Here is a 144,179-nt window from a genome sequence, read left to right as displayed (position 1 = left end):
GCTGCATTTATTTGATAAAAACAAAAACAAAACAAAAAACAGTAATATTGCGAAAATATTCCAACTTTTTTTAAATGAACAGTTTTTTCATTGCAATGTATTTTCACTAGGGATGCACAATATATCGGCCACCATATCGGTATCGGCCGATATATGTTCGTTTTTAATGTTATCGGTACGATCAGAAAATTTGGCCGATGTATTAAAGCCGATAAATAATGGAATATTTCCTACAGCTGATGCCGTGATGAATTGCTTGAAATATTATTGGAATCACTTCAAAAAAGGAAAATACAGTTCAGTGCAACATGTGCAGTGAAAGTCTATCATATAGGCTACATAAAATTATAATGAAAACATCATTATATAATTATAATTGCATCATTATAGTTTTTGTTTTTGTAATCAGGCTTTTTAAAAAGTAGAAAAAAAAATTGGATTTATATTTATTGGCCAATATATCGGTTATTGGCTTTCAAATAAATAATTATCGGTTATCGGACAAAATTTTCATATTGGTGCATCCCTAATTATTCCTGTGATTGCAAAGCTGTATTTTCAGCATTATTACTCCAGTCTTCAGTGTCACATGACCGTTCAGAAATCATTCTAATATGCTGATTTGCTGCTCAAATGACATTTCTTATTATTAATGTTGAAAACAGTTGCGCTCAATAGAAATCCGTAACGTAAATGTCTTGACTGTCACTTTTGGTTAATTGAATTGGTCCTTGCAGGATAAAAGTAGTAAAAGTAAATCTTATCGACCAGTCTACAAATCTGCCTTTATGATGAGAAACACACATGCCGCTTCACACAAGGTTCATGGAGTTCAATTCACAGACATAAAACGATTGTCACCAGTAAGGCTCAGATGCAGCACATTTTACACACACACACCATTTTTCCTGAAGTATATGTGTGAAATCTGATACACTTGTCTGTTTGCTTCAGCAGAGTTTATCAGGAGGCCCGGGGAAGACTGGCCGGAGTTTCTAATTGGTTCTGTGTACAGGTAAAGGCCATTAAACTTCAAGCACTACAGCGCTGAACGGGAATCTAAAGCTGAGATGGCGCCACACGAAGAACAAACCCAAACGTCAGAATCATCTCAGCAAGAAGAAAAAACAAAAGAAAAAAACAAAAGAAATCTGCTGTACTATACTGAAAACCTGGCTTTTGAATATTTTATCCTAGTGTAGCCCTGACCTCGACTTAGGATTTTCCTTTTCCTTTATTGTCTTTCCTTTTAGTCATCTTTAATTGTGTACACGCTCATTTGAGTTTCAAGATGTTCTTCATTGTTCTTGAAAGTCCTCTGATGAGAGCGACTATGTAAGCATAAACTAATGTCTTTTTTTGTTTTTTTTCGTTTTTCAATAGCAGTTTCATTTCACAGTCCTCGTCTATCGCGTTTTCAGGTTTCATTTCATTCGAGCAAGAAAACGGATCGAGGTGACTCAGACATTTTTAATTCAAGCCTAAACCGCAATGAGTGGGTAACTCAAAAAAAAAAAATCTTAGTAGCTCTGTTCTATGTTTATTGTGATGTCTTGTTAACCATGATTACCTATTTTGGGCAATAAGAGGACTACAATATTTTCACAGTCCTTTTTTATAAATGTCATTTTTGTTGTCGATGAGAGAAAAAAAAACGGAAAAAAAAGAAGAAAAAGCTTTCCTTTTAATACTTTGTGAAATGAGATTTAAAAAGAAAAGAATTCTGAAACTGTAAATATTATTCTGTTCACTGCATCAAACTGTTTCTGAGAGAGAACCATATTTTTGTGACGGTGTCATAGAGGTTGTATTGTGCGCAAGCCGCAATATGTCAGTGCAAAAATATCTTCGAGGCTCAATGCAGTAACCGAGGTCCATCTGTAGCACAAAGGCCGTGATTTACCCCAGTACGGACGAAACTCAATCCAACACTGTTAGCTCGCTTTGTAAATACCGTCGGCTTTACAACTGTGCAGGTTTCATACCAGCATACGGATTAGATAGTACGTTAAGATGTGCACAGCTTACAAAGACAATATACCGAAATCACCACAAAATCCAAAGCACACATCCGAGTTATGATTTCAAACCGTGTCGAGACATTTCAATTTCACGTTACCCTTTCATTTGGTGTTCTAGCGTGGGCTTCTTTTTCCCGTGCGCGCGGAGGTTTTTACGCCGAACGATTGGAATATCACAAAGGCAATATTTCAAAACGTTTTGAAATTGCTCTACGATTAGGAAAAGCAAGTCTTTTATACCATTACCTCAGTCCTGTGAGAGTTACTTTAAAGGAGATTACAAATTAATTTATTTTAGCCTGAGACAGATATTGAAAAAGATATTAAAGTGTTGTTTTGAAATTAAGTAAATCATTGCACTGTGAGAGAGAATTTATCATTTTCTATTTGCACATGTCAACTGACAGTCTCTAACATGGGTCACGTGAAGGACCGCTGTGGAAGCCGTTTCTTTCTTTCCTTCCTTCCACACAGGATAACACTTACAAATCTCGAGTCTTGGCTTGCGTTGATTTGAAGACTGTACTTTTAAATGATCTCTTTCCAGGGATTTTATTCTAGAATATCAGAGATGACAGATGAGTTTATTGGTAGCAATAGTTCATTTCCTCAGAAACACTGAAACTGATTGAAACCAGTAGCTGCTACACACATTTGTTGTACATGTGGGGACTGGATTTGATGAGACACAAATGGCATTTAGAAATATGAATTGACTGATGTATGCTGTTTTTCGATCTTGTTGAAAATGTTTTATTTTTCTTTATTTATTTTTGGGGGTTTTGCGTTTCTTTTTTGTTTCGTTTTTCTGTTTGTTCATTTCACTAAACTAACAGGTGAGGCAGAATGCTGGATTCTTTCTCTCAAGAAAGATGTGATAAAGTCATATGATTTTAAAAAGACAAGGAGAACTTTGTGCTAACTGTTTGAGCTGTTTCAAAAAAGACAAACGTACAAAAAAAAGAAAAAAGAAAGAAAATGATCCCGAACTTCTTTTCAATTTAAATAGGGATGGATTTTTATCAATATTTTTGTGGATGTTAATGATTATACTAAATATAACAATGACAATAATACAGATATTATGTACTGTATTTATCAATTGTTTCTCTTCATTCCCTGTCACCTCATTCAGTAATCTTATGTTGATCATTGTATTTTAGTAGTGTGTAAAAAAAAAAAAAAAAAACGAAAAAAAAAAAAAAAAATTACAGGAATATGACTTTACCTTGTAAAAGAGTGCTGTCTTGATGCCAGTGTAGTGGTCTATACACTTCTTGGTTGGTATTTTTCACATTTCCCCTCCCCTCTCACTCTCCTTTTGTCGTTTTTCCCCTCTCTATATCTCACACTCTCTCTTTAGTGAGTAGTCGTAGGTGTTATGTACTTAATGTTAAGATGTAGACGTATTCATTAGCAATTGTAGGACCAGTAAGGATAGAACTTTCTCTTTATAATCATTTAAAGACAAAAGACAAAAAATGCTGAGCGTTCTTTTCATAGTAATTTTCCTTTCTTTTTCTTTTTTCTTTCTTTTTTGTTCTCCTTTTTTTTGTTCCACTGTTTTGCTGGTCTCACATGGTTTCAACTAACCAAAGCTCTCACTGATGAAATCTAGGAGAAAGAAAATTGCTGTACGACTGAATTGTAATCAAGGCATTAATTGGATCCCCACCCTTGAATGTTTTAAAAGGGGTGTGTGCCATACTACCTTAAATGCTAACGCTAGATATGCAAAACCGTTTTCACTTTCATTCTTTTTTAAGGGGGATGCAAGCTATAATTATGAAGAAATTCATAAATATTTTTTTAGTAAGTTCTAACAAAGTAATGATGATGATGATATAGCGTAATCATTATAGATCAAACTAATAGGTTTTGATGTTTCTACTCTATAAAAAAATATCCCAGTGGCATATGGCGCTACTTTAAAAAAAAAAAAAAAACTACTTTTTTTTTTTTTATCGTGTCTACTTGGATGAATACATACTTTAGTTTTGAGTCATGTGGAACATATGATATGATTGTTTTGTGCTTTTTAATTGCATTGCCAGCTTTTCATTTTAATTCAACATCTACATTCGATAGCAGACAGCGTCATTGTTCTGATGTCATACTAATTAGCTTGACTTGAGTGTGAATCCAGTGTCACACTGAATCTGTATTCCTGAATCACATCTCTTCTCAGGGATATCAAACATGAGCCAATGTAGCACCTTCGCAAAGGAGATTTTTGTAACACTAGCGGGTTATGATCAGTAAATAGCACAACTTTTAATGAAAGGTGTCTAATTGAAGTTATTCAATACGTTTGAGCTAAATTTAAAGGTGCTGTCGGGATGAATCATGCACAGCATTTTCTTACTGATGACATCTTTTTAAACTGTAACATTAGTTGTTCTTAAAAAGTTGAGTATCCAGCATCCGCTTAGGTCTCGATACTCGTATAGATTTAGATGATCCTCGACTAAACAGCTGAAGGCGAATGTTTAACAGCAGATGAAGCACGTTTCCCTTCTGCTGTCAAATAAGAGTGTGACTGAAGGCTGATTAAAATGAAGGCTGGCAATCTTTTCCATTTGCGTCGTTAGCTTAGCCTATTTTTTCCCCGTAATTTGATCTCGTAGCTTGGACTTTAAGGTAGCATGGCTCTGTTGCCACCATTTTGTTTTCCATGGACAGCAGTTTACAGCGGATGAATGTTACACATCTTGCTAGACTAGTTAAATCATTGGAAAATTGTTGGTTTAAAAAAAAAAAAAAAACGAAAATGACCTGGAAGGTGTCGAGTGATATTGGGAGTGAACTACCGTATCCATTTAAACTTGAATTTTGCGGCAAGTGCTAGGCAATGGCCAAAACGATCATCCCCCTAATAAAGCAGCAAAACGTCCTACACTGTAATGTCTGATGTACAGTATACTTGTATACATATACAAGATATATATGTATAGTGTATATATCTCTTTGTTAAATTGTTGAATCATCATCATCATCGTACGCTAGTTCACACTGTTTGTTTCACTGGCTGTGTGTCGTGTAAGAGCTGCAGCGCTAGTAGTTTAGCTGCAGAATGTGTCGCGTAAACCTGACGAGGACGTGTAGCTCAATGGGGACGGTACGCTCAATACGGTGTCATTAGGTGGAGGGTTTTATTTTTGCCACGTCCTTTGGGAACTCGGTCTCCCATTTTCTCCTGAGGTTTAGGCCTCGCTGATTGCCTTGCCCATTCCTAACACTTGCCCATTTTTTAATGTTAACGGACTTTTTACCGTGAGAACTGACTGAACGGACTGACGTCTGAAAGCATCTTTCAGGTCTTCTTGTATGGCTTGCTCAAGCCCTGTTGTAAAATAAACTAAAGTGGATGGGGGTCTCTCACATCTCAGATGTGGAAAGTATAATTTTATATTTGTATTTTCAAATAATAATGATAATAATAATAAAAAATGTTTGTGAAAGGTTTCCATCCTCTACTGTGGTCCAGAAATCAATGTGTTTGTCTGGAAAAGATTAAAAAAATAAAAATAAATAAAAGAGTTTTGAACCATTTCACTCATGGTTTTTATTTTCAACTTTTTTCCAAGCAATTGATTTGTGATTTCAAAGGAAATGAATATACCTGCAAAAGATTGTATGCCAGAACATGCACAACGATTAAAATGCACAAAGTTGAATACAGAGCCCAAAAGCTCTTGTGTAAGTTTGTTTTCATTCTCACAATTGTTTACATCTTTAAATTGGACTATGACTTGATATAGGCTCACACATAACATATATATATATATATATATATATATATATATATATATATATATATATATATACACACACACAGTAAAAAGCGACTTAAAGTAAGGAAAAATGAGTAAATAAACTTTATGCGTAGTTGAAAAAATTTGAAATTGTCAAGTTCACATAACTTAATTTTTTCAATTACGCATTGTTTATTTACTTAATAGTTTTAAGTCAATGGGTTTCCTCACTTCAACTGATCACTTTTTACATTATATATATATATATATTAGACAATTGTAGAAATACTTCATTAGAGCAATATTTTGTTCACTGGGGAGCCTGCAAATCTGTTCTGAAGGGTCACAAACAAAAACAATACTTAATGCAAATAATACAATTCAGCTAAATAATTGTGCATATAGAATAGCAACATAAGTAGGCTTAAAAGGGACAAGTTTTGTTGTTGATTTCAAAGTCTGTGCCCATTCAAACTCTATTGTATTTTTGGCACAAATTCATCTTTTACTTGGTAGAAGCCGTTAGATTAGACAGATGCCAACACAGACAGGGTGCTTTACATGCCATCATCCTTGATAACCATAAACAAAACTATGCAAGATAATACAACGCAATCGTTACATACACATTCACTTGCCAAGAGGATAAACAACACATTGTGTTATGTGCTGTGAATTAATAACTGAAGAGCAAGAAACCAAATCCAGTTGACATTTAGAAAGAAAACAGTCCAACTATAACGATTATAAGTCACATTTCTGCTGTTGCTTATGAATAGACAAAACTGGCGGGTTTAAAATTCTGTCCTTTTTTATGTTAGTCATGTTGCATGTTGTTGGGCCTGTCCACTTCATGGTATTAATACATTTCTGATTTTAAGAACCTTTTTTAACATTAAAAACTATTTAAAAACTCTTGCACCATGTTGGCTCTCCACTTGATGTCCATTGTAAAATCTGCTTTATAACCCACGAGGTTCAAATATAAAGATTTTTTAATTAAATTAATTGATTGCGGTAGTGATATTTATAAGACGTTTTGAAATGAATAAAGAGACTAATGAGAATAATGCGAAATTTAGTCATTTATGTAACGCCATAGGCCAACAAAGGACAGCATGTGGTATAATTAGTTTAAATAAAGCTCAAGAGGTCACATTTAAATCTTAGAAAATAGTCTTAGAAAATATTTGCCTTAGAAAGCTTTGCCACTGAAATTAAAGTGCTAAATGTTTTGGTTGTCAAGATGGTTTCGAATAGCTACATCTCGATTTGGACTGTTTTTGTCTTTGGATTCCTAATTAGAAATGTTTTAGAGAACATGATTTAAAAAGATTTAAGGAAACAAATATATGAATGTTAGGGATGGGAGAGGAGAGGAGGCGAGGGAGGGACATGATTCCAGAAACAAAACCCTTTCAAATATCTTTCCCAAGACATACTGTACACAGAATCCAATCAGACAGTCCTATTGTTGTGTGGAACGTTTGTGTCTTCCCAGAGCCTAATCAAGAGGTGTTTCAACCGGGATGAAAAATGCAATGTGTGCAGGCTGGCAGAAATTAATGTCATTTTTAATTTGAGTCGCTGTCCCATTCTCAAATGTGAAATTGCCTTGCTGAATGTAAGGTGTGACAGCTATTATAAATGTGTGGAAATCCATCTTCCACCCTGCCTCCTCTCTCTCTCTCGTCCTGGATGAGCAAGCTCTCTTCATACAGTCACTATCACTGTAGCTGTCCACCCACATACTTCACTGGAGCCCTTGGATAGTGTCATGACTCATTGTGTTCACTGTTTGCCAGGAGAGAAATACTGAGAGAAATCTCAGCTTCCCTCTTATCAGGAGACCACTTAGACAGGAGAGCTGCAGCACTGCATCCTAACCTGTTCAATCGCAGAAAAAAACCACACAATTCTGTCAAACAGCTCCTCTGAAAGCGTGCGTGTATCTCATAGTAAGGAAGGGGGAATCTCTTTGTGTCGTATATGTACTTGCCAGCAGGTGTTTGCTACTTGTAGTGGTAGTACGGAAAAGAAGTTCAAGTTCAAGTTCAAGTCAACTTTATTGTCAATCAAACCATGCAACAGTACATTACGCAGCAGACTGAAATTGCGTTTCTCCCATACTCCAATGTGCAATATTAAAACAAGATTTGACACATACTAAGCATAAACTAAACATATACGGCTAAACATAGGACACCACTAAACAAGTGCAAATAGATATTCAAAAAGATAGACAGATCAGCATATGACCTACAGTGAGCTTACAGTTTCCAGACTATCACAGAGTTTCAGAATATAGTCAGATTAAGGTATTTCACTGTAGTGCAATATAAAGTGCTAAATGGCAAAGTGCAAGTAGCAGCATGGAGATAAATAAGTTTTGTAAACATGGTACATTTCTAGTGCAAGGGGATATTGGCATATGTGCATATGATTATTTTACAAACATTAAGTATGCCTTTTCCACAGTCTCACAGGTCTTTGTGTGTGTGGGTTGTAGGGGGGGAGGGGGATGTTATAATCCAGTTTTCATGAGTGAGTTGAGCAATCTGATGGCTTGTGGAAAAAAGCTATTGCTAAGTCTGGTAGTCCTGCAACGCATACTGCTGTAGCGTTTGCCAGATGGTAAGAGGGTGAACAGTTTGTGTGTGGGGTGAGTGGAGTCTTTGATGATGTTTGTGGCTCTTTTGTGGCAGCGGGATGGGTATATGTCCTGGATAGATGGTTGGGCTGATTCGGTGATCTTCTCAGCTGACCTCACCACCCTCTGTAGAGCTTTCCGGTCAGCAACAGAGCAGCTACCATACCAGACTGAGAGACTGCTGGTGAGGATGCTCTCAATGGCACCCCTATAGAAGATAGTGAGTGCCAGTGGGGGGAGGTTGGCTCTTCTCATCCTGCGTAAGAAGTGGAGGCGTTGCTGAGCTTTCTTGACAAGGGAGGTGGTGTTGGTAGACCATGATAGGTCATCAGTGATGTGCACCCCCAGGAACTTGGTGCTTTTCACTGATTCCACAGCGCTGCCATTGATGGTGAGGGGTGTGTGTGGCCTGTGATTTTTCCTGAAGTCCACAGTTATTTCCTTTGTTTTATTAACATTAAGATGTAAATTGTTAGTGTCACACCAATTAATGAGTTGGTGTACCTCATCTCTGTATGCGGAGTCGTCGTCGTTGCTGATGAGGCCCACCACTGTCGTGTCGTCTGCAAACTTGATGATGTGGTTTGAGTTGTATCTGGCACAACAGTCATGAGTCATCAGTGTAAACAGCAGAGGGCTCAACACACATCCTTGAGGAACCCCAGTGTTCATGATGGTGGTCTGTGAAGAGTTTTTGCCAACTCTTACTGTCTGTGGTCTGTTGGTGAGAAAGTCTAGTAGCCAGTTGCAAAGTGGGGTGCTGATGCCAACAGCACTGAGTTTATTCACCAGATGTTGAGGGATAACTGTATTGAAGGCAGAGCTGAAGTCGATGAACAGCATCCGCACACAGCTGTTTTTATTTTCCAGATGAGCCAGACTGAGGTGAAGTGCTGTTGCTATGGCATCATCTGTGGAGCGCTTGGGACGGTATGCAAACTGGAAAGGGTCAAATGTGGCAGGTAGGCTGGATGTTATGTGAGCCTTGACCAGCCTTTCAAAGCACTTCATCATAATAGGCGTGAGTGCTATAGGCCGGTAGTCGTTCAGTGTTGTGGCTGGTGATTTCTTTGGTAGCGGTATGATAGTAGTGGCTTTGAAGCATTCTGGTATGATGGCTTTGTTCAGAGAGATGTTAAAAATATCTGTGAGAACATCTGTGAGTGAGTTAGCACAGTCTCTAAGCACACGCCCAGGTATATTATCAGGACCAGCAGCCTTCCTGGGGTTCACCTTTTGAAGAGTCCTCCGCACGTCAGCAGGGTCAAATTGAAGAGTTGCATTGTCCAAGCAGTGTTGAGCTTTTGTCGGAGTGGTGTTGTTGTTTTCCTCAAAACGACTGAAGAATAAATTGAGTGAGTTTAGGAAGTCTGTGCTGTCCTCGCACGGTAAGAGTGTGGGCCTGTAGTCCGTTACTGACTGGATGCCTTGCCATAGGCGTCTAGGATCTTTTGTATCAGTGAAGTGTGACTGGATTTTTTGTCCATAGGCATACTTTGCTGCTCTCAGGCCTCGGTTCAAGTTGGCCCTGGCAGTTCTGAGGGCCTCTTTGTCTCCAGACTTGAAAGCCGCATTCCGTGCTTTTAGGAGCTCACATACCTCCCTGGTGAACCATGGTTTGTTGTTTGCCCTTGTGGTGATGTGTTTTATGACGGTCACATCTTCCATGCATTTGGATATATATCCCGTCACAGACTCAGTGTATTCAGTTATATTGACATGCTGGTTGGAAGTGGCAGCCTCCCTAAAAACAGTCCAATCTGTGCAGTCAAAACAGTCTTGGAGCGCTGAGGTAGCCCCCTCTGGCCAGGTTCTAATCCGCTTCACAGATGGTTTGTTCCTCACCAACAGTGGCCTGTAAGATGGCATTAGCATAACAGAAAGATGGTCCGAGTTTCCCAGGTGGGGGTGTGGAACAGCTCTGTATGCCTGTTTAATATTGGAATAGACCTGGTCCAGAATATTTTCTCCCCTGGTTGCAAAGTCCACATATTTATGAAAGTGTGGGAGTACTGTCTTCAATTTGCCCTGATTGAAATCGCCCGCGATTATACAGGCAGAGTCCGGGTTTGAGTCCTGCATTGAGCTCACAGATTGATACAATGTAGAAAGCGCGTCTTTTGTGTTCGCACTGGGTGGTATATACACGGCTGTAATAGTCACGGCTGAAAATTCTCTTGGCAAGTATACTGGACGGCATTTGACTGTTAGAAATTCTATGTCTTCGGAACAGTGTCTTGAGATGACTTTAACATTAGTGCACCAATTGTTATTAATAAAAATTGCTACTCCACCACCTCGTAGCTTACCAGTGAGTGCGTGGCTTCTGTCTGCCCTGAATGTTGTTAGCCCATCCACCTGAATGGCGTTGTCTGGAACAGTGTGATTAAGCCATGTCTCGGTGAGGACGATAGCACTGCAATCTTTCACCATCCTTTGTGTAATTAGATCCAATCTGAGGTAGTCCATTTTTTTTTCCAGCGAACGAACGTTGGAAAGTAAAATCGAAGGAAGTGCAGGTCTGTTTGGTTTGGCTTTTAGCCTTGCGCTGATGCCCGCTCGACTGCCTCGCTTGCTAGATCTAGCACACCGCTTACGACTCATGCTAGGTCTCTCCCGCCGCTTGCGTCGCCTCCAGCATCGGCCGGTGTCGGGGGGGGAGTCTGCTGCTTTGCAGGCCTCTGGGTCTTGCTGGTGTAGGATGCCCAGCTCGTCGAGTGCTTTGTGTTCCAGAGCAAACATAACTCCAGAAAGATCGTTTAAAAAATTTGAGTTTCGTAGTCCAAGTAGTAGGCTCCTATTGTAGACTTTTCTCATACAAGACTGAGACGATTCAGACGACACATTTAACATAAAACGCACATCGTTACTGGGAGCTGGAGTAGCCGCTGCCGTACAGGGCGCCGCCATTTTAACGGCCATCAGAAGCCGGTCATTACCCTCGTATAAAGTGCAAGTGATGGCGTTCGTGAATTAATATCACCCCCACCACCCGATATACGTATACACAAGTTGGTCCTCCTTTCCAAAAACACTGTGTGTACATCGCGATGTCGCAATGGAGTTAATTGTACCTGGAGACCTTTGTGTCATGATGCCTAGCAACAAAGCACTGCCGTAGGTATCAGCTGACTTAAGTACACCAATTAAATCGTTTGAAAAATGACTGCAGGTGTCAGGAGCGATCTCCAGAGAACTCATTTGGAGAGTTCTGGGTTCTCTGGTGTATATTTAAGACAGAGCTGCCCTACCTTTAAAGTCTGCCGGTGTGTTTGTACGGGCTGAAAAATATCACAGGCTCCCCTCTGCTCACTCCCAAAGCCTCCCAGAGAAGTGTTTTAGTAACTAACTTTGCTTTACGCAAGGCTTTTATATATACACAATAACTGTTTTTTTTTTTTTTTTTTGCTGAGATTCCAACTTGTAAAAAGCGTTCACGTTTTCTTAGAACTCTTAATTTACAACTTGCAAACTGGGAATTTTCTGACCTGTACCATGGTCACTGGGATTTTGCCCCCAAAAAAGTCCTAACCCTTCACCTAAACTTAATCCTACCCATAACTTGTCCCTAAAATCAGAGGGAAATGATAGTTGAATAACACTGATGTAGAAGCACCTAACCATGGTGGTAAGCCAAAACTTGACATAAACTGTAAACTTGTCACTCAAATCTGATTGGTTGATAAAAATGTTTTTCTAGAATCAACAAAGATGTTGATCAGCATGTACTTTGTGAAATCGAGTTCACCCCTGTACCACGTGACCGCCGCAGATTCATTTAGGCGTTGCATAGTAATGCATAATTCTGAGCCAGAGGATGTGAACAGCTCTGAGCACAACGTCATGTTGTAATCTCGAATTCACGGTAATTACGACATGGTGTGAATGCAGCAATAGTCCAAAATCACTAGGTGCGTTCACACCAAAGACAATAACTGTAAAGGTAAAGTGTTAATAACAGTTCTAATTCTATGAAAATAGGGAAGTCCACACATGAAGCAAGTGATACCCTTCATCCAAATTGGCCTACTTATATGCCCTAAAAGTAGGCTACGTACTGTTTTGTGAAGAAAAAGTACAAACTTTTGAGTGTGTAGCTTTGAATCCTCATCTAACGCTGGGTTGTGGGTAAAACTAACCATTGGAGTGTGTATGGATCAGAACTTTGAATTTCCACTGGTAATGGTGAACCATCCAGGTACCTTTGGGATATTAATTTAATTATATTACGATATGGGACACACTCATTCTAATTTCAAATAGGCCCACCATTTAGGACGGATAGTATGCAAATTGGGATGCAGCAGATGTCCGTGAGTGAATCAATAAGTCATTACTCAACTGATTTCAAAACACGATTCATTCAGGAACGGAACATCGTTTGGGACTGTTTGCGTTGAGAGGTTAAAAAAATGGTGTCAGTTCATGGACCCAATATTGTTGCTGAAATGTAAGGTACTCGCTATAAATTTATTGTTTATTGAACTGTATAAAAACAATATCATATTATATATCTTATATACAATGGGACAAACAATGTTTTTGCTAGTGTTACATTAATATAATTAAAATTAAATGGTATAATTTCCTACATGGCTCTTTTCAAATCTCATGGAGTTATTTCAACTCAATCACTTAATATTTCATTTCCATTTTGCATCTGTTTAATAAGGAGAATAATGTAGGCTACAGTAAGTTAGCTGATCATTATTCTGTATCATTATTCTCTCAGGGAGATACAAGACCTGTTCACGCTGTCAGGGTTTATTTTGTGATAACGACCAGCATTATATACTGGTTGTGGTCCATTATTTAGACCTCTCCTGATTGAATTTCAATGCATGATCAAACTGTAATTAACAGCAGGGCCTTTAATTGCTGGCAGGTGTACAGTGCTTGATAAATGATCTTATTGCAGTGTCACTGTAAATGTGCAGGCCAAAGTTGACAAAAACGTATCGTTTTCACTAGAGTTTGTCCACCCACTATGCCTCTTCATATCCACACGGGAAACAGAATTTTTAGCAGATGACACTTTATGAGAGGGTTGTTGATGAAAAACATAATGGCAGCCTCATCATTCGGTGCTCTCGGCTAAGCGATCGATGACCGAAAGAGTCCTGCGGCTTTCACAGAATGGATATCCGCAATCGTTTAAGGTGTCAGGAGCGCCGTGAGGGTTCGGATGTGATCACGCATTAACATCAAGTGCGATCAGGGAGATGGAGACCGTCCCGTTCTGAATGAGCCTTGACAGTTTTTCGGGATTAGAAACCTGTTCAGCCCCTTGTCTTAGCTGATGTGTATTTGACTTCTAACTGCTAGACATCCCAATCATCTCCACTCCCCCAATACTCCAATCAGGGCCTCATTAGCATCTGACACTACCTATCATTAACAAAACTCTCTAATTAGGAGCCAATCAGCCCTCTCAGGAGCCCTCTTCTGAATGGTGTGTGTTTAAAGCAGGAGTACGCGATGAGCTCAGATTGCAGACGAGGTGTGATGTTGGAGGGGAGAACAGTGTGCTTACCCACCTAGTTGTGCTAGCACTCAGACAGACGGAGGGAAATCAAAACGCTCCTGACACTTTTTATAGTCGCACAGTCATCCGTTCACCCAAAAATTCTGTCGGTAATTGCTCACCCTCATGTTGTTCCAACCCCGTAAGACTTTTGCTCATCTTCGGAACACAAATGAAGATATTTTTGATGAAATCTGAGAGCTGGCTCACTCCTTCATAGGCTTCTAATCGATATCTGCCATCCCAGAAAAGTTAGTAAAGACATCACACACATGACCAGCGTCGGCCAATAGTGAGCCTACGTTCTGACGTACAACCCAGACGCGCTGCGCTGTTACACTATGTGAACTCACTTAGAGGCCCACACAGAAGAAAATTAATAGTTGAATAAAGTCGTTATTTTAGGTTTTTTTGCGCACAAAAAGTATTCTCGTCGCTTGATAAAATTAAGGTTGAGCCACTGTAGTCACTTGGACTATTTTAACAATATCTTTACTAACTTTTCTGGGATGGCAGATATCGATTACCTAGCAGCCTATGAAGGAGTGAGACAGCTCTGTGATTTGATTTGTTTTGTTCAAACTCAAAACGCAACTTGTTACTGTGCTTTTGTTTTGCATTAACATCTACTTTCATAGCCTGTTTGCATTCTTCAACTCCCAGGAAGGGTTTCATGTACTCTTGCGGAAAACTTTTAAAACACTCATTTCCAGCTCTCTCGGGTTTAATTTGTCCTACAGCGTATACATGCTGCAAAATTAAAGCCTGATTGGAAATGACGCACAATAAAAACACTGATGTTTAAAGTGATATTGACCTTGATTTGTCAGCCTCAAGCTCTTCACTGACATGAATGTTGTCTCCTTGGTAACAGTACACTAACTTGATTAGTGGCGAAATTGTTCCTGTGGTGGAAATAATTGCTGGAAAAATGTATCGTTTTGTATTTTATTGTATTGGTTATAATCATTAATATTTTAATTTGAACATCTGGGTCTAAAACAATAAAGATCTATACATAAAATGCATTGAAGTAAATGTATCATCTCTCCAAACCTCTAATAAACCCTCTCAGCTGGCCATATTCAAATCATTCAGTTCTGGTTAAATGAGAAACGAACCAACGTGAATGTAAAGTAATTCTTAGTCGGACTAATAAGCTACTCCGACTCGCTGGAAATTGTAGGGTTTCCGGTAAGATGGCTAGGAGGGATGGGTTTGCTCAAAGGTAATTTCTTAATTTGTGTGGTTTCATTATGCTTAAAAAAAGCAATCTCTCTCCTGTGACTGTGTCAAATTGACTCTGTACGGCAAAATGCACTCATCTGCATAGCTGTCACAACGGCTCATAAGATCTGGCACCCAATAACTTCACAATGTGCAGAATTACCGGTGTCACTTTTAATGTGACATAGCAATTTACATCACACACCGTAGGGACACGTGCACATTTCAAGCGGTTTGCATGGTTAATGGCTGGAACGTTATTTGCATTATAATTTGGTGAGTATGAAGTGTAATCAAGCTACATTGACTCTTGGGGACTGCAGTGGCACGGTGGGCGACGTCGCAGCAACCCGAGAGCAGCGCTGCTCGAGCCTCGCATGCAAATTTGCTGTGCGTGGCCAATCTGATGCGCTCCTGACTCGGGGTTAGTTTGCATATTCCACAGTTGGCATGTTAGACCCCACAAAGCCCCTCTAGCCTCTCTTCAGCTCTCATTAGCGCCTGTGAAATAGTATGCTGATGCGCTGGCAAACATCATTTGTAAGTTAAAACACATTTAGATGTGCTTGATACAGAAGAGAGTTATTTTTGGACTTTGCTAGACCTAGACCGTGTGATGCCGAGAAAAAATCGCTGACTGAAGACTTGTCCATTTACATATGCATTTAGTTCTCATGTCAGTCAATGGTGTGTTCGTGACACTTTGCATTAACTCAGCATGTTTCTAAAGGACGTTCAGAATTACACAGCATCTCTTGAATAAAATAACAGTAATCTTTTGTAGATGAGCAATTATTAGATCAGTGGTAAGCACAATTCCCATTCTTTTCGATAGCAGTTGCTCAAAGGACTTGATTTGTAATCTGATGTCTTTGCACTGTTTTAGAGCCAATAAGTGCCATTTTCAAATTATATGTTGCTTGCAAAAATTGCATTTCATCAGAGTATGGCTACTTTTGAATGCAGCCAGATGTTGTAGTTACAGCATGTACCAGCAGGGGCGAACTAGCCAGACCCCGACCCTTCGCAATCATCTGAATGTAATTTCCTGACAAGAGAGAAATGAATCCTTCCCCTTATGGGAAGAAAGATGATGTTTCATACACAATTATTCATCCTCACGGGTTATCACATCACTAAACAGCAACCAAAAAAAGCTACCCAGATTGAAATAATTGTGTAATCAAGACAATTTCCAATTAATTGGCAGATGTTAACTTTGGGAACACGCGGGTTGTGTTCAGGTTAGTAGTGCCAGGAATCAATGTACCACATCATTACTTACTGTCAAATTCTCCGTCATTATGTCATTATTTAAAAAAAATCAATATGGCTGTTATGTATTGCATAGCATGAGAGATCATCCAGTAAGGTATTCACCATGAATGAATGATAGCATTGTTTATCTGCATTATTTGTTTAAGTGCGCAATTCACTAAAGGAATTATGCGAATCATCAGGTAACTACGCAAACATGCAATTTGGGAAGTACAACTCCACTTTTTGCAGGCATTATATGCCATACTTTATTGTGACGGAATATACTTGGAGACACCTAACGTGTGCTCATCTGTACTCCGTGTTGATATATGATCATTTGATCAATTAGTGATTGCTAAAAAAATGTACGTAAACATCTTTTTGAAACCAAATTCAGTTTACTACCTGCTTTGCGCTGGCAGTGCAAGGTTAATTTCAGGTTGTGAATGAAGTACAACCTATAATGTGTGTAATTTGCATATAAAGTGTTGGCATGTGTGTGCTGAAAAGATGACGACTTTAATTTTATACTATTTAGCACCTGATTAAACTGGATTGCAGATGATTAGTGAATACGCCGCAGGTTTTTGAACTAAGATGATGTACATTATTACGTTATTAACCTACAAAATTGTGCTGAAACAGAGCAAAAAGTCTAAAGAGAGACGTGGGTGTCAGTTAACGCTAAGCAATCAACGCAATTCAAGGAAAACAAGTAAAAGAAAATCAATTTACAGAATCTGCAAAAACAGAACAGCCATTGCCTAGCCTTTATAGGAGAGCTAAAAATGTATCCTGAGTAAATAATTCAGAAGCCATTAGTGATGCTTTGTAGTTGCATTTATAATAGGAAAGAGAATGCTTGCATGAGTAAGACTCTGTGGAGGATAGGATCCATGATTGGACACGTTTTTGGCACAGTCAACAGCCGTTGTCAATGTGCACACCATGTGTTTATTTCTATAATGAGATCAGAGAGTTAAATATTTGGTATTCCGCTCGTATGGAACAGGTTGCACAGTGTCACTGTTAATTAAAGGCAGTTTCTACTAATCCAGCAACGCTTCCTGAATAGATTCCGGTTGTCCCTCAAGTAAATTATCTTGAGCACTGATAGTCCCTCTCCCCTCTCGCTCTCGTTCTGTTTCTCCTCTCTGTCAACCCACCTTTCCTTCTACCACTCAGGGTATTAATCATGTTTGGCATTTGATTGCAAGACTTCAGGAATCGCTGACACAAAGCCAGATCCTTTGTCATGATGCTGTTTCTCTGTAGAGATTTGCCACATTATAAACTGGTCACAAAAGAACACATAAAAGCTAATCATATGACACGCCGCGCATCTATCTAGCGCTCTTTCATCTATCGAAATCTCTGTGTAAAAGCATCCAACATCATCATTAGGATAAAGAATCATTCTTTCACAATCAAAGGATTTGGGGAATGCAATGCATTTTGTACCAGAGATTTATCTTTGTGCGTCGAAAGACTAAATAACTCTTGCGAGAGTCAATCAATATTTCACAAGAGTTGGCAATTATAGAATGTTTTGGTAAATACTGTATGTGTGTGTTTATATTTTGCTGGGTCTAAACAAGGAAGGTGTGTTACAGGATTGACACAGACAAGTTAATTGACTTTGGAGAAGAGACCATAGGCCGTATGTTTACAATAGCATTCTTAAGATGAACTGTTATAGGAAAGGAAACATGCCTGCCAGGGATCAGACATTTGGATAGACATAAACAGTTTATTTAGAAAGCTTCCACTCGGGCCAAAGTGCTTTATATTGACAGCTGTTATAGTCTGAAATTGAATGCAATCTGGCGTCGTAGACGCATAATGTGTCCGTGGAGTTTTTTAAATCAACATCAAGATTTTTTGTTAACGTTTATATGAATGTACAAGGGAATGTGTGTATTTATTCTGAATACTGAATCACCATTTTGCTTTCACCAGTTCATTTTAAATGGTCCTTCATTGTGACGTGATTTTTTTAAACTACAAATTGATTTTGTATATTTATTTTACATTTAAATGGTCATAGCATTTTTTGTAGACATAGAGGGTCAACGAAGGGACATTACATAGCTATATAAGCACAACAACTATGAACAATGCAGCAATTAACACATTTGTATAGATGTCTGATAATGTTAAATGTTGCCCATAAATGCTGTTCTTTTGACATTTCTATTCATAATTATTATCATTTAATAAATATAACAGACATTTAATCCAATATATTAATAGATAAATTAAGCTCACACTGAATAGTTGTCATTTTCTGATCTAGTCCAGATGCTGATCTGCCGCACCATTGCCATTAAGCTCACCTGCTAGTCCCCCGTCCCTTTAACCGCGGCGACACAGATGTCACTCCGCGATGAGATGGGCCCCAAAGATTTTGCCGGCGGCATCAAAACAAATTAACCTTCAGATATGTCTTCGATCCAGGATACACCGCCGAGCCTTCACCCCTTAAGGTCTTCCACCCTCCTTCATGTGACCAAATGTAATCTTTCGCATTTCATTTGCACGCACATTATTATTTATATCAGGCAGATTTACTGTGGGCGATGGCACAGATTGGATTCTGGTCAAGGGCTCGGGCAGGTTGTGGTGGGGGGGGGGGGGGCGGTTGGGAAGAGGCTCAGGTAATTATAATGGAAATGAATGTGGGTCTGGGATGAGGCAGAGGCCCGGCTGCTGGGAGGGCTTTATTAAATATGGAACCGCTGTGATCTGATCAGGGCCCCGAGGATATTGACCGCCTCGGGAGGAGATAACGGTAAAGAGGGCAGGGGAAACGACAAGCTGATGGATGTATTATTTGTGTAAAGGTCTGATCGACGAGGCGGGTGATTCGTTTACCGAGGAGGCATCAGCACGTTCAAATTTGATCTCACCCCACCTTCCCAAGGCACCCCCCTCCGTACCCCCGCCTTTGCTTCGCTGCTCTATACAGAAGGCCACAGGTGATCATCAAGAGCCAGGCGGCCTGCATTACCTTTATGAATAGAATATGAATGTGAAGCGCTGGCTTTGCGAAACAGATGTCTCCGCTTTTCTTCCAGGGGTGACGCTGTGCGGCAAGGGTCAGGGGACTTATCCTAACAGGTCGTACCCTAATCTGATTTAATTTTTTATGGATTTTGGCTTTGTTATTCTGCATTTCATTTGAATTTTTTTTGGTAACACTTTACAATAATGTCTAATTTGTTAACATGAACTAACTATGGGCAATATATTTTTAGTTCACAGTGCATTAGCTAATGTTAACAGACACAACTTTTGATTGTAATAATTAGAATGTAAAAAATAACATTACCTAAGATTAAATAAATCTGTTTATCGTAAAGTATTAAAGTATTGTTTATCGTTAGTTCATGTTAACTAATATAGCTAACTAATGAAACATTATTGTAAAGTGTGGGCATTTTATTTGTATTATTTTCAAGCCTGTATTTTCCATACACACTTGTTGTGTCTGAAGAAACCCACTAGGCCCAAACCATCAAATTTTTATTACGCTACGCCCTGCATTAAATTTGATATCAAAATATGCACTCTAAAAATGCTGGGTTGTTTCAACACAAATTTGTGTCAGATATGTACAAAACCAACCATTGGGGTAAAAAATGTATTCAAAAATGTAGTCCAACGGATGGGTTTGTCCATATTTGACCCAAATCTGGGTTGAAACAACCCAGCATTTTTTAGAGTGTACAGTTACCAGATATTTTAGTTATCTTATAGCTTGCATAAAAAGAGTGCTGCGAAAATGATTAAGGTTCAAGCTGCAGACGCTTTGAGGACTCCATTACGGTCAGACTCATTATGGTTATGAAAATGTCACAGGTACAGAAATTATCATTAAGATTCAGTGAAGTCAAACATGTTCTTTTTTTTTGAACAAATACTCCTGCTGTTGCTCCCTGGAATTCAAGCCAGAGCCAGACTTAAAAAGGAAAAATGTATTCCCAGCTCGGCATAGTGTGTCGGGCAGACACAGGTCAAGCACTCATATTAATAAAACCCAAAGGGCTCTTGGCACCTCTCCTCCCCTACTCCACCCCAAGGCCAGAGCAGCAATGTTCGTGCAAGAGGGAGAGCAGAATATCTTTGCTACATCTGATCTTGTTAAAGGCCACATTAAATATTGATCAACCCTGAAGATACTCAAGGAGTCTAGTTCTGCAGTCTGCCGGTGTGCTCGTGCCAGAGCCGGCGTAAGTAATGATCGGATGTGATGGGCCAGTTTCGGATCCTGCGTGGAAGTCTGAGGAGAGGAATTGCAATGACGAAAACAGTCAAATCACAACAATGCGTGCTGAAAACTGGATACCAACCCTTTCTGGGCCAGGTCATGAAGAACATTGTACAGCTTATTAGTCTTTATTTCAATTTAATGGTTTTGCTTAGTCTTTAATTAATTTCTATATTAAGAATATCTATAAAAGGAATATTCCAGGTTCAGTACCAGTTAAGATCAATCAACGTCATTTGCAACATAATTAACTGCATAATTACCACAAAAAGACATTTTTGACTTTTCCTTTGTCGCTAAAAAAGGCAACAAAAAAAAGGTTAAGGTGTGCCACAGTGTGTTCACACTTGTAGTTTGGTTCTCCTGGTTCTTTCTAATTCTACATTTAGTCATGGTTCGCTTCGCATTCACACTGTCATTTTTAACACCGAACCTAAAGATACAAAAAAAAAATGATTTTAGGATTTTAGGACGGAACTTGTCGAACATCCAAAACAATGCTGTGTGCTGGGCTAAACGTGAGTACATATGATGGAATTGAGAACTCGTGAAGAGCTTCTAAAATGTGTAAAGGAGTCAAAACATCGGCAGGAATCCCTCCGAAGACCTTCTGCGAGGAGACACAGTTTTGATGCCTGTACCGAAGTGGGATGGGAAACATCACGACTATGCCAAGAATAAATATGCATGAGCATTCTGTCCTTTTTAGGGTGACATCTTGTGACATCATGTCCTGTTTTTTGTTTTTTTTCTATATGTCTTTGGTCCGTGTTGAGGTTATATTTCATTCGAATCGCACCAGAGTTCATTTGGAAGCAGACAGAGACAAGTGTGAACACAACCTTACTGTTCAATGTAAGTCAATAGGGTCAATATTTGGAGGATTTACACACATACTGTAAATTTGAAGCTTTTAATGTTATTAATGCATTTACATTAATTGTTCTGTTAAAACATGTATTTTATTTGAGCTGAATTGTTCTCATTTTGATGGGTTTTGAGGTCACGGCAACAAAGTTTTAAAAATGGATGCAACTTTGCACAGATAACTTTAGTATGTGATTTTTAAAATTCATGCTAACAGGCATATTGCTCATGTCTAGTAGCTACAGTGAGTATTGTAACATTTACGGATTGACCCCCTTCACTTGCATTAGAAGTGGCTCACTGTAACCCAGATTTTTTTTTAAGAAAAGGAGAAACGATTTTTGTGCTGTCAATTGAGCTCTATTTGTATTGAACCCAGAAAATTCCTTCAAGCGATTGAGGTTTTGTAAGTTTTCTAAGATGAGAAAGAACAAGTTTAAGCTCAGAACTCATTTCCTCTTATAACAGTACAACACACTGATTTTCTTGCTTGTAATATACCATTGAAGCCAAATATATGAATCCAGCCACCCACATATGTATGTAATTTGCCCCATATAGCTGGGTTAGCAGAGTAAGCTCCTCATCAGGCTAATGGGAGTCTGGGCCCCTCAAGCACCTCCAAAGAGCAATCAGAGGGAGATGAACACCACACTTTAGCTTCCCTAATGAAGGAAACAATTCTCTCAAGTGAGCCCAAAATTAGTTTATGTTCAGTGTGCGAAAGAGAGAGCATTTTTGCCGGTTAGCTGAGCCACTGTCTGCGACCGAACCTGCTTCCACACCTGGTGATAAACACTCGAGACACTAAGAGAAGTATGAGGAGAGAGAGAGAAAGTGGAGAAAAGCTCTCTAAAAATACCTGAAAAGTCCTCCTCAAGTTGCAGCTGTGAGTGAGTTTGTCGTGAAGCTGCACATTTTTCCAGACTCATTTATCACAGTCAGCGCTGAGGAGGCGACCAGAGGCCATGTTGTGTCTGTTGTATTAGCAAACATACCCTCGTTTCACACCTTCCCCCGATCACTTTGTCCTTGTTCTTTCTAAATGAGAAAAATATATGTTAAAAGACAGATCTGGCGCTGTATTCTCTGGTTATATGATATAACAAGATCTTTTTGTGCCAGACAGTAATGCTAAGTCATATAGTATTATGCAATGTTTGGTAAGTACTAAAAATTATGATCTCATACAAACAGTTATGCAAATTACATGTATGCATTTTATCAAGAGGTTGTTTTTTTTTCTCAAAGAAATTAACATTAACATCCATTTTTTGTCCATTCATGAATTCCCTGAGAATCAAACCCATGACCTTGGTGTTCGCAGGTTTTTTTACTTCTTTTTTTTTATCTTATATGGATTGAGAGACTACATTGATTATTTGTACTTTTGAAAATAACAGTTTAAAATGAGACACTCTTAAAAATAAAGGTTTGAAAAGTTTTTTTTTTTTTTTTTTTTCAGCAATGCCATAGATAAACCATTTTTGGTTCCTCAAAGAACCTTTCATTGAGCAATTTTTACTTGGAACATTTTAATAACCTAAAGAATGTTTTTCAACCATAAAGAACCTTTTGTACAATGTAAATGTTCCATGGAAGTTAAAGGTTCTTTATGGAACCATATGGCAATAAAGAACCTTTATTTTTAAGAGTAAAGGAAAAAAGGTCATACAAAAAATCAATTATACATCTTAATATGCATACATTTATATTCATTTTAACCTAAAAAGTCAGTGGACGTGTTATGCAAATATTCAAGAGCTGATTTTGTTAATTTAGCTAAATTATCATTTTTAGAACCATATTATGGTCATCTACTAAAACTTTTGAACTGCCCACACTTGGTATTAAAGTACTTGTTATGAGTGTGTGTGTGTGTGTGGAGGGTATGAAAACTGCAACCAAAAAGCACTAAAGCTGTTCATCTTCTCTCAAACACAAACGTTCCTATTCATCACTCCACTGCTTTGCCTGTCCTATCAGGTGGGACATATGTCATTCATCATTTCCATGGCAACTGTCTCTCCGCTGGACAGCATTGCAATCAGCAACCCATCAGACCTTCAACGTGCCTCGGCCTCTTTTGTCCCCGTCCGCTAGCCATCATAGCGCGATAAGATTATCACAGACAACCTCAACTCTGCACCAGTGCCGAGAAGAGAAAGGAGGAGGCGGTTACTCTTTTATTCATTTCTCTTTCATACTTTATCCGTTCTGCCCACGACAAGCCTTTTCCTGTCTTCTTTTGCCCTCCCTGCACTGAAGGCAGAGCGGCTGAACGTGTGATATGTCAAGACAGGGCCGGCTCTTTGACTGCAGACACTGACAGCCAAATACAAAGACCTTCCTGCATTATCTGACAATAAATCTGGGAGATTTAAGGCTTGACATCAACAGCACTTTAAGGAGAATTATAACAAAGCAAGGACATAGACGTGAAAAATGGAAAAACACGCCGAGCCAATCTGTACAGAGAGCTTGGAATCACAAAAGTGTTTAAAGGGAAATCTTGTAGATCTGGTCTAACAATGTTCACATTGATTTAAGCCTATCCAATACTTTGCTGGAAAATGTTTATTGATTATCACCACCATAATTCTTAACATTGACCTTTAAATCTGTTTTCTTTGTTGGAGCGGGACGTATTCTTTTTTTCATAGTCAAAAGATTTTAGATAACATAGGGAGCGTTTTATTGGCCCCAAATTTGCATACGCCCTTGAACGTAACACGAGTTATCAATGTTTGATTAGTCAACTTTTAAAAGTACACTAGTATACAGATGACCTCAAAACCTAATAGACATATGGGATGTTGGATTTACTTTATTTTTGGAGTCAGGAGGTACTTTATAAATTGAGTTGCATTAACTAAATTAATTGAAGTAAACCAGAAAAAAAAATCTCAGAGTAAATGCAAACTGTCAGGATTTTGTTATTGCAACGTGTTGTATACAAGTTACTTTCACTTGACGTTATAATGAACCAACAATAATTCAGTATGTACCCACAGGTGAACAGTTCAACTTTTAATCTTATCATCACTACTACTGTGTACAGGGGCATTATCCCACACAGTGACAGGATGAGCAGCCCCTGCTGGCCGCACTGGCTGACCATGATCAACCCTGCTTAGCTCCAGTGTGTGTGTGTGTGTGTAGGCGAAAGATACAGGTTATTACAGTATAAGCTCTCCTTGAGTATACACCTCACGCCCATAAACATAAAATAAAACATTACATCAAATCAATATAAAAAAAATGTATATGTCGCATGCATTGTTCAACTTCAGGGACAATATGAAAAAGAAAACTAAAACCGAGTTGACAATCTACCCCCACCTCCAGATATTTATCTTGAAATTTCAAGTATTGTTCCAAAGTACAAAATATTGTACAGTTTATTCACAAATTTGTACGGAGCCCTTAAAGGGAATTGGTGATGGAAAAAATATGAGATGGGAAGAAAAAATGTATTGCAATGTTTTGGTAAAACTTCTGCATTCCCTCAAGAAACTTTGCGTTCGCTCGCAAAGAACTCAAAAGTTTTGCAAGCGGATGCAGAGTTTCTTGGGGATCACAAAACATTTGTGAGAGCAAAAGCATTGACATAGGAGGAAAGATTATATCTCATATTTTTTTCAATCACCATGTCTCCATGAATTTGAGTCCTTTGCAGTGTATTCCCAACTTGCACTGGGGCTTGCACTGTAGCTTTTGTTAATGTCGTTGTTTGGTAAATTGTGTATTTTCTACTCAGAATGATGACTGATTGTTGCCGTTATTGTGTTTTATGTACTAAGTGGCTTTTGTGTGTGGCTGGGTGTAAGTAAGATTTATTTTATTTTTTTAAAGAAATACTTTTATTCAGCCATTTATGACAGTAAAGACATTTATAAGTTTATATATACAGTTTTCATAATGTAACATTTGTATTGTTAAGATTTACAAAAAAATATCATGGTTTCCACAAAAATATTAGGCAGCACAACTCTTTTCAATATTGATAATAAGAAATGTTTCATCAAATCAGCATATTATAATGATTTATGAAGGATCACGTGACACTGAAAACAGTTATTTTAAACTGTAATATTTCACAGATATTGCTGTTTTTACAGAAGTTTTGATCAAATGCTGCATTAATTTGATCAAAACTTCTGTAAACAGCAATGAGTTTCTTGGTGAGCATAAAATACTTATTTCAAAAACATATTAAAAAAAAACTCTTACTGTGCTCAAACTTTAAGTGTACATTTGCCTATAACAAGGAAAATGTGAAAGGTAATTCTAACTTTTTTTTTTTCCTATTTTTAATCCAGCTGAAATCACTGGGAATTTTCATTCAGTCCAGCACCGAGTTTTTTTTTTCAGCACTGTTTCTGATGCTGAGCAAAAAATTGAGAAGAGCTTCCTGCCAATACTTTGTTTTTTTCTTTGAGAAATTGGTGCATTTTTCAGATCAATTCTGTGGTCATGCCAGGAACAAAAGGAGAAAAAGCACTTCCACTGAAATTCCCAAGCCTCCGGAAAAAAGTGTGTCTCGGCCATCATCCAATCTTCCACTGTCCTTGAAGGATTGATCAGAAGTGCTGAACTGTGGATGAGAGCGTGATGAGGAGGCCGGATGAACGAGCGGAAGAGAATAGATCCAGATGAGGATGCATTATTTATTTAAAGCCATAATTAATACGAGGGGCTTTATCACCGTCCTCCGCTTCGGACGGTTTCCATTTTTAATGTTATTCATGGGGGATGAGAGAGAAAATTTCAAATCTCCTTCCCTTATTACTGCAGCAAGAAAGTGTCACATTACTTAGGGGGGTGATTACACAGCTGCCCGAGCCCAACTGTACGTGAATACTGTATTTGCAAACACTCCAGTTTTGAGAGCGAGGCCGTAATCGCCTCTTCTGTCAGACGGAGACAAGTGACGGAGTCAAATTACTCCTCAAGGTTATTTCCCTCTTCCTCTTTAGCGATGCAAACTTTTCACATGAGCACTCAGGTCTCACGGACGGAGAAAATAGAGAAGAGAGAGAGAGAAAGAGAAACCGAGAGATGCCACAGGCCCATCAGAAAATAAATAGTATTTTAGCGCATTCGCTAGTTTAGCCCCAAACAATCTCATCTGCAGCGGAGGGAGACAGGGAGACGATATTAAAGATTCTCATTATGCAGCTCTCCGAGTGTCTTCAGTCAATCCTCCACCCCAGACAGCACGAGAATCACTCCTGACAAACATTAATATAGAATGAACATTGAAGGATGCATTCCCGGAAAAAGCCTGCAGAGCCGGGCGGGCCTGAAGATTGGGCGATTGGAGCCTGTTATTGACATCTTGCAGGGGCAAAATGTTGCAGAGATTCCAGGGTGGGGGTTGTCATATCACTTCGACCGCTAACGTTTTGGCAGGCGGCCGTCAGAGGAAACGATGCCCAGAAAAATAGCATTCACCGCATTCGGCGGGCTCTTTCAACCGTCCCCCTGGGCGAAGATGGTGCCACGGAAAGATGTCCTCTACATTCATACTTGAGTAGGCTAATAGTCAAGACACTGAATACAAATCATTGTTAAGAATGGGTAGAACTTTTCAGGGACTTTCGCTGTCGTTCTCCTTGGTGGGTGTAGTAATTGGCGGCGCTCCAAATGGACTAGCCTCAGGTGTTTGTCTATTTTTACTGTACGTTTCTCATAGAAATGTAGGTTTCATTGATATTCACTGAAAATTACGAGAGAAGACCTGGCTCGTTCTCCTCTACCGCGGTCAAGATATGCCGGATGAGTTACACGTCCACAGGGAAAAGTTCATGTAAAGAAGTAATTCAAGGAGATTTTGATACTCTCTAAAGGAACTTCACTTTTTTTTTTTCAAATCTTTTTTTTACTGAAAAACAAGACTGTGGTAAATGCAATGCAAAAAAGAACTTGAAGTTGAGAATATTGTATATGCATATATGTATATCATGATAAGGACTTGTTGAGATCAGTGGATGCAGACCTTTTCTTCACATGCTTTGTTGTCTCACTTTTGGTGAGCATGCATTTAGTTCTTTACGTTTGTTGGGTTGTTTGAAATCTAATATATTTCGGCACTTATAAATGTTACTCAGTTGACTGTTATTAGATTATTTGAAGTGCCACAGCAAAAGATTTGCAAAGGTTTACTCCCTCACTTGTTGTCACAGATAAGTAGATTTTACTTTTTTGATTTATACCATTGAAATTTACAACAAAGAAAAACTTGCAAAAGAAAGTTTAAGTAAACTATAATTTTTTTTAAATAGCTCAACCAAGAATAAAATGCATACTGAGCATAAACAACTCACTCTTTCTGCAAATATAGTGGGAGAGGAAGTTCTTGATGGATGGTACGTTGAAGAACACAAGGTTAGATTTCACCTGGTTTATTTTTAGTAAACAACTGGCTTATGGCAGCAGGTGCTCTCTTACTTCTGCTTATGGCATCAATATAAATGAGAGATAATTACTTTTGTTACAATTAAATTAGACTCAGCAAAACAACATAATGGCGATTTGTTATGCTCTGGTGAGCAATAACAAACCAATCATAATTAACAGCACTGGTTGCACGAGCGACTCTCTTTGTGCAACAAACACAATCGGATTCCCTAAACTAAATGTACAAGCCAAAATTTTTAAATGAAAGTCTGAAAATCATATTAAAGGAATCAGCCGTAATGATAGTGATTGGTCTCGCACATCCAGGGTTAGAAAGGTGTCTGTCGTGTCAATAACACAAGTTGTCCTCTCAGAACTGAGAGTGACTGGCAAAAATCCACAAAAGCAAGCTTCTTTCAAAAGTCTCAAGCAGAGATGTTCATTTTTTTTTGCATTAAAATGTGTCACATGCTTTGGTCTCCCATTAGAGCTCTTCCTGTCCTTGAAGGATTAAAAAAAGACGATGATAAAGGGGGAAGAAATGCCTTGAACAGCTCCTGTCAGGGAGAAAAAAGTGCCTTTGTGGCATCAGCTGATGACACCACGCTTGGCGGCAGCCTGTTGAATTCAGTTTCCATTTATCCCTTTACACCTCTTGCCCCTCCAAAGCTCGGCTCAGACTTCATAGCCTGAGGACATGGAATCATGTAAGAGGGCTCGCCCGTGGCTGCGTCTCTGATCTCAGATCAGTCCGAGCTCACCTGCACCTTTGGGGTAGGGTATAGCAGAACTCACAGACCCTGTAGGGGGCTCAAAAACAGGCTGTGAATCACAACCACAGAAGGCCTCGACCACACCAACCGCTGACTCCTGTGTGGTCCGTTTAAGCTGAACGAGTGCACGAAAAAAAAAAAGTGCAGTATTTACTTTATAACAATTTTCACTTGGGAACTGCTATTAAATTTCACAAATAATGACAAAGATACAGCAAGTAACACATCGAATGACGTGTGAGATTTTGAAGTAGAAAGACTGAAATGGTCATTTCTTGTAGCACATACTCCAAAAATCTCTATGTTTTCACTTTGAAATATCACAGTGTATATTTTCTGAACTGTACAACATGAGGATCTAAACGGAAAGGATGAGGCAAGTTATGACATGAACGCACCACATGGGTGCAATTGCTCTTTGGGCTCCCTTTTATCCCGCAGGCTTTTAATTGAACTGATTTTTTTTAAAGCACAGCTTAAGTCAAAGACTTTTATATGCAATTTAGGCTTGTTAGAAAACCCTTTCACAAGGATTAATTATCAAAAATTATTTAGAATTGTATCATGTGAAAGGTTGGCTCTAGGTGACAGAAGAGAGGAAACAGACCTGAGGCAATGCAGGCGGGTAGCGCGTGTGGCCGTGCATTTCAATGCCATGTGAAAATGAACTCGCCCGCAGAGCAAATTGCATTGACCTGGATCGCACGTGTTGACGGGGAAGAGGCAGAACTCCGCGGGAGAGCCTTAACCCTTTGCCTGGTCAACTGAGATGCCTGACAGTTTAAACTGAGGCTTTTAAACTGGCCTAAATACTGTATTTTTCATGTCTTTCTTATGACTTTAGACAGGCTATTGTATATCTCGACAGCACAACTGTGATATAAACAGCAGCATGTGAAAGGCAGCACTGGAGTTCTTTTGTGTTTCAGTTGGTTAACAGGTTCATTCTTTCATTTCTAAATTTTTTTTTTTTTTTTACAGCTCAAAATGTAGATCAATTTTCGCTATTCATAAATTACGTAAATTATTTAAATTATTTTCGTAAATAAATAGATCTTTAATGGTGCATATCCAGAAGCCTAGTGTTTTTGAGATGGCTATGCTTCTCTCTAAAAGTGTCAAATGATGATGTTTTGTAAAGAATTGAAAGGTTTATATAATGTGTACTGCAAATGTTTGATAATATCTTACAAATAGTTTTTATATTGTCATATATGATTAACAGCTATTATAATACATTATATATGCATGGATACCTATGTAAATATACATTAAAGGTGTATTATAAAGCATTATAAGTGTGTTAATTTTATTAAAGGGCTCATAGACTGGATTATGTCTGCTGTGAGACTTCAGTGTGAACGCCCACTGCTGTGATTGGCTGACATGTTTGCATATGAAATAGCTAGTATTACACGTGGAACTCTCTCTAAAACTTTTACTACGTTTTTACTATAACAGCTATCGAGATTAAGGAATCGTGAAAAGTATGGTAGTAGGTTGCAGTGATGAGCATTGAGCAGATGACAGACAGTCTGTTGATCACGTATGAAATTACACTTCTGGCTTTCACCAAATAACAATGCAAACACGATGTAAATACAGTAAAAGCTTCGTTGTACTGTACATTGTAACAGCGTCATGATTTTGTGATGATTGATTTCAGCGAGTTTTGGCAAGTGTCCAGATAAACTCGGGCTGTTTGATTGACAGCTTGGGCAACAGGAAAGGGAGCATTCTTTGATCGCTTTCTTTATATAATTTAAAGATTATTTTCAATAAAAGCAGTTTTTAGAATAACAAGAAAGTTTTGAGTTTTGAAACTTACAGGGTATTTTTATAGTATAATGAATCAAGGAACATTTGAAATTCTCATTCTATGACCCCTTTAAGTCCCCCTGTGGTGAATCAATTTTTTTAATGTTGTTTATATGTCTATGTGGTGTTTTTAATATGCTTTAAGACAAACCGTGTACAAATGCATCAGTCAACACCATTGCTGAGTATTTTCTCCTTAAACCTGCAGTGAACCAAAGACAGTCTCAAAAATAGTTTGAAATCTTTTCACAAACTACCTTGTAACCAATTACGTCACCGTGTGATCGTCAACTAGTGGATCTCTGAGCTGGTGTGAGTGAGTGGAGGCGGGGCCAATTTGCATATTCATAGAACAGCATATACTAAATGAGTCAAGGGTGTATTCAAGCTATTTTAAGGCATGAAATAATTTTATAAATATTAAACCAAATATTAGTTTTAAGGGATACAATTATTGACTATATGAGGACTTTAAGAAAAGAATAAATTTAGTGTATAATGTACATTCTGAATAATTATATCTAGGTTTTTCCAACTTTTCTCATCTGACATCAGGCTGTAAAACCCTGGTTTTTATAGTGAGTGTTTGATTATGATTTCACTTTTTTAACTTTAGTTAGTGTGTAATGTTGCTGTTTGAGCATAAACAACATCTGCAAAGTTACAACGCTCAAAGTTCAAAGCAAAGGAAGATATTTGCTTATAAAGAAATCATTTTTAAAGGGTTACTTCAGGATTTAGCATTAAGCTTTGTATTAGTAGAAAACCTGTAGTATTTTCGAATTACCATGCTTTCTACCCTCATATCCCCCTGAGAGGAGAGATTTATGCATTTTTTGTCTGGAAAAAATCCTCCGATGACGCAAAAATCGTCATTTTGCGTCATCGGAGGATTTTCTGTCCAGAGGCTAAAGACTACAGCCAGTAGATGGCGTTGTTCCGCATGTTTTCAGCCCGCCCATAGAGGGTGGGATCTCACTCACAGAATGTACACAGTATCAGCCGTCTTTCTTTGGAAGCTAAGCTAGCATGCTCTTGTTCTGTGGAGAAAGCTGAATAATAGGAGAAAGCTGAGTAAGTAGGGGTTACCATCTTCCTTTTCCCGGACTTGTCCGGCGGGCGAGACTGTTAAAAATGTACGGGATTCGGCTTTTGCGTTCTGCGGTCGCCATTCATTGTTTACACGCACACCTCTCGTTTCAATCTAACTGAATTAATTCCGATCGGTGAATCTGACTGTAGTGTTTACATGAACGCTAAACAAGTGATCGGTTGATGTGCGTTTTAACATTGCTAAGAAAATTCCCTCTCCTCCGTGAGAGATGCGAGACCCGGCGCGTCTCAGTAATGAAGCCACCGGCCTCGCGCTGTTCTCCCGCGGCCGTCAGCCTCGTCCTGCTCGCCACAGTAAACATGATGAATGGCGACTGTAGAACGCAAAAGCCGAATCCCGGACATTTTGGGTCTCTAAATCCCTGGCAAACTCATCACTTACTTAGGCTAGCCTTGTTGTTTTCAACTGTGCTCTCTAACCGGTAGGCGTGGCCTCCTAAGGCAGCGAAGCAAGTGCATTCTGGGAGTTGTTGTCTTTCATCCACATAAGCCAAAAATACATTTTCTGGCTTTTCTCAGTCTAGAAAGCTCCAAATTCAAAAATTTCTCCACATTTCTTCTACTTAAATGACCTATTTTAAATACACATTCATCTTCCCAGAGGTGAAGTATCCCTTTAAGGATTACAACAAAAGGCTGGTAGGGACTACACAACATTCCTCCCGGGTTAGTGACATCACAAATCCTAAAATGTACATAAACCCCGCCCCTGGGAACACGACACAGTCCATGTTGAGAAGAGGAATAGTTGTTGTAGGCACATTTGTGAGTATGCTCAAGCTGTCGCATCCGTCTTTTCACATGCAATACAGTACGTAACACACTCTTTAGGCATCTTATAACAGTTCCCACACGAGCGCTTTTATATATTATCATGACAGAATATGCCATTCAAAGACTTGAAGATAGTTAACTCCACATCAGCAACATAAATTCATCAACTAACCATTCAGAAATGTCCTGTTGCATTCTACATGTTGTCACTTCTTGAGTCTCTCCATCATTGTCCGACTACAGTTTAAACATAAAAGGCAGAACAGTTTTAGTGCGTGTCTGTGTGAGGTAATCTGAGCTGATAGCACACCCTCTGTGCCGGGAGCAGCAGCTCATTTGCATTTAAAGGGACACACACAAAACGACACGTTTTTGCTCCCCCTCAAAAAGGGGCAATTTTAACATGCTATAAGAAATAATCTGTGAGGTATTTTGAGCTAAAACTTCACATACACACTCAGGGACTTTTGGAGAGCATCATATTTTAGGTTAAGGATTGTGAGCTGCCTGTATTTGTGCAGACCTCAGCAGAGAGAGGAAGACAAAATACAGTAATTCAGGTCTCTCAAGTAATATACCAGGCTAATTTAAACCATCAGGCATCTTTATGTAATTAATCAGTACGGCAGGCCTGCACTGCAAAGCAGATTGAAGTTTTTGTAGGCCAGAGATGAGAAAAATGCCCTTGACATATGCAGAGGGGAGAATCCCAGAGTTCCAGTGCTGAATAAACAAATAAATAAATAAAACAACAAACAAGCAGGTCCCAATCGATACCATGACCAGGGCAACTGGATGGCAGCCTTTCTTCTGAGCTCCGTGGCCGTGGAGAAGTAAAACAAACAGTGTTTGTGTAAAGGTCTTCAAACCCCAGCCGGCTCAACCTGCCATTGATTATGGTGATGGAGCACTCAAAGGGTTGTTTGGCCACCAGACAGAAGCAGTAGTGCACATCTAGTGTGTACAGATCATGTCTCATTATCAGGACATAACAAAAGAGAAGACATAACCAGGGACACTTCAAATAAGCCGGTTGTAATCTCAGGACATTAAAATTTAAAAGCGTATGTGTAAATGAACCAGATCTATTCTGAAGTGAGGACCTTAAAACCATATTAGTATTCCTTGTTCTATAATATTTCACTCTTAAAAATGAGCTTTTTGGCTGAACATGATTCAATCTGAAGCTGCCCTAAAAAGGGCCTAGTGACGCCTATGTGACGAGCTGCTCATAACATTTACCACAAAGCGCAACGCATGATATACATGGCAGTAAAAACCATAGGCAGAGATTAAAGTTGATTCAGCCAATTACTCTTAATTTTTCGCTGACACACCAGCGCCTGCGCCCGTAGCTGGTGCGTACGTTTTGACAGCTAGTGAAGTGATATCAGAACCATAGCAGAGAACACAGTCTGAACGTACCAGAGAAATGGTACAGCCCAATGGGGAGTGAGGGTTTGAAAATCGTATTTCATTAGATTATTTCCTGAATAGTTGGTATATGATGATTTAAATACATACAATTTTGGATAGGCTAACATCTTATTTTATTACATTTTTTCAGTACCCCCCCAAACTATTATTTTCATCCCTTTTGGGAGGGTCCAAGTCTCATCTAGGGGGGTCAGACCCCCACAATACCCCCCATAATTCGAACTATGCTGCTAACATAACAAAAACTTTTAAACACCAACATAATAGAACATTAAACATTTACAAGTCTCTCTATTTTCTCATCTTGCATTTTCAAAAATGCATAAAATAACACTTTATTTCAACATTTACTCTCCCAATTCAACCCCTTTGCAAAGCATGATGGGAAATGAAAGTCCTGTTTGATCGGGTTTCTTGATTGAAACATGTTATTTCAAAATGAAAACATCAAGTTAAGTCAAAGAGCAACTGTTTCAAAGAGTCAGTTTAACATGAAAATTTGGCTATCATGTGTGCAAAGTACTGACGCACCTAAACTACATTTGCAGTAGCGTAAAAGTAGTAGTTAAACTGTAGCTTTGTAGCATGAAAAAGCATTGTTTCTGTTTGCAACCTTTCTACGGAACAAGCTGAAGCAAATCAAACGCTCTACTAGAACACCCCCCCCCCCCCTCTCTCTCTCTCTCTCTCTCTCTCTCTCTCTCTCTCAAATAGAGAACATGTTGGTTTAAAGAGGTTTTTTTTTTTTTTTTTAACTGGTTAAAAAACTGCAATTTAATTAATAATCACTGTGTTCCTGAAACTCTCTGCATGGCATGTTAACCTTTTTGTAGCAAAATAGACATTTAAATAGCCTACTGCTTTTTATCACTGTTTTCAGTTATCTAATTTTGTATTAATCTAGTATAAATTTATGTTTGTAGCTGTCACCCTAATTAAAATCGTTATTGTTTTGTGCAAGAGAAAAACTGCTTTTAACTGAAGTCAAAAGATTACCTCAATGTGCAGTTTGAAGTGATTTCAGCTAGCTTGTGTGTAGGTTTGGTGTTAACTTCTTTATTTCATTTCTTGATAATACTTATTTTATAATAATGTTTGTATTAAAACAAACTAACAAAACCACAACTAGAACTAACGTTATATAGGCTACACAACTTCCTGAAAACAACCCGTGATAACTAGCCCTGGTCTCTTTTAACTTAGCTGGGGGGCAGTCATACTTACTATTAAGAAATAAATTATTATTAATTTACTGTGTATTTTCATGGCAGTAACAATAACTATGGTATTTAGGAACTATGGTTAGTTACCATGGTAATTGTTGAACGGTTGTTGTGTTGAGGAGCAGTCCTCACCCTCCAAGCGTCCGTCACGCGCCTCTGCCTTTACTACTTACACGCCTCTCCTTCACTAATTTCAGCTGCATCTGGGTCCTTCACAACACACACACATGAAAACACACATATAAAAACCATTAAAGCTGAAAAAATTACACAAATTAAACTGCAACATCGAGAAGAAGAAAAAAACTTCTGGGTAAAATGTTATCCAAGATGTGTTTTGCGTTTTGAACAAACAGCCGACAGATAGGCTATCAACTGTCAATAGACATCACATTACTGCCATCTAGCGGTCAACTCCTTTCAGGAAACTAGTGTCACAAAAAGAGAAACATACGAAATGTTACTGACATAATTATGGTTTAAAGCCATTTACTCTTAGACAGCAATGAAGGACCTGAACCAAAGGTCTTTGCCTGAACCTGAAGAGATTATGTCTAGACTGGATTAAGTAATCTCTCAAAATTTGAAATCAGTAGCCACAATAGGCTACTCTGAAGTCCTTTAGAATGTGACAAAGGCATAATCAAAATAAGGAAATGGAAAAAGAATTTTTTGTTTGTTTGTTCATCGAGCACAAAATGTGAAATGTGTTTGGGTCCGATGCTCAGTCAGTAGCAAACGTTTACCCACTAATGGGATTTCTGGTCTCTAAGTGGTGCTTTTATGAAGTCTGCGGTTTAAAGTGTCTTTAGAGACAAAAACAAACACTAACAATCAAGGGCATGCTCATTTGGTGAGTCATGTCTTTGTTTTCTTTAAATTACTGCTGTAAAAATGATTCACATCCTTGAATTATCACATTTTTCCTGGTACACGAAAACATTTAAATGGTTGTTCCTGTTAACAAATTCCTAATTGATTAACCGATAGCTATTCAATGACATTCCCACAAGGCCATTTGTGGGATATTGAAAGTAAATGGTATTGAATAGTTGTAATTTGCAAAAAGTAACTATTCAGTACATTGTGCATGTTCTTCAGCAGCTAATAAAGCCTTCAGTCATTTGGGAAAAGAGGTCTGCTTGAGACATCCATGTTCTGCTAAATTAGATCGGGTCTTCAGTTCATACCACAGATTTTTTATTTAATTCATTTCTAGGCAATTACAAAATACTAACCTTCCATTGGTCAAATCATTTCTTCATTTTTGGGTCATTGTCCGTGTTCCAGTGTTTGTTTGTCTGTCTCTAATTATTATTATATTATGCTACAAACACAAGTGATGTTTAAATGACAAATGAGCAATTGTCAGTAATTCTTTACATCAAAATATTTCAGTTTAACATTACCTCTGAAGGAGTGGGGAAAATGCTCGGAGTTTAAGACAATGGCATTTGTGAAGTAATTTGAAATTTAATGTCTGTGCAGATCAGCTCTCCATCGATTTTTTATATGGCTGAAACATCACAAGAAAAACGTTCTTATAATAAATTTCTTTAAGATTGTGCTGAGGATGTATTTAAACGCAAGAGTGCACTGGTAACAAGGATGCAGTAAAAAAAGGGTTTGGGAGAATATCAATAAGAATCATAAGTTTATAGAGTGACTCTGAAAACTGGAAATGAAACACAGATTTACAGCGCAGATACTTTACCACTTCTGTCGTTAATGGACTTTAAAGTGCTTTCATTAAACACTCCACATATTTTATTACACAGACATTAGACACTTTCACAGAAACTAAACACTTACTAGATCTGTATTATAAAGTCTCTGCTTGGCTATAAAGACCTCAAGCCAAAACCATTTTGACTGTCTTCAACGTCACTCATTTGACACCAAGAGGGGAAAAGACACATGTTGCTCTTCTGGGTTTGCATAGTGTCCACAACAGAACAAACAATATCTGTGTCCCGGTATTTGACGCATCAAAAATGCATGATTGAGCAGCATTTGTTGGTGTGCTGGAGGCAGGAGCAGCTTATGTTGTCCTAACAGAGGAAAGTGGTATATTTATGATGACGTCTGGCCGTCAGGGTTCACTGTCTCTGCCTGTGGCTGTTTCTCTGGAACAATCGTCTCTGTGTCTCTTTGCTGCTCTGCCAACATGTCAGTCAACTTCATGTTCAGCAAAGGGTTCCGAAACTCTGGTGCCACCTGCTGGTTACAAAGAAACATGATGGACAATGAAGAGACAAGCAAGCTAAAGAACAATTCAGCTCTCAGACTCAAACTCACCCCAGGTCCTCCTCTCTTTCTTAAATAAACTCCCTCTGCGAGCAGTGCTTTTGCGGTCTCTTCAAACAGAAGCTCAGGTTTGACATCCCCTCTGCTTTCTAATTCACTGTGCTTCATCACAAACCTGAATGATAAGTACACAACAACTAAATCAAAGGGCACAGAAAACACTCAGTGTACAGTAAAAATATGTTTAGTTTCCCACTATAAAACTTACCTCTGACATGAAGAAACAAAGTTGGGCTTGAGGAGCTCAAAAGCTCTGGGTCCATTACCATAAACCTCAAAGAACTTCCTACAATCACAGAAGAAAAGTCATGTAGATTTACTGAACAGGTTCCGGCAAGCACACAAGTTTAAAGGGATAGTTCGGCCAAAAATGATATTTAACTCATGATTTACACACCCTCAAGCCGTTCGAGATGCATATATCTATCTTTTTTCAGACGAACACATTTTCAGTTATTTTAGAAAATGTCTTAGATCTTTCAGTGGTTATAATGTGAAGTAATGGGGTCCACCTCCTTCAAGTCCCAAAAATGTGCATGCATCCTTCACAAAAGTATTCCATCCGGGTCCAGGGGGATAAACGATGTGAATTACTTCACATTATAACCACTGAAAGATCTAAGACATTTTCTAAAATAACTGAAAATGTGTTCGTCTGAAAAATGATTGACATATGGATCTCGAACGGCTTGAGGGTGAGTAAATCATGGGTTAAATATCATTTTTGGCCGAACCATCCCTTTAATGCAGTTATCATCAACTGATGGGCCGTGACCCAAAAACGGGTTAGAGGTGTTTTACGAAAAGGGTCTGACAGCAGTAAAATCTGGGACCTTGTTAATTTTAAGTTATATGTAGACTACCATTCAAAGGTTTGGGGTTGGTAAGATTGTTTATGTTTTTGAAAGTCTTTTAGGCTGCATTTATTTGATAAAAAAATACAGCAATGTTGTAATATTGTGAAATATTATTACAATTTTAAGTAACTATTCTATTTTAATATATTTTTAAATGTAATTTATTCCAGTGATGGCAAAGCTGAATTTTCAGCATCATTACTCCAGTCTTCATTACTACAGAAATCATTCTAATATAGGCTAATATTCTAATATACTTGGTGCTATTTCTTATATTCATCATAAATCAATATTGAAAACAGTTGTGCTGCTTGATATTTTTGTGGAAATTGTTTTGTTTTTTTCAGGATTCTCTGATGAATAGAAAGTTCAGAAGAACAGCATATATACTATCACTTTTTATGAATTGAATGCATCCTTGCTGTATAAAAGTATTGATTTCTTACCGACCCCAAACTTTTAAACAGCAGTGTATATAGCACCAATATCAAAATAAAAAAAAAAACAAAATCAAAAAGGCATTACATTCATCAACAGAGATGGCACAAACATTAATAGCTGGGAGGAAAAAATATATAAAGTACAAATGAAGGGCACAGAGTGACCATAAGACATTCTATATGACCATGGGGAGAGCAATACTGCTGAAAGCGAAGATTTTAAATGAAGTTACTAAGATGATACGGGTTTGTTTGGACTTACGCTCGTATTTCATCCTCCTTGTATAAGATTTCAGGAACAGTGTCTTCTGCATGTTTTTTCAGTGGTCTCACGGGTTTCTCGTAGAGTGGCTCTCTCTTAGGAGGAAAAGCAGCATACACATCAAACCAGATGGGCTTTTCCTCCTGCTTGATGACTCCAGCTCGCATTAAATCACGAACCCTTGCAAACATCATCATAATGAGTGTTATGAATGACGAGCAACACATGCGTGTGTCAGCAAACTGCTGCAAAAACATATATAACACTGCTCTGTTCTAGATTCAACTGCCAAAAGCAATTCCTAACGTTATATAAACACCATACAAGATGTCTTTGTTTTATCATTTCTTGGAATTATAAAACGATTTTACATAGTACACCTTCATTTGAAAGTAATCCGATCTCTTTTGTTTTAAAACACATTTTTATCATTAACCTTGAAATGATCTCAAAAAGCATGCTGTCACTAATGCTTACCGGGTAAATACAGTCCCGAATTTCTCAAGTCGACTTCCAGCCATAATGTCTATTCGATAATGCAAATTTAATTAGATATCAATATATAAAACAGAAAAGAGACTAAAATGTGAGTTACAAATACTCTCTTCTGCAGCATGGATACACCACTTCCGGTGTTACTACGGATACCCATCATAGACAAACTACTAGGACGCGAATAAAAAAAACACTACCGTGTCTTAGTAGTACAAACTTGACTTTATTATAAGATGCAATATTTACCATAATTTATAACACTTAACACTGTGAGAGGTGATTATATAAGAAAGTATGAGCCACAGGAGCATATATAACAATAAACACAATAGCCTCATGGTTTAAACTGAAAATGTGAAGCTAAGCATAGACAAACAGAAAGTGAAACCCAAGGAAAATAAACATGTTTTAGTATGCTGCACAATTTTTAGGTGACTGATTATATAAGCATTTGTAACATGTACATGATAACTTTTTGGTTCAAAAGGTCAGTTGTTTCATTGAGCATGGCAAATGTAGAATCCAAAAGAATTGTTCTTGCAATTAGTTATAGCCATACAAAGCACTACTCAATAGGCTAGCAAAGTGCAGGTCAGTCTTCCCAAAAACAAATCAAAAATACATTAAAAAATAAAATAAAATAAATAAGTTTATTTACAAGTAGGAAATAAAATGCTCTCTATAATTAGAACTGTACACTCCACATTTAAATACATTGCTGCTACTTTTTTTGTGTGTGTTTCCAGTTTATAATTGTGATTTGACTTAAGACAGGTTTTGGCATTATTTTGGAAGCTGTATGAAAATAAAAAGATTAAAATGTCCCCCTTTTTGGTGTGTTTGGATATTGAAAATCTCAAGATGGTATAAGTGATCTCGACCACTAGGATCCAAAGATGTCCTCATGGTAACGCTTTTCATTCTGTGAACAAAAAGCATAACCATCTAAAATTATTGACTGTAAAATGACAGACTGTAAACAATTCACCATTTCAGGGCAACTGAGCCCTCATAGGAGCATAAATGCTGTAAGACATTATCTGAAGCAGCTATAAAATGTGTCAACATGCTGAATGTTCACCTTGAGCTTTGACAGATATTCCTCAGCCTGTGAAAGAGTGATGCCCAGCCGGCTGACTAAAATCTCCTGGATAGTGGTGGCCACATCATGAGCCATGTTTATGCCTCCACAGATATACAGATGTCCTGGATTATGGTGCAGAACCTCAAAGACCTTGTCACTCAGTTGCTCTCGCAAGATATCTTGGACATAAACCTGGACCAAAAACAAATGCAGAATGTCTATAAGCAACGACCAGAGAATGTTAACAGCCATTCAGAATCATTTTTTAGATCTGAGTAAAAAAGTAACTATTCATATTTTTGTGTTATGAACATTAGCAAAAAGACCAGAGGTCAGAACCTGGACTTTACACCTCTGAAAAAGACATACTACGGCAACCGTTTCAAAAACAAAAGCTTAGACTGACAAATTATAACAATAAATAATAAAAACAATATTATTATTATTATAGATTATAATTGTAATACTTAATAGATATCACTCAAGATATATATATATATATATAACTACAGTTGTGTTTGTCTACCTTGGGTTGTCCAGTCTGCCTAGAATAAGCTGTTGTGATACTGCTTAGAGTGCCATTATCTCTCATGTCCAGAGTCTCTTCTTTGTAAAGATGATCAGTTTCTGAATCCCGACAACCGAACACAAGTGTCATCGGACTCCCTTTAAGACCTTGGAGAAATAACACAACTTGAGGCAAGCCCATTTCAGTGGACTTTTTGAAACGACTCGAATGTGATCAGGGATAAAATTCAATACCTGTTTTTTTCAAGTCATAGAATCGCTGTTGCCAAAAGCCACGGAAGGGAGCAATGCCGCTCCCAACTCCAACAAATATGCAGGGAGCACTAGGGTCGGATGGAAGGTGGAAGCCGCCAGACCTGGAATTGTTGGAAAAGTTAGTTAATTATGATCAGGGAAAACACCTTGGGCTGCATTTCTCTCTCAGGAACATCTTGAGAATGTGAAATGAAAGGTACCTATGGACAAAACATGGCACCATGTCTCCTTCTTTGATGGTATTGAGCCAGGTACTGCAGAGACCAAAATGCAGCGGACCTTTTCCCTCTAAACAGCGCAGGACATATGACAACAACAAATACATTTCTTCAATGATTCTAGAAGTTATACGTATAGGAAGTTCTACTGTTAGGTATCAACTAATAAATGATCAGAGAATCTTTGGGAATATGGTTGCCTCTACCCTGTGTGTGATAGCTGACCACTGCCACAGTGAGGTGGAGCTCCTGAGGGTGGAGGTCTGGGGAGGAGCTGATGGAGTAAAGACGTGGCTTCAGTAGAGGCAGCTGGCTGAGGAGAAAGGCAGCAGAAAGTTCCAGAGAGGAAAACTCCTCTAGCACCTCAAGGAAGGTAGGTCTGTGGAACTCCTTCCATGTTGTGTAAACCTGGAGGTCCTGTAGAAGAGGGATGTCTTGGTATGTATTTAAACTCCATTGAAAACAATTCATGATAATTGCGCACAATAGACATTTTTCATGAAAGATGAGCATAAGCGTTCATGAACCCATTATTTTGCTGCATTCAATAGGCTATAATGGGACATTTTATGAAAGAATTTGTGTTTCGTTAATATGCAGGTTCATTGTTATGAAGACATTTTATTATCAATTACACTTTTAGGATACTACTTTGGATTTTTCAGCATGAATAATTAAATTACACAAGACATTATATATACACTGTATATTGCCTTCAAAATGCAATATTAAACTGGTTCCAAATCTTTTTAACTTAACTTGAACTGAATGACATTCGGGTCTGTTAACAGTTCTCGCACGTGCATTCGGGATGCCGTTCCAACGATTGACGAGCAGGCTCTTTTTAGCGAATCAAAAACACACAACAAAACCAGTGTGGTTCAATTCCCATATTAATGATTAAAATGAGTCGGTTCTTTTTTAGTGAATCAAACAAAGCCTGACCAGTATAGTCCAGCATAGTTCAATTCCGGAAAAAAGACTCTTACAGGAGGTTCGTTTTAGCGAATTCAAAACACAACGCAACCAGCGTTAGATTCCTGAATGAATGAGTCGGTCCGTTCTATGACTTCGAAAATGTATTAAAAAGTCTGTGTAAATGTGCCCATTATAAGGATTTGTAAAAAATGATTTATTATGAAAAATGCCTCATCATATGGCAATGGGAAATGCATTTCTTTTCTCTATATTTATCCGTTAAAGTTACTAAAAGACCCTCAAAGTTAACAAGTTGTTAAATTCTGTAGTTCTGAGACATCTGTGATTGTCAAAAAATGACTTACTGCTGCTAGTGCAGAGAGGCGCTGTCTGTGATCTTCCTGCCCTGCCATCTTTGAGAGTTTGCGGAGGAGGCTTTGTGAGGGTGGGCTGGTCACATCAAGATAGTAAGTAAGAGATTGGACAAGAGGACATGGTGGTATTCGTTCATCTCTCTGCCACCTTCCACCATCTGCAGGACAACATTATTAAGTATCATTATGTTATTATGTGTAAGACTTCCATTATGTAATTAGGTTATATGGTTCAGTACCAGGGTAGGAATCATTGAGGAATTCCAAGCAAATGCTCTGGTTGATAGGAGGGTCACTGGGAAGATGCTTTAGGATGCCAGCTACTAATTCAGGAGAGTTCCCTGGGAAAATCATCACATGGTCTCCAGGGGCAAAGTTTAAGGGCTCAGTGTTCCCATCCATCTCCAGCTCCACCAATATAGTAGACCGACTGAGATCACATAAAAATAAATACTGTTAAATATTGTGTGAGAAAACAAGGCACACAACATAAGGCACCTGTTTCATAAAAAATAAAAGCTTATAATAATAATAAAAATGAATAATAATTAAACGCAGATGCACAAATATAAGTTGGTTTGAGAGCAAACCTTGACTTCGGGCTCTGTAGATTCTGCCTTCTCTTCAGCTTCATGGGAACCACAGCTTTAGAATGGAGAGCTGATAGAGCTGTAAAACCAAGCCAAATAATAATCAATCACTGCAGAAATCTTGCAAATCTGTTAATAACATGATTCTTGAGTACTCATTTCTTATAATGATTGCTAAATGGCATATTTGAATCTAAAATGTCAAAATGTCACTAAGCATTTCCATATTCCTACATAATATCGCACTGTATATAATTCTGTCATGCAACATATTTTTTAAAAATGAGAAATGGTGAGAATATTCTCAATATAGCATTTTTGCTTAGCTTTTTAATTACTTCTACAGGTTTCATCAAGCTTTGCCCATAATTTCCCCTTGATGTTTCTTTCAAAGAAATAAAATGGTATTAAATGTACCTGCGACTCGGTCAAGTGTACAGCTGTCATTCTGAACTCTGTGCCTCTGCGGATCCCAGGAATCTGCCAGACCATCGCTGCCTGGAAGCTGACCCTGAATGTTAAACGCCTTGCACGCATCCTTTACATACAGAAAACAAACATCATGATTCATTTTAACGTTCACCAAAGTACAGAAAACAAAGGATGCTCAATGATTATTTTATTAATTATATTTCTTATATTTAGACCTTAAAGGCTGTGCAGGCCCAGGCTGAGAAAGCTTCTTCCTGTCCGTTCAACTCATCTCCCTCTCCTGTGGATGACACGCGGACGGCTCCCAGTGCCGCAAGCTTATCATCCACTGCATGGGCAAACCCACAGAAGTGTGGGTACATTCGAGAGCCGAGACCAAACACACAGAACCTGTGTGGGGGAAAGAAACAATTCAAACAATATATTCTACACGGGAGTGGAGAGAAGATAATTGTAGAGGATTTTAAATACTGACCTGACTTTGTTTCTGAGGCTTTTCAGACTGAGAAGCTGCTTCTTGAAACTCTGAGAAGAAAGTAAGAATCACATTCTAATTATCAAACATCGTTTGTGGTTATTACAAAGAATCATTCCAAAAGCAAATGACTTCTTCTTGAAGACCTTTTCATTTGGACATACTAAATTCAGCATTATTTTTTGTGGTAACGGTTTTTCATTAAAATACAGTAGGTCACTGTGCATAAATATATCCACACCTCTCCATTTCCTGGACAGTCTCCATTGCCGAAGGTGCTGGTGACAACAATTAAGAGACTTTCCTTCTCAAGTTCACTGAAGTTGTAGTCCTCCATGCAAACAACCTGTATAAATAACACAATGTTTCACATATGTATGTGTTAACTAAAAGGTCAATGTCAAATCTTAGTGTTTAATTGAACAGTATTCCTTTTAATCAGTTATTACATATAGCATTATTAAAGTCCCCCTGTGCTGAAAATCAAGCTTATATGTCTATGTGGTGTTTTTAATATGCTTTAAGACAAACCATGTGCAAACGCATAAGTCAACACCATTGCTGAGTATTTTAAAACTGCAGTGAACCAAAGACAGTCTCAAAAACGTGGCATTTCTGACGTCACAAACTACCTTGTAACCAATCACGTCAATATGTGATCGTCAACAAGTGGATCTCTGAGCTGGTGTGAGTGAGTGGAGGCGGGGCTAATTTCCATATTCATAGAACCGTGTATACTAAATGAGGGTGTAGAGTTACATTCGAGCTATTTTAAAGCATGAAAAAAATCTTTAAATATGTCATTTGGTGATCAAAGATGAGTTAAGGGATAAAATTATTGACTACAGGGGGACTTTTCACCTTAGAGTGGGATACTGTTATGAATGTGCCACATATGCCACAAGTGTTGGTAATGATGCGATAAGTTACATATGAATCGGGGGTGATGGTCCTCTTACCCTGGAGCTGAAGGCACAGTTCATCATGGCATTTAGTTTCTTGGCAAAAGTCAGTGATTTCCCTGTTTCTGTGGCGTAGAGAATGGTGCAACGCACCCTCTTGGCCAGGACTGATTTAATGAGTGTCTGAGAGAAGAGCACTACTCTAAAAGAGAGAAAAGAAAACAAGAAGCTATACTGGCTGCTCACCAAATGTCCACAGCTAACCTTTCAAATATTCATTACATTGTTGCAGACAGATCTCTTCTGAGAGAACAGCACTGCGTTGTTCTGGTTGAGGAAGTGTAAATATGATATTGTGGTACCTGATCAATCCTTTGAAGCTGATTATACACCTCCTCGCTTTTCTCTTCTTGTCCTTCCACTTGTATGTCAACCACGGATCAGGCTTTAAATGGAAACAGATGAGACACATTAAGGCAAGAACATCCCAAAACTTTAGTTTGGACATCATCATACTTCACATAGCTTTATACCACTGGACTCGAGAATAATCCAGCAATGCAGCTTTTCTGATGAATGCACAATAGATATTTAGGATGATACCTGATAGTAGAAAAAGGGTGACAGGATGTAGTTGAGCATTTCCTGGTGATACACAGGAGTTAGGGATCCAGACATTGGCGGCACCAGCCAGACCCAATCGGCTGGACAGCCTCCACGCAGACGCACTTCCATCTCCATGTGCTGCATGAAGGATTCTGATGCAGAATGGTGGTCAGTAATGGTGACCTTATTTTTCTGTATGTCGGTTAGACAAAAAAGATCATAAAACTGTGAATAAACATTTAACAAGGTCAAATATCATCTTAACCCTTATATTGACTTTCCAGTGTAGAATAACTTTATGATGTGCATAAATGTGAATCATTTCCCATACATTTTCCCAATAATTTCCCAATATTGTTTTTTTATTTATATTTATTTCATAAAAATGTTATATATTAGAATGTTATCCACCTCTAGTTCTTCTATTAATTTAATTTGACTAAAATATTTTACATTAAGATTTAGCTTCTCACACATGTTTTCTCTTAAATAATTTATCAATATATATACAGGGTTCCCACACCTTGGTTAACTTCAAACTGAAGGACCATTCAAAGATTAATGTGTCGAACAACAAACGTTGTGGTTCCATCGTAGAGTAGTTTTGTGCATGCGTGAATGTCATGGCAATGTACAACACAAAGTACCTTACAACGGAAACACTTAACGTAGCGCGTAACTAACGTAAATCAAGCAAGCTAATATGCATAAGCAATGAAGTGCTGGCGAAATAACGCATTAGCGGAATGGAGGGAATAATATGGATTTTTTTCCAGAAAACTTCTTGCACAAAATAAATTCAAGCACTTTCAAGGACCTGTATCCATGTGTTTATTTTCAAAAATATTCCAGGGCTTTCCAGAACTTTTTTTTTTTTCAGATTCACAAACTTTCAAGTCAGTGAATTATCAGTTTAAATAGGTCTACATTTAACAGCAAATAATTAAAATAAAATAAAAATATTTTGTAACTATTTCACGTTTTGACAAATTGGCAGTGCTGGGTAGATTACTTACAAATTGTAGTTGGTTAATGACTCCAAATTAATCCATATAACCCGACTACTTTTAGATTACTTTTAGATGACTTTTGACCTAACTTGTTCATTACATTAATTTGATCATCCTAATTTATTCTCTTAAAGTCTCAGGTGGTTCAGCTGACAAAAAAGTTGGGGAATCCCTGCACTGCATGTAAATATGAAATGACATGAATTTGTACATTTCTATATGTGATAATTCAAATAATAATTAATGTGTTCATCAAGAGCTGATTAGATATGCAATGTTGAGAAAATAATTCTTAAAAAAATATATATATTTCAGTAAATCCAGAGAACAAATGATGTGTGGGTCTCAGTTTTCAGTGATAGTCACATGAGTCACAAACCAGTCAGATTTAGGGGCCGTTTACGTTATACAAAATCATACCAAAAAATGATACAAAATCCTCTGTCTCTCTTATTTGCTTTGTTTACCTGAAAACTATGCATCACTGCGACATTGATGGCCACCAGGGCCTGGTCCTTCCATAGCGAGGACAGTTTTTGCGTCTCCAAGCCCATTCGGCGGCCAACCCGCTGTAGGACATAATAAAATGATTGAAAATTACTATCAAAGATCCTCTAAACTTTCTCTTCTTGACTGTAAATATTTTAAGCAGAAAGAAAAATTGTAGCACCTCAAGAACATTGTAGCGTTGGACATCACAGAAGTCCCTCACTCCAATCTCAGTGCCCATGTACCAACCATTAAAAGGACATGCTGGAAATTCAAGACCACCAATCTCCAGCAACATGTTGGACACTGCCGGCAACGCATACCATCGGAGGTTCAAATCCTTAAACCACTCGTATCTGAAGAAGTGAATTAAACCATTCAATTTTAATGGCATGCAAATGCATTGGCATATATTTAGCTACCAGTTCAAACGAACCCTTGACCATGTTACTAAATGCAATATTTCAGTTAAAAAAACCCTCTTATTTTCATCCATTTTGCTGACACAAATCCATAACACTTCTAGGTCTGCATGATTGCACCATTATTGGAGCCCATCAAACAGCACTTCAGTCAAATTCACTACTAATTAGGTAGCTTTCTAATGGGAAGTGTTGGAGTGAGTCTGGATTGACTTTAGGCCTCACTGGTTAAACTCATTTGTTAGGTCTGGATGAAAGAATGTGGCATAGAGACAGGCTGTTTTAGGATTGAATGGCTTTGCCACTCTAGCCTGATCTTTAAGGAGCGTTTGATTTTAAAGGTCCTTTCAATACGAGCTCTTAAAAGGAAAAGCCTTGCATAATTTTCTGTTCAAGAAGCAAACAGATTTGCTGCAAAATCAAGTGGAATGCAAGTCATCTCAGAAATCTGAGCAGCTCAGTCAAGAGCTCTGGTGGTCTGTGTAAACAACATCGCACTCAAATTTAGACAAGCTACAAGACTGAATGTCTGACTTTGAGTCTTTGTTCTAGAACCCTTGTTGCATAGTGATGTAACAACCATTTAGAGTGTTTTCAATCCATTAGCATTTTTAATCTACGGTGAGCATGTTTTCCCAGCCAGTACAAGCTCCATGTCACTTACTGTGGGTGCTCCATGTGAACTTCCAAAATTAAATGCTGGGGAATTTCAAATAACTTAGGGTCCTCTCCATTAGCTTGTAACACCAGTGGAAGCACATCAAATAGGCCGTACTTTGGTGTCCACCCAAGCTGGATGCACATCTGTTAAATATGGGTATTGACAAGACATTAATACGGTATATATTATAAATACTGTATATCTTTTATAATTATAACAACGTTTTTATGACCTCATATTAAATATAAGACTAAAAAGAATATTTGCATTTGGTAGTATTACTGTACATAGATATTCTAAAAAAGTTATTGCAAAAAGAGAAAATATCTATTATAAAGAAAATAGACTGGTGTCTACCTCTGTGAAGTCAACACTGGAAGGATCTCCTATTATTGTACCATCTGCCATCTTATAGCCAGCGTATCGTACGAGCTGACTATTCCACACGTGGAAATCATGTTGACCATCAGTTCTTTGAGGAAACACAGTGATGACAGACCTGTGAAAATAAATCTCTTTAGTGTGACAGCATCACATCAAATTTACAAAGACAATGAAGATGGGACGGTTTATTAAAAATCTCAAATAACACATTCTTGGTTTACCTCAGGTTGCCTCCATTGGTAGCAAACTGAATATGATCGCACAGCATCTGAAACATATCTTCAGCTGTTCTGCATTGACGTGCATCAAACAGCTGGACAGAAAAACATGAGATAATGTAAATAGAACAACAGTATACGACTACACATATGATACATGTTTTAGTCCAAAATAGAGAAACTACCTGCAAATTAGCCCACTGAATTCTGCCAATGCATCTCGGTGCATTTCTCCATGCTTGCTTAGCCCCAAATTCCAGTTCTTTTGTGGTGAGCTGATATGACCCAGTAGCATCTATTTCCCTAGCGATTTCCTCCACACGAGACAGGTGCTCCTCAATTTTTGAGCTAAATAATAACAGATATAATTCAGTCATATTGCCTACCCTTTTCACTCTTCAGAATTAAGCAAATTCATGGTCTGCTTTATTATGGCGTTAAACGAAAACCAAGAACGTAACCACTTATTCAGTATTAGAGTGAACTAATGGTAAAATATTAACCATCAACCATTTAAAGGAATAGTTCACTTTAAAATGAAAATTCTGTCATCATATACTCATGTTGTTTCAAACCTGTATGAATTTCTTTCTTCTGCTGAACAGAAAGGAAGATATTTAGAAGAATGTCAGTAACCAGACAGTTTCTGGGTCCCATTGACTTCCATAGTATATTTTTTTCCTACTATGGAAGTCAATGGGACCCAGAAAATGCCTGGTTACTGACATTCTTCTAAATATCTTCCTTTCTGTTCAGCAGAAGAAAGAAATTCATACAGGTTTGAAACAACATGAGTATATGATGACAGAATTTTCATTTTAAAGTGAACTATTCCTTTAAAACCCATTTTGATCTACCAAAAATGTTCTTTGGTGGCTATGAACTTATAGGTTCTTACTTTTTAATTGACTTGTAGTACTGATTGATGAAGTCAATAGCTTGCATGAGGATTTCATCAGAGCCTGGCAGGGTGGAGGAAGGACATCGCACCAGAGCCTCTGGAGTCATTATAGAGCCTTCACAGACCTTAGACATGCAAACCTGGCTCTAAAGATAAGGGGGGAAAGTTCAAACTTATCCTGTACTACTCATCATCCCATGCTATTACCAAAATAACTTAATTTCAGCAGGCAATGAGGACCTCTACACACATACAGTACAAATAAAAATAAAATATTTCAGTGGGACAGGCTCATAAATCTGTTCACCTTAACTGCTCTGTGATGTAATGTATCCTTATGGCACGAACCATCCTGGTAGTTCTTCACTTGCTTGGCAAATGGGCATCGATTTACCTGGTTCTCCCATTGCTAGAAAAACCGACAGAACTTAAGGATTTTGCATTTCATTTATGACATTGCATTTCATTTGAAGTTTTGCTCACCGTATTCGGCTTAATCTGGTGGAGTATTACATCCTTCTTGTCTTTAGTGGCCTGGTTCCCCATATCTCCCTGAAATACTGAATGGAAAATCAGTTCAATGAAATGTTGAAGTACAGTTTTTGATAACACTGCTGGGTGTTATACAGAGTGTTAAAAAGTAACACTAAAGCAGTCTTGCTTTTAATTAGATGATTAAGTGATTATTTAAGGGATGATTGACCATTGAGGAAACTGCTGTTAACAAGCAGAATCACTGAAGGAAATATGAACAAAAACAGAAGAAAAAAAAAAGAGACGAGCAGAAACAGAAGAGCTACAACTGACTTCCAGCCACAGACTTAGATTAAATCAACTGAAGATAAACGACTACATTAAATCTAAGATCTCAGCAGAGGATGATTAAACAACTCCAAAAACAGCATTACCAGCTTCACTTATTACTAACCAGTTTGACTTTATTTTTCTCATATCTTTACAGAGGTTTAGATGTTGATGTTTTATTAAAAATAATAGTTTTGTTTGAACAACAAAACATCAGTGTTAACTTAATTCTCAATAAGAGCTTTTGTACACATACAGTATGTCACACTGGTTAGTGAATAGTAATAGTAAATCATCCTCTGCTGAGATCTTGAGAGATTTCATGTCTTTTATCTTCAGTTGATTTCATCTAAAGCAGTGGCTGGAAGTCAGTTGTAGCTCTTGTGTTTCTGCTCATCTCTTTGTTTTCGTTCATATTTCCTTCAGTGATTCTGCTTGTTAACAGCAGTTATCAGAAATATCATCAATTATGGTCAACACTGTATAGAGTGGACCCATATAGACACCCAGCAGTGTTAATGTAACACCACGGATTTTGCTGTGATGCACATAACAACACATTATAAAATATAAATGAGAATAGAATTTTTTTTTTTAAATATAAATTAAAGATACATGTATTTTATATTTTTAATATATGCTTTTATATGCATCTAATATCTGTTATTATATGATATGCAATAATGAATTTCATTAACAACATGAGTTTCTTACCTTAGTGCCAGGTGTTAGGCAGTCCTTCTCTCAGTCTGCAATAGTGACTTTCCCACTTGAACATGCTTATATACTCAACCTAGAGAGCCTGTTGGCGAGGTTAGGTCAGGAGTTATGATGGTCTTGGCATTGTGCCTTAAGGAGGGTTTGACGGTTACAGCCTGACCACAGTTTCAGATGTCATAATATTACACCCATACTGGAATCTTTAAACTCAGCATCTGTAAAACACGGACAGTTTGATTAATCGAAAGGAAAACCATAACCACACCTCACAGGTTATCGGATAAATCTAGATCTGTATTTATTATTACTCTTTGACAAAATTGTCAATGAATGTATTGTATTAGATTAGATTAGAAAACTTTATTGATCCCCATAAGGGGAAACCCATTGCACATTACAAACAACACAAATAGACAATTGAACATTAAAAACAACAAATCAATACACGCAAAGAATAGAACAACTTCATTAAAAAAAAAAAACTTCTAAATCGCTTTGTAGAACACTGAGACATTACTAATCTTCCACTAAATTAAATTTTAAGTTCAGTAAAAATACAGTGTAGCGGATGACCTTTGGATGGATGAAGGAACAAAATAGAAATAATATATTTGTATATTACAGATTTTATTCCAATTCATTCATAATAAATATGATAATAGCACTTGTGAATGTTTTGATTTTGATTCTGTTCATTAGAAAGCTTATGACTCAGTTTGAATTAGATTTAAGATGATTGTTTTAAATAAGTTTTAGGTTTGCACAATATGCTATAGTGTTTAGTCTTGCAGAAATGTGTTATTGTTTCTAGGAAATGTGTCTTAGTAATTGGGAAAAACAGTACGCCCTTCTATTACTACACTGCTCACAAGACTTCCATAAATTACTCAAATACATTTGAGAAAATCTCCCTTCTTCTTTCATTTTAAAAGCTCTTCAATGTAGATGAAACATCAAACTTTTTCACAGAAATTGCATGTACGTCACAATCGAATAAGTCTGCAATGTTTCGAGATTTCTTTTGAGATTGATGGTGATCTACAGGGTGGGCCATTTATATGGATACACCGTAATAACATGGGAATGGTTGGTGATATTAAAGTCCTGTTTGTGGCACATTAGTATATGTGAGGGGGCAAACTCCTCAAGATGGGTGGTGACCATGGTGGCCATTTAGAAGTCGGCCATCTTGGATACAACTTTTGTTTTTTCAATAGGAAGAGGGCCATGTGACACATCAAACTTATTGGTAATGTCACAAGAAAAACAATGGTGCGCTTGGTTTCAACGTAACTTTATTCGTTCATGAGTTATTTACAAGTTTCTGACCACTTATAAAATGTGTTCAATGTGCTGCCCATTGTGTTGGATTGTCAATGCAACCCTGTTCTCCCACTCTTCACACACTGATAGCAACACCGCAGGAGAAATGCCAGCACAGGCATCCAGTATCCGTAGTTTCAGGTGCTGCACATCTCGTATCTTCACACCATAGACAATTGCCTTCAGATGACCCCAAAGATAAAAGTCTAAGGGGGTCAGATCGGGAGACCTTGGGGGCCATTCAGTGTGTGAAGAGTGGGAGAACAGGGTTGCATTGACAATCCAACACAATGGGCAGCACATTGAACACATTTTATAAGTGGTCAGAAACTTGTAAATAACTCATGAACGAATAAAGTTACGTTGAAACCAAGCACACTATTGTTTTTCTTGTGACATTACCAATAAGTTTGATGTGTCACATGGCCCTCTTCCTATTGAAAAAACAAAAGTTGTATCCAAGATGGCCGATTTCTAAATGGCCACCATGGTCACCACCCATCTTGAGGAGTTTGCCCCCTCACATATACTAATGTGCCACAAACAGGACTTTAATATCACCAACCATTCCCATGTTATTACGGTGTATCCATATAAATGGCCCACCCTGTATATTCCATATACAAGGAACAATTAATATTACATTTCTGTACATTACATACATATTTAGAAAATCACATAATAGTCTGATTGTTTCCAAATAATAAAGCTGCCAGTTTACAGGTTAACTGCAAAAATATTATAATAAAGCAATCAGTGGGTTCCCATCATCTGTCCTCATCCTACTATCACTTTCATTATGAAAGTAAATCATATCTAATCTTGGCTAAAAGGAACAATGGAACAATATATTGCAGCACATGGACTGTACATGTGCGTGATTCACGCAAATTGATGTCATTGCTATTAAAACTTGAAATGATCTAACTAGTTTCGATTTTGCATTATGCAATGAAGTTTCCATCCATTTATTTGGCAACTAATGAATGTCACACACAGCAACCATGTCACAGGATTTGACAACCAAGAGTGCAATGCAGGTCATCTGATTCATAATCAACCACTGAATTTATATTTAAACGCACAAATTACAGTAATACTGATGACTAGTTTTGTTTTTATAATGCATTCACATTTCTGTTGCATTCACTACTTTACTGTCTTTTATATCACCTTAACAAACTATGTTATGATGATAACAAAATAAAGTCATTATCTGGAACATCTGACCTGTCATAAACACAAATTTTTACATGCCAGCTTCCAGTAGCTAACAATAAATTCAATGATTATTTGTCTGGGAAGGAAAAAGATCAAATGTGTTCCTGGATAATAATTTACATTACATAATCTATCGGTACATTTGATATGCTAAATGAATTACTCTAATTCTTCCTCATTGCCCACAATATCAGATTATATAACCAGGTGTTACAAACCAGATGATCATGTTCATAAACAGAAACACCTTATACCTGCTATGTCACGAGAACAAAATTATTTTTTACAAAGATCAAATTGATCCCACTGCACTGCCTATTTACTATTTCACATTAATAAATTGATCAGTTAGAAAATGCTTTAATTGCTTTAAAGGGGTTTGCCAAATATTGTTATCTCAAACTTATTTTTTGGTGGGGAAAAAAATGCTAAGTAGACAAATGTAACATTAAATACATTTATTAACACACACACACAAAAAAACAATATTAAGTTAAAGGTATAGCGGAGAATCTTTCTGAATTTTAGATAAGACCCGCCCTCTCCACTTTTTGAAAAGTTTGATTGATTCACCAGAATGATTGACAATTAGGAGGACCAATAGTATAGGTGATCCACCCGGAAGTAAAAAATCCTCCGCTATACCTTTAACTTGCAAGCATATGACTTCATATGCATCAATCATTCTAATAGCTTTGCAAAGGAAGCACAACCCAAAGACCCAAATCGACTTAAACTTACGGTCAGGAGCCAAGTGAATAAAAGGCCAATCTAAGGGTGTGGGCCTTGTTTTATTGTCTTTATACATCAAGTTTTCAGAACATAACGGGATGCTTTTTAACGGGACTCTTATAAAAACTTATCAAGTAAAAACCAGCCAAATGTTACACTTGTATTGAATATTTGGTGATCTACAATCTGTGTGTATGATTTCAGTTTCATTTTGGTATGTTTAGCAGCAAAAGTCTGTGGGCTAAATGACCGTTGTCAGCTTCATGCTGTATACTTTCCATGGTGATCACTTCTTTTTAGTGTACTAGGAAAGAAGATAAAAACGTTATAATCAAATGTGAATCAAATAATGAAGATTCGTATTTTCTCTGGTGCCAAAGAAGCGTGTACTTTAGTTAATATCCATTCAGCGTCGGATATAGCTCTTTGAATGATCATCTGAATCCTTTCTGGATCATCCTCATCCGCATGACTGTTGTAGCTCTGAAAGAAAAGAAAGTCACATTGACGGGAGCATCATGTCTATGTTCCCACAGCCCTATGTTCCCACAAATGGCCTACCCCTGACCCCACCCCTAAACCTACCCGTAACTGGGGTTTAGACAAATCGTAAAAAAAAAAAAAAATTCTTAGAAATGTGGGAACATAGGGCTGTGGGAACATAGGGCTGACCCCACATTGACACCTGACAGCAGAACAGGTGAATCTCATGCACATATCATTTCTCGGGTTATATTCTAATTGCAGTCTGATAGTAGCTCGGTTTGAGGTTTATAAAAGTACCTGTCTGATGGCGTGTTGGTAGTGTTTTTGCATGGCTGCTGATGGCAGGAGTTTGCAGCAGCGCAGCAGAAAGCGGTAAAGCTGCACCGGCGTGCGGATCAGATCAGGCATGAGGAGGGTCTGTGTTCTGCTGGCACTTGCACTTTTTTCGAAGTTTGATTGCGTAGTCTAAGCACTACAATAACATCGAGTATATCTGGCCTATTTCGAGTTGTAACTATATAATAAGACGTATAACACTCGTCGCATGCACATAATTTGAAATGTAAAGGTGAAGGATACACATAACAGAGGAACCACTTCCTCATCGACTTCTAACCTGAAGTTATTTCATAATAAAAGTCATCGCTCTTCTGCTGAATATCGTTATAATCTGTTCAGTAAAATGATGCTGATTATTTTTCAAACATTTCTGGGTAGCAACAAATGTCAGAATCTATCATTTTTTTGTCAGATTTTCATTCTAACGATGTTATTCTTAATTATACGGTATTATTACTTTATATATATATAATATAAGGTGGATTACATAATCAGACTCCAAAAATGAAGTAGCCAACTACAGACTACAGGTACTTTTTATGAATCTTAACACAATATAATTCATAATTTTGAAGGATCTGAACAGGGTGAATTTGTTTTCATATTTTGAATTTCTCTTTCTAAAAAAGCATATCTCTTAAATATGTGGGAAAAAATATTCAGAAAGTCTTCTTGTTTTGTGAAATTGTCTTTCGAACACATTTTTATTGATAAATTTTATTAGCCTAACAATTAGCCTAACTTTTTTTATTATTATTATTAAACTAACAAACCCCCTGCAGTTTCTTCACATCCCAGAAGGATGTGAATGTGTTGTTTATATATCCAGAATGGAATATATTTTCTTTCTCTTTGCATTTTTATATCAATATGGCTACAATATGGTATCCTATTTATTTCAATGTGATAAATGAGTTAGGTTAAAAGTAATCTAAAAGTAACTACTGTTCTGTCTTATTACAAAAATATGTAAATATAAAAAAAAATGTGTTTGAGGACACATAGTTGTATGATTTCCTTTTTAAGTTAAGTGCATAGCCTGAAAATTTGTGCACGCAGATATGACATTGTTCAAAATGACAACATCTCGGAAATTCACTGTTCATTTTGCAATGTAGGCTACTACATTCACTCATAATTCATAGAAATAGAGGTTGAGGTTCCTCTTTGACACTCATTCTGTCTTAATGGAATTCATGACCAAAGACCAACAAGCATACTACGCAGTATTCAAAATACATTTTGTACACTGCACCTCATTATTATTTTATTATACATTTTTTTATTTAAAATTTTTGTCTTGTGTATTTGACCTTTGAATGAAATGAAAGGTGCTGAGAACCTGTTGTCCTGTTGTCTGCAAGTCGAGTCAATACATCATTCAGATGACGGCCCACAATCCCCTCATTTCACCTGGAGACGCCAGTGAAAGCGCTTATTGTTTAAGAAAGAAAAGCCCCAGCGGCATCAAAGTCATTCTTACAGTGTGTGTGTGTGTGTTGCGCATATGAAGAATTCCCCATGCATCAGCGATAACATTTTGTGAGGTTTCAAGATATTAAACCAAAAAGTCAAACACATCTCATAATAAGACATTGAGTCTATGATCCTGACCTTATAACAAAAGACAGTTCTGTTAAGACTGCTTTTGATGCTGTGTGGGCTGATTGAATCCTTTTTATAGATAAATGACTTAACAGACTTTCCAAAAAATGTCATAAATAACAAGTGATTAATATTAGTCATGGTTTATGAATCAACTTTACACTGTGCCTTTATACTGTCTAACTTTATCTTCTCATATCATAGTTGTTATATTTGATGCTTAGAAGTCACTACTATAGCATTGAGGCCTGGTTTCACAGACAGAGCTTAGATTAAGCCAGGATTAGGCCTTAGTTCAATTAGGATATTAAAGTAGCTTTTAAAAAAGTGCCCAAACAAAAAACATTTCTGATGTTCATCTTGAGATAAAACAATGGCACTGACTGATATATTTTAAGATATGTCAGTGCAAGTTGCTTTCAGTTAAAACATGCTCAAACATGCATTTTATGGGACTAGCTTAAGACTCGTCTGTGAAACCGGAAGTTAATCTTCGCTGAGCAGTGTAGATTAAAAATAAGATTCATAAATCATAGCTGTGAATGAAAGATTTTTTCTTACAAAGTTACACTTGAAAGAGTGTACGAAACCTATAAGAATGTTGCATGAACTTGTTTAGTTTGTGTAATAAAGTAATTCAGTGCATTTATGTCTCGCATGTTAAAGAAATTACATTAGTTTTCTTTTATTACAATTAAATGAACACAGGTATGAACATAGTTTTAAATAATTCCACTTTGGTTTGAGCACATGCCTGAAAAAAGGGAATTTTTTAATATTTAGAAGTGATTCTCAAACAAAATGTTTAAATTGAATGGTTTTTAGACTTTTTTTGACTCCCTGATTTATAAGATTTTTTTCTTTTCTTCTGTGCACTAAATTTCATGGTCCATTCTGTTTGTCTTCCATAAAATCCCACTCACTAATAAAAAACCATGTGCATAATGACATCATCCTAGGAAGTGACATCATTTTGGTGGTAAGTATTAACAATATATTAGTTGGTTTGTTTTACTCTAAAACATATATTATATTTGATATTACCAAAATTTCAAAAGATGGTTAATATCATAATTAACTTACATAAGCTTACACCCAATCCCTTTTTATTTCCATCCTATTGGGACATCCTCTGTAACTGTCATTGTGTACATAAGCATATCATCATAATTTATAAAAGTAAAACAAAAACATTATAGTGCCTGAGTGTGACCATAGCACCTTTCTGAAGGAAAAAACAACATAAGCAAATTAATTTAGAGACAAATTAAACCCCTTTCCAAATACTGGCATTCGAAGGTAGCAATTCGGTGCTCAATTTAACTTGGCCATCATTTTTTGATCATGAAACATGCAGTAAAGAACATCTGATTGCTAAATCCACATATTTGTAAGTAAAATAAGGACAGAAACAGCTTGCTGTTTTAAATGTCAACATTTAATGAGCTTCACCACTGTACTTCAAATCTACACTCTGAAAAGAGACCGGCGATTTTTCAAAACACAGAACACATCCAGAGTCCTTCCGGTCCCTAAGAATCACCTCCTCCGCTTTCAGGGCATCGAATGCAAATGTTATATAATAGTCATATATGTCATAAAATGTATTCAAATACCATTAACTCTGAGTATAAACTTCAAACTTCCTTATAAAACTTGACAGCAAGTGCAGTACCTTCCCCTTTTGGCCCATTGGAGCTTGCGCGTTAGTCTCGTCTCACAGGTTCTGTTTGAATCCGCACGTTATCTCAGATACGCCACGTATTTTGTACGTTTATCTCATCCGCTGTCTCTCGGTGAAGGATGCCGTGTCAATTATCTTAGGTCGTCTCGCAGGACAAGTATGCTGTGTGATCTAACAGTCAGAGAACACTGGGGTGAGAATATGGTACTTTGTACAAGGATATGATGATGGGAACCAACTCCAACCAATCGCAATTGTAATGACTTTGATTTCTTTATACAGGGTTTGATAGGAATATAAAAGTCGGAAGGGACATTCAAGTTTTAAATCTCCACATAAAAATAAAAGCGTGGAGGTAAACAACCAAGTCATTGAGCTCGAGAGGTAGAGACCAACAATGTGAATCCATTATATACATATACACAAACAGTTCAGTGTTTCTTTAAAGGAAATTAATAATAATAATAATAATAATAATTAAAAAAGGGCTCTACTTCAATACTCATATCCACAGCTCTGCAGCACACAAGACACAATTAACATAATTGGTTATGTGTTTTTTGTTTGTTTTTGTACTTATACTGTTTTGGATTATTTCTTTGTCTACACTTTCTAGTGCAGGGGAAAATAAAAAGAAGAAAAGAGAGAGAAAAAAAAATATGTACAATTATATGCAAGTCTCAAAAATAAAATAAAATTTCACAGCCCTAAAAATGTGCAGGCTAATTCAACTTCTATACAGCAGTATTACATAGTTTTTTTTGTTTTGTTTGGCGATTTTTTTTTTTTTATACGTCGTTTGTTTTTGTTTTTTGTAGATTTTGTGTTTCTATTGAAATCTACCTGCTACTCGCTTATTTACATACCATACTCAGTGGATCATGGGAAAGCATGCCATAGCACATTGAGGAAGAAATAAAAATAATTATCTAAAAATATATTAAATATTTTCCATTTGTTTTCTTTTAGTCTGAGAGAGTGCAGAAAGCATTATGGGAAATTTAAGCATGGTACAGTGAGTGAAAACGACTTCCAATTGCTTTCCAGACACACAACGTATGCCATTCCCAGGCACCCTTTTCAGATCCATCCTCTCCACAAGTCTTTCAACAGAAAAAGAGCTTTTGAAGGGGGGGGGGGGGTGGGGTCAAAGAAGACGACACTGAACTGACATACACAGGATCACTGGCGTGATGCCACAGTCAGTTATAAACATGCACGGGTCTATACATGCACTCACAATGGTGTCTTCACGGACAATGTTTGGTAATATACCATTGCAATTAAGGAATGGTTTGGTTGACCAACACTTCAACCTATTATTTATCTAATTTCTTAGCTTTTTTTAGTTTTTAGGCTTTTAATTTGGTTTGCATGCTATTCTAGATACTCTATCAGGGATAGCAGGGTTCGAAGGTCATCTGAGAACAACCTCCCTATATTAATGTCGCCACATGCTAGTTGGGTTTTCAGTCTTGGTAGGAGACGAGCACCTGCAAGATTTCGGGACACACACACTAAGTCTCCTTTGCTTCAAATAAACCCTTTAGGCACGAGCATTTCGTTTTCGAGCCGATGTCGCATGCTTTGGATCCTCAACCGCTGTGCCGTTCAGTCACTCACCCACCCGAAGTACTAAATACTGACATCACATCCACATTAAGGAGTACTAAGAGAAACCTATGAAACAGTATCTATGAATCAGTATCTCTGCCAAGTGCTGCGCTAAAGAATACTGATTTGCTTTTACTGACGAAAGTTGAATATGAGACGGAAAGCGAGATGCGAACATAGATCGATAGAGAAAGAAAGGAAGAGTGCAGATGACAGCACAAATGGAAGAAAGTCCTAAAAATCACACCGCTGTTGCAGGAAATAAACGCAATGAGCAGCTCACTCTAGCCGAACGAGTGGTCACAGTTCTTACGAGGGCCGTCGCTAAAATTGACAAGGCCCGGGACAAATTTATATGGGTTGGCCTAATGAATGGGCTACTACAGAGGACCTTTGAGGGCCGGGACAGCGGCTTTCCACCCTAGACGATGGCCCTGGTTTTTAGTAAGGTGCTAGCGTGTGAAAAAAAAAAATTCTTTCCATACTACATGAAGCACTGCACTTTCTGTTTCCATGAATAAATAAAGCGTGATTACTCGCACACATAGTCGTGAAGAGTTTTCCTTCAGGGATACTGCGCAGATTCTGCTGCCCTGCTGTTCAAAATACATTCAAGTCCACAGGGGTCGACTTCGTCTGCCGAAAGTACGGGTTCACGAGCGTGAATCTTCAGTATACTACTACAGAGCAGTGGGTATGTACGAATGAACGGACCCCCCGTGACCAGGCCCACCCTTCCCGTGTCCCGCTTGAACTCATCAGCAGTGGTTGCTTCTATAAACTCCCATTTAGTAAGTATTACAGTACACACACACACATCAGCCGCATGGCTAGTCCTAGACTCCAGTGAAATGCTACGCAGGTTTGGGGAAGCCTGGGGGTCAGTAGTCCGTGGGGGGGGGGGGTGAGGGTGGACGCGGGAGGGACGTCCTCCGCCACATCGACGCCATCTTCTCCGCCATCCTCAGCTACTCCCAAACTAGAGGAGATGGAGGCATTTCAGAAGGCTGAGCTACTGTCGAGCTGTGGACAGAAAGAAAGAAAGAAAGAAAGAAAGAAAGAAAGAAAGAAAGAAAGAAAGAAAGAAAGAAAGAAAGAAAGAAAGAAAGAAAGAAAGAAAGAAAGAAAGAAGGGATTGTTATGTCTTGCTTTAAGGATAAGGTGATGTCTCCATCTAGTGTTGAGACACTGGAAAGTAAGTTGCAAGATATGCTTGAAAAGCACTAGATTCATCAGGACATCTGAAGTTGCAGTAGTTACCACCAATAATAGTTAGAAAAGACATTAAAAACTCTTTTATGTAAAAAGTTTGCCTAAATATTAAATAATTGCACGTTGGCAATGGCAACCCAAAGCAAAAACATGGTTAAAAAATGACATTCATGCTGACTGGCTTTTATGTTAAGTCTGTTAACCCTGAGGTTAGGAACATTGACATGAAGGTGAATATCACAAAATTTAAATAAAAAGTATGTTTCTAATAAAAATAAATTCTTTGCACTATTAAATTATTTTCATAAAACTGATCACGCTCACAATTATCAGCAGCTCTTGTAATTTGAAAAATCTCATTCTCACTTCTGAAATGTAAAATAATAATAATTCTAAATAAATAAAAAAATATAAATGATTTAAATACAAATTAAATAACTATATTATTATTTAAATCATAAAGTACATCTAAAAAAAACATTCTAAGCAAAAATCTTTTTGGACCAAAACACAGACTTCATTTACTTTATGCTATTTTTAGAAATATGACCTGAACAAGGTAAAATTAAAGAGTATGTACAGAAAAAGGGTTCACCTGATAAAGCTTTTGAAGGCAGCTGATTGGGGGTTGATACACAGCGGTACCCGATTCCCCTTCTGCTGCTCCAGGATGAACTGATGAATGATCTCTATATGGGGGAAAAAGAGGAGGGATGATGAGAAATAAGCAATAATAACAGTTTAAAAGTTACATGCAGTCATGGTTAAAAGAATAGTTCACAAAAATGTTTAACATTTCTTCCTGTGCTCATAACATGGGTTTGGAATAACGTGAGTGTGAGTAAATGATGACAGAATTTTCATTTTTAGGTTAATCTCATTAAAAGGTTAGTTCACACAAAAATTTTAATTATGTAATCAATTACTCTCCCTCATGTCATTCCAAACCCGTAAGACCTTCGATCATCTTTGTAACACAAATGAAGATATTTTTCATGAAATCCGAGAGCTTTCTTACCCCCTCCATAGACTGCAACATAATTACCGATTTCAAGGCCCAGAAAGATAGTAAAGACATTGTTAAAATAGCTCTCGGATTTAATCAAATATATCTTCATTTGTGTTCTGAAGATGAAGGTCTTACGGGTTTGGAACGACATGAGGGTGAGTAATTAAAGACTGAAATTAAATTGTTGGTTGAACCAACCCTTTAACAAGTATACAGCAAGCTAAACCTGTTTACCTGTTAAAGGCATAGTTTAAACAAAAATGACAAGCTTGTCATCATTCCAGCGATGTAACTGGCTTGGATGACACTCCTTCCAGACTAGAACTCCAAATCTAAACTATGAATGAAGTGAAGATCTATTCTAGCAGTACAATTTCAGGTCAAAGAGTTGATTATTTTGAAGGAATATTCCACAGGTGGACTAATATCTGTAATATCTTCTAAACAGCTGTACTCTTTAATTTAGTAGACGAGCTGTTGAGCTTAAACTAGCTCAGGCAACGTGGAAACTCCTCATGTGCCGATCCAAAAGGGGTTCCCCTCGCATTCCAAACACGGCTGCCTACCCTAAAGCGCTTTAGTTCTCTAGGCGGTCGGCTCCATCCGCACCGATTAATCCTCCAGTGGAAACACGTTGCACACAGGATGGAGGATGAGGAGGGAGGGTGAAGGGCAGAGTTATTTTGAGCCGACAGCACAGTAAGCCTGCTTTTAGCGACAGACTCTCACTAATACCCACTGACAGTGGAAGGCAAGCACAGATCCAGGGGCCCCGAATGAAGGGTGAAAACAAGGCACGAAAACAACAGGAGCAGCAGGGGATCTGGAGCAGGAGATGCCCAGCAAGACTTTTGATTAACACGCAGTGGCACGATGGGCCCATGTGCCAATTCAATTAAGACCTTTAGCTCTTATACACGTCGTTTACAAACCGAAGGTGGATCAGGACAAAAGTGTAAATCAATAGAGCAACAATATTTGGCTCATGTGTTGTATAATATGCACCGTGATCAACACAATGCGTAATAGAGCTGAATGAATCATCATCAACAGGGGAGAGCGCCACGCTAACCTTTGACCTGCCGAACTGACGTCAGGTTCTTTTCAAAGCCGTCGTCAAACTTGGGGTTGGTGACAGGCTCAAAGTCACTGGTGTAGACGCGGCCAGAAGATGTGGTGTAGCAGCATTTGCACATGCAGGTGTGGTACCGCAGACGCCCCTCGTCCAGATACGGGTGCGCCAGGGCGTCCTTCGCAGAGATCCGCTTCGACTGGATTGGGGAACAGAATTGATTGAAATTTCCTTTTCTAAATCTATTTGACGGATATGTTTTAAATTGAAAATTAAATGTTTATATTACAAATAAATATAAATTATATAAATATATTTTAAATTATTAATAACATAAATTTGTTTCATTTCAATAATATATAAATAATCATATATTATTTTATATATTTTGTCAATTTAAAAAAATTGAATCTATATAATAAAATAAAATTTCATTTTAATGATATATAATCACATATTACATTACTTATATTCTAAAATGAAATATATATAAAATTAAATAATAAATGTAATAATTGTAATAACATTTTAATAATATTAAAATAATCATATATATATGATTTGTATTTTTTTATGTATAAATTTAACATAATATGTTTAGATAATATAGCTACATGAATATATATATATATATATATTCTTATATATATATACTTAATAAAAATCATCTTAAATATATTATACTATTCATGTAATATTATATATTATTTATATATATTTTATATATATATATATATATATATATATATATAAAAAGTATATATATATATATATATATATATATATATATATATATATATGTGTGTGTGTGTGTGTGTGTGTGTGTGTGTGTGTGTGTGTGTGTGTGTGCGTGCGTGTGTGTATCAGATCTTTTTTTTTTTTATCTTTGTTTGTAAATAAACAGTTTGTAATCTTACAGTTTAAGAGAATAGAGTATCAAGAACACTTACTGGGTCAAAGACCAACATCCTGCAGAGGAGGTGAACGGCCTCATGGGTTGCTTGACTGGACAGAGTATACAGGACAGGAAGTGAAGGCTGCAGAAACAGGAAATTGTATAAGTATTTGTTCTTTACCAATCTTATACATATTCAGATATGGGCAGAAACAAACAACTGCAGAATGTATCAATGATTCAATATTTGGAGGGACTAAAACCATGAGAATACATGAATGTGATCAAACAAATGTGAAAATGCATGTGTAAAGCGTGCGACTGAACATGATTTAGAAACGTGGCCAGCTCTTAGCATTTTCATCTTGTTCTGAGAAGCAGTCAAAACATACAAACGGCTTCTTCTAAGCATGTCGACCCCGGTCATGTGAGTCTCAGCAGCCGTTCAGCTGCACGTAACAATCTCAAGCATTCAAAACATTCCTCCCAGTAGCACATGATCCTTGCGCCAATAGCCACAGACTTATCTGAGGATGTGGGACAGCGGAGACAATGAGCTGGGATATTTTTAACCATGTCTAATTATCTCCTCCGCCCACCTTCCCTCCATCCCAAGCCCCCCAGCTGACTCGCCAAAGAGTTGATTTAAAAAAAAGCCCACCGGTAATTGCTTGCTTTCCCTGGTTAGGTTCTTTGAGCTGAGAACAGATGTGAACTATGGCTGGTGATTCACCCTTTAAAAAGGGATGACGTGTCGTCAGGGCTGACTGTATAGCCGATGGAGGTGAAGGTGTCGGACGAGAGATGGAGGAAGAGGATGCGAAAGGAATGAATTCTTTCAGCCATAACTACAGCCAAGCGGAAACGAGGTGTGCTATTACTTTAAGTGATCAGACCTTCATTGAAGGAAGAATCTGAGTCATATCTAGGGACTAGAATACCATGAAGACTTGAAGGTTGGCAACATCTCAGAACATCACAACAACGGCATAGCAACATGCAGAACACCTTAGCAACTGAATGGAAAACTTAAGGCAACTGCCCAAAACACACTAAAGTGATATCAATAAAAAAAAAAGACTTTTTTTCCCATTCCATTCCCAAAATATGATTTCAATAAATACTACTAATAATAATGTGACCCTGGACCACAAAACCAGTCACATGGTTAAATTTTTTGACATTGAGATTTATACATCAAATGAAAGCTGAATAAATAAGTTTTCAATTGATGTATGAGTTGGACAATATTTAGCTGAGATACAACTATTCTGGAATCTGGAATCTGAGGGTGCAAAAAAATCGCATTTATGTCCGCGATTGTGCTGCATTCACTCACAAAAATAAATGTTTAATATATTTACGGTAGGACATTTACAAAATATCTTCATGGAACATGATCTTTACTTAATATCCTAATGATTTTTGGCATAAAAGTAAAATCGATAATTTTGACCCATACTACTGTATATACATATACAATGTATGCGACTTGTGACTGGTTTAGTGATCCAGGGTCGCATATAATACATTTAATAAAATGCCAATAACACTGAAAAATGTATAAAAATAAAGCAAAATATACTAAATAAAATAATAAATGTTTATAAAATACTACTGACAAAACTAATTGTTTCCATCCAACTACATATTGTCACATGAATCACACTGATTTAAGTTTCACAGTTAAGTTAAGTATCAATGATAAGTTTAGTTTTCAAAAGTTCCATCATCAAACGTTTGTGATCAGAAGTATCTTATGCTCACCAATACTGCATTTATTTGACTAAAAAATACAGTAAAAACTGTAACATTGTGAAATATTATTATAATTTAAAATAACTATTTTCTATTTGAATATACAGTGAGGAAAATAAGTATTTGAACCCCCTGCTATTTTGCAAGTTCTCCCACTTGGAAATCATGGAGGGGTCTGAAATTGTCTAGTAGGTGCATGTCCACTGTGAGAGACATAATCTAAAAAAAAAAAAAATCCAGAAATCACAATATATGATTTTTTAACTATTTATTTGTATGACACAGCTGCAAATAAGTATTTGAACACCTGTCTATCAGCTAGAATTCTGACCCTCAAAGACCTGTTAGTCTGCCTTTAAAATGTCCACCTCCACTCCATTTATTATCCTAAATTAGATGCACCTGTTTGAGGTCGTTAGCTGCATAAAGACACCTGTCCACCCCATACAATCAGTAAGAATCCAACTACTAACATGGCCAAGACCAAAGAGCTGTCCAAAGACACTAGAGACAAAATTGTACACCTCCACAAGGCTGGAAAGGGCTACGGGGAAATTGCCAAGCAGCTTGGTGAAAAAAGGTCCACTGTTGGAGCAATCATTAGAAAATGGAAGAAGCTAAACATGACTGTCAATCTCCCTCGGACTGGGGCTCCATGCAAGATCTCACCTCGTGGGGTCTCAATGATCCTAAGAAAGGTGAGAAATCAGCCCAGAACTACACGGGAGGAGCTGGTCAATGACCTGAAAAGAGCTGGGACCACCGTTTCCAAGGTTACTGTTGGTAATACACTAAGACGTCATGGTTTGAAATCATGCATGGCACGGAAGGTTCCCCTGCTTAAACCAGCACATGTCAAGGCCCATCTTAAGTTTGCCAATGACCATATGGATGATCCAGAGGAGTCATGGGAGAAAGTCAGATGAGACCAAAATAGAACTTTTTGGTCATAATTCCACTAAACATGTTTGGAGGAAGAAGAATGATGAGTACCATCCCAAGAACACCATCCCTACTGTGAAGCATGGGGGTGGTAGCATCATGCTTTGGGGGTGTTTTTCTGCACATGGGACAGGGCGACTGCACTGTATTAAGGAGAGGATGACCGGGGCCATGTATTGCGAGATTTTGGGGAACAACCTCCTTCCCTCAGTTAGAGCATTGAAGATGGGTCGAGGCTGGGTCTTCCAACATGACAATGACCCGAAGCACACAGCCAGGATAACCAAGGAGTGGCTCTGTAAGAAGCATATCAAGGTTCTGGCGTGGCCTAGCCAGTCTCCAGACCTAAACCAGATAGAGAATCTTTGGAGGGAGCTCAAACTCTGTGTTTCTCAGCGACAGCCCAGAAACCTGACTGATCTAGAGAAGATCTGTGTGGAGGAGTGGGCCAAAATCCCTCCTGCAGTGTGTGCAAACCTGGTGAAAAACTACAGGAAACGTTTGACCTCTGTAATTGCAAACAAAGGCTACTGTACCAAATATTAACATTGATTTTCTCAGGTGTTCAAATACTTATTTGCAGCTGTATCACACAAATAAATAGTTAAAAAATCATACATTGTGATTTCTGGATTTTTTTTTTTAGATTATGTCTCTCACAGTGGACATGCACCTACGATGACAATTTCAGACCCCTCCATGATTTCTAAGTGGGAGAACTTGCAAAATAGCAGGGTGTTCAAATACTTATTTTCCTCACTGTATTATAAAATGTGACCCTGGACCACAAAACCAGTCATATGGGTAAATTTTTTGACATTGAGATTTTATACATCATCTGAAAACTGAATAAATAAGCTTCCCATTGATGTATGGTTTGTTAGGATAGGACAATATTAGGCCGAGATACAACTATTTGAAAATCTGGAATCTGATTGTACAAAGAAATTGAAATACTGAGAAAATCGTCTTTAAAGTTGTCCATTTATGTTGGCGATTGTGCTGCATTCACTCACAAAAATACATGTTTTATATATTTACGGTAGGAAATTTACAAAATATCTTCATGGAACATGATCTTTACTTAATATCCTAATGATTTTTGGCATAAAAGAAAAATCGATAATTTTGACCCATACAATGTATTGTTGGCTATTGCCACAAATATACCCGTGCAACATGTGACTGGTTTTGTGATCAAGGGTCACAAATGTCATTTAATCTTGTGATGGCAACGCTGAATTTTCAGAATCATTATTCCATTCTTCAGTGTCACATCATATCAATGTTAAAACAGTTGTGCTGCTTAAAATTGTAAAATGCAATATTAAAAAAGAAGAAGTTCAGAATGTTAGTGTTTGTTCTACTTAAAGAACATGGTCCACATTTGCTGCGCAGTACAGATTTGATTCATTAAAACAGAAATTCATTCGGGAATGCCGTATGTTTCTGAAACACTAAAAGAAGCTGCTCCCTATTTGTGTCGGAGCGCGTGTGCCAACCGCTAGGCTCCTCTGACAAATCTGAAAGATTATCAAATGATGGGCGTCTGAACCCAGTGGGTCAGCTTCTGTGTGGGCTGAGCCGAAACTATGCCTGTGCGATTATGAGTCAAGAAGCGTGCAGGGTGCAGTGATGTACCAACGCGGAGGGGTTACGTGAGCGTATGTGAGTAAGGAACCATAGTGGGCAAGTTTTTGGTGAGTAGTTGGCCGTAGCGCACAGTGTGTGAGCTATTTATCTGATGGTGTGTGTACAATCATGGCCTCTGGGGTGGTGTGATCGTGTGCTGGAGAATTAGACAGTATTAGTTAGGATTAAAGTGGAATGTGGAATCAGACGGTTAAGGGAGGGAAAGGGCCTCTCCCTGTCCCATGATTCAAAGCTCAATTAGACAAATGATGAGTCAGGAAGGTTGACACATGACATCATCAGCCTAGGCTTTCAGTCATCCCAAGCACGCAGGCAGCTCATGTTCTGCCCTCATATTTCTGACAGTGGGAGCAATGGACTGAGCAAATTTGCTACTTTAAAACCTTGACAAGCTTGTGGAGTCAGACAGGTCACACTTTTAGACCTTACACAAAGAACTTGACTGAACTTGAGCCGGTATCAGTGGTTTGAGCCTCAGTATGTAATTGACGTGAGTTTTATTGGTGGAGTGTTTTTCTCAAATGCAGTGTCCTTACCAGGTGCGACGCAATAAGTTTCAGGTGACCAGTAATTTGCCTGTTCACATAAGCAGAAATGTTGCTTGATACAACACATTTTGTTATATATTTTTAATATACAGTTAAAGCGAAGGATTCAGGAACAATGAGATTTTATTGTGGACGGGATAAACGGTGGAGATGCTACATCAGACCATAATTGGTTTGAGCAAAATTGATAAGAGAACCAAATCAAAAAGGTTTACACGGAAGAGGTTTTATCACTTCTTAACGTCACAACATTGGTTAAGACATAATTTAAAGGAATAGTGGTCAACAAATATGGGGTTTTCAATGGCTGGTACTATTGTGATATCTAAAGAGCAGGGTGAGCAATGTTATATACATAAATTGTATTATGTATAAATTATAATAACAAATGAGTTATACACATAGCTGCTCTAATGAAACAAACCCTGATATTACACAATATTTACTGAGCCGCTGAAAAATGTAAATAAAAACTTATTTTACAGAATATTTAATAAAAATTCACAAAAAAAGTATAAAAAATGGGTTGTTTATTAAAAGAAACTAAACATATTTTTCGAAATAATGAATGAAAATTCATAAAATTCAAAGAAAATGTAGTTTTCCATTTTAATGTTTTAAAAGGTAATTTATTCCTGTGATGGCAAAGTGAAAGTCTGTTGTGCTGCTAAATATTATTTTCTGAAAATCACGTTACTTTTTTCAAGTTATTTTGATGAACAAAATGAATTGTATTATTATTAATAATTTATATACAAATATAACGTCACTTTTGATCAATTTAACGCATTCTTGCTGAATAAAAGTGGTAAATTCCTTTAAAAAATCGAAATGATTGTCACAAAAACAGCTAAGTTTATCCTCTTCCTGGCTGGTGACACAAGCCCAGGCCGCAGCTATGGGTGGAAGGAGGAGGAGGTGCGTGTCATGAGAAGGTTGAGAAACAAGCCTCGGCTTCCTGTGAAGCGGTGCCCACGTGATGTCCGACCGCCCCTCTGGCCCAGCTAAACCCCCAGCAACACTCAGCGACAGGTGCAGGCTACAGCGTTCCCCAACCGGTCCAGCGTTCCTCCATGATCTCCCCCCGCTCGCTGCGGCTGTGTGGTCAGGGCCATCTCTCCCCGGTCTCACAAACAAGCCATTGATCATCCTGGCAGCAAAACAACACAAAGCCCTTCAGGCCCACAAGTGCAGAGAGAGCAGACCAAGCGAGGACAGACAGGTGGATAGGACTTGTCTGTTTGTTTATTTTTGTAGTTAACATGCAAAAAAAAAAAAGCAGGGCACATTTCCTACGGGCACGAGAGGGGGAGGGGGAGCTGATATAGAAGCAGGCCATTAAACGAGCGAACGCTGACAGAGACAACAGTGATTCCAGAGAACGCTGAGCAGTAGAGCAGTTAACAGACTGCCTTCTGTATACTTCGACAGGCAGAATCTGAACAGGGTGTGTGTGTGTGTGTGTAATAGATATTGGGTCTCATTCACTAATGCCAAGCGCTCACCACAAGACTGAAGCTTGTCGCCCTGCACACATTTAACCCTTAAATACATGAACGTTTCGCCATTATAACATTATTATTCGCCATTATTCTCAAAACTATAATTTTCAACATCTTCAAAATCAATATTTTGATCGCTGACAGCTTCTTCACCAGATCCACCATCAAGTGACAGTGCTTAAATTAAACCATTCAAGCGCAATACGACACAAAAGAGAACGTAGCGCTGTACTAAGGCGTCTGTGAATCTCCTATCTGTGTGACACACACACACACAATCGTATGATACACCCAAAAGTATGCCAAAATGCCCGTTTTGTCGAGAATCCTCAAAAGCACGGTCTTAAATGAGTTAAATAGTTCCTTAATTCGTCAGAATTTATTCGTGTAAGATCCGCGGCAGGTCTTAAAGTGACAGCAGCCTAATAAACCTGCTGTTGTCTGTCATCAAGGGTAATAAAAGTACGTCACTCACTGCTCGACTGAATAACTTTCGCAGCTTTAATAAGGATTAATCCATATTTAATTTATAACTTATTCAGTGAAGACTGTGACGTGTTTGATAACTTTATTCAATTTCCTAGCTCTTAGATCTACCTGAAAATCTTAAAGCACTGTTTACAAGGTTACATGGGTCAAAAACAATGAAAACAATAACTTTTTTGTGCATTTTTGCAAGGAATGTAAAAATCTGAACCAGTCTGATTGGGCCAATAATGAAAAAATGTATTTGGAGATTACATGTATGATCACAATATAATAATGTTAGGTGCTATTAATTGTGATTACCTACAGAAAAATGTGCGATTAATTTGTTATTTTTCAATCGATAGACAGCACTAATAAATACACCATGCAATTTTGTGTGAAAACCTTTTCTGTGCACATAAGTTAAAACACTTGTACTAAGATGTTATTGAATGAGACCCATTGTGAGAAAAACAAAAAAGAGGAAGAGAAAAAAGAGGTGAGAGAGAGAAAGAAAACAAGGCAGAGAAGTGGTGTTTTTTAAAGCAGAGTGGCGCTCTGAGATAGAATAACATTCATGCAGGGCAGGGGTGTAACTCTTCCACCTCTTAAAACACGCAGTCAGGCTGTGAGAAAGCATATTTGTTTCCGGTTTCAGTTTGAATGGTAGCACTTAGCGCTGGTTTGCGAGCGGGAGTGGAGACATAGTTGAAGACCGCATCTCTCAGATGCACTCAGATGCTCAAATTAATCTGGCTAAGTGTTAGAGCCGATACGGTGAGGATGAAGATCCCTAAAGCTCCTGAAGGATCTCCTTTCAAAACAGCCCAAATCAGATCTTCTCTATTTATAGCACAGGAATGGGACAAATGTCTGAGGCCTCCCACATTGATGCGAACATCAAGATGAACACACTAATGACTGGTCCTTAAAATGACAATTGGGAGCTGTGAAAGTGTCACCACGTCAAAACAAGGTCTGTATCTTCGGCAAGAGAGCAGAACTTCATATGCTTCGATAAGAGGAACATTACAGCCTTAGCGACTCTCTAATGAGGTCTAAATGTTGCACTCATTTATGAGTGCAACATTAAATTAACATGTTTAGAACATGAATATTAATGCTAATAAGAATATTATTATATTAAGAACTAGAATATTAATATAATATACTATTTTTGACATTTTACTTGAAAACAAGACACTGTAAAGTTGCATCCACTGCATTCAAAATAAATAAATACTTAAATTAATGTAATAAAAGTATCTATTAACAAATGTATTTATTTATTTAAACATAAACGTATAAATATAAATATATAAAATGTTATTACGAATATTAATCATCTTTAAACATTTTAAATCAATATTTATTTTTCTCATTGGCTATTTTTAAACATTATTAATAAAAGTGCATATTATTATACATATGCATGCCTACTATATTCTTAATATTATTAAGCATTATTAGAAATTTTACTGGAAAAAAATACAATTTCAACTAATATGTAAACCTTTATACAATATTAAGGCTTTGCAAAATAAATGTATTATAGTATTTTGTGAAATTTTCCCCCCAAATATTTATAGATAAGTTATATATATATATATATATATATATATATATAATTTTTTTTTTTTCTTTAGTGTACTTTCCATCCCCGTTGTGTTTATGTATTGCACAGGAAATAGCCAATGATGCATCAGTTGAGTAGCATGAATTTGCTAAAACCCCAGTGCCTGCCTCAATAACCGAACACGGGTTATTACGTGGTGCTGTCGCACAGAGAGGGGAAAATAAAACGAACGCCATCTGTTTGCAGGTGCCATGGAGTTCAGTTTGGGGCAGACATCAGGCTACACGGCCCCTGGCGACCGACGTGGGAGGGGCCGCATCTGCTCCGGCTCTGCACACGGTCAGCATGCAAGACCCCCTAAAGCCATTAAACAACACCCCTTCTGCTCATTCTCCCTGCTTTTTAAAAGCCTTTACTGTAAGCCCACCCAGCACTGGGGTCATCACTTTTTGACCCGAGAGTGTGTGTGCGTGTCCTGTGAGAGAGAGCGTGTAGGCGGAAATCTGATCCGATCATGTTGCCTCTCTGCTAAGGCGGAAAAATCAGCATGGACCCGAGCATACATCTGTTTCCAAGAGCTCCCTGCCGGCTTTTACATACACAGCACTCAGATGGTGACTTACAACTACAAAGCAGAGCTAAGTTTTAATGAGCAGAGGTGGCACTTGCATAATCATCTGCAAGTATCAATTTTGCCCAAGATGTTTCTTCTACCTAGGTTTGCGATCTGAACAGACAAAGCGTTTCTCTTGTGTTGTCTTCGCTCGAATGCACGCAAAATAAAACATACAGCATGACCAGTGCAGTTCAATTCACAACACAACCAAATGACTCCTGACCAGTTTATTTTAATAAATTATTCAAAAAGATTCATCAGAAGTCCTCAGTTTTAATCAGTGTAACATATAAATCTGTCATGGCATTTACCCAATTAACATCTGACACACTTACTGACAGGGTGTTGATAAATAGTTTAAGACAGACATTCACAAAAGTGTTCTGATGTATACATAAAAAAAGAGTTATATAGCATAGGCTATTTATATATGATAAAAAGTAAAAATAAATAAATAAATAAATATATTTGCAAATCCTTTAAAAATGTATTTATGATTATTAAAGGGATAGTTCACTTTGAAATAAAATTTTGGTATGTTTTAGCTTACCTCAAGGGCATCCAAGATGTAGGTGTCTTTTTTTCCGTAGTAGTTTCAATTTTGATATTTTTAGGTCAAACCGTTCTTGTCTGTCAGTCGTATAATGCAGGTCTATGGTAACGGTCTCAAAGAGCATGCACAGTCCAAATTAAAACAATTCCACATCGTCCAAATTAAACAATTCCCCATCGTAAGAACACATTGATGGCCTAAGACACGATATATATATATATATATATACGGGGGTATATATATATATATACACTAGATGTCGCCTTGGCTACGGTTTCGTTCCAATGAACTGCAGTAGTGAAGGCGACGTCTAGTGTATATATCTATACCCGCCCGCGCCCTCAGATCATTTGGACGCGGCTGTGTTCAAGAGGTAACAACGATATAAATACTGTTCGTTTTCTCACACAAACCGCTCGTTTCGTGTCTTAGGCCATCAATGTGTACTTACGATGGGAAATTGTTTAATTTGGACGATGTGGAATTGTTTTAATTTGGACTCTGTGCATGCTCTTTGAGACAGTGACCATATACCTGCATTATACGACTGACAGACAAGAACGGTTTGGCCTAAAAATATCAAAATTGAAACTACTGCGGCCTTGAGGTAAGCTAAAACATACCAAAATTTTATTTCAAAGTGAACTATCCCTTTAAGTTAATTAATTAATTTTTAGTTTATTTATATAATTTATTATATTTATTATACACGATAATAATAATAATAATAATACTTTAGATTATTCAATATATTATCATATTATTCAATAATAGCATGTTTTTATTTGGTATTTTATTTTTTCTGTATTTCATTTTCATTTATGGATTGTTTGTATAATTGTCTGTTTTATTTGATCTTATTCTTGTGAAGCGCTTTGAGATGCTTCTTTTAAAGGCACTATAGAAAATAAAGTTTATTATTATAGTAATTTTCATTTTTGGCTGAACTAAATAGGTCAACTGTAATTTCACGTTGACTTAATACAAAAGTCTGCATTTAATCTCAAAATTTAATTAATTGTTGCTAAGGAAGCAAAAATGACATATTAAAGAGATCTTATAGGAAAACACTCCTTGGCAAGAGTTCCTTGGTCAAACAATTTGGTCTTTCCTTTAAAATTGGTTGACCAAAGCACTCTTGCTGGTTAAGCTTTAAGAAGCCTGGTAAGGACATAAACACACTAACATCCAAAACACAACATACACCGAACATTTTAATAGGGCTAAACCTCTCACTTCCTTTCCACTCTGTCTTTAAATGACAGCTAAGGTATAAGTTCTCTTTATATCCTCCCAATCCATCGGAAGCTAAAAGCTTCCTCTCTTTCTAATGATGGTAAGAGCCTTGCAAAATTAATAGAAGTAATGAGGTCCCCTGTGGAGGCAGCCAAGTTGATCTTGAGAGTCAGACCTCTTTTTAGATCTCTCAAGTCCTGCTTTCTCTTGGACCGATCTCGACTCTTTCTTCCTCCACCTATCCACTCAGCCAAATCCTGAGCGACTGTCTCTATCTTGAGCACGGGCATTAAAGCATACCGCATCTCCCCCAACACCAGTGTTGAGAACTACACAGAAATGCCTCTTGAAATCCCTCTGCAAGACTCTCTGGAGATCGGCTCCTCTCGCTGACATTTTTGCACTCAAAAGCCATCTTGATAAGCTATTCACCTTCACAAAAGTGGAGGTGAAGGTCTGGTGTGCCATGTTAACCAGTCATTAAGACTCCAACACTGACTCTGATCGTAAAGCCACCTCAACTCATCTAAATGCACTTCATTGCCTTGACTTCTCCAACATTCACCCATTAAATGGTGACTAAAAGCAGTTATCTATAGAAAACAAAACAGGTTTATATATATATATATATATATATACACAGGGGTGCCAGCTCACATACTGTTATCTGAGAACACAGCCAAACACACTCAAAGATCACGCAGAGAGAGAGAGAGAGAGAGAGAGAGAGAGAGAGAGAGAGAGAGAGAGAGAGAGAGAGAGAGAGGCGTGTTTCAGACAGCGCTCAAACACAAAATTGATTCCTCTTTCGTGTTTACTTGCGCTTGAACATACAGAGAAAATTATGTCAAAATACCTGTCCCGGAACGTATTCTCTTGGTTATGTCATAAGTGAACAGTTGAGAAAGAAACCGGATGCGTGTCAGCAGTATATTTGGTCCGTGCATTCGGTCTTAAAGTGACAGCAAACTAATATTCCTGTCATTAATGTTAAAAAAAAAAAAAAAAAACATCATCATCATCGACCATGTTCGAGAGAAAAGAAGATAGCGAGGAGATCAGTCAGGAGGAAAGTGATTATATCAGCTTGTAGGATAAGTGTGCCATCTCCAGGTGCTTCCCTTGAGAACCAGACCAAAAAAGTGATGTGCACCCCTGTTTAACAGGTTACATGTTTTTCTATTCAAAAATAAATAATATGACCAGAGTCCAGTTCACAAACAAATGACTCTTACAAGCAGTTTCTTTGAATTCACACGTCACCAGTTTCAATCAGTCTAACAAATTAGTCGCTGAAACTGTGATAGCAGTTAACATACTGACAGAAGGTTTACTTGACAATGAGTTGTTTAAGATAAATATTCAAATAAAAAATAAAAGAAATATAATAAGTTGCATAGCATGAAATATTTATATATTTTTAAATAGTAAAAAAAAAATCTTTGTTTTTTTTTAATTACAATTCATTGATATAATTATTGATATAATATTTTATAACATAATAACAATTTTTTATTTTTTTATCAATGTTATGTGCCAACAACCTAAAAACGGAATGTTTTGGAAAACACTGACCCAGACACATGATCAGACACATAGAGGGGTTTCATCACAATACAGACCCATCAGAGACCCCTGTTCTTTCAGTCTCCAAAGCCTGTTACATGTAACAGGAAGCTCAGCTGATTAACATGATTAAAACATCCTGCTCTAGGGCCTGTCGACCACACACAGGAGGCAGCGTCGAGTGACAAGGTCAGCCAAATGTCAGTATGAGTGTGTGTGTGGGTGCGTTAACTGGCCGGGATTAAGACTGGTGAATGTTGACCAGAGAAACAAGTGCCTCTTTACATAGAGAGCTAAATGGTAAAAACTAGATCTAGCAGGTGCGAGTCTGTATGTGTGTGTGCAAAGAAGGCGGGCTTCTTGGTGAGCAGCCAGGCATCAGGTCGATGCAAAGCAGGAAGCAGAGGTCCACAGCCCTTGCGCTGCAGTTCCTGTTCTCTGCAGGGTATCGCCTTCTCAGCGTAGCTGTCTAGAGCCACAGAGCCAACACCCAGCGCCAAATCACTCATACACCCTCACAAACACGCACATATTCACACTCACACGCCGGGAACAGCTCTCTATGTGCTCAAAACCATCAGCCTTTCAGTTTTTCAAATGGCCAAAAGGCACTATTTCTAACCTTTCATAAATTAATAAAGACATCTTGAAGGAATACAGCAGAAGATAAAATCTGAAGTGTGAGACTTCTGAGCCACAATTGCACAAATATTGACTTTTGTTTAAACAGGTTTCCAAGACACGCCCCTTGTCCGTCATTGGTTCTACAAACAGATAGTCCCGCCCTAGTGTCTCTGGGATAGGAGAAAGTGTTTTAACACTTAAAAAGCCACAGACTTGACAACAATGATTATGTTATGGCCAATAACCAACAAATGGCTGACATTAAAATAATAATTAGAAATTAATCAGAAATTAAATTAATTGTTGTAAGGTTTGCTAAAAATTACATTTAACAGTGTTACATTATTTGTGCTTTTACAGATTAATGGCAAATGTAAAATAAATAAATAAGTAGTAGTAATGAGCACGTACAATGAAATGTCCAATCCTTATCAATAAAAAAATCAAATCTAATTTCAGCTGATAACCAATGTGGAATTTATATCATTCACCACAAGTATTTCTGTTTTAATATTTAGTCTAACCACTAAATTGCTGTGCACAAATATGTCAATGATAGCTGTCATGGCTCTCTCTCCCTCCCTCCCTCCCTGTCTCTCTCTCCTCGCTCTCATCAACTGATCAATCAGTCTGTCAGTGGATATGATGCAGGGCAGAAAATGGAGAGGCTGCGGGAGGGAGCCGGAGCGGGTGGAGTGCCGGGAATCCTGGAGCAAAGGCTGACGGGAAATTTCTGCGCTCCGGGGGGCAGCAGGAGCGACTCGGTTCCATAAACAAGGTGCAGGATCGGTCAATAGGTTCCGTCACTCAGCGGGAACAGCGAGTCTCCATGGCAGCGCCACAGGGCCTGTTTATAATCAGGCTTACTGGGACCGAAAATATCAGTGCAAGGGAGAATTGCACAGCATATAATCCACTAACGAGTCACTGTCTTTCACGATGCTGCTTCGAACACCTGTGCCTGGTTTTTGGAGCATTGTTCGATGTCAGACTCACCTGTTTATGTGGTCCTCTCAGGATGTGAGCTCTGGCCCCCTCACACGCCGTCCTCATGGCCTCCAGAGACGGAGTCCCCAGCAGATCTGTGATCAAGTCCAGCTAGAATGTAACAAGGAAAAGAAGAGTAGATAAGTGTTGTATATACAATGAATATAGAACAGCATCTGTAAAAGTTGCAAACATAAGCTCTTTGTACGCAAATACACACCTGAGATCCAGGAATTCGTTTTTTAGCTACTGTAGCTATGTTTTAAGTCCTAATTTATCTAAAAGTATATGATTTACTAAAAGATTGCAGGAGCACAAAGACTCATTTAAACACAAGCAAAGACAAAATTGAAATTTTTAAATAAACAATAAGAAAGTCAGATGGTATGGCATCCACCAATCATATAACATGTTGGGTGAGAGACATAACATGTTGGGTGAACATAACAGAGAGAGAGAGAGAGAGAGAGAGAGAGAGAGAGAGAGAGAGAGAGAGAGAGAGAGAGAGAGAGAGAGAGAGAGAGAGAGAGAGAGAGAGAGAGAGAGAGAGAGAGAGAGAGAGAGAGAGAGAGTAACACATTTTATTACGGATCTCAGAAGGATAAAGCATACACATATATGTAAATAAATTAAAAATAGAAAGTCCTGATTTAAAACAGAAAATAACTGAATTTAATAAAAGAGGAGGAGAAGGACGAAGGGAAAAATATGAGACTAGATCCATGTTCATGATCTGTACACAAACAAACTAGAGCAGAACCATGTTCAAGTAAATCAAATTCTTTACTGGAGAGAATTTAATGAGCCTTAAAGGGAATGTCGATGTGCTGTCGGTGCACATTCAGGGCTGTGGGGACGGAGCTGCGCGCACACACACACAGCCAGAGGAACAACAAGTCCCAGAGCCTCTGACACACTGCAGGGCCAGTATTATTAGAACGCATGGCTTATAATTTTCTGTGTGAAATTTTTTAAACTAAAAAGTTGTATCTATAGTCATACTTCTCAAGACACTGTTTTATGTTACTCCATCATATGTCATGAGATTTATGAGATTCTACACAAAATAAAGGCCTCCGTGTACATGCTAGAGACATGCTGTCAAAGCCGTAACGGTGTTGCTTCTGCCTGCACACAGCCTTCAAGGACAGAGGGTTTCTGGGTCGCGGCCACACTGGGGCTTCAGGACAACAGAGCCTTGAGCTGCCGCCACTCTCTCATTAGCATGGCTGTACTTCATTTGCCAAAAAAACCGTTAAGGTCACAAGCTTAACATCAGTGTCCAGGATTTTCTGTTTTCACTAATAATGTTACTAAGCTGGGAATCTATAATAGCACTACTAATGTAACTTTTCTTGAATTTTTAAATACCGATCCATTTGATTAAATTTTGTTTTTAGAATTTAGAGAATTAAGAGAATTAAACATATACATTTAATACCATAATACCATTTGATCTCTGATAACAAATTACTTTTAAAAACTGTAATGTAGACACATGCATTTTCTGTAAAGCTGCTTGTATTGTGAAAAGCGCTATACAAATAAAGTGAATTGATCTGAATTGGATTGAATAAATGTATAGGTAAAAATCTTTATTACAGGTCACTAAAACTGTATTCTGCATTAAAAATATATTTGTGAAAACAGCACCAATTGCTGTGTTACTAGCAGCATCATATGCACAACATTTTTAGTGACTTAATGTGACAAATATTGGTGACACTTTACAATAAGTATCAGTACAATAAGCATCTTTACTAAAGCTCCATTAGTTAACATTAGTCAATAAAAATAGAACTAATCATGTTAGCCCTTTAAATAATATTAACAGTTCCAACTTGTGATTTTTATAATGTTAAAATGAATGATAAATGCTTTAGAAGTATTTTTCAATGTTAGTTCATGTTGATTAATGTACAAATGGAACTTTATTGTAAAGTGTTACCGAAATATTTCACGTGTCAACACATGACTTCAGTAAAATAAAATATCCTATAAAGTACATTTTAAATATTAACTCTTCCATTAAGGTAAAAGCTGTCAGAATGTACACAAGTTGTTACAATCACGGATCTTTTCTGCCAATTTCTTACGCATTTCTTTTGAAGGTTCTTGCAATTTAACCCATACAAAACATACGGTTCCTAGCCAAACCTGTTGGAAACCTGTTGCCCGATGTTTTGCTTACTCGCCGAGTCGCCATAGTCAATTTTGGCGAGTGCTGCTGAACTCGTCTCTATTTCACACATCTGAGAGGCCAAATTATCCACAATCATACTGCAATGAGAGCAGTAAGAAGTTTCCTTTTACAACATGTAATACTGCAGACTGTAAGTTGTGGAAAAAGTCAAAAGACACAAAGTGAGTAGAATATGTTCCTAGATTAACGTCCTTAGCTCTTCTGAAATCAGAGGGCTCTATTTGGCTGATAAGAATGTTGCTCTAAGAACAATAAATAATGTTGACAGGAACATGTTCTACTTGTATAAATCACATTGAGCTGTGTGAAAGGGCCCGTTCCTGCCTACAGATCGTGTGCTGAGCATGAGCGTAGGTGAATACCTGTTGGATGGGACTCTGGGCCTGGAAGAGGATGCGTCGGCCAAGCAGCTCGGCAAAGATGCAACCCACAGACCAGATGTCGATGGCGTTGGAATAGTGTCTGCTCCCCATCAGGATCTCTGGCGCTCTATAGTACTGCGTCACCACCTCCTGGGTCATGTGACGCGACTCGTCCAGCTCCTCCACTCTCGCCAGGCCAAAGTCACAAATCTGTGTGCATATTACCATTATTCGAACGCTTATTAGGTTGACGTGGAGTCTGCAGTGTGCATGTCTTGACAGGGATGGAGAAGATGTTGAAAAATGCTATTTTTTTTCAATAAATCAAGCAATAAAAACAAAATCTCTTACTCTAGCATCTCTTCACGCTAGCCTATAACATGATGTCCCTTGTTGTCTGTTTTTTTATTGTTTTTTTTTTTTTTTTATTGGTTTAGGTGTATTTATAATTCTTTTTAGAACATTGTACAGCACATTGGTCAAATGTGGTTGTTTTTAATTGAGCTTTATAAATAAATTCAGATTGAGAAAATTAGGTGGAGAGGCACATTCACGTTTTAACCAAAGAGATAAACACTAAAAGCGCTATAAACACAAGACCCAATTTTCCATCATCTTGAGCTGCTTGAGTGCTCATGGGGAATAAATAAATGAGAAATGCCTTTTCTCTCCACCCTCTCTCAGAAAGAAGGCACATAAGAGCCTAACATGTATTACTAACAATTTACCAAAGCAGCTCCACCCAGTATATCCCAGCGGGATAATTTTAGTTTTAGGCCTTCCCATAAGACAAATTCAAATTCTGCAAGAAACACTAAAACATGCACTTTATTGAAATGATTTCTTGTTTTTTCTTGTTCCATCCACGGAATGAGTGACAAGCTGCCAAGGCGGTGCTATGTGGTTGCTAGGTGGTTAAGTCAAAAGAGCCTGTGTTTCCCATTTTATAGTCAGGACTCCATCCATGTATTTTAAGTGAAATCGCATAAAAAATGCTAGATGGAAATGTCAAAACACATAAATTATGATCGAACACATTTATAAAATAAATTCCTAGATGTGCACACAAAAGTAAATTATTTATTACCATAGTAGCATTTATTCATATTTTGAATTATATTTTCAGTTTTATATTTTCTGTGGTCCAATAGCATAATCTATTCCTGCTCTCCCCTCAAGCGCACTTCTCTTGCTGTTGGGTGAAGTCAGCACGCACATACATCGAGAATTTATCTCTTTCTTTATCTCCCTCTCTCTTCCTATATCTCCCATATCACCTTTGCTTTCTCTTTTGTAGCTGAGCTCTTGCTATGGGATCCAAAATGAAGATTTATGTCAGGAACTGAGCAGATGAATCAATCCCAGGAGGACCCTGACCCCCTTGGAGCCAGAGATTATGTGTTAGTGTGTGTGTGTATGCTGTAGACCTGGCCTGGCCAGATAGATATGAAGCGTCCTCGGAAGAAAGGAATTATAAAGACAGAATTTAAGGCCCATAGGCTAGAGTGTATAATGCTAAAATAGCAGGAGAGCACAGAGAAACAAGAAGCCAGTGCAATAGAGCTAAAACAGTCAAAATCTCATATTTATCCAACAAAAAGTATATTACACGTAAAAGCACAGCTAAATGTGGCATTTATTACAGTGCTTAATGTAAAGATTGTTTTAAGTTAATGATGGCTTTTTATGTTGAAAGGCTATAATTACTCATTTCATCCTCAGACAAAATTGACAAAATAATCCATTTAATAGAGACATTAGTTGCAGAATTGGTAGATACTGGTTTTCATTTATAATATATTTACGTTGTTGCTAAATTAATTTGGAGATTCAGTGTGAACATAATTAATATTAATATTAGGTGTGATTAATCGTGATTAATTACAGAACAATTAATTACTTATTTTATCAAATGACATCACTAAATTAATATAAACAATTATCTTAAGAGTCTGACTTTGAAGAGTACTTTTCAGGGTCAATGTGCGTAAAATTTCAGAAATATTAAATTAATTCTAACATCCAAGCTGAACTATCAGAAAAGACAAAATGTACATTTTGACTAGTATTTCACTAACCTTCAGCACACAATTGCTGTTGACCAGTAGGTTACCAGGTTTAATGTCTCTATGTAAAATGCCAGCTGAGTGTAGATACTTCAATCCTGTGGACACAACATATACATCAGTCATCAAAGACATTTTGTGGACACAAACTGTATTGATATGAAGCATATGCTGTGCAGGTTTCTTGTTTGCTTAGAAATCTAATCCAGTTTACATATAAACAGACTTGTGCCCTATGGTGGTATCTTCACTCTAGGATGTAATAGAGCTTTGTGTCACTTCAAAACACTGTTATACGCGTTTCATGTGATTCATTAGGAATAAGGTGAACTGGTCCCTTTAAAACATGTCAGTTATCCTACAGTAAACAAAACATCCGAAAGGAGATTGATTGGTTCTCCCATTCCCATTCTTACACTCTTCCTCCTCAATGTCTCTGGTGAGAATATGATAGTAAGGAACATGAAGTGTGTGTGATTGTCTGCACGTTTCTCTACCCATGAGATCTTGGTGAAAAAAGACTAGGGTGGAGAATGTGCGTGTCTGACCTCTGAAGGTGAAGTTTGAAGATTTGAAATAAAGGGCATAGTGTGTGTGTGTATCTCACCTCTGAGGATCTGATAGAGAAAGACTTTGACGTGGTCAGAGCTCAGGGGCTGTGGAGACACGATGATCTTATGGAGGTCACTCTGCATCAACTCCGTCACCACATAACTGCGGTTATGTCAAGGGAAACATCCATGCCAAAAATAACAGCAGGAAGTTCACACATACAGTACAGCAGTGCTTTGAATGATAGGCAGTTTTAGCACTCATCTAAAAACAGAGCCAATGGATAGGGAGGTCATGGGGAAGTGGAGAGGGTGAATGTGAAGAGGACTAGCATTTGTCTAAAGCGCCTCTCCTAAACTGGAGCACACAGTCAGGAGTATTAGTCACACATTGCTACTTCTTTTAATCACAGATTTTACACATGCAAAATATGATGATGAGGCATACATTATACTAAAACACCATTTTTTTAGAGCTGTTTAGTAGACTTTAGTTACAGCTTTGTGGAGTAACCAGCAATAAAAAATTGCTGTTTTCAAAACAGTAACAAGCTACTGTTTTCTTTGTTAAACTTGTTAGTTTACAGACCCCTGTTCTAGAATGATCTTTTCTGTCATTCATTTCATTGTCTTCATTTTAGTAAATAATTTTCTAAAAATCATTAAATAAATGGGTCTTATGGGTATTTTTTTTAAATTGAGATTTATACATCATCTGAAAGCTGAATATATAATCTTTCCATTGATGTATGGTTTGTTAGGATAGGACAATATTTGGCCGAGATACAACTATTTGAAAATCTGTAATCTGAGGGTGCAAAAAAATCGAAATATTGAGAAAATCGCCTTTAAAGTCCAACTGAAATCAAAATTGACCCTATTTACTTTGTTAGCGCATATTACTAGTCTTGTGGTGAAAAATTAATCCGTGCAAGTTGATACACAGAAAAATATTGTTTGCCGTCGTAATCTTTAATCAAAGTCTGGAGTTACTTCCGGTCTGGAATGGCGTTCCTTCTCTGATGATGTAGGTTTGACGGCTTGGGTTGGGAAACGCTTAACCACTCCCCTCAAACCGTTAGTCTGTTATGAGCAGAGATGGAGAGGAGGAGCGCTAGAGTAAAACCCTGCCCTCTGTTCAATATTCCCTTTCACTGGGATATACGTCACAACACTGGAGAAAAGTCGTTTGCAACTTCCGGTTCACGCAGACTTTAAAGTTGTCCATTTCTATTGCCGATAGTGCTGCATCCATTCACAAAAATAAATGTTTTATATATTTAAGGTGGGAAATTTACAAAATATCTTCATGGAACATGATCTTTACTTAATATCCTAATGATTTTTGGCATAAAAGAAACATCTATAATTTTGACCCATACAATGTTTTGTTGGCTATTGCCACAAATATACCCGTGCAACATAAGACTGGCTTTGTGATCCAGGGTCACATATATTTAATTGTAACGGTACATGTATTCATTCCGGACGGTCATGGTACGGACGTCGCGGTTCGGTGCATACAGTCAGAAGACAAATACAGTCACAGGCGATCCACACTCCGATCCAGAAGCGCATGATAATGCAACATTTTACATTTTTAAATTCGTTTTAGAATCATCATTATAGTAATAGAAGTGAAAATGAAATAAACAGTTATTCTTGAGAACAAAATCTCCATCACTGTTTAGTTACTTTGAATTTACAACAAGCAATGCAAGTATCATTATTGCTATTGTACACCTGCAGAAAAAAGAAGGTGGCATTACATTCTTGTGAAGACCGACAGCAGGTCCTAACACCTGTTCTGCCAAACACATGGCACTGGGAGGTTTCGCAGAAACATCAGGGTGTGATGATGTGGCAATTACACAGTGATGAATGTAGATGTTGAAAACACACATGGAAAGTGTTACAACAGTCAATGAGCGAGATGAATCCAAGAGGGAACATAATCCAATCAACATAACTACATTTACTGTAATTCACTTTTTTACGTCGTGACCATCAAAAGCTCAAAAAAACAAGGCATTTAAGGACAAAATTACATACAAGACCTCTATAATAATTCCCAGAATATAAAGCACACAAAGATGAGCTGCTCTTTGACATATGGTCCAGCTAATAAACACAAACTGAAGAATTGACACTTGCAAGTATCTAGGTCTGACCTTTATGTGGCTATTATGTTGTAGAATATTATGTTGAATAATCTTCACCTGGAGACACACATTATGACTCATTCATGTGCTAAAGAACGAACAAGGAGCAATTATCTGCTTCAGAGCTACTAGTCTGTCAAAACAAACACCAACTTCAGCAATCAACACATATGAGCGCAGACTCAACACGTCTGCTGTCAGTAAATACGAGTGATGGAGAAAGCGTAGGAGGACTTCCAGCAAAGACAAACCGCCTGTGATCTTCCTTTTATAAACACATAAAGATGAGCCGTTCTCTGCCACTCGGTCCATTTGAGCGTTCGCACTCGCTGCTAGGGAGTCAGATGCAGAAAGAAACATCTATAATTTTGACCGATGCAGATCTGTGGTTCAAAAAAAAAAACCATCCAGTCATCTACACTGTGGCCGAGTCAGCAGAGGCAACCCTCCTGTGTGTGTGTGTGTGTGTGTGATAACTACAGCTGAGCATGCAGGACTGCTTGATTGACTGTCTGCTGGGACAAGCTCATCTTCTACCCACCCCTCGGTTTTCCCAGCTACAAGTGTCACAAGTATTTTCATGCCATCTTTCACAGTGTCACTGCAAATTGACACGGCTTCTTTTCGCAGCCTTGGATGCATCTCTCTTCCTCTTTTTGTGTCTCTTAGGCAGTTTTTTTTAAAAGTGCTCTCTACATATTTATGCCCGTTTTCACAGACAAGGCTTTACAGTCCCAGACTAAAATGCATGTTTGAGCTTTCTGAACTGAAAGCAATTTGCACTAATATACCTTAAAATACTTCAGTGTCATTGATGTGTCTCAAGATGCACACCAGTAATGTTTTGTAAAAAATGTACTACTTAAATGCCCTTATTTAACTAAGGCCAAGTCCTGGCTTAGTGTAAGCCCTGTCTGTGAAACCAGGCCTTAGTGTTTTAAAATAATGAACTTGCAAGTAACTAATCTTGCAATTATTCACATCTTGCAACATAACTAAAAAATAAAAATAAATAAATAAATAAAAGAACTAAACTAAAAACCATTTTCCTAACTCCAAAATTAACAAAAATAAATTGAAAATGGCCACAAATTAGTTTTTAATAATAATTTTTGGTTAAATTTAACAATATGAAACTTTTTTTAACACCAGATAGCACATAACTAATCAAAACTAACAATTTAAGAGTTAAAATTAACAAACTCTAAAATAAATTGAAAAGATTAATTTAATTCTTTATAAAAAACAACAACTTAAACTACAATAAAGGTGTGGTCACACTGCCGAAATCTAGTCATTTCAAAAGGAATCCACGCAATCGGGAATTTAGCATGAGGGTGAAATTTTGTAATGGGTTGGTCACACAAATTTGCCACATTGACCAACAGAAAGTTGCTTAATTTGAAAGAGAATTCTCTGCAAGCTGTGCTTCATTATCACTACACTTTTAACATTAGACAATCACTTTTTTGCTCTTAGCAAATTTTGCCAACATTCTACTAATGTGATCACACTGAACAATTTAGACTCCACAGGGTACTTGAGCAAACATTTAGCAAGTCCCTGAAAACCACCCAGAAAACTAGCATTGTGAAAACTCCTTCTCTTCAGAAAATCTAGTTATGTCCCAACAATTCGACAGCTTATGGACTATAAATAGCCAATTCTCTCCCTTTTTCCTATCTGAGATTTTCACATCCACTATTAAACAAAAGCAATATTTGTTTCACAGCTCTTTGTGGGGTAATAAAACATTAATACACTGCAAAAGGGCAATGGAGCTTTGCTGTCAGTGCTACACAAAATGGATTTCTGGAGTATTTAGTAACTTATTTAGTAACTCGCTAGACGTGGTGTAACTTATCAACCACACCATTTACTAATTAACAAGTCAGTAACAGCATGCTAAAAATACAGTGTTACTTTTTTAAAATAGTATTCAATGTTGAAAAGACAATTCACCTGAAAATTAAATCTCTGACATTTACTCAAACTCATGCTGTTGAATGACTTTCTTTTGTGGTGGTTTCACAAAAGGCGTTTTTTAAAAAGAATATCCTCGCAGCTCTTTTCAATATCATGACAATAGTGAATGAGAACTAGGGCTTTTTAAGCTTAAAAAGGACAAAACCTGCCATAAAAGTATTCAAAAGTGGTTCATAAAAAAGCCTTATAGTTTTACATGAGGGACACACACAAAACTGTTCAGACTACACAATATTTTTGTCTGTTACGATAGTCACTGTGTCAGATTATGCAATTTTGACTCCTAAATTCTTGTCATGTCGTGGACATGAAACACGTCAGACTACACGTAGCTTGCTACTTGACCAATCATCGCCAGCCGTTCTTATATAGCTCAATACCAAAAAAAGTTTCAAGTGGTTGTGCCAAATTCAACTAAAAAATGTAAACATTTTTAGTGACTTCTGCAGTCTCAATATTATTCAACTCTATGAATAGAATCCCTCACAACAGCACAAATCTGTAAAATAGGTTCAGGTTCCTTTATTTTATACCCGTAGGTAAATTAGGTTTCAGTGAACAAGTTCAGGCTGTTTCTCATACATATCATAGACAATACAATAGACAACACTATAAAAACAACACGAACCACTAAAACATTATAATAAATCCATTACTTCATCTTTTTACTATTCAAATAATTAATCACTATTCATATTTTTATATTCAAGCACACCTGATGCAACTAATAAAGGGCTTCATTAGTTGCACCAGGTTAGCTTGAGCTAGAACACATGAAATACCTGAACTGGCTAGGTTTGTTGAGTGTCACGTTTGACTGTATGTTAGAAATATGGTCAAGATAATGGTTTAGAGAAGACATAATCGTAATAACAGCAAAATGGTGTTCTACTAAGTATGCTAAATGCTTTGTGTTCTAACTAAAGATGCTTGTCATTAAGGGATTGAATAATTTTGAGACTGCAGAAGTCATTAAACGTTGCTTTTTCAGTTCAATTTGGGAAATCCACTTGAAACAGTTGTTGTGTTGAGCTATTTCAATTACTTTTGCTTGATATGTTCAATGCAAACAGCTGAAAGTCTGTAAATTTTGCCAATACACCTGATTTGCAGTGGGGGCTGAATTATTTAGATTACAACTGTATGTAGTTGATCTATAACAAGCGATTCAGAATCAGAATTGTGGGATTTACAACATGTAGCCAGCCACTTCAAAGTAAGTGGCCGGTGGGGAAAAAAATAGAGTAAACTTTCGAATTACATCAGATATCAATAAAACACGTTGTCAAATTGTATTTGAAACTAAAGGATTATTATTGCCGTTTCCATATTTTACAAGTAGCATTGTATTTTTTTCTAGTAGCCTACTATGTGTATTTAAATATCAGAAACATAAAATAAACATGATATAGTTGTAAACACAGAACAGTTGTGATCTGTGGTTGTGATACATGACAAGTGAGAGCGTCCGTATCTGGCTCAGCGGCAACAAAAGTGCGAACACAGATTTAAATTTAGCAGTTGATGATGTGATGCACTGAACGTTCTAATCACACCTGAGTGATTGTGTCAAATGTGAAAATATAGATTTTTGTCATTTGGAAGCTGCATTCAAAATCCATCTTGTTCAAAAATTTGAGGGTGCACGTGCCCCTTGGTTTGAATGGGCATGACACCTCTCCTGCCATGTTTCAGCTATAAAAGCACACATCATCTGGTTGGTGAAGCTTGCTCTCTCTAATTGGCTATTGCGGGTATCCCATCGGAGGCGTAAATATCAAACACGTTTGATATTTACGATTTGGGATTGGGAAGGCACCGACTCGATTGGGAGCAGTAAAATAATCGTAATGACACCACACATTTGAGGAATTTCTTGGATAAAAAAGATCGAGCAAAAAATCTTCAAGTGTGTCGAGCCTTACGAATCACCAAGACACCCCATGTCAAACAGATCGCGCCTTATATCATGTAGTCTGAACCCAGCATAAGTCTTGCAGGTTTAGAATGACATAAGTATGAGTAAATGAATGCTCAAATTGTCATGCTTGAGTGACAAATCCCTTTAAAAATCACACCCTTGAGACTTTTTAACCAGGTAGGGTTTTTCAAAAGCAGATCTGCGGAGAGCTCCAGGCAGACCTCCACACGATATTTCGATAATCGCCTGAGAACAGAGGGCTTTTGTCACGTGCCTAATTAGCCTCATGCAAATGACGGCTACGCTTGATTGCTTCACTGAAATGCAAATTACACATCCTCCGAGCTCGGTTCTCCGCAGACACACACACACACACACACATACTGAAGAGCTGAATGGGGACTACAGGAGTGAAGTCTGTGGCACTCCGTCGGTTCTCTGTGGCCCGTGACTTTTTCTTTCTCTCCCGTGACTCTCTCTGTCTCCCTCCCACTAAATTAGCATTTAACCAGTGTTGCCGGATCACTATGCCAGCTAACACAGCTTGACTGTGGGCAGAGGTGGAGAGGCACCTGTGGTCTGGAGCTCCCTTTCAGAATGACTAACTGACAGTTGAGGGTTACAGAAGGAAGTGGAGTGATTCTACTAAACAAGTAGAAAACAAAAAGACACCTGCATGTATAGTGTAACATATACACACGCCATATCAAGACTGAAATCAGAATGAATGCATAAAAAACATCCTTTTAATATTCACAATGCTTCATTGTGTGCTTTCAGAAAATATCTTGGTAAATAAACATGAGAATCTTAACACTATATGTAAATATACTATAGCTGGTGTATTTTGACTATATTTGGAAGGCTATTTGTCAAATGTATAGTATAGTGAAATATTTGCTCACTGTATTAGCATGATTTAATACATTTATTTGTTTAACACATTAAATATGGCAGGTACTTTGTCTTCAAATGCAAAGGCATTAGCCTATCATAAAAACATTTACACTAATATGTCTTAAAGATACAGTAAGGCAAACAGTTCTCCAGATCAGTGAACTTAGAGGAAAAAATAAAAGTGTAAGATATGTTTCTTTAATAAACAATTCATAGCTATTCAAATGTCTCTCTAATTTCACAGCCCACAGACACACCAATCCTGTCATTATTAATGCTTTAAGACATGGTATATGACTATTCTCTCTCTGCCACACACACAAGCCCACCCACAAACATGCTGCACATGCACACACACAAATGCAGCTCGCACTAGGCCTACACACACATAGCTTTGTGAATTCGTATAAACACGCACCAAACACACACAGAAAGGGGGGCTTGGCCATGTGCGAGACTGAACACGGCTTTCACAAAGTCCCCTCACATAATAGCTAGGTGTAATCGTTGCCAGATGCAGATGGAGGGAGGCGTATTTCACAGCTTTGCTGGGTGTTAATTGACCTGCTCGGAGACCTGGGGGGGCTAATTCTGCTGCTACAGTCTTTTCGGTAATTAAACCCAGCGCACCTTGCTTCTGTCAGCCCATTGGCCATTGTAGCCTTTTATCTTCAACATCCTGAACTTCCTGCCTCAGCAACAGCCACAGAGAAACGGGACTGGTTCTGCAGGTGAAGTCACATTTTAAGCTTCAAACGAATCATTGCAGAACAGCAGAACAAAACACAGATGACTATAGAGATGAGGAATACCTGTATGGTAGGTAACAAAGCAGACACATGCCAAACGCACTTTAAAAGGCGTATCACAAACAGCCATGCGAATTCAGTCACTGGCAATAAAATTGAATCATCGATGTCTTTGTCCTTAAAGCACACATGACTCATTCAGTAATCATGAAAGCAATCTGTATTTTTTGAGACTTCTCTCACCTTCCCAGAAACCCAAAAAAAAAAAAAAACACCCGCCGCATGATGCCCAGCCAAAACATTTCAGATCATACCACACAAATGCTCACTGGCTTATCTTAATGCGCTTCACATGCGAAATAAAATAACGCTATGAAATAAAATTCTCCTTTAAAAACATACCTGTCTCACCTGTACCAAAACGACCAAACTCAAAATCACCTCATCTAACTGCTGTTTCAAAAATTCTGAAACAGCCTTGTGTGGCGTTGGCACTGGTTAAAAAGCACTCTTTTAGACATACCACAGAGAAATCCACATCCTCCTAAACTAGCAACCTCGTGACAACTGTATCAAAGACGTGGAAGATGAAACAAGAAAGTTGCAGATGCATTAAAAACAAGCTTGACTTGTGTTCAGCACACAACTCGAAAGGTTGCTTCTCTTGACATTCTCAGTTTATTCAATAATAGATGCATGATAGGGCAGCGAGTAGCTTGGCAGGTACTGACAGAACTGTTCTTGCTATAAATAGCCTGCTAAGACAGCAGTGGTGTCCACTCACCCTCAGTGTGAAAGAGGTTGTGCTGAACACTGCTTGAAGTATGGATATTTTACTGATCAAACTGCCTGTCCAGCCAACACTACCACTGGCTCCACCACAAAAGTTGACACATTTTATGTTTAGCAACACATTTTATGTATTTAAATATTCATTGAATGCAAACAATTGTTTTATTCAACAAAAGGTTCAAACAAAGGTATGCTGCTGAAATTCAAAGCACAATTTTTAAGGTGTGGCCAAAGAAAACATTGTCAGGGAATTTAATGTAAATAAAATGAATACAGTTGGTATTTTAGGAATGCGCAGCTTTACTGACCATGAAAACACAATACTAGACTCTAAATAGCGATTCTCATGGTGTGAGATTCCAAAAGAAAAAGTCACAATGCAACTACAAAAGACTTTTGTCCAAAACATGTACAATTAAAATAAGCGCAGATGGAACTCTCTCCATCGCCCCCCCCTGTCCTACCCCGAGTACTCTGCTGATTTATCCGTTTAGTTCTCGAGCCGACCAAAATGCACATCCCTGATGCATTTGTGTGTGTTCCTGCAGGACCGTGTTCCAGAAAAGCGAGCGCAGGCTCCAGTGGAGGAGAGCCAGCACATCCCATCCCTGGGGATTCTGTTATGACACAAGAACACAAGAGCACGTGTACCCACACATGTACTGTGGCAAAAAAAATCTCCTATTTATACAGCATACTGTATATATATATATAGAATAAAATAGAGGGAAGAATGCTCTCATATACTGTACATAGTTGAAGCATATTTGAGTGTGAAACCCAGTTCATGTAGCTAAACCACTGAAAGAGCTTTGAAGCTAAGCTAAGTTTAACAGTAGAAGAAAGACACAAATATAACAAAAAACAACCTATTCAAAGCACCATAAAACCACATAAACAAGAGTCTGTCCTGTTGCGAAATCTGCCTATAGGGATTCCAAAGGCCATGTAACCACATAAGTGACCATTTTAGCAACTCTGCACAAATACAGTTCTATGCTACTTCCTACCGATTTCAATAGAGCGCTTACAAATATTGAGTGAAATAGCTCATTTACACTAAGCTTTTTTTAAAGTATTTTAAGTATTCAATGACATAAATTTATACAGAATTGACGGATTTTTTTAACGGATGTTCTTCTTTACAAAGAATAAATACATTGTTTCCTTGAGGTTGGAAAGCACTGCATGACTTTTAAAATCTGAAAAGGTTTTAAAACACAAGGCTTCATTCACTTTTGGTTAGAGAAAAAAACTGGGCATCGTGGACTAAACGACTGAGGATCACACACTACCAGACTTTCAAGTCGTTCTGAAAATAACGAATTAAAGCAGAAACATGTGAAAACAAATGGGGAAAAAATCACTAAAAAAGTCACTATGCGATTTTCTGTCAAATCTGTCAACTTGGACTGTGCAGAATCTGCAGACTGGCTCTGAATTTTGGCAACTAGCATTGACTCATCCAGACTGCAAATCATGGCTAAAGTTGTGTAGTGTATACCAGACTTCAGAATTTGTGTATCCTAGGCAACATAATTAGCATATAATCGCCTATCTTAGCCTTCATTGTTGCGAGTGCACCTATATGTCTTATAATGCTCCCTATGCAGGCAGCACACTAGGTTTTGAAAAAGAGCAAGAGACAAAAGGTACATTCCTGCAGAGAAAGGGAACGTTTATAACACAAACAGCGACTGATTAACCGAAATGCTTTCACCGCAGGCGTCTGGTAAAATGCAGCGTATATGAAACTGCAGTCAAGCAGTCAGATGAAGAAATAACAGCCATTATGACAAGGAGCATCGAGCACAATTCACACATCAGTCACTCAGAAAGACACCATTCAGCAAAAGATATAATTAGCCTGGAATACACAATGGCAGTGTTGTATGAAATAACCTTTCCAAACAGGTCTGCTGAGGGCCAGCCAGAACCCCAGGCTCTGGAACATGTTTTTTTTTTGTGTGTGTGTGTGTGAATGGTACATGTACATGTTAAGGATCACACATTTTTGCATGTCTAACCGAGCGGTTTTCGAATATACGACTCACGACACTAAGGAGCCGACCGCATTGATGTTTTGTTTCTTAATCCATTCAAATGAGCGCACAAAGGTTCTACTGTGCTGTGCGAAAGCAGAAGGATATGATTTTTTGTTTAATCCGTTGAGTAAATAAATATGTTAAGCAGAACAAAGATAGTGGCACTGAGGGGGAATATTAGCCTATCACACAGAATATGAGCGTTCCTCTGCACCTGTGTGTGTGTGTATGTTCATAAGTATTCACAATCTCTTATTATGCTGCTTCTGTAGAAGACCATAATGGAAAGGATGAAGATAATTTTACAAACCGAAACATTTTCAGAGACACAGCTTCTCCCTTTTTATTACTTAAAAGGGGACATATTGCACTTTTTAAAAATCATTTTCTTTCTTGCACAACTGCCAAATTTTCTGCACTGATTTTGGGGGTAAAATTTATGGAATGTGCAAAAAGGCAAGAAACTTGTAGATCTGAGTTTACGACGAGCATTCAAACTTTGTGTGCACAGACTCCTTGTGGGCCTGGTCAAGTTTTATTTTAGTATTATTTATATACTATTATACTTAGAGATGCACCAATCGACTGGCTAGGGACCGGAATCAGCTGATTTTCCGCATGTAAATAAGGGGTAAGTGGAGCCTACATAAGCCTTAAATGCGCTTAAATGGTTAAATACACACAAAATTATGCCAGAATGCCCGTCTTGGCGAGTATTCAATTAAACAGTCAATTTTGCAAAGTAAATAGCGGAGAGATAATGCATGTTATGTAACAGTATATTTGATCCGTGCATAAGCTCTTAAAGTGACAGCAGCCTAATAAACCTGCTGCTGTCTGTCATGTTAATAAAAGAACAAAAGACAAAGAAAATCACTCTCTGTCTCTGCTCTTAACTGAATAACTTGGGTAACTAATTGTAAGCATTGATCTGTATTTAATTTTTACAATAAAATCTATCCAGTGTTATTTTACATTTGACTACTTTAATTTCTGTAGAATTTCTTACCTGAATATACTGTATACCGACCTGAAAAACTTAAAGCTGTGTTTATTTCAATTAATTGCAATCGGTGTATCTCTAATTATACTAATAATTAATATTTTGAATATTAATATTTATAATGTTATATTTTTTATATTTTCAGCTTTCATTTAAGTTTAATTTTTCATATATTTTCATTGTGCTTTTGTAACTTCAAATATGTATACATTATATTGTTTCAGCTTTATTTCAATTAAGTAAAATAACTATAGCCATATCACAACACTGTATATAAAAACACTGGGTCTTAAATTATATGTGATCTTTTTCCCTTCTCTACCTGAGCCTTAAAATTAAACACCATTTGCATTTCAGTATGTAAATGACCACTTATTATGATTGGCTAACCTCTGTGTACTGGTGTAGTTTACAATTACACTCATTTTGCCAACCATATGTTAATATCTTCATTTCATGTCATTTTTGCATAACATTAAACTCTTTTATTTAAAAAAAAGCAAGGAAAATCCTGTTTCCCATGATATGTCCCCCTTAATCCTGGAGCCAAAATGGAGAAATGCAAGCATGCAATATGACTGAATGTGCATTCCATCTCAAAGCACTTTTAAAGCCAAAAAAATCTATCATTGTAGAGAGCTTAAAATGTATGTTGCTTGGCATATTCATCCAATCTTTAGTGGATTTACTCACACACGGCATTATTTAGTAATGTTATATGTCTTTTAGATGATTCCAAACACTGTGAAACGAAGCCCAATCCAGACCACAGCCCGCGGTCACGCTGCATGAGAAACATCTAAAAATACAAAAGCGCAGGATAAATCTCCAAGCAAATTAACACAAAAGCCTTTTTTGTTCCTGATTTTAAAAAGCTAAAAATCCAGCTAATTTAAGAGGAAGACTCTCCAGCTCAAATCATAGAAAGCCTCTTGGTATTTAAAAAAAAAAAAAAAAAAACTCTCAGAAAAGTGGCTTACAGAGTGCGTATCGGGTGACTGGGCAAGAGCGCTAAACGGGGAAAGCGTGTAATTCCACTTATTAAATTATATACCAAATTAAGAAGCTGGGGTTGCCTTTAGCATCCTGCAGACCACATCTAGGAAATATCAGAGTGCGGGTTAGGAAGAAAAAAAAAGGCCTTAAAAATAACATGTCAGCTTTTTCTGAAATCCAAATGAAACTTCATCCATATTCCACTAGAACAAACCCATTAGGCAAAGAAAAGACCAAGGAGAATAATCAGACCTGTTTTGTCTATAATGTAAATGGAACACTAATTCTCATAAGTACACTGGATCTCTTGCCATCAAAAACACTCAAGCACAGCGTGAGGCAAGCCATCACCTCTCTAAACATAACGTTCAGCTTGATCCCACTTTAGCAACCCACAAAAGGCACAAAAAAAGCACATGCGCGATTTAAGACTTTAAAATAAGACGTCAGATGCCCTTTCCACACCAGAGCTCTGTAAATCTACAGGCTATTGTTTCATTCAGCTACTTACAATTTTTAAATTGTTTTCAAGCTCTAAGCTTTCAAGGTCTAAAAACCACAAGGAAAATCTGTGATTTAAAATGCCATTTAAATCTGTAAATAAACAGAAAGCTTGAGGATTCTGAAAAAAAAAAAAAAAAAAACAGGTAAACAAAGAATTAAGCCTGCATGATTAATTGAAATAAAACCAAAATTGTGATATGGTTTACTTTAGAGTGATTACTAAATCGCAAATGGCGTGATTGAATTAAATAAATCAAAGCAACTTTGTGATTCTGAGTGAATCGCAGCACTGTGCTCTTTTACACACAAGCAGCTCATGATCCAGTGTTTTTAGTGTCTAGAGCGGCTTGGTTCTCAGTAAATGCAGCTCCACATGAACTCATCTCTGCATGAGAAGCGATTATAATACGTCTGTTGTCAACAAAAGAGAAGCTTAAAGGGATAGTTCACCCAAAAATGAAAGTTCTGTCATCATTTACTCACACTCAAGTTGTTCCAAACCTTGAATTTCTTTCTTCTGCTGAACACAAAAGATAAGATTTAGAAGAATATGGGTAACCAAACAGTTGATGGACCCCATTGACTTCCATAATATGAAAAAACAACAACTATTCTATGGTTTGAAACTTGAGGGTGCAGCATTTTCATTTTTGGGTGAACTATCCCTTTAAGTTCTCAAAACAAAAGCTTGATAGTTGTACTGCAAAACACCATTATTATATATATATATTACTTTTTTTCATTATTTTACAGAGAAATATTACAATAGTTATACTTAGAGGGAAACCGGATTCGATCCAAAACAATTATTGTATCAGCCGAACTTTTTACTCTTTGGAATTCTTTGGAATCCAAACTGGTTGGATCATAATCATAATCAGCAGCTGGTAAAGTAGCTTTCTGTTTAGGATACATTTCCTCAAAGTAGTCGATGTGTGGAGGCTGTAGAATATCCAGAGCTGACAGCACCTGTGGAGAAACAAAGACAGAGCGCGCCAGAGGTCAGCTTTGACGCCAGAGAACGTGGGCACTGACACCAGCCTTCACATGACATTCGTTTCCCAGGCACTAGCAGCCCAGGGACAGCGAGAGCTAGCCAGGCTCACGCTAATGGCACCATGGGGACGGCACGTAGATAGCGAGAGTTAGGTAACACTAACTGATTAAAAAAAAAGAAACAGAGGATGGTGGGGAGCTTACATTGTCGTGCTTGAAGAAACAAAGCATCTTCAGTTCGCGGAAAACCCTCTTGCAGGAGACGAGGTTTTGGAAGACATTGGGCATCTTTTTGAGGGCCACACGTTTGCCATCTCTGGGGTCTGTCACCGACCTGAGGAGAAAAGTAAAAGATGAGAAATAAGTGATTAGGTTGGGCGATATAGCCAAAATGTATGTCTACATACTTTTTCGGTAGTGTGTTAATCCATTATGCTCACCAAGGCTGCATTCATTTGATCAAAAATACATTAAAAACATATTGCGAAATATTATTACAAATTAAAAGAATGTTTTTTTTATTTGAATATTTTTTTAAAAATGTCATTTATTCCTGTGATGGCAGAGCTCAATTTTCAGCATCATTACTACAGTGTTCAGTGTCACATGATTCTTCAGAAATCATTCTAATATGCTGATTTGGTGCTCAAGAAACATTTCTTATTATTATCAATGTTGAAAATATTGCTTAATATTTCTGTGCAAACTGTGATGCATTTTTTCAGGATTCTTTGATGAATAGAAAGTTCAAAAGAACAGCATTTATTTGAAATATAAAGCTTTTTAAATATAAAATGTATTTACTGTCACTTTTGTCACATGTATTTAATGTCACATTATTGCAGAATATAGTATTAATTTCTTAAAATATTTCTGACCCTAAACTTTTGAACGGTAGTGTGTATATATATATATATATATATATATATATATATATATATATATATATATATATATATATATATATATATATATATATATATATATAAGTTTGTAACCATCATTCAAAATGTTTAATACAAGAAGTAAAATAAAGTAAAACAATATTTTTAAAATATAATAAAGGATCGTTCTCCACACTGATTTTTATACTCAAATGATCGAAAGCAAGAAAATGTGACCAGTTTCACCAATAACACAATACATAGTAATACAAAACAATTTATCACATTTTTTTTACATTGTTGGTGACACGAATGAATTATTTTGAATCAGTTGTCAGAAGCAGAAATCAGAAGTGATTCATAAAAATGAATTGAATCTATGAAATCTAATGCTAATACTTGGAAGTCATGATACAAGGAGTCACGATACATTTCTACATGCACAAATAAGACGTGCATTGAAATAATAGATACTCATACTGTTGATTAATTTTATTTTTTGTCAGCAAAATCTTTGCAAGTACAGTGTGAATATTTGATATATCGCCCACAACAATTATGCAATTTAATCATATATTTTTTTGAATTTTGACACAAAAAGAAGACGAGAGCAAGCGAGAGATGATTTGTTGATAAAAAGGCAAGCGCTGAAGGGCCCTCAGTAATGGCCTTGAATGTTTGTGAACATCTTTTGTCGTCACTCTGCTATGAGCAGCTTGATGTGACCTTACTGAGAGATGCCAATTGCTATAAGTGCCTCTCCTTCTTCCCTGAACAGTAACACATTTTCCACAGCAATGTTAAACACATTACACAAATGCAACTATCCTTTCTCGGCATACAGAGTCATTTCAACTTGCCACTGTGCAACCATGCCAGTTCATTTTTATGCATTGACTATATCAATTCAAGAGGGAAATATTATGTTAATGATTCTGAAATGCATCTTGTGTATATTTATGCAAACTACAAAGTGCACATTAAGTCTCAAACCAATACATAGACATGTCATAAAATGTATGTACAGTATAGGCTTTTCACAACATAAAATGCTTAGGGGCGTTATACATATTAATAGCTGTTTTTGTCTTATAATAATTGTCTCAAATGTGGCTCATAAACCTCAGAGGTGTGATCACTGTACACAAGTAAGTGTGTCCCTGTACACCTCACCTGAAACAGAATGGAACATTCTGACTGATAAACAATTCATGCTCACGGAAACATACCACAGTTTCATATAATCCTGATAATAAGAGATTTAAAAGAAGATATTTAAAAAAATTTTTTTTTACATTTTGTCCATAGAAAAACCAAAGTCATTAACTTTGATTGTATGGGAAACATTCTTCAAAATATCTCCTTATGTGTTCAATAAGAGAGGACGTTTTTTGGATCACAATGAAGGGGGAGGTTATACAGTGAAAAACATGCTTATTAAAAGTACCAATAATCTCTTATCCAAATAGTCTATTAAAGCCAAGGCTGTTTTATAGTCTATTAAAGCCAATGCATTCCTGTGATCAAAGCTGAATTATCAGCATCAATACTCCAGTCTTCAGTGTCACATGATCCTTCAGAAATCATTCTGATATGATGATTTGCTGCTCAAGAAATTATCCATGTTGAATACATTTGTGCTGCTTAATATTTTTGTGGAAAACCTGATACATGTTTCCATCATTCTTTAATGATTAATAAGTGTATAGCATTTTTCTGGGCACAGGTGTGCTGCTGCTTTTTTTGGTGGAAACTGTGATTTATTTTTTTTTAGGATTCTTTGATGAATAGAAAGTTAAAAAATCAGCATTTATTTGAAATAGAAATGTCTTCAATGTAACTTTTAATCAAATGTAATACATCCTTGCAAAATATATTATTTATTAATGTATATATAATCCAAATTTTTTCAAACAATATCACACAGTGTGCTTGATACAATTATTGAAACAATATGGGGGAAAAGTAAGACAAAGTGGAACCGATTTATAATAGATATATTAGGGAACAAAAACAAATGAGGTGTTTATTCAGGGTATGAAGAAACATTGATCGGTAAAATGAATGATTAACGGAGTCTCTTGGGTCGGCACAATGACACACACAAACACTCTCGAACACACGCGCCTGGTCACGGCATGTGATTCACAAGCTGGATTAGACAACAGCACGAGGGAGAGGGGGAGGAGAGAGAGAGAGGGAGAGAGAGAGAGAGAGAGAGAGAGAGAGAGAGAGAGAGAGAGAGAGAGAGAGAGAGAGATGTTTCTTTGATAAAAAGGCAATCGCTACAGCACTGCCATCTCTCCTCAGTATCAAAACAAATGCTAAAACAGGAGGCATGCGATGAAGACAAGTTTCTTGTAAAACAGAGCAATAAAGAAAGACAGACTTAGTATAGATATACACACTGAACTGTATGTGACTGACAATGCAACAGAAACATTTGCACAGGAAGTTACCAGGGCAAACAAGGACTGAGTTTGTTTGCACATCCTGACCAGCCTGTCACAGCAACACTGACTCGACCAATAGTGTGGGTTTAGGGGCGGGACTATCTGTATGTCTGACCAATGGGGGGCAGATCGGCGAGTGTTTAAAAACTGTTTGAAAACAATCATTTCTCCAATTCAGTTTGGTGATGCTAGTGGAAACACTTCAGATTCAAAGTTTTGCATATAAAAATAAGGTGCTAAAATTAAATATGAATCATATTTGTTATGTAAATTAGTTGCCTTATTGGGCTAAAACCTGTTGTTAGTTCTGTTATCTTTTGTGTCTTTCTAGGCTTAATTTCACAGACGTGCATGAGGGGGAGTCGTCTAATTTAACTCATTAAAGTTGTGTCAGCAGCCTTGCCGCAAAATCCCTCCCTGCACCGTCTCCAGGTGCCAAAGAAAACTACAACACGAGGCCACGTGAGCCCGACTGACGCATGGACCCGAGATCCCGGAACGCTCTTCAGGACTCACACACAGGACCTACTTCCTGGAGATAACGGAGCAAAACGTCTAAAATAGAAAGATATGCCGCACTCTCACTCTCTGTCTATCGCTCCATCTCTTTTTCACTCTCTCTCCCCATCCACTTTTAATCAGTGGCTATTCAAAGATGAAAAGCCTTTCTGAAAGGGAAAAATATTATCCATGTACTTCAAACATGGTTTTTCTCTCTCTAAGGGCACATGAACATGTCCTCAGGAAAAAAAAGGCTCCTTTTAACATCTTGTTTGACGTTCTAAAAAGTAAGCTAGAGGTTGTTCCAAACCTGTATTAATTTCTTTCTTCTGCTGAACACAAAATAAGATATTTTGAAGAATGTTGGTAACCAAACAGTTGATGGACCCCATTGACTTCCATAGTATTTTCTTTCCTACTATGGAAGTCAGTGGGGGCCAGCAACTAATTGGTTAACCATTTTCTTCAAAATATTTTCTTTTGTGTTCAGCAGAAGGAAGAAATTAATACAGGATCGGAACAACTTGAGGTTGAGTAAATGATGACAGAATTTCCATTTTTAGGTGAACTATCCCTTTAAGTTCAAAATAATTCAACATTTTAATCACCTTTCGGGATTGTTGTGTTTTGTTCCATGTCATTGCACGCTGTCTATGTTTTCGAATGCAAAAATTAGCCATGCCATGCAATTAGTGTACACATACTGTAACATGTCTTTCAGGAAGTTAAGCCTATGGGCAAACCTTATGTACTATAATTATTTTCATGAGCAAAGCCTTCACTTTAATATAAATTATGGTATACAGATATCACCAGTAAAAATGTGAGGTGGTTTAAGAGCTCCTCACACAAGATATATCATCATCCCTTTATAATAACTATCACCGATAAAAGCCATTACATTTATATAACATTTAAAGAGCATTATTTAATAATAAAAAAGTTAAATACATATAAATGTCATGGTTATGAAAGCAATATATATATATACATATATATATCTGTTGTTACTGTATTTTTGATTAAATAAATGCAGCCTTTGCCAGGTACCGTATATATAATCATATATATTTGACTGTTCATAAATGATCTGTTAATCATTTATCACTAATTAAAGATAATAAAGATACTGTTAAATAAATAACTTTGCCCAGAAAAAAATATATTTACTTTCTACTCCTTAAAGAATGGTGGAAATATTAAGAAACACAACAGTTTTCAACATTGATAATAATAAGAAATGTTTCTTGAGCAGCAAATCAGCATATTAGAATGATTTCTGAATAATCATGTGACACGTGAAGACTGGAGTAACGATGCTGAAAATTCAGCTTAGCCATCACATGTTACTTGTTTACTGTATTTTTCTATAGTTAAAATAAATGCAGCCTTGATGATCATAAGAGACTTCTTTCCAAATTTTTTTGTAAAATAAATAAATAAATCAACACCAAACTTTGAAAGGAACTTTATAAAAAAAAAAAAAAAAATAGTGTAGACTGTTTAATTTAATAAAATAACATCAAATGCAAAATCTAAAAGAACATTTTTGATGCAAAGCCAAACTCAAGGTGAATTCTGCTTTTCCTCAAAGCCAGCGAAAAATCCATGAGACCAAAAAAAGCAGATCATCTCATGAATACTACAAGAGCCGAATACACTTTGCGTAGCCGAGTCTCAGTCCTTGAAAATTTGTTTTAGTCTCAAAGGCTATTGATTCTGCTTGGCTAACACATGCGGATTCGTATCGCAGGCAGATTTCTGTTTTGTACCAATATAATACCAGTTAGTGGATACAACAATGTGCTGATGAAAATCTGCCCCTAACCAGGGGAACGGGAGTCACGTAATAAGTGGGTAATTCCTGCTGAAGGATGTCTTTGTGATTAAAAGCCTCTCTTGGAGTGTTATTCTTTGGGTTGGGCTTTCTGAACTGTGAGAAACCTATAGCGATCACTGTGTAATCTGAGGCCAGCCATTTTACCTCAGTCATTAATAATTCAACATCGACCACATTCATATTGGTACTGAGGGACAATGGCATGTTTAAAAAAAAACAATAACTGCATTTTCAGAAACCCAACAAGGTTTCAGGCAGCTGGCGAAAGGATGTATTTTTTCAAAAGGCTTATTTAACGGACAACAAATAACCAATTTAGAGGAGCAAAACTTTGTGTTTGCTTATACTGTCACTAAAGGAACTGTCCTTAAGTGTTTGGTAAATTGCACAGTGCTTTGTGAGAATAAAAGCTTAAACTCCAAACTGCGAACAGTCCCAGAAATTGCTCACAAAACAGAACTCTGTGACCAGAAAAATAAAGCTGTATTTTCTGTGTATTCAAGACTTCCTAATAACATACTTTATAGAAGTCTTCTAATGTAAAGAAGTCATTTCAAGCCACAAACAATGAATGCAGTTGTTTGAACTTGAACTGAATCTGTCGTTCTATGGCAGAAATCGTCATAGCCGTTGATCTTAAACCGTCCCTAAGGATTAAGAAGGGATGATTGTAGTGTCGCTAAATTGATTGTCGATACCAAAATTTTGGTTTTGGTATGATACCAGCATCTGGCATTTCGGTATCAAATATATAATTAATCAAAGCCTTGGGCGACAAATCTGGTGACTGTGAAATTAGGGATAAATATGGCTGTAAATAGATAAAAAACGTACTTTGTAGTTTTGAACTTTCTATTCATCAAAGAATTCTGAAAAAAATCGAATCAGCACAACTGATTTCAACATTGATAATGTTGATAAATATTTCTTGAGCGTCAAATCATCATATCAGAATGATTTCTAAAGGATCATGTGACACTGAAGACTGATGATGCTGAATATTCAGCTTTGATCACAAGAAAAAAAAAAAACATTAAAAAAAATCTTACTAACCCCAAAACTCTGACCGGCAAAGTATAATATCTCAAACAATATCTCATACTTGTTGAGCACCAAAATGAAAGCATTACAAAAAGATTTAATGGATCACTGCACAAACTTTCACATTTCAGTGCAGCTTTAACTGCACTGAATTTCAGAAATCCAAATGAAAACCAAATGTTTAAGATGAGTTAAGTTAAAACACGGTCAACAAATGCAAGAAAAGATGACAGTGTAGCACTGAATGGACAGTGACCGTTCAATCTGTTGATCTGAAATCCTCTCGGCCATAAGGCATAGGACTGGGCCAGTACGTCAACATCCTGGACCATAGGACCAAGATGTTGAACCCTTAGGTCTAAAAGCAGGCAGGCATAAAATACATGCAGAGCCACTTGACAATAAACTACTTACTTTACTGCATTAATACTTAATTGCTTCTCACATGTTGAGAGATGACAGACGCTGTGCACACACTCAGGAAATCACAGGCTTAATACTTCATGGGCAACATTTTTGATGAGGAACTAGACATTGTTGATTTATGATACATTGCCTTTTTTTGCAGTCACAGAGGAAAAGCGCTAAGAGAATCTGGCTTTTCCATTCTGAGCCCTGGGAGGATAGAGTGATTGTAGGGTTTTTGGCAGTGCCACACAGCTCTCCGTCCCCAGCCACTTTGATTTTCCTAATTAATCTACAGAGCCCGGCCTTTTTTCCAGGCTTCTGCACAGATTCTTCCCTCTCAACCTCAAATAACACAGCGTCTGATCCACTGATGTACACTTCCTGTCAGAGAGGGGCGTCGAGGTGGAGCGGCGGGCGCGAGCTCAAACCAGAACGTCAGTCAGGGTTTGCGTCAGAGTCGTTACGCACGCTGACTGTTTTAACACGCCGGTCCCCTGGAGGTGTCGGGTGGGGGGGTCTGAACTCTGTGTTTGAATTAGTCTAGCAAGGATTAGCATATGCCTGCATAATGAATCAAAAAGCAGCACATCGTGTCAGACGATCTGAAGTCCCCTGCACGATTCATGTGACTCTTCCACCAGCGCCAGTGTGAAACTTCACCTTCCTCACACTGCAAACAAAACAACTTTTGGTTTTACTGAAAAAGGAGGTAAAACTTTCTTTTAGCTCTAAATGTGAGTAAATAAAGACCTGTATTGTCAAACTCCCATGGGGAGGATTGCAATCTGTTACAAGACACAATGTTACAGAGCTCAAATTTATATTTGTATATTGAAATAAATTCAGAATGTGAAAGAACTATTTTCAACTTCAAGACTTCAGAATATGATCTGAATTCGTCCATTTGACTGAATTTAAAAGCCTTTCAATCTAAAGGTTTATGCTTAAATTATATATATATATATATATATATATATATATATATATATATATACATACAGTTGGATGAATATAGTGGGACATGTCTTGTAACCTTGTAAAATTTCAGACTTACATTGAAAAGTTGGTAAATGAATAACCAATAATTATAAAAAGAATTGAAAAACAGAAGTATAGCATGTCACTGTCACTTACTACCCAATTACACGCAATCTGAATAACCCAACATCTTTATATAATGCCAGCTTTTCAAATGTCAGTTTGACTCTAAGAGAAACAGATTTGCTGAAGAAACTGTATGAGCCGCGGACCCACACAGAAGAGATGTGTGATAACCAGATCGCACACACATCAGTGCATCTGTCCCACAATCCTCGACCTCCGCTATTTAAATAGGGGTTTTAGAATGCAGATAGTGGCTTTGACAAATCGTTCGCTGGCTGGCAGTAGATTTAGGTCGATGACCCAGTTATTTGGGAAATTAAAAGTGTTAGAGACATAACGATGTGAGCATGCCCAATAGAACAGAGCAGACTCACTTTTTCAAATCTAATCTGGACATAAATCAGATTAAAGAGGTAATTTAGGTGACAGATAAAGAATATTAAAAAGAAGCGACTCGAGTGACATCAAAGCAGAAATGAGAAGACGGGATTATTGAAGAGTCACATCATTTATTCTCTCTCACAGGCTTCTGAAGCAAACTCAAATCAAATGCTCTAAAAATAAGCATACATTATTTGCAGGTAACAGCTTTCCAATATTACTTCCTAATTCGCCTCGTTTATGTTCGTTTATGTCACTTTACAGCTGAGAAAGAAGAAATGTTGCAGGCTGGATTCAAGCCTGCGTTTCCTACATGAGCACTACTGCTCAACATGCCTGCAGAATGTTAACTAACCGCCAGACCATGACTGACTCACAACCCACAACAAAAACACACTGACTCACAAGCTATTCTCAGTACATTTACCCATTTCAGCCTCAATTTCACAGAGCGACAAAATGTCAAGTGGGCTGGATGAAGGATGTATTCTGATTAACGCTGCGCTTAACAAAACAATCTGATACTGTCAAATGATCTGTGCATCAAGTGCTGAAGTGAAAATGCTAAATAATAGACCTTTTTTTCTATGTAATGTGTAGTGTTACTTTTTACATATATATATTTAAAAAGTCTATATATATATATATTCTTTCTTATATATATAAGAAAGAAAAAAAAAACAGGAAACTGGTCATTTTAATTATAGACCTGCTTCACAATCAAACTGAACATCAAATTAGCAAAACATTATATGAAATAATCATGCAATAATCATGCAGTGGAGACTGTGGCAATTATTTAGGTAGTTTTATTGTACGTTTTGTTTTTTGGAAAAAAATTCCCGAAAGTTGACACGATACTATTGTCAGGCACCTAAAAACCTTCAGGCACTGTTCAGTTGATTTGCATCTTTGTTCTGTTGTTTTGTTAGTGTGTAGTCTGCAATCAACTAAATTATACCACTGACTGTCTTTCTTGTCTCATTAATGGTTTTTGTTCTCTTCAGTATGTTTTAAATTAATTGGAAATTGCAAGCAAAAATGTCTTGAAATTATATAAGGCTTCAACCATGTTGCCTGATAAATTACTATTTAGATTAATCAACATATACCCTAGTGTTTTCAGGTTTGTATTTTTACATAAACATGAGTGGATCTGAGACGGTAGAAGTACAAAACTTGAGGAATAGAATTGCCCTTTCTGAAAAGATGTTAAAAGTGTAATTTTCCACACTGGCAGAGAAAAAGAAATGTTTGCTAATACGCCTCTTAAAACAATTACCAGTCTTGAAAGTATTATACAGCATGCTGAAACTTGAAGAAACTTTGAGTTATCAATTTATTTGATCTACTACGACCTTAAAAATGTTGCTGACAAAACAATGGACTTTAATATTTATGTGTAAAACATTGTAACATTAAATAAATAAAAAACCTTTAAAAAGTGGTTGATGCAAATCCCAGTTAACTGCTGATATTAAAATACCAAACATATAATAAATTAAGAAGGCATCACAACATTATAATGCAAAGTTTAAAAAAAAAAATATTACAGTTATTAAATGATTAGTGTTTAGATGATGAGCATTAGAGAGTGCAATAAATACAATCCTGAACACTGTCCCAGCTGTTGTTGATAATTCTGAGAGAGCTTGTAGAAGCTTTTCGCAATTTTTTGTGGATTAGATCACTGCCACTAGTGCAAATACATCTAATTCTGTCAGGATCACTATCGTCAAATACGACTGACAATTAGCATACAGTTTGGATTGGCGGTATGGTTCTGTTCTGGGCAAGAAGTCCCTGTGCATCCATGCAGCCTGGATAAGAGCAGGGAGAGCAGCAATAAACCATGTTTCTGTTTCTCTATCTTATCTGCTAGAAGTTATTCAACATCTTAAGCCATCTTATTGTTGGCTTGACGTTATCCTCTCTATGATCTTGTCCATTGTGAATCAGAGCCTTTTAGAATACATGGTCTCATCTTATTTTAAGCATGCCTTGGTGCAGCCTTTCTTGAAAAAAACAAGTCTAGGCCCTTCAGTGTTAAATAACTACCGACCGATTTCTAAACTGCCTTTTTTGGCTAAGTTATTGGAGAAGGTGGTTCTTAATAAACTTTCAGCATTTTTAAACAATTTCAGTACGGTTTTAGGTCTCAACACAGCACTGAAACTGCTCTTCTCAACGTGAAAAATGATCTGTTGCTGTCTGTAGGTTTTAGTGCTTCTTGATCTTAGCGCAGCTTTTGACACTGTGGATAATGGGGTTCTTCTTGACCGTTTGAATGAGTGGGGTGGGATTAGGGGGCTTGCCTTATACTGGTTCTCCTCCTATTTATATGGTAGACCTTTTGCGGTGGAACTAGGAAGCTGTTCCACCCTGAAATGATGATGATTTCATCAGGGGTTCCTCAAGGTTCATGTCTTAGTCCAGTTCTGTTTTCTCTATACATTCACCTAAAGGATTATTAGGAACACCATACTAATACTGTGTTTGGCCCCCTTTCGCCTTCAGAACTGCCTTAATTCTACGTGGCATTGATTCAACAAGGTGCTGAAAGCATTCTTTAGAAATGTTTGCCCATATTGATAGGATAGCATCTTGCAGTTGATGGATATTTGTGGGATGCACATCCAGGGCACGAAGCTCCCGTTCCACCACATCCCAAAGATGCTCTATTGGGTTGAGATCTGGTGACTGTGGGGGCCATTTTAGTACAGTGAATCATTGTCATGTTCAAGAAACCAATTTGAAATGATTCGAGCTTTGTGACATTGTGCATTATCCTGCTGGAAGTAGCCATCAGAGGATGGGTACATGGTGGTCATAAAGGGATGGACATGGTCAGAAACAATGCTCAGGTAGGCTGTGGCATTTAAACAATGCCCAATTGGCACTAAGGGGCCTAAAGTGTGCCAAAAAAACATCCCCCACACCATTACACCACCACCACCAGCCTGCACAGTGGTAACAAGGCATGATGGATCCATGTTCTCATTCTGTTTACGCCAAATTCTGACTCTACCATCTGAATGTCTCAACAGAAATCGAGACTCATCAGACCAGGCAACATTTTTCCAGTCTTCAACTGTCCAATTTTGGTGAGCTCGTGCAAATTGTATCCTCTTTTTCCTATTTGTAGTGGAGATGAGTGGTACCCGGTGGGGTCTTCTGCTGTTGTAGCCCATCCGCCTCAAGGTTGTGCGTGTTGTGGCTTCACAAATGCTTTGCTGCATACCTCGGTTGTAACGAGTGGTTATTTCAGTCAAAGTTGCTCTTCTATCAGCTTGAGTCAGTCTGCCCATTCTCCTCTGACCTCTAGCATCAACAAGGCATTTTCACCCACAGGACTGCCGCATACTGGATGTTTTTCCATTTTCACACCATTCTTTGTAAACCCTAGAAATGGTTGTGCGTGAAAATCCCAGTAACCGAGCAAATTGTGAAATATTCAGACCGGCCCGTCTGGCACCAACATTTTTTGCAAAATTGCTTAAATCACCTTTCTTTCCCATTCTGACATTCAGTTTGGAGTTCAGGAGATTGTCTTGACCAGGACCACACCCCTAAATGCATTGAAGCAACTGCCATGTGATTGGCTGATTAGACAATTGCATTAATGAGAAATTGAACAGGTGTTCCTAATAATCCTTTAGATGAGTGTACATGCTCCCTCTGGGATTAATCTGTCAAAAATATAATGTGGCTTACCATTGTTATGCTGACGATATCCAGCTATATTTGCCCCTGAGATGTAATGAAGACTCCAACATCACAACTTTGTTTGAGTGTTTGAATGAAATAAGAGCATGGCTGGCTGCAAGTATTTTGCAGCTCATTGAGTCAAAATCTGAAGTGGTCATTTTTGGTCCCCCAAAGTTAGCCAAACAGCTTTCTGTACATCTTGCCCCATAGCCACTAATGTCAACACTCAAGTGAGGAACCTTGGAGTAATTTTTGATTCAGAGCTGAAATTTAACAAACAAGTCAATGCCGCGGTTAAAGGGATAGTTCACCCAAAAATGAAAATTCTGTCATCATTTACTCTCCCTCAAGTTGTTCCAAACCTGTACTTGCATTCTGTCATGCATATACACATAAACTCAAATATCAGCCGGTAATGAATATAATATATCCGATATATCATGCATCCATAATAGGTGTATCACTAATAATTTATGATAAAACTGTAAAATCAGCATTATTTCCTCATCTGGTAATTCAAATTCTAAATTTTAAACTACAAACATGCTGGACAAACAGTTAACTAAAGTATAGCGAGTCAGTGGCAGAACACACAAAACACACCCAGACTGACAAACACACACACACACACACACGTCCACACGACAGTGGCACTGTCAGAATCGATCAGAGGGAGACGGTGGAGGCCCAAGGGGAAGATGGCAGATAATGGATTATAGTGCAACTCTTTTGTGTTCCCTCCAGCTTTGCAGCTGAAATACACAGCAAGACAATGGGAGGGCTTGCTGCCATTGGAAAATTTTGGGGAAGTATTAATTTAAGGGGAGCCATTAACAGTAAGGGAGACATGAAAGTGCTTCTCTAATCCATACTTGTACTTATTTGTTTTGTTCCTTCCAACCAGAATCAAATATTTTATTTCATCTCTCTTCAAAGCACCCCAGAGGATGAGAAAATAAAGCTCATGTGGAGGGAGGCAGAGTGAGTGAGCATATGCACAGTGGCACTCTGAAGACATTAAATACAAAGTCTTACATGTGAGGCTCTTTCGCTGCTCCCTGTAGTGTGACTGGAGCCGTTTTACATAGAACGACTTAACCACCTATCCTTCATCTCTCAAAGCTCTTAATGCGCAATGGCTGAGCTTATAACATGTGCTGTACGCTATAGCACAACAAACTAGCAAAACATGACTAGGAAATGAAATTTTCCCATCATGCAATCTTAGGGCCAGATTTACTAACAGCTTGCTCCAGCGTAAACCTACTTTTGGCGTTAAAAAAAACTTCTGTCAGGATTTACTTTAGACACGCAGTGAAAAATTAGAGTTGAAAAGGCTTGGACAGGGTTATTTTGCAGCTGACCTTATTGCATATACATTTGTAGGAGTTGGAGGAGTGTATTTAAATGAATCATGAAAGGTGATTTACAAAGGTTTGCGCTCGTCAATTTATCGGTATTTGCGCCATTAATTAATGGCCAAAAAAAGTATGTCTTAAACTAATTTGCGCTGCTCTTGGCAGATTGCGCTCTCATGCTAATTTGCCCTTAGTTTGCTCATAAACCTTAGTCAGAATCGAGGCTATATGTGAAAAGTACAGCCTGTTTGATATGTTGTACTGTTGTGTACACTGACAAAACATTTAAAAATAGGCGTACATCTTTTAATGACACTTTTGCAATACAATGAAAATGAATGGGGGTGAATGTTTTCAAGGTCAAATGACAAAAAGGCACTATGAAAGTACAACTGATCTTCTCTTCCTCACTCAATGCTGTCGTATGGCTTTAGAAGGCTTGAAGTTGTCATTTGGACAGCGTTCATCCCCATTCCATTCCATGTAAGAAAACCAGTAGCATGAACATTATGCCTAACATCTCCTTTTGTGTCCTACATAAGAAAGTCTGAAGGGTTTGGAACGATAAGTGGGTGAGTATATGACAATTTTTCATTTTTAGGTGAATTATCACTTTAACTGACTCATAAATGGTTTGCCATAATAATGGGCTTATTATTCTATTTTTGCCATCAGAACTGTTCTCCAGCAATCTAGACATTTCCTCCAGTCAGCCGGAAGCTTGAAACCTTCACGAGCCCATTAGTGGAACTAGACAGATTCTGAATTACAGGCCCCTCTGGCTATACTACATATACATTGAGGGTTCCTGTGTGTGTGTGTGTGTGTGTGTGTGTGTGTGTGTGTGCGCAGAGGATCATCCAAGGGGCCACTGTCAAGCTGCAGTAACCGGCGGCTCTGCTGTGATGTGTTTGTGCTGCGGGACTCACATGCCTACGATGAGAGGGACACCAGCGTGCCAGGCCGAGGGCAAGTCCTGCATTTGCCCCTCCAGCCGCTCACATTCCACACCACCCTGCCCCCAACCCCACTCAACCCCTCAGGTAAACCCATTCAAATAGGATCAGAGAGACGAACATATGGTAGCCTAACAACAGCAGTGATTTGGAGAGGATTTTCAGGTTGAAAGAAGGTGGTGGGGGGAGGCGAAGCAAGCCACAGACTACAGATAAAAGTGCATGGTGGAATACGAGAGGCCTGTTTTGTTCATGTCACTTCCAGTGTTATTTTAACAAATATACATCTTAAACAGATGCCTTTTATTTATACTGAACTTAAATCAATGAATGTTAACTTTAGGCTTTGTAAAAAAAAATGTTTTTTTAAATATATAAAATATATTTAATATAGGATATTTCTTTTTGGAGTCCCTTTAATACAGAGGTGCCCAATCCTGCTCCTGTCGATCGACTGTCCTGCACACCTGCCTTTAATTTTCAAGTGATCCTGAACATAGATATCATATAAAGGCTAGATGGCTCAAGGCGGAGTCACTTCCGGCATCACCGGCGGCCATCTTAGGACAGGGCTCTGTGAATTAAGGTGAGTGAGCAGCACGCACACAAATCCTCTTATCTCGCTGAAATCTGGACGGATTTACAAACGGTTTGGTTTCTTACAAACGTTATTAACGTGGCTATAATTCTGAATGCTTAAACATTTTGAACATAATTATTCATATGTATGCAGTATAATAGCTACATCTCTGACGTTTATAACAAACCAAACCGTTTGAAAATTGGTAGAAAATTGAGCAAGTTATGGTTATTTAAAAGTACATGCACCATGTTATGAGTGAGCGAGCACCCTGTCGTAAGATGGCCGCCGTGTGCGGATGTCGAGCTCCATTGGCCAGCAGCGCGGACGAGCCATCTAGCCTTTATATGATATCTATGATCCTGAAGACCTTAATTGGTTGCTTCAGGTGTGTTTGATTAGGGTTGGAGATGAACTGTGCAGGACAGTCGATCGACAGGAGCAGGATTGGGCACCCCTGCTTTAATACTACTACTATACACAACTATTACTACTACTACTAATAATAATAACAATAATAAATTAAATAAATTAAAAATAATATAAACTATAATATTATTTATATAATATAATTAAATTAAAATAATAAAAGTTATCATTATCATCATCATCAAAAACAATACAATAATAATAATAATAATAATAGTGCTACTATTATTACTAATAAATTAAATATATAATTAAATTAATAAAAGAACATTATTATTATTATGTAGCAAGCAACAACTAAAATAACAATACATTAGTATTGTCGATAAATGTGTTGATAAATGATAATAATAAATTAAATATAATATAAATTAAAATGATCAGAATTTCATCATCATCATCATCATCAACAATACAATAATAATAATAATAATAGTCATACTACTACTACTAAAAATACTTTGAATATACAATTAAATTAAAAAGATAAAAGCACGTTATTATTATTAACAGCTAAAATAACAATACATTATTATTGTTATACTGTCAGTGTTGTTATTAATAATAATAAAGTATATAAATAAAATAAAATAATAAAATTAATATACTTTATGTTTTTACTCAACAACAAAATAATATATTATTAATATTATTGTTATTAATAAATAAAAATAACAATAATAAAGTAAATAACACATTTTCATTAATAATAGGCTAACAGTTTATGATTTACATTATGATTAATAATAATAATAATAATAATAATAATAATAATAATCAAATATAAATCAGTTATTAAAAATAGTCTGGCGGGTGCAATGATCCAACGAAGCAGAAAGTATACCATGCTGTGCCAAATTGCCAATAGAGCTTGGGAGAAAAAAGGGAAAGCATACAGGGACCAGGCACAGTCTGCACTGCTGGAACATTTTAGTGCATCATGGGAAAGCAAAGAGACTAAAAGATGAGTTATCATCAGAGGCTGATTGTGGCTTGTTTGGCTGTGAAACTGCACGGTTAATTTCCTCACAGAGGCCCCGAGCACTCGTTAGACTCAGTGCCAGCGAAGACTTGGGCTCTGCTTCTAGATCTGTCCACGCTCTGGAGTGGGTGTGTGTTTGCGTGTGCAGCAACTGTGAATGACGAAGAAGGAGAATGTGTTGAACACTGATAACAGAGGCAGTGCTCGCAAAGGGTCACGCCCTAGGTCACGCCCTAAGGTGGAGAGTCCGGACACTTGAGCCCGCTCACACTCTTTCACCATCACAACATCGAGGGCCACTCTGTGAGAGAATCCCAGATCCCATTTGTGAGCCTTTGCTAACAGGACATAGTACAAGGATAGTCATAAACTGATAAAACAGTATTTAACTGGGTTAGATCAGATCCCAACCTTGAAAGCATAATAGAAACGATGATTCACAAAGGGGTATGGCTAAAACATGAGCATTTATCTGTTCTTATATCCAAACCATTTAGCTGTGAAGGCTAACTTTTGGAAAAGAGCCCCAAAGGAACTATGAATTCTGACCACACAGAAAAACGGACACTAACTGTTTAGTATTTAAGACAGGTCACACACAACTCAGACTTATGGATGTGGTCACAAGTTGGGGGAGTGACAAAATGTTATATCATGATATCAAAGTAATTTAAATTAATACTTTTATTCAGCAAGGATGCATTAAATTGATAACGTAACACTTAAGACATTTATTAAAAGTTTTTATCATTATTTCAAATGAATGGTGTTCTTCAGACTTTCCATTCATCAAATAATCCTAAAAATTGCACAACTGTTTTCAACATTGATAATAATAAGAAATGTTTCTTGAGCACCAAATTATCATAGCATGATTTCTGAAGGATCATGTGACAAGAATGGATTAACGATGATAAAAATTCAGCTTTACCATCACAGGAATAAATCAGACTGTAAAATACATTAAAACAAAACATATTTCGCAATATTACTGTTTTTACTGCATTTTAATCAACTAAATGCAGGCTTGGTGAGCATAACAGACTTCGTTCAAAAACATTAAAAAATTTGTTCTGATGATCCCCAACTATTGAGTAGTACAGTACAGTATTATGACAGGAAAAACTATAAATTATACAACTGGGGATGCACCCACTGATACGACAAACCGATAATTATTTCTTATTATGCCAGATAAACAATAAACAACTGTTTTAAATGCTTTGAAAGCTAAGTGAATTTAGGCGTTAAAATGGATATTCATTTTTAATTTGATTTTAATAGATTATTAGTGGTTTTAAAAATTAACCCTCAACAACCAAAACACAAACAAAACACTCTCAACAGTAAAAAAAAAATACAATCTCAAATTCTGATTTAAAAAACACATACACACAACCTTGGCAACCACTAACAACAGAAACTGTTTTGTTTTTCTTATGCATAAATCTCTACCTGTATATAATGTTATATACCAGTTCTAAATGTAGTCTAAAAATTCAGTAATGTGTGGAAGTGAGGTTTATGGTTAATTTAATTTTAGGGAATGAAAAAAAACAAATCAGTCCAGATAACAACAATACTCTCAATCACCCTTTGAAGCCACTTAGGAAGGCCAAAACATGCTCTAGACAAATGGATGCTATTATCCGGGGAGTTCTCCTATTGAGGATGGCTCCAGTAATGGCAGATGCCGTGGCCACTTCCTCCCGCTTTTGCCAAGAACCAATCACGCTCAGTCCAGTTAGAAGTAGCTTGAGAAAAGCCAGAGCTCTTAATCAAGCTGTATACTGACAGGGCCAAAAACAGGGTGGTGTTTGTTGTGCTGAGGAAATGGCTGAAGAGATAATTACGACAAAAGAGACACTCCCACCCATACATTCCCCGACTTCCTACAATCCCTCACCACATTTCCCATCTGCAATCACACTCCCGGATATTCGTCTCTTTTTCCCCCGGAGCATCGCTGCTATTAGGACTCTAGAACAAGCCTGAGGATCACGGAAAAAACATTGGTGATGCCCTGAGGACAGTCATGCTTGAGCGGCCCACTGCACACAGCGTGGGGGCATCCCTGGCCTCTCGCCACCACACTCAGAAAGAGTGTTAAGGCAAACACTGACTGACTCAAGCCTGAGTCAAGCAACCGTTTGCCTGCGCTTCCATGGCATCAGTGCAGCTCAGAGTAGCAAGCTAAAGCTAGCTTACAGGTGTGAGCCTGTCACCAAAAAACCTCACTGGGATGACACTCATGTAAATCAGCCACGGTTGCTTCCAAACTCCCTAGCAGGGTTTCATGAAATATCGAAATAAAATCAACATCCTTAATGCGATCTAAATAAATATGTGCTGCTGGTTTCCACAGTGAAGCGTGGCACTATGTTCATTTACACGCACGCAGCAGTATTATTTTAGTATCAGTAGTAGAGATGCGTGGATGGGCTATTATTTCATCCGCAACCGCATCACAAAACTCATCATCCGTCCGCCATCCATCCGCACCAAAGTTTTTGACCAATTTTCAAAACCGCACCCGCCCGCCATCCGCTGATTGGTGTATACATATATTTTTCATTTAATTGGTTCAACCGCCCGCCACCCACCTGAATTTAATTAAAATATTATTTTTCGTCACGTCATCCGCCCAATCCGCGGTTTATCCGCGGAGTCCGCAGCTGTAACCGCCAACCGCGCATCTCTAATCAGTAGCCAAGTTTCAATCCAGTTTTTGCCCTGTTTGACAACGTGAAAAAGCATAAAAATAAATAAAAAATTTGTGCAAAATTTGCTGTCTCAAACCTGTTTCCATTTGGCCTTATACTGATGAATTGGTGTGCGCAGTGATGTCATCCCTAAAATAATGCACTGTTGCATAAGTTTTGTTGTATCGCTAAAAATATGCCCTTGAGCCGGTTCCATACATGATTTCGCATATATCGCAAATTATGTCATATTGTTCACATTCTACATATTTGTGAAATGTAAAGAGTAATGAGACAATTGAAAACCGCCCGTTTGAGTTTATTTGAGATAAAAAGGAGCAATAAAGATAACACAATAAAGTTGCATTAACTTACAAACGTCCGAAATAAAAGCTATTAAAAGCATTTTACAGTTGTATTATAGAATAAATTACTTATTAAATCCTCAACTTTTTTACTGTACAGTAATAGTATTATTGCAATATATTTCTTATTTTGTTTATTTAAAAAAATAAAAATCATATTATTTTAGTCATATTGAATGGGTCAAAAATTGTGAGAATGTGGACTATGAAAAATCAAGTGGAAAGAGTTTTTTTTTTTAACTAGTTACTTGGCTCGTTTAATGAGTAAACTCAAGTGTGAACACTGACATTTTTTCCCAAATCGTTCAACCCTCAAATGATGGTTTGCTTTTTCAGTTTTTCCCCCCCGTTTTTTTCTTTCTATGCACTCCCTAACAAATGATTAATTCTTTCCAAATATAGCTCCAAGTAATTTGAAAGTGAAAAATCCTATGTTTTTTCTTTATATCGCAATATGTTTTGCAGAAAAACAAGATATCGTAATGTCAGTGTTTTTCAATTCTGTGCAGCCTTACTGCCTACTAGTGCCTAGCATTTAAAAAATTCCTTTCAAACCAAAACAATAAAATAAAAATCACATTCAAGGCGTTTGTCTGAATTTTGAAGGGTACATAAACAGGGCTGGTTTTGCTTAGGGTGTGTTTCACAAGACTGTTTTGAATGGATGGCAAACAAACCAGACAGATGGCCAGAAATATATTCAAATTTCTGTTTTAAAGACATCCTGTCTGTGGATATTGTTTCTATATTCAAATCTGACAGAGGGAGATCCAAACCACATCTATGACACTCACTCATAGAATGCTTCAGAAGAAATCCAGGTAGCTTTTAGGCAGAATAGAGATCGGGCAGCTAATAGGACAGCTATAAATAAGCACAAAAAGTGTCAGCGGTGTGAGCTCTAAATGGAACGGTTCAGTCTGAGCAGAGGGCTTTTTAATTAACAGTTCTGCTCTCTGAGGAAGAGGTGGTCTTCACAGTATTAAAGCTAAAGCAATTGGACCTCTGCTCCACAACAGACACAATACAAAGCCACATCCTCTCTGAAAGTCTCATGCGTTTCCCCTGTTTTGACTGAGGAACACTGGTTAAATAACACAACAAACACTTACACTTTAATAAGCATAGAGAAATAGAGGTAGGAAACGAAAAAGAGCCAAAGAGGACGAAACTGAAAACTATTAAGAAATGTCATATTCACCACAAGATCAAAATAAATTATATTTGCAATATGCATGAAGTAAATGAAGCCTATATTTAGACCATTAAGTCTTGCACAAAATTTTAACTATATTATTAATTTTATGCACTGATAATATTTTCATGATGATATATACCAGCACTTAAAAGTATACCATACATTTACAACAGATCTAAAAAAATGTGAGATTTTGTACACCCGGTTGGGATGTTTAGCTAAATTAAAGTTATTTGCACTTTTTACAGTGTAATTATTTTTTGGCTCTATAGTTTTCTTCGTCAACACGCGCTTGCACCTCTTACTGCTGAGGCTGACTAACACCTATGGAGATTATCAATTGGCAATCTACTGATATTCCTGCCGTTCCTGGATGTCAAATGTTGAATTTTCTGTCGAATTTGAATCACTGAATTTGTTGACGCGAATTTTTAAAGCGAAACCGAAAATTGCCTGTTGAATATTATAGGTTGTATTTTTAAACAGAATGAATATTTTGGAAGTGAAATCTGAAAGGTGAATATGGATTATTGAATTTTTAATAATGAGAACGTGTGTGAAATGTTTTGAGTTGAAATATTCACAGCTTAAATATACAACCATGTTGAATTTCAGCCCATAAAAATGCAAGCCCTGAAAATACAAGACATTCAAATGCAAGCAGGTAGCCTGGTTAAAACCAGACCATTCTCAGTAGTAACTGAGTTATGGTCTGGCAAAGCTTCATTAATAACTCATTTCCAAAGGGGCGTCACCAACGGACGTCGTTCAAATGCCTCTGGGCGCAATTGGATAGACCTAAAACCAATCAGAGCGATCGTCATCGTGTAAAGCCCGCCTCAACGTTTCTGATTGGTGCCTCGATTTGGACGTATTAGAAATCGGCTTGAATGGGCTCTTTGCCAGACTACTTGCAGAGCAAATCTAAATTTGCCGGAAGTTTGTCTGGGTTTTCCCAGGCTAGCAAGCAAGGTTAATCCAATGTATATTTTTTCAAGTAGTGCAATTCAACAAGCTTTTTTGTTTCAAAAATATTTGTCATTATTTTACTTCCATAAAAATAATCTAACTCAAGTAAGAGTAAATAAGTAGTTTCCTGAAAAACTACTCAAGTTACTACTTTACAAAGTACTTTAGTATTATTTTTCTATTTTTACCCAAAATGAGGCGATGTTAGCAATATGAAGCGTTAAACACTTGTTTCATTCATACTGGAAGCCAGAGGGCGTCCACAAGTGAGATTCATAGAAGTATTAAACTTATCTAGGAAATCCCTTATATCAGATATAATAGACAGCTGAGTAACATGCAGATAGAGACATTTTGAAACATGAATACAATAAACACACGATTGCGATGTGTTTATCTGTGTTTTTCAAGCCATCTCAGGTATTTTCATAAGAATGATGTAATGCAACGGTAATCAACATAGACTGTATCATAGAAATGTATAAAATAAAATATTTTTATTACTCACGCTGTGTTAAGAAGCAACATAGGACCACAGAAGTTATTTCAAACACGACTGACATGTATACATATATAGTGATTTTGGAGCAAAATATGATATTAGTCTCATGAATTGTTGTGTTTGACGCTGTGCTAAACAAATATACTAGCTATCCCGGTTGTCAAGAGCGATTGTTTTATAACTAATTTTGAAAAGTAAGTCCATTTAAGATCATTTGAATGTTTTTTTAAGAAGGGCAAAATGAGGGTTTAAAACAGCATGAATACAAGAGTACCAGTAAAAAAATCAAGTGTGGTACGTGTTAACGTTAAATAAAATGCTCTTCCTTTTTGTCCACTGACTGTTGCTATAGTAACGAACGACACTTGTATCACAGTGTATCTGATTGACAGATAAATCCTGCGATCTTATTTCACCGTTATTGCTAATGTTGAGGTTATTTCAGCTTTGTACAAAGTTTGCTTCATACATTTAGTTTAACTTAATTGTTAAAGAGGGCAAGCTTTACCATTAAACTGAACTGCGTACATTCATTTTAGACACCCATTGTTCTTGCTCTGTCCATGCACTAACTGTGTCCTTGTATGAGCCGGGTTTTCAACTGCTTCGTGCTCTGGTAATATCGATTGTACGACCCATTTCAGGAGCTGCCAAAATTACAATTTAAAATCTGAAAATGAGCACAGAGCTCACTTACATTCACTAAAATATGGACCTAACGCTCCCCAACTGAACTTGAAGTTTTGATTGGTTTTGCACCCGAGTCAGACCTGTCTGTTTATTGGCTGAAGCGCAGGGTTCCAATACAGTAGTTTGAAAAGGGCCTGTCAAATGCCAGCTCGCCCAGTTGCTCCGTAGGCACCATTGTCAAAGTACTTTTGGTGAAAAATAAATGTAGCGAAGTTGAATACTTTATCTTTATTCAACTCAAGTAAAAATAAAAGAACCACAACTTAATTCGTCTCAAGACTTTAAAATGTAGGCTACTCAAGTACTGTAAAGAAAGTATTTGTAATTAGTTATTTTACATCTGAGCATTTGCAACTGAAGTGTTACTACTATATAAATGACAAAAACAAAATTAAGATGAACTGCAAATTATTGAAACTGAATTACTGAATCCATAGACATGTTAATCAGTATAACAGATCTAAAGGCTAACCTACTGTAATGTGAAAAAAATAAATAAATGTAATTCTCAAAAGAAGATATATTATATAGGCTGATAACTGTCAGTGTCCAGTTATCAAAAACAGGGACACTTGACTTGGTACGATTTTTTTTTTATTGGCTTTTATTGGCCCTCTATTGAATATTTAGTAAAAGTCATCATTTGAAAGCTTAAACACTAAAAATTCATCTTGTGTTTGACACTGTGATACCATGGAAATGAACATTTAAATCCTTTTGGTGGGTTCAATGTTTGTGATATCAACTTCAAATTTGGAACACACCTTGGCTAGACATAGACATACGCTTTGATTTTCAAGCAGGTTAAACTGGAAAGTACATTTGCATACAATTGCATGTATGCATACATGAATCACGTTGACAGAACTTGTTCTGAGAATGAATAAATGAACAAACAAACGAACAAATGAATTAATATGCAGTTTCTTACTTTTTCTTTTGATTTGATTTTGGGGGGAAATGACCCAAACATTCCATTGTGGCATTCATCCAAACAACAAGGAAAACAAAGCAGACTTATTCTCAGCAGTGCAGTCAAGATCAACATGAGTAAAGCCCAGAATAGGCTGACAGAGGCAGGTGAGTGAAGGGTTAACGTACACACTCCTGCACTCTTTCACCCCCAACACTTCAAAGGTAAGCTGTTTCTCTGCTCGGTCTGTGCATCTGCCAAGCCCAGAGCCTCTTAAGAGCTGCTTCTGACTGTTGTGGTTGTAAAAAAAAAAAACCTTGTCCCGTCCGTGAGCCTTTCAAGTTCAGAGTATAAAAGCACCAGGCCGTCTGCCATTATAATTCGCCTAAAAACACACACAAAGCTGCAGCAAAACCACGGGTTGAAAAGAGAAAGTTAAAATCTACTCAACAATCATGTAATGACTCTTTCAATTATGAGGGTCATATTGATAAATGATCACATCAGACTAATTAAGACATTATTAGATTTTAGATAATAGATGACGAGAGGAAAACTCAAAGAGTTTCGGGTTCAATCGTGCTGCTCATCACACTGGGAAAAAACACACACTGCATGATAAATCATATTTAATATTCTAATGTTTTTTAAGCATGTTTGATCAGCTTGGTTCATTTCAGGGAGACATTCGAGGAGGATATGAGGTTCCTCTCCAAAAAAACATCAAACTTTAATCATTCACATTTCATTTAAATTGTACATTTACAATGGAGAAGGGAATACATTAATCATTACATCAATAGCAGCTACAGCTAGCGCTCATTTTCCTGTAGTTCTCCCAAAACTCAACTTAATATGTACTTCTAGAAAAGAAAACTCAGTGATCTTCAGAGATTTGCAATCTTAAAGTAGTCAACTCAAGCCTTAATATTATTGCGTAATCTTTTACTAATAACCCTTATTCCACTTCCACACACACTACCATTCAGTTTTGTGTGTGTGTATACTGTATATATATATATATATATATATATATATATATATATATATATATATATATATATATATATATATGTATATAAGAGCTGTTTCATGTTTCAAGTGTCATGTTTAATGATGCCAATCAACAAAGCAGGATCCAGAAGTTTCACCAAGCCATTTCAAGAAAGAGACTTTGCATATTTTTGCAAAGACAATCTGCCAGACGAGATCTTAAGAACATCAGGCCTAATTCAAGCTGTCCGTGACCATGCTAGCTTTCCCCGCACAGATCAAACCGTGAGCGCAACAGAGACCAGCTGACACTTTAATGGACAGCGAAGACTCAGATACATTCCTGTGCAGAGCCATGCCTCTTCCCTGAGAGACAGGGGCCTATGGGGGCATAGTGGAGAACCACAGTTCAACCCTTTTTTTTTTTTTTTAAATCAACTAAACTCCCAATGGAAAGTAAACAATAGCCTATTATACGGGACCCATGACATGCGAATGCATGTGTCTGGCATTTCGTCTTTATCAGCACTGGCTCTAACAGCTCACGGATGGAGGCCGCACGTGTAAAAATACAAGTAAGTCATGAGGGCTGTGATTAAGATTGAGACAGAGATTATCTGGTAGGTCTATGTTTTTGGATCTGGTTTGAGCAGCAGGAGGCCCGTGGGACGCAGGTTGAACAGGACAAATCTGTTTTTATGATATGTATTGTTTGTTAATATAAATACGGGCAAACTGTTGGCAACAGACTGTGTCATTCTGCTCGCCTCCTAAGTTCTCCTTGTCGTGAATCAGTTTCTAAGTAAAACAGGTATTCAAGAAATAAATTCAAACAAATAAAGTAAAATATAATAATTAATCAAATAAAACGGAAAATAAATAATAATACTACTAATAATGAAATAAATAGAATAAAAATTGCAGATTATAATTAACAAATAATGAAAAATTAAAAATTACTAGGGCTGTGAAAATTAACATTCATTTTGTGCTTTTTTTTTCTTCATCATAACGCATTAAAAATATTTATCGCAAATAATGCAGCATCTTCCTTTGGTTAGCGTTACATTATATGATTCATGCAAATGCTTTTACACTATTCAAGTGCGATAAGACACAAAAGAGAACGTAGTGCTGTACTGGCGGCGTCTGCGAATCTCCTTTCTGTGTGACACACACACGACTTGGGTGCGCAGAAAGCCGCTTCACAGTCTTAAATAAGTTAAATGAAGTCTTAAATGAACGTGAGAAAATGGGATGCATGTCAGACTGAGTCATGTACCAAAGGTCTTAAAGTGACAGCAGCCTATAAACCTGCTGCTGTCTGTCATTAGGTTAATGTTAAAGAGCAAAAGAAAAAGAAAAACAATAACATTTTGGCAGGGAATGTAAAAATCTGAACCGGTCTAACACCAACAGAAAAAAAATTCTTGGCATTGAGCACTGATATATTAAAGGGCACAGGCAAATGTGACATTTATTATAATGGGTTTATGTGACGATTGTTTTAAGTTCACTTAAATTAAATCCTAATAAATGTTAAAATCAATAGCTTTCAATTATACTATAATGCTGAATGGCTATAATTAATGGCTAAAATTGAGAAAAAAAAGTATCAGTATTGGTATCAGTGATACTGGACTTCATTCGTAAAAGATGCCATCAAACAAACTTTATGTTGTTTCTACATTAATTTGCAATTAATTAGTTAATTTGTTTTAATTGATTGACAGCACAAGAATTACCAAATTGAACAATGAACAAATACATTTAAAAAAGTGAACAAAGTGGTTCTTTAAATCTAACAACTGTATATGATACAAAACAACTAAACTCATTTTAACGTAATATTAAATAAAATAAAATAAATCCCTTTCATGTACATTACCAACATTACTTCTTGTCTTGGACGCCATGGTCATGAGTATGATTCCCAGGGAAACTAATAAAACGTTTACCTTCAAAGCAATGCAAGTCACTTTGGATAAAATTGTCTGCCAAATTCTTTCATGTAAAATGTATGTAAATGTTAAGTAATGTAAAGTTATCAGAGGCAAGAAATGACCAAAGCTGCATCCTAAACCTGACTTACAACATGCCACATTAAGGCACACAAAACATAATACAGGACACACATGGAATTCCCAGAACCCACAAATGAGGCATCACCATCAACTGAAGCCTTCTTAAATTACAGCGGTTTAGCATTTAGCGCTCCTGTTTCCCGTAAATTTGTTTACGTACACTATGAGTCAATCTTAAACTACAAGCGTACATGCAGGCCAAGGGGTTTCAAACTTTTTGACTGAGCATCAAGAGAGAGTTATGCCATTATATCTTCCACATAAGCACTCCACGCTAATAAAATCATACTAGAGTGACAATTTTGAGGGCATTATTAATGACAGATATGGGATATTTCCCAGAAAGCATCAGACCCAGCAGTTTGCACTTCATTTCCTGCAGACTAGAATATGATCGAGTAACGCTAAGCACACGTAGGGACTCGTAAACATAAACCACCAATTCTATTCCATTTCATTTTGCTTTCATTTTCATTCTGAAGACAGGATATAAACCTGTTTGCAAAATCACTGCACAATATGCTTACTTTATTAAAGCATTATTTCCTGCAATTAAGCAAATGCAAAAAGATAATATAGATTATGTATAGTTAGAATATCAGATAATTAAATTCGACTCCATCTGCATCAGAACCAGTATGTGACACACACACACTTTGTGGCCGGGCCAAAACCAATTTATCTAAACTTTTGCAGCTGCACAAATGAAAGGGCACTAACTAGAATGTAAAACACCATCCAAAACAGCCTTCTATATAGCTAACACAAGGACCAAGCTCACACTTCTCCTTTTTTTAACTCTTCCTTTATCCCAGCACAGGATCTGCGTTCCAATAGACAGAATCCCTACGAAGTCTTTGGCCCTGTTTACACCGGGTATTAAGATGAAGGAGACACGTCCTCGTTTACACCTGGAGTTTTAAGAAAACACACGGAGAGCAGCAGCTTTCGTTTCTGCGCTGATAGCTGCAAGACGAACGCTGTGAGTGTGTGTTAAAAAATCAGGAATGGTGCGAGAACATTGTGTTGGTACATTTCCCATTATGTTTATGTTTACGCATCACGAGTTCAAAAAGGGTGCAAAAGCATCATAAAGTATCAAAAAATATGAGCATATGACTTCAACTTGTGCCTTGAGAAGCTAAACAATAGCTTTGTGTGACTAACAATCTGAAATTGAAGTTTATGCACTGAAATTCATGCTTTTGCATGAAATCATGAAAGCTCCAGGTTCCATTGATTGTAATTAAAAGTAAAAGTAAAAGATAGCACCTTTCTTTAAAAAACATCTTGTTCTGTATTCCAAAGAAGTAAGTCATACAAGTTTGGAACAACATGAGAGGTATTATTAAATGATTACAGAATTGTCAATTTGTAACTTTTTGGGTTAATTATTCATTTAATTACCCATGGTTCTGCAGTCTGAACACCCCTTTAAGAGGGTGCAAACCCTAAATGATTTTCCTCTATGGTCATGCCTCTGGAGGACAGCTATAAATACACCAGCAGGCAACAGTGCAGATTAAACGCAGACAATGAGCAACAGGAAGCGATTTTGAGGAAAGGTCAGGCTAAGATTGAATGCGCGGGGGCAGGGTGGCTGTTGATGAGAGCTCCCCTAGTTTTGTGGCCCCTCTGCAGGCACCAGTTACAGGCGATTCCTTTGGATAAACACACAGAGAGCCAATATATGTGTGCTAGAAAAAGTCAAAGAATGAAAATGTCCCATTATTTTAATTTTGTCTATTGTGCTTAATATATTGCTTGTCCTAGGAATTAACTCTCAGATTAACCTCTGAACAGAAGTTGTGGCCGAGTCTTCTACAAGGACAGGAGGGTGTGTGCTTTGAAAGGATATTGCATTTCCTTGTAGTTACAAACTCATTCTGAGAACCAGCACTCTCCTTCCTTAAAGAATTACACATATTACTCAACTTTTCATCTTTGGTCTGTATTGCCCTGTGAACTGGTTTGGTTGTGGCAGGAAGAAATTCAAAAGTTATTTACTAGGCACTTACTTAAAGGGATAGTTCACCAAAAAAATAAATTATTTTATCATTTACTCACCATCAAACAGTTGATAGTCCCCATTGACTTCCATAGTATAAAAAAAATCTATGGAAACTGTTTGACCAGAAACTGTTTGGTTACCCACATTCTTCAAAATATCTTCTTTTGTGTTCAACAGAACAAAGAAACTCATACAGGTTTAGAACAACTTGACGGTGAGTAAACGGTGACAGAATTTCCATTTTTGGGTGAAGGATCCCTTTACTTTACTACATTATATTTATAGGTTCCGTGCCTATAAGTTTATACATGGAGTGAAGCAAACACCTGTGATGGGAACTATTCTCAAGACATTCAAACTGACATGAATTAAATCTTGAGCATTTAAGTCAGCTTATCCCTTAAGTAGAGCGATGTTCCCTTAGTGTACATCTTAAATTCTTTGCCAAAAGCTGTCCCTTATTCCCCTTGGACTGTCACACAGGAATCTAAAAATATGGTACCTCTCCATCCTAACAAACATGACAGGTAAAACACTTTAAAGGTGCACTCTATAAGTTTTGGTTTAGGTTTAGGCAGATCTAGTTACAATGGGCAAAATGATCATTATGCTATTTGTCCACTCATTCTATTTGATCAATTGTAAACATGCTGATCCATACCATCACTCTTTAGCTGTTATATTGCACTTTATAAAGTAACACATTTTATAAAGTAAACCAACACACTCTCATGGCAATTCATAACAATTTTACATTTATGCAAATTGGTGAATAATTCATACAATCTCGTTTTTAATATGTTCGTACAATCAGTAAGGGTTGGGGTTGGCCTTCATGCTTACCTTTTTGTCTAAAAATCAAACCGTACAATTCCATACAAATTCATACAAAATCGCCACTCCGTAAAATAGTTACGTTTTCTCTGGGGATTAAGTTGACTAAACATATTAATTATTGTCAGTATTAGTGGTTTATTATGCTGCCTTCACGTGTCACTTCTGAAGTCATGATTACGAACTTGAGAGAGCACTCATGTCCAATTTTTTTAACTAGGAAACTAGTATTTACGATTATTCCGATGGCACGTGAAGGCAACATTAGTGTAAGTAAATTGGTCAATTGAACGCCACACCTGGTCATGTGACATCAACATGGCGGCACCCATGAGGGGGGAGACCAGCTCTGTGTGGAATGATGCTTTTTTCCTATTAGTCTGATGTGTCTCGAGTCTTCATCTCATGAGAGTGTACATCATTTTAATTATACTTCCCAAAGATGCATTCTTTATTTGTAACTTTTTTTTTGTGCACATTACTTTTAAAGCGCACTTTCGAAGTCAAAATTAAAGTAGTCAGCAGCAACAAACGATCAACTTTCATTTACAGAAGTTGTTACAATGTGATTTAATCACTTACCAAACAACACCGAAAGCTCCGTATCCGATCGGTCTGTCCGGCTCTATATCCAGCTGTTGCTGTAAGTGATGAGAGTGGTGGTGGTGATGATGATGCGCCTTCACGGCGGCGGCTTGAACTTGCGCCGGGGCTGCAGCGGCCGCCGGCCCCGGAGCTTGACCAGGAGCGGGCGAGGGGAAGTACGGCTGCTGCTGGCTCGGGTTCAGCATCACCGCCGCCGCGGCAGCAGCAGCAGCAGCTGCGGCCGTGGAAGCGTGCTGCTGTACGGGGTGCACGGCGGCGGCCGAGCCGGGGTGCTGGAGGTGATGCTGGCCCGGGTGGTGATGGTGGTGGAGGTGGGCGGGTGGCGGGAGATGGGGCAGCTGGTGGTGATGGTGCGGGTGATGCGCTGCCACTGCCGCGGTTCCGCCGTTGTACGCAGCCATCATTTTCGCGGCATTGGAAGCCGTCGTTCCGCACAGAGCCATTCACTCACTCAACAGCCAGAAAATGAGAGGTGGAAAAACAAAACAAAGAGGCGAACGAGATGGAGAGGGAGGCTGCCAAGATGTCAAACTCTCATTTGGCTGTCATAGAGCCAAACGACGGGTAAAAAAAATCAAAGCATAAATGTCCGGCATAGCCTACATCAAGATGAGTGCGAAAAGGTGTCATACTAACAACTCTCCAGCTTTGATCTGACCTACTTCGGAGGATCTTTTGCGTTATACGTTCCAGACTAGCAAAATGACAATCGCGGACATCCAAGAAAAATCTCGCGAAGGATAAACAAAAGAAAAGTAAAAGAGGAGAGAGGGATTAAATCAAAATAATGCGCTCCCCCCATAATAAATCAATTCCGCACGGCCTTAAATCTCCCTCATGTTGGAGGCATGAGGAGCACCTTGCTTTGCTCTAAACTCGGGCTTGTGTGGAAAGGGAAATTAGGCGAATAGTACAAGTTACGTGGGGAATGCAACATTCATCTTTTAGATTTCCTCATATTTGCCATTTTGGGCTCATCCAGCCCTGTTTCCACCGCCAGGGCTGCATGCAGTTTGCAGAAGTTACGTGGATCTCAATCAGGCCACCGTTGCTGACTTGGTACTTGCTCGCCAGCTTACTTGTTTACATTTCCATTAAAACGCACAATTCCCCCGCATGAAAAGGCTGCTGCTACACTGTATCGATCCGGAAAGCTTGTTTTGCAGTATGGCGCTCTGTTGCGCTCGAGCTCTAAGCTGTAGATGGATACCTCCAGATCCTCTCCAAATGTCAAAATCCCCTCGAAACACCCATCACGCTGATCAACGGAGCAATCCGTTTTCCTGGAAACATTCTTCCGAAGCTTTCAACTTATTTTCCCCATCGATAACGATGTGCTCGTTCACCGGCGTGCCGCGTGCTTATTGCTCTCAGTATCGTGGGCATGTATATCCAGTGAAGAAGGAATCAAAATAAGAACATCCAGTGTTTCTTGCAGTCACAAAACAGGCGGCCAGCGTCCTCACCCCCTCGCCGGATGGTGCTGCCAGGACCTGGGAAGGCACACGCGCAACCCTGCCGTCTTGGGTACCCGTCTAGTCCGCGTCCGATGACAGGTCTCTGAACCAATCACGTCGCGCTTCTGAAGTAGCAGAGCCAATCAGCGGACGAGAGGAAGAGACGGAGGTCCAGCCATAATAAACAGGCCCTTGTTACATGTGGAAGCTGGCGCCATTACGGCTACGCGATACTGTAAAAGACAGTGTCAGTCTACGGAGCTCTTGAGCCGGAATGGAGAGCGAGGGGCCCCACTTACCCAGAGCTATTACGCGAGACATGCCATCCAATTAGCACCTGCCATTGAAGTGAGTCCCTAGCCTGAAAGGAGAGCCATGATTCGCTGTCCTATCGTTTTTCAAAAATGCACAGTAACAAGGACTGTCAAACATTATACAATATACAGTATATTATAGAAATATATTAAACAGTTTACAAAGTTTATAGTTTGTTGTTACAGTGCATTGAAATAAGTTTTACTTATGAAAGAGAAAGTGTAAAGTTTAATTTTGCAGTCCATAGGCCTATATATATTAGGCCTAGCTAATAGTTCATAAATATTTTTTTCATAATGATTCAGTCAGAATGCTTTGCTTTTTATGTTATTTTTTTAATTTTGTAGGATACTTTATAATTAAAAACCTTTAAGTTTCTCACCATTAAGTTCAACACCTAGCAAATTTGTAGGAATGTTAGTGACATTAGAAACAAGGGCATTTTGCCTAAATGTCAGGACAGGTGAGGATGTCATATGTTTAAAATGTTATAATTTATTCATTTCAGTTTCTGTTGCAAAAACTATGTATATTTTTGTTTACCTTTTCCATCTTGGGGCAGAACATGCCCAACTATTTGGTCAAGTGTATCTCTTTTATTCTCTCCTAGTCAACAGATTATTTTGCAGATGTTGCCTAAACATCAATTAACATTCTGAGAAATATTCATGGTAAAAAAAAGTGTGACATTTAGCCCTGGCCTCCTCTATTATTAAAACATTAGCTACACTGTTAGACTTTTCTGTAATTTCTACAGTTATTTACTTTAAATCCCCCAGTATTATACTGCTATTTCGCGTCGCGTCTGAGCGCGTTGTTGTCTTTGGAGCTCCATCGATTGATTTATAATTCTTGATTTCTCTTTAAACTCACTTACAACGAACATTTTCTACTTTTCCTCACCTCATAGTTATAACGCGGATTGTTGAGCAGACGCGTCTCAAGCCTTGTGATCCAACGCTGGATACTCTTATAGGTTACGTCCGTGGATCACGGCTGAACGCGTCTTCTCCGCACTCATTTAAGTTACAAACAAACATTTTTTCGCCTATCGTGCGTCTACTCTACACCCGTACCACTGAAAAGACGGATTATATCCAAGACTTAAGCCATAAATTAGTATTAATATTGATAGCACCACTGGTAGCGTCGTTGCTAACTTAACTTACTGTCCATCTGTTAAAATGGCGAATATATCAAATGTAAGTAGTCTACCTTTTGGTGCAGGTGAGGACACATTTGAGCTGCACGCGGTGCAGTCTGAGCTGGAAGCTGTTGAGAAACAGATCCACGACCTTTTAGTAAGAAAAGCCGAGCTGATAGACCGGCGTTTGGCTCTCGAAACATCACGTGCCGAGGCACACAAATCAGAGATTAATGTTACTAACCCGCTGACTCCGACCTCGTCTACTCCGTGCGTTCCTCAACATCGGTCCCGAACGTCGAGGTCGCGATCAGCCATGGTCTCGTTCACTCCGGCTCCAACATGCCATCACGAAGCCTGGATTTTTCCGCAGCGGAAGTCGCGAGTCAGGTCTAGACCAAGAAAACTCTCTCCGACCCTCCCGGTTTTCGAGATATCCACACAAAACCGCTTCTCCCCTCTTCGCGAAACAGAACGCGATGCTGTGATCATCGGCGATTCCATCGTTCGACACGTACACGTTACGTTAAATAAAAGTAAGGTGCATAGTCACTGCTTTCCTGGTGCTCGTGTTTCTGAAATCGCTGCTCACGTTCCCGAGATTCTGAACGAGCGCGTCGGAACCGTTGTCCTGCACGCGGGAGGGGCCGACATCAGACTGCGCCAAACGGAGGTTTTGAAGAAAGACTTCAGGAATCTGATCGATACGGTACGCAGCACATCGCCTGATATAACGATTATTGTGTCAGGACCGCTTCCCACGTATCGACTAGGTCATGAAAAGTTTAGTAGATTATTTGCGCTTAATGAATGGTTAATGTCATGGTGCAATGAGCAGAAACTTCTCTTTGTAAATAATTGGAATCTGTTTTGGGAGCGTCCTAGGCTTTACCGTGCTGATGGCTTACACCCAAGCAGATTCGGATCGGATCTTCTGTCAGATAACATCTCCAAAATGTTAAATACCTTTTGACTAGTAAACAAAAGTCCAAATCATAGTCTCTGCTGCACCAATTTAACTGATATAAATAGTGTAGAACATTGCATAGAAACTGTGTCTATTCCTCGTTTAGTGAGATCAAATCATAAATCTACTGCAGGATCTAGAAAAAATCTAATTGTTATTAAACCAGAAAATGTTGCTATTGGTAATCAAAAACAATTTTTAAAGCTAGGTCTTCTAAACATTAGATCACTCACACCTAAGGCAGTTATTGTAAATGAAATAGTCACAGATAATAGCTTCGATGTACTTTGCCTTACTGAAACCTGGCTTAAACCAAATGATTATTTTGGTTTAAATGAGTCTACTCCAGCAGGATACTCCTATAAGCACGAGCCCCGTCTGAATGGTCGTGGCGGCGGTGTTGCAACAATCTATAGAGATTTTCTCAATGTTACTCAGAAAACGGGTTATAAGTTTATTTCATTTGAAGTACTTGTACTAAATGTTACGCTCTTAGATGTTCGAAAAACATCCCTATTATCTCTAGCATTGGCTACCGTATATAGACCGCCTGGGCCTTACGCTGATTTCCTAAAAGAGTTTGCAGATTTTCTCTCAGACCTATTAGTTAACTTCGATAAAGCATTAATTGTTGGAGACTTTAATATCCATGTAGATAATCAAAATGATGCGTTAGGGGCTGCGTTTACAGATTTATTAAACTCCTTTGGGGTCAAGCAAAACATTACCGGACCGACTCATCGATTTAATCATACACTCGATTTAATTATATCACATGGAACCGATCCAACCGATATAGATATCATTCCACAAAGTGACGATGTCACTGACCATTACATGGTAACTTGCATATTACGTACTCCTGTAATATATCATGCTGCGCCGCGTTATCGATTAGGCAGAACAATCCTTCCATCCACCATAGATAATTTTTCAAACAGCTTATCGGATCTGTCTCAGCTGCTCAGTGAACCCAAACAAACAGATGAACTTGAGGAATTAACTAGCACTATGAGCACCATTCTCTCTGGATCATTGGATATTGTTGCGCCCATTAGATTAAAAAAGGTCAGAGAGAAAAGTAAAGCACCATGGTACAACAATACTACGCGTGTTCTAAAGAGAGAAACCCGTAATTTAGAGCGTAAATGGAAACAAACCAACTTAGAGGTCTTTAGAATCGCATGGAAAGACAGTATGTCACGTTATAAAAAGGCCCTAAAAGCGGCCAGGGCTGAGCATCTACGCAAACTAATAGAAAACAACCATAACAATCCTAAGTTCTTATTTAACACCGTGGCGAGACTAACAAATAAACAGATGTCTCCTGAACAAAGTATTCCATTACAGTTTAGTAGTAATGATTTCATGAAGTTCTTCACTGAGAAAATAGAAAACATCAGAACCACAATTGTAAACGTTCAATCCTCAATCGCGCCTTATAATTCAGCCTCAATTATCACGCCGCAAGAACAATTACAGTGCTTCACAACTATAGAACAAAAAGAGTTAAATAAACTTTTTACTTCATCTAAAACAACAACATGTTTATTAGATCCCATACCAACTAAACTATTGAAAGAAGTGTTACCTGTAGTGGAAGAGCCTCTCCTCAATATTATTAACTCGTCTTTATCTTTAGGTTATGTTCCAAAAACATTTAAACTGGCAGTTATAAAACCTCTCATTAAGAAACCACAATTAGATCCGAATAATCTAGTAAATTATAGACCCATTTCAAATCTACCTTTTATGTCTAAAATACTAGAAAAAGTTGTGTCCGCTCAACTGGGCTCTTTCTTACAAGAAAATGACACCTATGAAAAGTTTCAGTCTGGATTCAGGCCGCATCATAGCACTGAAACTGCGCTCGTTAAAATCACAAATGATTTACTTTTAGCTTCTGACCAAGGCTGTATCTCAATATTAGTTTTACTTGATCTTAGTGCTGCGTTCGATACTATAGATCATACAATACTCTTAGATCGACTACAAAATTATACTGGTGTTCAAGGACAAGCATTAAGCTGGTTTAGATCGTATTTATCTGACCGCTACCATTTTGTTTATTTAAATGGAGAAAAATCTATCATAACTCCAGTAAACTTTGGAGTGCCGCAGGGATCTGTGTTAGGCCCTCTATTATTCTCAATATATATGCTACCACTTGGAAATATTATAAGGAAACATGGAATTAGTTTCCATTGTTATGCTGATGACACTCAAATCTATATTTCATCACGGCCAGATGAAAACGCTAAATTATCCAAATTGACAGAGTGTGTTAAAGATATAAAAGATTGGATGACGCATAATTTTCTTTTATTAAATCCAGACAAGACAGAGGTACTACTTATCGGTTCAAAAAACCACCCACAAAACCTCTCACAATACAACTTTAACATAGTAGGATGTCCTGTTACTTCATCCTCTACAGTAAAAGACCTGGGTGTTATATTAGACTGCAACCTGTCTTTTGAAAATCATATTTCATATGTTACAAGAACAGCCTTTTTCCACCTTAGAAACATTGCTAAGCTACGTAATATGCTATCAGTTTCTGACGCAGAAAAGTTAGTTCATGCATTCATGACCTCGAGACTAGATTACTGTAATGCGTTATTAGCCGGTTGTCCTGCATCCTCAATAAACAAGCTACAGTTAGTCCAAAATGCCGCCGCTAGAGTTCTAACTAGATCAAGAAAATATGATCATATAACACCGATTTTATCATCCCTACATTGGTTACCTATAAAGTCCCGTATTAATTACAAGGTATTGCTACTGACTTATAAAGCCCTAAACGGCTTAGCTCCAGTCTATTTAACGGATCTTCTATCGCCCTATAATCCATCGCGCTCTTTAAGGTCACTAAATTCGAGGCTTTTGGTCATACCTAGGATATCTAGGTCCACCAAAGGAGGGAAAGCATTTTCACATTTAGCACCAAAACTCTGGAATAGTCTTCCGGATACTGTTCGTTGCTCAGACTCGCTCTCCCAGTTTAAAACTAGATTAAAGACGCATCTCTTCAGCCAGGCATTCATATAATACTTTTAATTCTACAGTTAAATCCGACCTCTAGTTCATAAACGCCAGAGGAGAACTGGCCCCCGACTGAGCCCGTGTTCTCCTAAGGTTTTTTTTTCTCCATTAGGTCACCTGATGGAGTTTTTCGGTTCCTTGCCACTGTTGCCTTTGGCTTGCTCAGTTGGGGATATTTGGGGATATTTAATTTAATTAATCAATCAACGATACTATTGATCAGCATTACCGAACGTAGACGTTCCACTAGAAACAAACATTGATGTATTGTTCTAATTTATTACTGTGAAGCTGCTTTGATACAACCTGTGTTGTGAAAAGCGCTATATAAATAAACTTGACTTGACTTGACTATTTCTCTTTACATTAAATAACTGTGATTCCCATTGCATCATGGGAATTTTCTGTGACGTCTAACATCACATACAGAGACTTATTGTATTTTTTAAATTTGCTGTATACTAGCCTACTGTATTTGTCTAACACCACATACAGAGACTTACTGTATTTTTTGAATTTGCTGTATACTACTGTATTTGACGTAACGGCCTCTCTGGCTGGCACCATTCCATCGTGCTTTTTATTTCCTACCGTTACCGCCATGTTGACGAGTAAGTTATGCTAACGCAGTGGTTCCCAATTCCAGTCCTCGTGACCCACTGCTCTGCACATTTTGTATGTCTCCCTTATTTGACACACCTGAACCAGATCATCAGCTCATTAGGAGAGACTCCATGAACTGAACTAAGTGTGTCAGATAAGAGAGACCTACAAAATGTGCAGAGCAGTGGGTCACGAGGACTGGAATTGGGAACCACTGCGTTAGCATAACTTACTCGTCAACATGGCGGTAACGAACTTTACCACGGTAAACTGAGCTAACGTTTCATTTTACAGACTTTGTTAGATTATTGAATTGTCGAGTTAAAATATGCCAACGAGCAACGTGTACATTTTATTTTAATGCATGTACATTTTACATGCATTTTTCCTTTCTTCATTTAGGTTTGTTTGTGAGACGGGAAAACTTAATCAAGTTAACTTAAGCAGTTTAGAGTCTACAGCTGTACATTCCACACCTTTGACCTCAAGTCTTATGTGTTTGCTTAAGGATAAATGCTTCATCTCAGCAGGATCTCACACTCACAGTACTGGCAGTGTACTGAAGCATGCAGGTGTTTATTTGTGATGCTCTGTTTAAGCATTAAATCAACCATGGGTCCACTGAAATGCAGAATCTTTGATTAATTCTCAACAATTATAACATGGTAGTGGACCTTATAGACCTTGTTTAATCTGCTTTTAAGGCCTTTTAAAATATTTTGGTAGTGTTGCACAATGATGCATCTGAGTTTACATCTGAATTGAACCACCAGGACATTAAAGTCTGAAACTAAACCAAATTGATTAGCTGTAGAATCTTTCAGACAGAGTTAATGCAGTAGGCCTACGTGTCTAATTATCCACTGGAAATATTTTAAACAGAATAATTAATCTCTCGCTCAGGTCCAAAATAAACTGGTATCCTCCTTTAAGTGCAGGCCTAGTTCTTATGGATGAGTGGGACGTGCTCTACATCGAGTCCGCGAGGATACTAACAGTCCCAGAACTGAATTGATTTGGATATTTTCCCCTCTGAAAATCAAATGTAGCAGCTGCAATGTCTTAATCAATAATGGCAAGGAATCATCCACATGACCTTACATTTTTTTTATTTAAAATACCGTGCTGAGTTTGCACTTGCACACATGCAATCTACATAAATAATTCACCCAGTTGGTACAGCATCCTGAAAACGTAGCTTTTCATGAAACCAACGACATGATTTGTTCAAATTAAATTGAGCTTTGAATATAACTAATGCTAGATTTTAATGATGATGCCCATATTCTGCATCTTGTCTTAGTCATCTTTCTCAGCTCTTCATCTTTTCATCAGGTAGCGTATGGCACGTGAAAACTTCCAGAGATTTGATTCATTCTCGGCCACAACGTGCATGAATTAATTGAATCTCTGTCTGTTCAACAATTCATCCATGACCCCGAAAGCTTCACAGTATTATATATTTGTGTTAAGTTAACACTGTAAGATAGAAACAAATTCAGCTAATTTTCATATCATTTTATTTGTATCCTTTTATCTCTTCAAAATCAGACTTTATTGTCAATGCAAACAACTAGAGCTGACGGGGGACCCCGAGGGGACCCCCATGTGCCCAGAGTATGGAGTCCCAACTCGGAATGGTCCCTGAGATACACCCGCTTGAAGTTTCAACTTTGACCGGGTGTCACTCCAAAAATAAGCCGAGTTGGGGCTCCATGCTCTGGGAGTGGGGGGACCCCCAGGGGATCCCCCTGTGCCCAGAGTTTGGAGCCCCAACTCGGCTTCATCACTAAGATGAGGCACCGGTTCAATATATTCTGGTTCACTCTCTACCTTATATGCTGCTATCAAAAGAAAGAGTCTGTTCTCAGCTTCCTGAAACTAGGTTTTCCATAACCATTGGATTGTGGTGAATATTTATGGTTGAGAGTGCAGCATCTAAGCGCTGATAAACTGAATTAAAGGACATATAGTGGAACCCTGCTTATTATTATTACTATACAGATGAAGATACATCAATTTCTTAGGCTTCATGCTGCTATTAACATTGTCAACTCATCGGCTACATTGATGAACGAGACGCGTCCAGCCTCCCCTTATTAAGCTTTCACAACAAAAAAGCTTTTCCTGATAGATTTCTTTTGTAATAAACTTCATGACTATAAAAGTAGAGATTGACGAACGCATGGTTGTTCCTAAGTGAACGCATCTCAGCCTGACATAACTTTTAGGCTGGCAGGTTATTAATGAAGTAATGAAGGAGGGAGATAAGAAGCGTTTTGTCACACCAGCAGGAGTGATATTACCCAGCATCCATATACTGTATGCCGTAAAATTCAAAAGTAGCTTAAATTTGACTCGCTGTTGGGGTCCCAACCAAATATAAATTCCAAATCTCAATATGTGTGATTTTTTCAGGGAGTGATTTAAAGTGTAATATTTGCTTTTATTGCAATGGAATACAAAATATATGTACCGAGACAATAGTTTAACAGGGCATTTATTTCCCCATAGCACTAATATGCTGACGGATATGTATTTTCATTTAAAAGATGTTTTGTGTCTGTAAACCGTTCTGTAAAGTATAAGGACATTCAGTGGATGCCTTTAAAACATTTATGATATGTGAATTTGCTTTTTAATGATGCACTAACGGACATCTTATATGTATGTTTGGCTTTATGCTTTTAATTTGGTATTTATTGTGGTTTAAATAAACCACATTATGTACGCACCATGTTTAAATGCATCAAACTGCCTTTTAGTGGTATGCAAAAAAGCAAGCCCTTGTGTCCATGGATTTTGATAAGAGCTTCACAGCCCATTTTGGACATTCTGGATGCATAAGATATCTGTTTGATGTTTGCACGTGCCAAGAAAATGTCTTCCTGCGTGCGTTTGCAAGCACAATGCAACAAACAACTTCACCCATAAAGAGAGTTTTCTGACTAAATTGTCCATTTCTTTTTCATGGAGCATGCATTTTTTAATTATACACTATTAATAAAAAGAATTAAACAGTAGTATGCTTATCTGAATTCAGCTTATGTTTTACTGATGTATTCGATATTATATGGACACCTACAGTACTGGCACGGATGCAAAGTTGTCCGACGCCATTGTAGAAATACTCTGTTAATAGGCATATTTTTGGGTGTATGGTTCCTTTATTCTGCATAATACATTTTAGGGCTAAAACTTTTTGTTACTGAGTGCAAGGTTTGACATATTGACTGAGATAAGAGTGCAAAACAGTGGCTGAGGATGTCATCAATATGGCCCATAATTTGCTACACCACGCACGATCAATAATTCAATAACATGCATTTTTCATTGTCCATTCAGTTTGATCAGCTACGTATAGAGATTCAAATAACTGATGAAAGAATAAAGGATGCAATGGAAAAACATCATTGGACTTTTGACCATATGCTGAACTAAGCTTGTACCCATGCACATAAATCTAATGTGGACACTGATTTAGCATTATTCTTTTACTACAAGGATTTAGTGAATGGTTTAGGATAACCCAGACGTGTGGATCTGCACAGAGAATCGGTGTCCTAATTAGACCCTGGCATTGACAGTGAGCACTGCTTGGGGCACTGCGGAGGGGAAGCTGCAGGAATGTAGTGCTGAATAACTCCAGGCAGACCATAGTATGTAAGTGGAGCAGAAAACAGATGGTCCTGAGCATGCAAAAGAAAACACATCAAAACACAGAGAAGCCCAGTAGATATAATCGTCCCAAGAGTTGGTGCATCATAAATAGGGATGGAAATCGCAAAGAATATAATGGTTTTGGTTCCGTTTCCTCTTAACAGTTCTAGTTCATTAACGGTTCCATCGATCCATCCTTTTAGAATTATATTTGAAAAAAAGAAAAGCAATTTCATATTTTCAATAACAAATACATTTAATTCTTGCAAAATGTGTTTACACAGGCATTTTATAGTCAGTTCTCTGAATAATAAAATAATAACTAATCAGTCTTTGTTAAGCCCCAAACTCTAATCATAACTTTCAAACCATGTGAATACAGCATTGAAACCACATCCTGTCAGCTAGCATCAATGCAGTCCAATAATTGGCATTGCACCACTCAACAAAACAAACAACATATGTACGTAGTAACATATTTCATTAAATGTCAAATCTTATAATGCGCATCTTTAATGTTGTCATAAATAACAACCAGATACTAATTTATGTCTTGCAGTTAGTTGACAGCTCTGTGTGTGTGTGTGTGTGTGTGTGTGTGTGTGTGTGTGTGTGTGTGTGTACGTACCCACTCAACCATATTTTGGGGTCAAACTGTATCCAAAAGTGAGCCAAATCAGACAAATCTCCCGAACGTCTATTTGGAGACATTCTCAATTGTGAACATAGTATAAAAGTAAATTATTTTTTTAAGTTTTGTTTTTAAGTAAATTTTTAAGTATTGTTATTATTATTTGTTAAAATGCAGAAAATGTTCTGTTAGGGTGTGGGTTAAAGTTAGGATTTGGTTGTAGTATTTAGAGATACGATATGAATGTATTTATATAATAGTTATAAATACTGCAGTTGTAGTAGTAGCATATTTATAGTTATGGTAGTAATATATAAAAATAATAAAAGTCTACGGAATGTCCCTATTTAGATAGCTAAACGTATATGTGTGTGTGTGTGTGTGTGTGTGTGTGTGTGTGTGTGTGTGTGTGTGTACAAGTTTGACTACACTTGTGCGGGCCAAATGTCCCCTCTTATATAGTGAAATATTACGAAAACTGACTAGTGAGGACATTTTACTGGTCCTCAACAGTTAAAATGGCTTATAAATCATCCAAAATATGTTTTTATTTAAAATAGTGTTTTGCGTGGCTGAGAGAATATGAGAATACACTTTGTACAGTATAAATGTCCATATTATCTCTATGGAAAGTCCCCATGTGTGTGTGTGTGTGTGTGTGTGTGTGTGTGTTTGGTTTATATTACATTGTGGGAACCAAATGTCCCCACAAGGATAGTAAAACCTGAGATCACCTCCATTGTGGGGACCAGCCAGGGAAATGGGTTAATAAACATACTAAATTATATTTTTTTGAAAATGTAAAAATGCAGAAAGTTTTCTGTGATGGGTAGGTTTAGGGGTAGGGTTAGTGTAAGGAGATAGAATATACAGTTTGTACAGTATAAAAACCATTAAGTCTATGGAGAGTCCCCACAAAGATAGTGAACCAGACGTGTGTGTGTGTGTGTGTGTGTGTGTGTGTGTGTGTGTGTGTGTGTGTTTGACTGACTAAAAAGAACCGACTCTTAAGAGTCATGCATTCAAGAATGTTACCACACTGGTTGTGTTGTGTTGTTATTTACTAAAAAAACTGCCAATTGCTCTGGAGTCAGAATACACTGATCGCGCTGTTTGTTTCTTATTCACTAAAAAGAATTGCCTCAAAAGAGTAATTCATTCTGTCATCAAACTGCTCTGGTTGTGCTGTAGTTTCAGTAGTACTGCAGCACCAGTAACTGTTAAGAGAACCGAACATTGTTTGGTTTGGGTATAGACCTTATTCAGAGCAGCGCCATGACAGGTATGAAAGTGAGGCTGTGAGGGATAGACTTGCCGTGTTTCCAATAGCATCCGCTGTAAAAAGCTGTATAAAGCTCCTAGATTACTTACAATTTTCCGTAGTTTATATTGTCACAAGTTTTTTGTTCCAGTGTTTTATGAGCAGAACAATCCAAAAACACATTGAATAACAGTACAGCCCGAAGAGATGCATGTCTGTCCCTCACAGCCTCGCTTTCATTCCCATTAAAAATCAAAGATGGCACTGCTGTGAATAAGGTCTATTGTTTTTAAAATTAAAACCAGTTCTGATTCTGAATAAGAACCAGACCAGTTCTTGTTTCCCAATGTGTTCGATCAGCACCACAGTTCAACTGATAAACCTAAGATTTTAGGAAGAAATGTTAATAAACTGATGGCTGGCCAGTGTGTCCATTATATTTGCTGTAATCTGTCCTATACAAAACATTAACAAAAGTAAGAGGACACCCAAACCCAACTCCTCAGCTTGTTGAACATTTAATTTAAAAGCCAGTGGCGTTAATAAGAGGTTGGTCATCCATTTGCTGCTATAACCGCCAACATTCTCATGGGACAGATTTTCACAAGAAGTTGGAGCGGCAGCTGGGATTTGATCCTATCCCATAGAGGTCAGGCACTGACGTCGGGGACCCAGTTTCTTGTTTTATGGCTTGTACATGTTCCTTTGACCAACTATTGTGCATGTAAGCCGTTCAAACATAAAGATTACAGAGCGGAACAAAAGAACATAATTCATACACGGCTTTAAGAAATGAAGAAAAGACCACATGAGGAATGTCATGGAAGTATGTAATTGATTTTTTTTTTTTAAATGATATGCACGTAAATTATTCATGATTGGATTTAATGAATCCAATACTCTAGGTACAAGTTTTAATTGCAAAATCAGGTTGTATAATGAAAAAATGTCACTGTTCATGCAGCTCCAGTCACAAAAGCCTTCAGGCCTTCTTTCAGAGGGAAACGCTGCGTTCTCGCCACGCTGTGTATAGGCTGTGAGTGTTACACTGGTGAAAGACTTAAGTATTGCTAATTCCTGCGTAGAGCAGTATGTGCTTGGCTTTAGTCACAGAAGCATAGAATAGAGCCTACAAAGAAATTCAGTGACACTGACCTCATACTCAGAGAGTCAGCTCTATTTAAAGCACTAGGAATCTTTCTGCTGTCTATTTTTACGCTCCTGTCTTGGGCATATTTCTGATGGGGGACGGGGGTAGGAGACTGAAATCACTGCCGTTTGTGACAATTCTATCACTTTGGAGGAAGCACGCTTTGCTTTTATTAGACGTGTCAATCACGGTCCAAATATGTAGTGCTGTTTCGACGCAAGTAGGTTTGTGCGATGTTTAATGGTATTATTAGAAACTAAGAAAGACTGAAGCGTTATGTTCCACTTTTATCATCTGCAGATCTTCACAGGAGATGCTGGGACACGTCAGACCCCCTGGGGGCTTCGTACCTTCATCATTAATGTAGTTCATTGTGGATTTTCCCTATAGGCATGAGAATCAAGATCATGCTGGCCTTTTTTTCCTACACACCCATTTTTGTTCTGCATATTTGATGTCTATGATGCCAAAAAACAGCATTTATTCTAATGTATTTAATGTTGATCATTTTTAATGATTTTTTTAATAAAGTTGGTTTGAATCTACCCCATAATTTTTGACCCGATTCTCTGTAGTAATTTGTCAAAATACAAAAACTCCCTTTGAAATGTGATTTAATTTTAAAGCAACACTCACTTCATCCTGTCAGTTTTGCAGATGTTCTTATTATCTTTTAATTTCAAGAATACTTAAGTCTGACAGTGGTAATACCATGAAACGAATAACGAATTTAATATAAAGTTATCATATTATATAATTTAATGAGATAATGTTTATTAGCTATATTTCGTCACCAAAGTTAATAGATAGCATGATTGAAAAATAATTAGTTCTATTTGAATATATGGCGGAATGTTTTTGCATACGCTTAGAGGGATTTCTGAACGTAAGCCTATTTGTCTTCCATTAATCATCTTGTAGTTCACTTTTCACTCTTGATGGTGGCTTATGTACTTATCTTGCACTTTATGATGGCCAACAGCGACATCTAGTGGTGCAGATCTAAATTGCTTCGGAGGTGGAGGATTCCTCATAACAAATGCACAGCACACGCCAAGAACATTGAACTCGAGGCAGTAGCTAAAATTGAACGGTTTCTAAATTTAGAGTTCATCAAACAATAACTAAATGTGTAGACAAATAAGAAATAGCCAATTCAAATAGCCACCCATGTTTTATCTAGTTCTCATCCCGATGCCATTAACAGCTCGACCTCCTCCAGCATTCCCTTGACTCACCTTTACACCAGTGCCATTTCAGAGACGCCAGAGGGGTGCGGGGACTTCCCTGGGAAAACACAGGTTCCGTCGGTTCTGTTTATAATGTTATAATAACAGTAAGTCAGGGTTATAAAAATTAAGACGGGAGTAGAAAGTGGGGTGTGCTGCTGTAAATCCAAGGAGTTTATGGCTTGAGTTTTAAAGGAATATTCCGAGTTCAACAGCATTGGCGGCGACCTAACGATTAGGCCTACCACAAAAATAATTTTGTCCCTTTTCAAGGTTACGGCGAGGCATTTACAATGGAAGTATGT

The 144,179-nt window shown here is 37.6% G+C and overlaps 5 protein-coding genes across 25 annotated transcripts in view; 1 reads left to right on the top strand and 4 right to left on the bottom strand.

Moving 5' to 3' along the window:
- The window catches only part of msi2b (musashi RNA-binding protein 2b), a 260,388-nt gene extending 257,273 nt beyond the window's left edge, over positions 1-3,115 (top strand). For 9 of the 19 annotated variants that reach the window (XM_081370975.1, XM_081370969.1, XM_081370981.1 and 6 more), the window contains one exon: positions 958-3,115. In XM_081370975.1, coding sequence (XP_081227101.1) covers positions 958-999 — 42 coding nt within the window. In that variant the 3' untranslated portion in view covers positions 1,000-3,115. The remainder of the gene's footprint in view (positions 1-957) is intronic. The other 10 variants (XR_014030509.1, XR_014030510.1, XR_014030511.1 and 7 more) reach the window with 3 other exon arrangements.
- A 31,529-nt stretch (positions 3,116-34,644) lies between these two features.
- On the bottom strand, positions 34,645-39,688 carry mrps23 (mitochondrial ribosomal protein S23). Of its 3 annotated transcripts, XR_014030516.1 has the most exons (6): positions 39,458-39,625; positions 38,981-39,160; positions 37,630-37,707; positions 37,413-37,536; positions 36,927-37,334; positions 34,645-35,324 (listed from the first exon to the last, which is right to left on the bottom strand). XR_014030516.1 is itself a non-coding variant. In XM_081370983.1 (5 exons), the coding sequence occupies exons 1-5, from the start codon at positions 39,499-39,501 to the stop codon at positions 37,188-37,190; spliced, it is 573 nt and encodes a 190-aa protein (XP_081227109.1). In that variant the 5' UTR covers positions 39,502-39,688; the 3' UTR covers positions 36,752-37,187. The 3 variants fall into 3 exon arrangements, 2 of the variants coding, with proteins under 2 accessions (XP_081227109.1, XP_081227110.1); XM_081370983.1 differs by lacking the exon at positions 34,645-35,324 and having other exon boundaries at positions 36,752-37,334; positions 39,458-39,688; XM_081370984.1 differs by lacking the exon at positions 34,645-35,324 and having other exon boundaries at positions 36,752-37,331; positions 39,458-39,675.
- Positions 39,681-50,488, bottom strand: nos2b (nitric oxide synthase 2b, inducible; the record flags this gene model as incomplete). Its single annotated transcript, XM_081370967.1, has 25 exons — positions 39,681-40,397; positions 40,557-40,751; positions 41,086-41,234; positions 41,322-41,443; positions 41,543-41,630; positions 41,767-41,977; positions 42,844-43,010; positions 43,092-43,282; positions 43,443-43,521; positions 43,860-43,980; positions 44,090-44,264; positions 44,350-44,399; positions 44,591-44,695; positions 45,309-45,453; positions 45,614-45,696; positions 45,855-46,049; positions 47,335-47,436; positions 47,538-47,712; positions 48,443-48,582; positions 48,797-48,938; positions 49,045-49,136; positions 49,227-49,389; positions 49,940-50,088; positions 50,250-50,351; positions 50,426-50,488. The coding sequence occupies 25 exons, from the start codon at positions 50,486-50,488 to the stop codon at positions 40,359-40,361; spliced, it is 3,243 nt and encodes a 1,080-aa protein (XP_081227093.1). The 3' UTR covers positions 39,681-40,358.
- Positions 50,489-54,453: 3,965 nt separating this feature from the next.
- lyrm9 (LYR motif containing 9) lies at positions 54,454-55,838 on the bottom strand. Its single transcript, XM_081370748.1, has 3 exons — positions 55,526-55,838; positions 55,133-55,225; positions 54,454-55,046 (listed from the first exon to the last, which is right to left on the bottom strand). Exons 1-3 carry the CDS (start codon positions 55,634-55,636, stop codon positions 55,029-55,031), a joined length of 222 nt encoding a protein of 73 aa, XP_081226874.1. The 5' UTR covers positions 55,637-55,838; the 3' UTR covers positions 54,454-55,028.
- Positions 55,839-59,428: 3,590 nt separating this feature from the next.
- On the bottom strand, positions 59,429-129,956 carry nlk2 (nemo-like kinase, type 2). The gene is made up of 11 exons (XM_081370968.1): positions 128,389-129,956; positions 98,125-98,254; positions 97,838-97,893; positions 83,926-84,032; positions 83,331-83,416; positions 81,253-81,462; positions 78,697-78,798; positions 64,714-64,800; positions 63,764-63,962; positions 62,278-62,371; positions 59,429-61,493 (listed from the first exon to the last, which is right to left on the bottom strand). The coding sequence occupies exons 1-11, from the start codon at positions 128,853-128,855 to the stop codon at positions 61,439-61,441; spliced, it is 1,593 nt and encodes a 530-aa protein (XP_081227094.1). The 5' UTR covers positions 128,856-129,956; the 3' UTR covers positions 59,429-61,438.
- Positions 129,957-144,179: the final 14,223 nt, after the last annotated feature.

The sequence above is a fragment of the Scardinius erythrophthalmus genome (genome assembly GCF_964197995.2).
Source record: "Scardinius erythrophthalmus genome assembly, chromosome: 7".
Lineage (NCBI taxonomy): Eukaryota > Metazoa > Chordata > Actinopteri > Cypriniformes > Leuciscidae > Scardinius > Scardinius erythrophthalmus.
This window is presented reverse-complemented; position numbering and strand designations above follow the sequence as displayed.

Coding starts and splice junctions, on each gene's coding strand:
- lyrm9 (XM_081370748.1), bottom strand. CDS start 55,636: ATGCCTGATCTGATCCGCACGCCGGTGCAGCTTTACCGCTTTCTGCTG. Junction 55,226..55,525: donor ACCAACACGCCATCAGACAG/GTACTTTTATAA, acceptor CTTTTCTTTCAG/AGCTACAACAGTCATGCGGA.
- mrps23 (XM_081370983.1), bottom strand. CDS start 39,501: ATGGCTGGAAGTCGACTTGAGAAATTCGGGACTGTATTTACCCG. Junction 37,708..38,980: donor AAGGAGGATGAAATACGAGC/GTAAGTCCAAAC, acceptor CTGTGATTGTAG/GAAGTTCTTTGAGGTTTATG. Junction 37,335..37,412: donor GAAAGAGAGGAGGACCTGGG/GTGAGTTTGAGT, acceptor CTTTGTAACCAG/CAGGTGGCACCAGAGTTTCG.
- nlk2 (XM_081370968.1), bottom strand. CDS start 128,855: ATGGCTCTGTGCGGAACGACGGCTTCCAATGCCGCGAAAATGATGGCT. Junction 97,894..98,124: donor GTTTCTTCAAGCACGACAAT/GTAAGCTCCCCA, acceptor GTTTCTCCACAG/GTGCTGTCAGCTCTGGATAT. Junction 83,417..83,925: donor TCTCTATCAGATCCTCAGAG/GTGAGATACACA, acceptor TTGTGTCCACAG/GATTGAAGTATCTACACTCA.